General features: G+C 47.3%; 4 protein-coding genes and 1 long non-coding RNA gene across 7 annotated transcripts in view; 2 read left to right on the top strand and 3 right to left on the bottom strand.

The window, feature by feature from the left end:
• Nucleotides 1-15,551: 15,551 nt before the first annotated feature.
• LOC308237938 lies at nucleotides 15,552-24,655 on the bottom strand. The gene is made up of 3 exons (XR_013959501.1): nucleotides 24,470-24,655; nucleotides 22,358-22,519; nucleotides 15,552-17,613 (listed from the first exon to the last, which is right to left on the bottom strand). It is a non-coding gene; the product is annotated as an uncharacterized lncRNA (long non-coding RNA).
• Nucleotides 24,485-45,998, top strand: DPH5 (diphthamide biosynthesis 5). 2 transcript variants are annotated; one of them, XM_080649332.1, is made up of 8 exons: nucleotides 24,485-24,950; nucleotides 25,044-25,202; nucleotides 28,459-28,583; nucleotides 32,731-32,839; nucleotides 38,538-38,658; nucleotides 42,287-42,326; nucleotides 43,723-43,826; nucleotides 45,153-45,998. In XM_080649332.1, exons 2-8 carry the CDS (start codon nucleotides 25,068-25,070, stop codon nucleotides 45,353-45,355), a joined length of 837 nt encoding a protein of 278 aa, XP_080505458.1. In that variant the 5' UTR covers nucleotides 24,485-24,950; nucleotides 25,044-25,067; the 3' UTR covers nucleotides 45,356-45,998. The 2 variants fall into 2 exon arrangements, with proteins under 2 accessions (XP_080505458.1, XP_080505459.1); XM_080649333.1 differs by having other exon boundaries at nucleotides 24,640-24,760.
• A 3,361-nt stretch (nucleotides 45,999-49,359) lies between these two features.
• SLC30A7 (solute carrier family 30 member 7) lies at nucleotides 49,360-85,058 on the bottom strand. 2 transcript variants are annotated; one of them, XM_080649336.1, is made up of 11 exons: nucleotides 84,571-84,818; nucleotides 84,284-84,385; nucleotides 81,141-81,254; nucleotides 78,306-78,393; nucleotides 77,567-77,693; nucleotides 75,530-75,679; nucleotides 73,270-73,320; nucleotides 69,281-69,416; nucleotides 59,837-59,927; nucleotides 58,844-58,993; nucleotides 49,360-53,463 (listed from the first exon to the last, which is right to left on the bottom strand). In XM_080649336.1, exons 1-11 carry the CDS (start codon nucleotides 84,648-84,650, stop codon nucleotides 53,416-53,418), a joined length of 1,137 nt encoding a protein of 378 aa, XP_080505462.1. In that variant the 5' UTR covers nucleotides 84,651-84,818; the 3' UTR covers nucleotides 49,360-53,415. The 2 variants fall into 2 exon arrangements, with proteins under 2 accessions (XP_080505462.1, XP_080505463.1); XM_080649337.1 differs by lacking the exon at nucleotides 81,141-81,254 and having other exon boundaries at nucleotides 84,571-85,058.
• Nucleotides 84,917-96,823, top strand: EXTL2 (exostosin like glycosyltransferase 2). The gene is made up of 5 exons (XM_080649338.1): nucleotides 84,917-85,719; nucleotides 88,074-88,140; nucleotides 90,607-91,034; nucleotides 92,848-92,918; nucleotides 94,843-96,823. Exons 2-5 carry the CDS (start codon nucleotides 88,136-88,138, stop codon nucleotides 95,329-95,331), a joined length of 993 nt encoding a protein of 330 aa, XP_080505464.1. The 5' UTR covers nucleotides 84,917-85,719; nucleotides 88,074-88,135; the 3' UTR covers nucleotides 95,332-96,823.
• Nucleotides 96,824-135,298: 38,475 nt separating this feature from the next.
• Nucleotides 135,299-143,131, bottom strand: part of VCAM1 (vascular cell adhesion molecule 1) — an 18,607-nt gene continuing 10,774 nt past the window's right edge. The window contains exons 7-9 of the mRNA XM_080647571.1: nucleotides 142,777-143,043; nucleotides 139,607-139,873; nucleotides 135,299-136,208 (exon numbers count right to left, since the gene is read on the bottom strand). Coding sequence (XP_080503697.1) covers nucleotides 136,048-136,208; nucleotides 139,607-139,873; nucleotides 142,777-143,043 — 695 coding nt within the window. The 3' untranslated portion in view covers nucleotides 135,299-136,047. The remainder of the gene's footprint in view (nucleotides 136,209-139,606; nucleotides 139,874-142,776; nucleotides 143,044-143,131) is intronic.

A 143,131-nucleotide genomic window follows, 5' to 3' on the forward strand; every position in this document is an offset into this window, starting at 1 on the left:
GCCGGGGGACCTCAGGCTGCACCCCCCACCCCAGCACCAAGCCAGGGGACCTGAAGCCATGCTCCCCACCTGGCGGGGCTTGACGGGGGACCTCAAGGTGCACCCCCAGTGCTGGGTCGGGAGAACTCAGGCCACCCCCGCCCCCCCCCGCCAAGCGGGGCTTGATGGGGGACCTGGGGCTGCACGCCCCCCCACTTGGCGGGGCTTGACGGGGGACCTCAGGCCATGCCCCCCACCCAGCAGGGCTTGACAGGGGATCTCAGGCCATGTCCCCCACCTGGCGGGGCTTGACTGGGGACCTCAGGCTACGCACCCCCCATCCTGGCACCAGGCCAGGGGACCCGAGGCTACTTCCCCTGCCCAGCGGGGCTTGACAAGGGTGGAACTGGCCGGGTCTGGATCTAGCCCAATGCGGGGGGAGGGCGGCCAGGTCTGGGTCTCAACCGATTTTGAGGCACATGTGGGTGGGCGGGGACTTGACTCTGGGTCCCATGGTACGCCCCAGACTGACAGGAGGAAAGTTTTCATATACATTTTACTAATTTTCTTTCATCTCTGACACTTCTATTATAGAGAAAGAACAAATAGCAATATTATTTCCGCTAATGAATCCTCTTTTAATGTGCACGAATTTCGTGCACCGGGCCACTAGTGTTTAAATAAAAAAGCTTTGTTTTCAGTACTCATTTTCCCCTAAAACAGCAAATCCGCTGACGTGGAAATGTGGAAGCAGAATATAAAACTTGCCATTTTCTCTTGGCTGGTGGATAATTTCTAATACATTTTCGTGTTTATCGCCACAGGTGACCTTTAGGAACCGTGCAAGAACACAAGTGATGGCGGCATGCTGTCACACGAGGTGCTTCATCTCCCCCGGGTGCACTGACTTGTGTTAGTGAGACGTGGAGAGAGGTCGCACGGGGAAGGGCGAGGCCTGTACTCTATACTGCCATGAGATACTGAAGCAGGAAAGGTGGCAGTGATAATGATCTGGAGCCAGGGAACACTGTATGAGTGCTTCATTCTGCCCAGTTCTATACTAAGCACTTTACATGCATTTTCAACTAACTGGTGAGCTCTACCAATTTCAGAAATTAAATGTTCCAGAAGGAAGAGAACTCGCTCATGTAAAAACTGTATTGTAATTCCTCTTTCACCATCCTCTCCTCCTCCAGTCAGGGACCTTCAGGAGGGCAGGGTCTCTTGTCTTATTCATCAGTGTGTCCCCAAGGGCCTGGCACTCTACCACAAAGTAAGGCATTCATCAGAGATCTGTCGAATGAAAAAAGGGCATCACTGTTCAATGACACATAAATCTAGGGAAATGGCCTAAAACCCTCCAAATTCTGCAGAGAAGAGAGGTTGCCACAAGTCTAGCCTTGGCTCCTCCCTGAGCAGGTACCTCACTCACCTTGGCATGCACAGTTGCTAGGAGGGTCTAGTATGCCATAGGCACTCCGATTATTTTGAATTGGATATACATTGAGACAGTAACATTCTCAAGGTTTTCCATGACAGGAAGTGTGACCTACTCCTTTACAAGGATCCGGACTCAGCAAATAGTTACTCCCTTTTATCATGTGAACTGTTTACAGCCCTTGTGTGGTTCCTGCCCTTTACGTGTTTGGTCCTGATAACAACGAGTGGCACTCAAATACGTCAAAAGGAGGAACTATTCCAGTTGGGCAATTTCTTCACTCAGCTCTGTATCTGTCCACGTGAGCTGCAGAGGGTTACAGAAGTAAAGCATTCCTTTCTGAGCCTAACGCAGAGACCCACAGCGGCCCAGAGAGACTGCTGCCTTATCAGGGGAGCCACCCTGGGGTGTTGGGGTGGGTTCTGTGGAAAAGGAGGAAGAACAGGAGCAGGAACAAGTTAGATGTGCTGAGGTCTGCAGAAGCTGCATTTCTATTCTGGGCACAGCAGTCAGAGACCACCGCCAATCAACCTTCCAGCGCCTCATCAACAAAGACAAGCATCACTTCTCTCTTGCTTTGCAGCCACTCAGAGTTCTCCCTAGCCCTCAAAACCCGAGCACGTGGGCAGTACAGCAGTAACTGGACAGGATTTGCTGGCTGCATTGTTTATTCAGAGAAGACGTTTTCTTCATTCTCTCCATGAACTAAAATCTATGGAATAGTCTCGGACACATGCTTACCCATCATACACAACTCAGAAACAGGGAAGTGTCTGCCCTCCGAGTTTCTGTGTGTTATAAAGAATAAGGGAAAGAAGAAAAAAAGGTCATATTCCTTCCCTCTAAAATGTCATAGCCAAACTAGTACATACATTTTTTTAAAAATATATTTTATTGACATTTTACAGAGAGGAAGGGAGAGGGATAGAGAGCTAGAAACATCGATGAGAGAGAAACATCGATCAGCTGCCTCCTGCACACCTCCCACTGGGGATGTGCCCACAACCAAGGTACATGCCCTTGACCGGAATCGAACCCGGGACCCTTCAGTCTGCAGGCCAACGCTCTATCCACTGAGACAAACCGGTTTCGGCTAGTACATACATTTTTATTGCAACCACTCAATGCGGACAACAGTATAGATCTGACCAAACCGAATGCGGATCAGATGCCCCAGAGTGTGGAGTTGGCAAGTAAACATCCTAGCTAATAAAGAGGGAATATGCTAATTGACCATCACGCCCTCACAAAGATGGCAGCACCCACAGCCAATAAGGAGGGAATATTCTAATTGACTACCACGCCCTCAAAGATGGCAGCACCCACATCCACAAGATGGCAGCACCCAGTCCCCTCCGCCCCACCAGGGAGGCAGGCGCACGGCACGGCCGGGCCTGCCCCTAGGCAGGTCTGGCCACTCCGCACGCCTGCCTCCATAGTCCCCCAGTCCCCTCAGCCCCCCAGCTGCCCAGGGCTGGCCCGAGGCACAGGCAAGCCTTGGATGGCGGCTGCCCAGCTGCCCAGGGCCACCTGAGGCTCAGGTAACCAGGGCCGGCTGAGGCTTGCGCTGCCAGCAGTGGCAGCAGCAGAGGTGTGATGGGGGCGTCACCGTCCTGATCGCCAGGTCGCCTCCCGCCCCTGAGGGCTCCCGGACTGTGAGAGGGGGCAGGCTGGGCTGAGGGCCCCCCCATCCAGTGCATGAATTTTCATGCACCAGGCCTCTAGTAGAATATAACACCATCCAACTTCTTTCAACAGAATTTCTGCATCTGTTGATTCTGAGATGAGGAAAAGGGTCTCCTGGTCATCTCAGATCACTTGGCATCAGTCTCCAAAAGCAGATTCCTTCTCGGTCTCCCAGCCACAGAGTGGGAAGACCCCAAAGTGGGCTGCCAGGGAGCCGAGCACATGGGAGCACTCACAACGCTTCTTGCCTTCTTATTTTTCTGTTTTCTCTGGCAGAATTTCCCCCCAGTCCAATGCAGAGCTGCAAATGAAAGCAGCTGTCCACAGGGCAGGAATTCCAAAGACCAAAGCAAAAAGAGAAAAGAGTGGGGGTCAAATGAGGAGAAGGAGGAGGACAAGAGGACTCCTGGCAGCTCGGACTTGCACAGAAGTTGGAGGCAGAAACAGACTGGAGGGCAGATGGCCTGGAGGCAGCCGTGGGCAAAGCAACGCTACCCACCCCACCCCAGGCTCTCAAGCGGCTATTACATTTCTGCACAGACTCACAAATTTTAAACACTCCAAGAAATATTTCTACATAATTTCCCTCTGGACTTCTGGTGGTCACTGTTTTGGTTCCTGTTATATATTCATTCATGCTTCTGAATCATGCCAGAGATGAAAATTGATTGAAGTTAATGCTTGAATTTCTTATTTTTATTTCATTACTTGAAGGTTATTGAGAAAGTAGAGGTCTGATTATTTTGGAACCTGGTTTCAAATCATTATAAAAGGATTACGGTTAAAATATTGCAATTAGTTACTTTCTTTTGAGGGAGAACTTAAAAGAAGTAAAATATATTAAATACAACTTCAGAATACAGCATTTCAGAATATATTTTAAAAACAGACTTAAAGAATACATAAATACGCTACTGTATTTTAGGATTTTAAACATCTTTTATGCAAACTAACATACCTAGCATTCAGTGATAACAATGTGTGAATTCCAAAGCAGATCAGAAGACTTAAGGGAGTGCTGAGGTTCTGGAAGACCACTGGTTTGCATCTATTTGCAAGTTTGAGAATCTACACTTTTAGCATGAAAACTTCTGCGGCCCTCACTTCTTTAAAAAATATATTTACAAGCAAGAACAACTGTGAAAAAGGACCCACAAATGTTTGATCTCGGTAGAAATTTCAGGAACGTAGCTGTGGGCAGTAAACACTTTTTACAGACTGACTGCCAAATCTGGAAACCTTTTCTTTCAGCCAGCACTTTCCCACCATTCCGAGGACCACTTCTCATTAACAACCAAATTGTTTTCCGCAGCCCTGCTGTACGGGGTTTCCTTAGAAACCATTTGGTGAAAGGCTGCGGCTTTCTTCCACAGAATCTCAAGCAGTGAAAAGGCAGATTTTCTGGCATAAATCAAACCCCATTTCTAGGGTTCACTAAATCCTTTCTCCTCAATATAATGTTTTGTGACTTATCTTAGCAGTTAATGGTACATGCAGGAGAGCTGGTGTGAACCAGTTTTCAAAGAATTTTATTCCATTTCTTTTGTTATTCAATTGAAACCATTTCCAGGGCTTGTTATACCTTGAGGAAGGTTTAACAGCACCACTAGTAGACAAAATGGTACATTCTATTGTGTAGCAAAATCTGTCATCCTCCCCCCCGCACCCCCGCCATTAAGTTTACTCAGGTGAATTAATCTTTGTATTGTCATGATAATGTCTGCTCTAATTTCAGAGTTGTTCTTGCTTATGAATATACTTTTTAAAAAGGAATGGAAGTAGGGACATGGGCAATAAATGTTGTTGTACTTAAAGTACAGATACTTTAACTGTCTAATACTGTATATACCAATAATGTTTGAGGAAGTTGCTAGATGCACACAAATTCATAAGAAATACACTGAAAAGAAGCATATGTACCAATAATTATGTCTCCAGTGTGGACTTGGAAGACTACTTTAAATGGAAACCTAAAATCATCACGGAGAGAGAATCACGCTTTTCCAAATGCCCTAACTTTTGCACACGTTGCTCTCTTTGCTAGCAGTGTGCATCTGCCTCCCAAACAAATCCTACTCCTTCAGACTCTGCTCAGCCATTTCCTCAATCATTCACGTATTCATTCACTCATTCATTCCATAGATTTTCTATTCACTAGATTCTGTGTGACATGCTGCGTGAACAGGAGTGACAGCATCCCTTCCTCCTGGAGCTGGTGGCTGAATCTAAATCATCCCCCTGTCCCTGACTTCCTCAGAGACAAACACTTCCTTCTTGGTACTACCATCTGACATACTATGCATTTGCTCCTTTTTCTTTTGCTCTGCCTCCCCTTCTAGAATATAAACTCTATAAAGCTAAATATTTTGACTACATCCTTAGTGATAAGAAGTGTACCTCACAAACACAAGAAGACATCTGTAAATACCTGTTAAGTGAATGGATTTGAGCCCACTGAACTGTGTCTTCAGCATTAACTCTCTACATGAGACTGTCCTTCTGAGCATGGACTACAAATCTCTCTATATAAAAGCCCAGCAACCAGAACAATGGAATGACCAGAACAACCAGGACGACCAGTGGCTATGATGTGCCCTGCTGCAGCCAACCAGCCTGATCCGGGCCCCGACTGGCAACCCCCCTGACTGGCCCGGCCCCCGATCAGCCTCCAACACCCCAATCAGAGGCAGGGCTGGCTGGCCAACCACCCACAGCCCCTCCCCCTGCTGGCCCGGCCCGATGGGCCCCCATCGGGGCTGGCTGACCAGACCCCACCCATGCATGAATTCGTGCACCAGGCTTCTAGTATGGTAATAAACCCCCTGAATTTGTGAATTTTGATTATCTAGGTATTTTGATGATCTGAAAGGCACCTGAAACTGATTCAGAAGCCCAGACCTACCCAGTGCACCTGTATTGCTGCAATTTGTCCCCATGACTCCCCTCTCCTTCTTAAAAAATATATTTTTACTGATTTCAGAGAGGAAGAGAGAGGGAGAGAGAGAAACATCAATGATGAGAGAGAATCATTGATTGGCTGCTTCCTGCATGCCCCACACTAGAGATCAAGCCCACAACCCAGGAATGGAACCGTTATCTTCTGGTTCACAGGTCGATGCTCAACCACTGAGCCACAATGGTCAGGCCCCCTGCCTCCTCTTGCCTCAACATCACTACACTAGAAAAGGTAGTTCTGTGAGCACGAGCAGATTCCTAAGTGTTTCTTAACTGTCTACATGAAAATAGGGATGGAAGTAGGGCCATGGTCCCCCCCACACAGAAGTTCTCATCTAGGTGGGACCTCGAAGTGAAAGTGCCACTTCCTCCACAGAGAACTTCTTGTGAGAAAGTGTTAAGCATAGCTAATTATGTCTAGGTGGAAATAAAAGGCTTCATGTTAGGAAACTGATTTCACTGACTACTGAGGATCTCTTCGTTTTATAAAACCATTTATGGACATTAACGGGTGGTTGCAGAGTGTTTAGTCAAAGAAAAGATCAGCTGTCCCAAGGTTGTCAAGAAAAAGAATATAAAAAATTTCTAAGACTTTTGAGATACATTTAAAAAATCAATTGTCCACATGGTCTAAATAAAAACATCTACTTGCCGTTTTTCTTTCCCTATTTCTGATAATTACCCAATGCATCTCAAAATCCCATGTGAAATACTAAAGTATTAAGTTAGAAATAACCGATTATCTGATTTGGGTTTATATCAGACATCATGTTATACTGAACTAGAGGCCCGATGCACAAAATTCATGCAAGAGTAGGCCTTCCTTCCCCCGGCTGCCGGCACCGGCTTCCCTCTGGCACCCAGGACCCGGGCTTCCCTCGCAGCCCTGGCTTCGTCCGGAAGGACGTCCAGTCTAATTGGCATATTACACTTTTATTATTATAGATTCTCAGAGATGTTATAAAAAGCACCAAGGGCTTACTTAAATTTGATAAAAAATAAAATTGAGAATTTTCTATTAATTCTTCTAGTTATTAAGCTGGTCCTTATCTGCTACATCCAGTTAGTACCTTAGTTCTACTGATTTTTCAAAAAAATTTTCATAGCACTTAACCCCTCATAAACAAATATACACACGCGTGTGCACCTACACACACACACACACATACACAGAAAATAAATCTTGGTCAGAACCTACTTTTCAGCTCTATCTATGGCATCATATGACCTTTCACTCAAGCCATCTGGCTCCCTTTCCTTAATTTGCAATCTAGTTCTGCTTTTAATTATCACCCAGCACTCACTCATTCGCTTCAGGGACTCAGCTCTCAGGGTCTATATCTTTTCACCCTCAGACTGCTGAGAAGACTAGTGAACTTCCATCAGGACAAGCAGCAGAAGTGTTGACCTTCAGCAACAAGGGTTGGAGGTACAAGGAGAGGTGTGCACCAGGTTAGTGGTAGGATGGCCAATTCATTCTGCGTCTGCTGGGATTTTCCCAGTTCAGCACTGAGATTCCCATATCCTAGGACTCCCCTCAGTCCAAGGGGTAGGTCACCTGACTGAGAGGAGCCTGATCTCTCGGCCTTTCCAGTGAGATACTTCTGAAGACACAGGAAGCATGGATGTGGCTCCGAGAAGAGTCAGGCCAGTGGAACCTAAGTCAGTGGGTGAGACCGGAGGGGCAATGCTGGTAGACAGACAGCAAGCACTGGGGTCCAATGGCCTGGACTTGGGTCACTGTGGCCTTGTGGGTATCCATGGAGCACAGGACACAAAACCTCTGGCAGGATGGCGAGCCTGGCTCCACTGCTTTGGCAATCCTGCTGGGAAGGGGTTTGCTGGTAGAGTGGTGTCTGTGAAAGGCCATGCAAGACAGGCAGGGGTGAGATGGGGACTCCGGGTTCCACAGCCAGGGAGAGGTGCGGGTGAAATTTAAACCTCCGTCTCTGCTCAGGCATTTACTAACGGTTATTCTATAAATTCTACCTGTAGAAATCCTCTCCTACAGTAGTTCTGTCCATGTCATTTCTTGCTGCCCAGGTTGTTATGAAGGTAAAGATGATTTCTCATTGATCTTATATCCTTTAATTAGCAAAAACGCTCGAAGAACATAACCTTTGGATGATGTTGAATTACATAAAACTAAATGAGACTAGCATATTCCTACTTTGTTCCCTTTACCATTAACTAGATGCTTGTGCCTGCCCCAGGGCATGTCCTTCAAATTCTATGCAACCTTCACAGCCCAGCTCCAGTTCTAGAATCTTTACTTGAGATTATAGAGATCTCTGCCCTTTCTGAAGTTCACCTCAACATTTTACCTTCCATGCATTTAAATCTTAATCTCATTGTTCTCAGGGCATCACTAGCTCCTTTGTGTCCTTATGCTTATAGCAGACAGTCAATCAACGCTGGTGACTTGAAATCCAGAAGCAAAATCCTGCCAATAAGTCTGTTCCCTTCGTCGACAATTCAAAACAGGAATGACCATTCAAAACAGGAAAAGAATGCTAAGCTCCTAACGGCAGCCGGACCGCACTGTGTCCAGGCGTTGCTGTTTAGTTTACAAAAGAGTTCCTTTTGTCCTTAATGAGGAACTTACTCCATCCACCACATGTGAAGCATGGAGACTGCTAGCACATTGCTAAGGATTTTTTTTTTTTTAAGAAGAAAGCCTTTCCTTATGAAAAGGCATTCTCTGCATTTTCTAAAAGAGAAAAGTATTAATATACAGTTGATATCAATGTCTTTAAAAATAGAATACATGTAATAAAAACTACTAGGAGCCCAATTACTTTGGGGGAACTACACTTGAAGAAAGGGATCACAGAAACAAACAAAAAGATCATAAAAACGATGATCACAAGTGTCAAGCGCTAAGCAGGGGTCACATGAGAGAAGAGCTGAAATCTGTTGGTGGAAATGGACACTTGGCAGTTAACTGCCAGCCCCGTTAGATCTGTTTGGTGGGGTTTAGGGCTGGGGCGGGATTGCAGTGCTGAAAGGCGGAGGGAGTTGTGAAAGTGAAGACTTCATTGCAATGTATCAGTAGGAACAATCATGGAAATGTCCCCAAACACGTTTCCTCTTTCTTCAGCTTGTGCCTCCCCACCACACGTTATCTGGGTCTTCCCCAGGCTAGACCCACTCCCTGAGGGGCGCCCCCGGCAACAGGTGCAGCACGGCTGTTAGAATTCAAGCATCACGGAAATTAGCTTCCTGTCACGATGACAAAGTACACATTGCAGTGGCAATTCTGGTGCTCCCTAGAAAAGTTCTTCATTTTTTTGTAGAAAGAAATGTAAACGTATTAATTAGTGAATTCAAACGATCTGTTACATGCACAGTTTTGTTAAGGGGACATACTTAACGTTTGGCTGACTAAAGATGAGCATACGTCACGAAGAGGCCATTTATGAGAAATGGGTGAGTGGCAGGATTTCATCATGATAGTGAAGTAGACCTTAAGTTAGTAGTTCATCAAGGTAAGTCTTAGTTTGTCTCCAATGAAGAAAAGGAGAGATATTACTTGGAGTGAAAATGCCACCTAAAATATTTTAATTTCACAATAGTTAGGAATTTGTTTGATTTATAATCTTAATATTTACTTGATAAAATAATAATCTTATGTGTGTTTCTTAGCTTAAAACAGACACACCAATTATTTGGGTTTCCCCAAGGCTAGAACTACTCGCTAAAGGGCTTCTCCCAGCATTCAAGAGAAAGGCCATTGGGTCTATGAACGAAAACCAAAATTTCACAGAATATTTTTTAACACTGGTATTTGGGTAGAGGACCTGTACCTATAGGCTAATCATGACACATATGGATTTATTATCAATGACAATTTTGCCTAAATCAATAAATATTTATGCAGACCCAACATATGCAAAAACTTTGGTAAATGAGCTGCCCCCTTCTTATTTCTACTTCCCATTGAAAAGTAAAAGAGAAAAGACTAAATAAAATAAAATCACTGAAAAAGAGTTAGAGAAACGTTTTTTAAAGGCAACAGGGAAAACAAACACTATCCAGAAGCCCCAACAGGGCAAGTGTCTCTGTAACAGAGAACAAGAGGTCACCTTGTCAGGTGCAAAGTTGGAGGGGTCGTCCAGGAAGGGCTTCTTTTTATTTTTTTTAAATATATTTTTATTGACTTCAGAGAGGAAGGGAGAGGGAAAGAGAGATAGAAACATCAATGATTAGAGAGAATCACTGATTGGCTGCCTCCTGCATGCTCCAATGTGGGAATCGAACCTGAAACCTGGACCTGTGCCCTGACTGGGAATTGAACCCTGACCTCCTGGTTCATAGGTCGACGGTCAACCACTGTGCCACGCTGCGGGGCTGGGAAGCGTTGATTTTTTTTTTTTTTTATTTTAGCCATGCTGATGAGCATAGAGTGGTATCTCATTCCTAATATTAATTTGCATTTCCCTAATGACTAATGATGATGCTGAGTACCTTTTTCTGTGCTTACTAGCCATTCATAAACTTTCTCTGGTGAAGTGGTGGTATTTGAGTCATTTTTAAAAACTGAGTTCTCTTATCGTTGAGTAGTGTAAAATAACAAAAAATGTCTATATTGGCCACTGCCCCAATACCTAACACAGAGCTTTGAAAACCCTTGCGAAGGGGGCTGCTGGGAGAATCGTTTGTTCTAATCTTTAGTCTTTGGCCTGGGTTCCTGACACAGAGCTCCTAAGACTTTTGTAATTTCCTAGGTGACAGGAACATCTGACACTGAGCTCCTAAATCCTTTGGAATTCCCTGGTGACAGAGACATCATTTGTTCTGAGGAGACTCTCGGTGGGCTCCTGGAAGGGGACTGGTTACCAGAAAGAGCATGAATAGAAGCCTGGAACTGTCAGTCCAGTCCCTCAGTCTCTGGAGAGGGCAGGGGCTTAAGCAACAGTGCCACTGTGAGAAAGCCTGCATAGAAACCCCAGGAGTTCAGGGTTCGGGGAGCTTCCAGGTTGGTGAGCATATTCACATGCCAGGAGGGTGGTGCACCCCTACCCAGGGACAGAGGCTCTTGTGCTAAGGACCCTTCTAGCCCTCACCCTATTTATCACCTTATCCAGCAGTTCATGTGTGCCCTTTATTACATCCTCTATAATAATAAAAGCGTAATATGCTAATTAGACTGGACGCCCTTCCTTCCAGACAAAGCCACAACGGGCAGGGGCTGAGGCAGAGGCAGCCGCGGCAGCGGCAGGGGACAAGACCCTTGCACAATTTTGTGCGTCGGGCCTCTAGTCCTATATAATAAAAGCATAGAATGCAAATTGTCCCCTCGACTGGGAGGTGTCCGGGAGTTTGACCAGGGGGCAGGGCCGGCTGGGGGAAGGGAGGGAGGCCCGGCCAGAAGCCGCGAGGGACCCCAGTGAATTTCATGCTCTGGTCCTCTAGTTATACTATAAACCAGTAAACAGAAGTGTTCCCCTGAGTTCTGGGAGCTGTTCTAGCAAATTATTTAATCCCAGGAGGGTCATGGAAAACTCAAACTGTAGCTACACTGGACAGAAGTTATGGGTAACCTGGTGTCATATTGGGATTCATAATAAGAAATATACATTTGGTCTTCTTCCACTGTTCCTGGCACAGAACTCCCAAACCCTTGTGATTTTTCTATATACAACCACAGGGGCATCTTTTGTTACACTATGTGGCCTTGTGTCACCAGTTCCTGAAATAGCTCCGGAGCCATAAAGAAAAAAAGGAGTGTCTTGCTATGCACAAGCCTCTTTTCAACCACACCTGAGTGGATGTCAATGAGGTAACGTTTGGAAATCCCTAAGGATGGGGGCTTGTCAAGGGAACCAACCATAATTAGAGAATTACAACTTTAATCCCACTGCCTCACTTTGACCTGCAGAGAGGGAGAAGGGTTGGAGGTTGACTCAATCACAGTGGCCACCCAGCTGGCATGGCTCAGGGGTTAAGCATCAACCCATGAACCAGGAGGTTACGGTTCGATTCCTGGTCAGGGCACATGCCCAGGTTGCAGGCTCGATCCCCAGTGTGGGGCGTGCAGGAGGCAGCCGATCCATGATTCTCTCTCCTCATTGATGTTTCTCTCTCTCCCTCCCTCTCTGAAATCAATAAAAAATATATATATTTTTAAAAATCACAGTGGCCATTGATTTCATTGGCTGTGCCTAAGTAGCGGAGCCCCCAGAGAAACCCCACCGGAGGGCTCAAAGCTCTCAGGTTCAACACCTAGCGATGGTGGGAGAGTAGCCCAGAGGCACGAGAGCTGAGCCCCTGCCTGCGTACCTCGCACTGTGCATGTCCTCCATCTGGCAGTTCCCGAGTTCGATCCCTTTATAAAACTGGTAGCCCTGCGCACGAATCCGTCACTGCCGCCCTCCTGTAGCTCCCCTCACCCCCCTCCCCCCCTCATAGCTTGCTGCCCTGCCCCCTCCTGTAGGTCTCTGCCACCGGCTTGTAGTTCACTGCCCCACCCTCCTGGAGATCCGTGATCCGGTCCTAACGCAGTTGGTGGTTATGCCTCAGGGCGGATAATTAGCATATTCCTCTTATTATATAGGATCAGGGATTTAGTAAGTAAAATGCTTCTCTGAGTTCTACGAGCTGCTCTAGCAAATGCATCAAACCCTGACGGGGCAGTGGGCACCTCCGATCTACAGTCAGCCAGCAGCCCCGGGAACCACCTGGACGGGGCCATCTCCTAGGACTGAGTCCTTCACCTGTGGGATCTGACATCATTTCCTGGAAGACTGTCAGAATTGAGTTCAACTGTAGGACCACCTCAGTATTCAGAGAATTGCAGACTTGCTTGGTGTTGGAAAAAACAAGAATCATTCCTCGGGACCTATTACTGGTGATTGGTGAAGTGGGAAGCAGTCTTGTGGGGCTGAGCCTTAACCTGTGCAGCTGAATTGTAGGACACTCAGCTGTTGGGCGGGGGGAAACCCCACACATCTGGTGTCAGAGAAGGTGGCTGTAATGTGAGAGTAAAGGAGAAAAGGGAGCTTTCCCTCTAAGCAGAACTTACTGGTAAGTCTTCAGATACAAATCCTTTGTCAGATGGATGTATTTTGAACATTTTCTCTCGGACGTATTTCCGTGCTCTGATCAACTTTTATTGGATGGACAGCCTCTAACAGACTGCCCACTGGAAACCCATGCTGACAACCCAGTATTTGAGTGCCTTTCAGACTTAATCATGAATTCCACAGTCTTTTCTTCTTCTCCTGGTGAGACCATTTAAGTCTACTCTCCTAGCAGATTTCAGTTATATAATACAATGCTATTAACTATAATCACGTTACCCATTAGACCAGGGGTGAGCAAACTTTTTGACTCGAGGGCCACAATGGGTTCTTAAACTGGACCGGAGGGCCGGAACAAAAGCATGGATGGAGTGTTTGTGTGAACTAATATAAATTCAAAGTAAAGGAGCGGAGGGGAGAGCAAGAGAACCGGATAGAACAGCCGGATCCGGCCCGCGGGCCGTAGTTTGCCCACGGCTGCATTAGACCCTCAGACCTTATTCCTTTTGTAACTAAAACAAAGTTTTACCCACCTTTCCATATTTCCCCCACCCCTTAGTTCCTGGCAATCACTTCCCTACTGTTTCTGCCATTTGACGTCTAAGATACCACATGTAAGTGACACTGCTTAGTACTTTGTCTCTGACTTCCCTCGTTTGGCATAATGCCAAGGTCCACCCAGGCTGTTGCAAATGGCAGGACTTCCTTTCTCATAGCTGCATATATACACCGCTTGGTCCAGTCACCTGGGATGGGCACTCACGTTGTTTCCACACCTTGGTATTGGGAATGACGCTGCAGTGGACACAGGAGTGCAGGCATCTCGAGAGCCTGTTTCATTTCCTTTGAATCATGGTCCTTTCTTGATAGGAGTGAAACAGACAAGTAAACACGGATCCTGGACTATCAACCCGATTTACGTTTTGCAAATGCTTTAGTTCCAGGGGCCAGGCTTGTTTCTCGATGGTCTCTGACTGCTGGATAGATTGTGGGTGCCCCTTTTTCCAGGTTCCTGTAAGGCAGCCTTTACACCTTGGAATTTCCCCAGTGAAAGGTCTATTATTAGGGAACCTTCCAAATTTGCCACTAGCTGGTCAGAAGTGAGGATAGCCCTGGGGATTCCCAGGCTGCAGTGGTGTGTGAAATGAGGGCAGTTTTGTGGAGGACGGTGCCCTTAACCTTTGAAGTTGGGCGTAACTGAGGCAGCTAGTGTCAGGTCTGCAGGGAAACGGCTTTCCTGTATTCACTGCCACTTGTACGCCTGACCTACTTTCTCTTAACTCAAAGCTCTTTGATTAAATAGTTGTGACTATTTTGAGAGGAAACCTGTTTTGCATTACAACATCTGTGTAAAAAGCATTGTACTTGTGGATAACAGTAATTATTTGTGAAGAAATCAGATACCAGACACATTTTTATCCAACAAACTTTTTTTTTTAATTTTATTTTTTTATTGATTTTTTACAGAGAGGAAGGGAGAGGGATAGAGAGTTAGAAACATTGATGGGAGAGAAACATCCATCAGCTGCCTCTTGCACACCTCCTACTGGGGATGTGCCCGCAACCAAGGTATATGCCCTTGACCGGAATCGAACCTGGGACCCTTCAGTCTGCAGGCCGATGCTCTATCCACTGAGCCAAACCAGTTAGGGCCCAACAAACTTATTAAGTATGCTGCACAGGTACATTCTAGTCGTCAGGACACAGAGACACAGTTCCTGCCGTCAGGGAGCTGCCAGTCCAGGGAAGACTCAGACCACCGTGGACAGCAGGAGTGCTTGGTACCATGGAAGGAACAGGAAATGGGAAGAATGTCACTGCCAGGTGAGTGGATGAGGACGAGAAGCAGGGCCTGGAAGAAGTGACATTGGACTGAAGTGTGAGAGCTGAGCAGGGAGCACCCAGGAGGAAGGGGCACGCTGGGGAGAAGTGGTGTGGTGTTCGGGGGGAGGGAGGGGTGGGAGGGAAGGGGTTGGAAGGGGGCGCGCCCTGGTCCCGACTGCAGGTGAGTGGCACACAGCAGAGGTCAGAGTTGCAGTTAGAGAAACACCGGCCAGAACACCAAAGGCCTTATACACACGATGCCAAGAAGTCTGCATTCTATGTTCAAGGTGGTGGGAGGCACGGAAGGATTTCAAGCAAATAAAGTGTTTTGGAAAAAAATATTTAGAGCAGTGTTACAATAGATTGTTAGTCCCCGGGGCCTGGAATGAGTTTTAGGAAGTGATGAGGTACTGCTGGAGGAAAACAGTAGGCCTTGGAATGAGGAATTAGAATCAAGTGACATATGCACCTGAGGGGGTCAGCACCGAGGAGGCTGTGCGCTCCGCACTGCAGGCGACCGGGGAAGAAAGCGTATCTGGGGGGAAGAGGTTCGGTTCTTAGTAGAACACTACGTGCAGCGGGCCTGTGACTGAATAGCTGGGCTGGCAGCTCAGGAAAGAAATTGCAAGTGAACAGACAGACAGGAATGCCATGACTTCAAAAAAATTTTATTAGCAAGTACTTATGAGGTTAAAAACAGACGCAGACCCTTCTAGGCAAAGGATTGTAAAACCACCAAGATCCATTCCATTAAAAATCAAATCTAAAACGTTTAAAAATTTAGGATAACGGACAGGGTCCTCAGGCCGATTCCGGCCCTAACCGCAGTCCTCCTCTGTCACAGCTGTGGGGCTTTATCAGCTTCTGAATTCTCAGGGGGAGCCAGATCAGCCAGTGACTTTTTAAAGCACCAAATTGAGCATGGCTCTTGAATTTCTGGTTCTCTCCAACGTATAAATTTGCTATTCCAGATCTTTTTGGGGGACCACCTTGTTTATTCGCAACATTTCCTGTGCTTAATCTTACAGGAGCTGGGTGGCGGGGCACAGCTCAGGCCACAGGTACTGAAGCTTCAAGAGTGGAGAACATTAACTTAAAAACCAGATATAAAAAGGAGACGGTCCCCTGGGAGGACCTCGATCCTAATGGTACAATCAGTGGGACGGTACCGAAATTCCTAACAGCCTTGAGGCAAGGCGGTTCCAGGACACTGATCTCCTAGGAACACTTCTTCAGGGCCCACAGGTAGGTTATTACCAAGTGCAGCTGACTTGGTTCTGGCCAGGTACAGAGAGGGGCTGCTTCGTACATACACTGGTTGTTCTCCAGAGCAAGTCCAAACCAGACAAAAAAGGAGGTGCAGCCCCCCTAACAGCAGAAAACCCTTCATCTGGCCAGAGCTCCAGGCAACATCCATTCAGAGAACAGGAAGTTAGGAAAGCCGTAACTTTAACACTGGAGCCACGGGAGTGGGTAAGTCCTCCCAGGCTCTCACTGAGTTGTATTGGAAACAGCTAGATGGGGGCAAAACTCAGAGGAAGGTGGTGCTGACCATTAAGTCGGGTACGTTCTAACATGCAGAAGGGAAAAGCCAGCTGGGAGGAGCAGGCAGAACTGTGGAAGAGGATCTAGATGAGACACAGTCTCCGAGAAAGAGGGAGAAGAGATGCGCAGCAATCCAGAGACAGGTGAGGAATACATGCTCATCACACACGATGAGGAAGCCTCTATTCCGTGAAAAAACCACATTGGTAGGGGGAGCACTAGAGACAACAACAAAGTTCAACTCCAAGGCAGACTACTCCCAGGGACAAAAGCAAACCAAGCACGTCAGGTAACAGGAGATGCAAGCAGGAGCACAGCAGGTGAACAAGGTCACTGGGCCACCACGTCGGGCTGAGCAGGTCGTATGGCGTGCACGTGAACGGCACTTCCTGCGGCTGTGCAGTGCACAATCCATTCAGCTGCACTCAGGGACCCTGACAGTTCCCACAGGGGAGGACCTAGCTTGTTGGGGGTCTTGCTTTGTAAAAGGGATGAGACCTTAAGTATAAATATCAAACTGAAAATATAGACTGCAATAGAGGGATGAGCCTAGAGCTGGTCCAATGTATCCACACACCACACGGAACTTTTCCTGGCGGTGAGGAATGGCAGCAGAGTGCAGCCCAGCCAGCGCCTTTAACGCAGAGACCATGTCACCGTGAAACATCAGCCCAGAAAGCAGGACTTAGAAGGGAACTTACGTCTATGCGGCTCAGAAGGATTCCATTAGCGAGGTGCTGTGTGGAGGACCGACATTTCCTTATGTCTTCCCAGAGTCTAGTAATTATACTCACTTACCTATTTGGACGTAATGCTCATCAAGGATCTTCAAACTGGCAGCTAAGAGAAGGAATGCCCTAAGTGGAACACACATTCTTTGTCTCTTCCCGAACACCAGTAAAGCTGACAAAATGGCAGCCAGCTCTGTGTCTCAGTAACAGGTAAACGCAGTTAGGATCAGTCCACACTAAGGAACGGGTCTGGGCAGCCCGAAGGATCCTGTCAGCACGTCTGCAGGCTGAAGTCCATCCGCAGGCTGTCCATCTGCACCGAGTTAGGATCCCTGGACAACACCCTACCAACAGTCCCCCCAAAACCACGACACAAATCAACTGTGGTTATCTGAGGCCCATCAAGCATCCAGAAAGAGGTTCCATGTGTTACCTGGATATTATAAAAAGAGCAGAATTAGCGCAGTGTCGAGCATGCCAATCTCATTCCCCTCTTCCCGCTGTGCAGCTTGTCCCTGTGTGCGGCAGGCGTCACCATGGTCAGGTTACCCAGGCGCACAGCCAGGAATGCTGCATTCCCCGCTCGGTGTCATCTCTAGAGGGTGGAGATGGTAACGTATGCTTCTCTCTGGCCCCGAGAGAACAGAACACACAGCCCTATGCAGGACACACGAAAAATGTTTTTTGTACTGACAGGCCTGGCTGGGCCAGTTAGTTATTATAGGGCTTCACATCAGTTGTGGAAGGACTTAGGCTAACTCTCTGCAAGTGGTGAACACTCCCGAATGTGCAAGAATCTCTCAAAAAGGTGACCCTCACGACAAAAAGGAAGTCTGGCTCTCAGGAGGCTTTGGGAGAGGGGTGTGAAAATGACTTGCAGCAATGAGCAATAATCTCAGCTCTCTATGCCTAGCTAGTCATGTGTCCAGCTGCTTACAAGAGGGAAGAAAAATCCCACATCTTTCAGTTTTGTAGGAATTTCACCCTGAAGTGGAGTTTACGTTAGAGCAATTAAATGTTAGCACAGCCCTGGAAAGACTAAGTGAGACATTTCTAGGATGCATTTCTTTGTGGTTTTATGCATGTTACACTGAATGCAGAGTACCGTTAACTTGATCTGAATTTATTTTCCCGACCTCTGACAAACTTCTAAGAGTAAGAAACATCAGGTTTTACTCAAGCCCTGCGCTCCCCTCCAACTTAACTGTGTTCATGGTCCTGCACAGTGATTTATACAGTCAACACATCTCAACTCGATTTCGCCACTGAGAATATTCCAGACTGAGTGTCACCGCACGCATGATCACTAACTGTGTTCCCAGCCACCTCCCTGGCCTTGCCTCTCCCCTCGGGTCCACTAAGTGCATCCCAACGGACTGCTCTTGTTAGGCCGCATGTTCACCAAGTCGTTCTACAATCATTCATGTGGCATCTGTTGTGAGCAAAGCACGGACACAGGTGTACGAGAACATGCAGACACATACAACACAGCCGTCTGCCTTGAAATCTAGTCTAACTAGAGAAATAACATGCAGGACTAGTAAGAAATCACAGGGAATCAAAAGAGCAAGGGAGGAAATTGCAGCGTGGGTAAGGCGGGAGGGCACCCAGACCAGGGGCTTCTAACCTAGAACGTAAAGGATAAGATTCCTGGGGGATAAGGTAGGGAAGGAGCAGCCCAGGAAGAGACACAGCACCTAGCAACGAGTGGCTGTGAAAATCAAGACAAACTGACCAGACAAACTGACCAGAAGCAAGACGCCAAGCAGACGATACCAAATAACTGAAGGCAGGCGAGGATCTCCGCGCATGCGGCCCAGGGAAGACCACACGTGGAAAGTGCCAGTTCAGCATGCGATGGTGTGGCGTGAATCATTCACTTAAAGCAGAAATAAGTACATACAAATCAAGTAGCACTGATTCAGAGCAGCTATTCAAGCAGGAGCACACCTGGTGAACAACAGCTCCTGGGCCACCACGGCGGGCTGAGCAGGTCGTATGGCGTGCACGTGAATGGCACTTCCTGCGGCTGTGCAGTGCACAACCCGGTCAACTGCACTCAGTGAGCCTGCCCGTTCCCACAGGGAGGGGCCTAGCTGTCTGGGGGTCTTGCTTTGCAAAAGGAAACTCAAACGGGACCAAGGGCAAGAAACCAAGTCTCTCAGCAGACTGAAATCAGCTGCATGGCTCAATCTCTTGAAATAATACAGAAGATACACGTAGGTACAAGGCAAGGCATTCTATTACTGAGAAACACCGGGAGGCCAGACAGGGGCCCAGATCACAGGTAAGTGGTGTGAGTGCCAAGATGAGTATGATTCTATGAATATTTTAGTAAGTGCTGTGTAAGAATTCTTACAGATTCTTGGCGTGTACACCTGAAACTAATGTGGTTTTACTACAAAGAAAATAAAAAAAAGAATTCTTACAGCTTTAAGAAGTGTATTAGTCCCAGAGTCTCACACCACCATGTCCCCAAACAACTCCAACTACTGATGGAGTTTAACTGGCCATAGGATAAAATTACTAGAAACTAAAACATGTCATCACATCATTATTTAACAAAAAAAAATTTATTTTTTTAATTTTTAAAAATTTAATTATTTATTTTTAAAAACGTATTAATAATACTAGTTACTGCTTCCTTTCATTACACACAACATTTCAGCTGCATTATAACTATTAAAAGCTTTAAGCTTTAGTCTGGAAATCAGGTTTTCTGAGCACCAAATATTCTACTAGCAAATTCACTTTTTTGGGTGGGTGGGTAGGGGGGTGTACTAACGTGCAATTTTATTTAATACACAGAAATTGTGTAGAACCAACTGGCCAGAGAAAAACCTTTGTTTGGTAGTAATATCTGCAGGCCTTTTGACATACACTTTACTTATCTCACCACATTTAATCCTCATGAAACCCTAAAGACAGTAATATCTATAAAGGAAACTGACATTTAATGAATGATTTCTAAGCACAAGACACTTTCAAAGCTGTTCAAATATGTAGTATTACCCCATTTAATCCACATGATAGTCCTATAAGGGAAGTACCTTTATTATCTGAATTTTACACGTAATACAATTGAGAACTCCGGGACTTTCCTAAGGTTACATTGCTAATCAGAGGAGTCTGATTTCAAGGGTTTACACCACTTGGTTCCAAAGCCCAGGCTCCAGACCACAGCTTTTCACTGTTCCTGCAACTGGTGTACATGGAATAAACAACACTGTTGACACTACTGTTAGAATTTCGTCAAGTATTGTTTAGTGAATGACCAAAGACCAGCAATGGCCAGAAGCAAAGATATGATTAAAATACAGTAGTTCTCTAGGGGTCGGGACCCAAATAAGTCACTATTTTCAAAAGACTTAATGAGCTCTGATGGCGAGTTGTTTAAAAATGCTGAAAAGAAACACTGCCACTCAAAGTTACAACAGAAAGTATTGCTGCAAAACAAACAGAAAACCAAATAAACAAAGTAAAATGCAAGGAAATGAGGTTAGGGTGAATCATATCCCAAGCCTGCCTAGGTTTTAGAAAATGCAAACTGAATCCACTCCAAGTAATTCTGCAATTTGATATAGACAAAGGTTTAATTTTGGTTGAAAAGATTCTAGATATACATGGGGGTGGGGGTGGAGAAACAGTCTGTAAGTATCAGAAGTGACCATATTGCTAAATCTGAATAACTCAAGATCGACACAGCTTATTACCTATTAGTACACACATTTAATAACGACAACTTACGTGGTCTTAAAATTTTTTATATTCTGTTTTGCTAATCTCCAGGCTTAAAGGATTCTAGTATTGCTTATTTTCAAATCAAAATCTGCTCAAGGAAGGTAGAGGAGGAGGAGGAAGAGACTTACTGGGGTTCAGGGGTGGGCAAACTTTTTGACTCGAGGGCCACAATGGGTTCTTAAACTGGACCAGAGGGCCAGAACAAAGCATGGATGGAGTGTTTGTGTGAACTAATATAAATTCAAAGTAAAGGAGCGGAGGGGAGAGCAAGAGAACCGGATAGAACAGCCGGATCTGGCCCGCGGGCCGTAGTTTGCCCACGGCTGGTTTAGAGCATGAAATAAAGCAAAGGCCCACCAAGAGCCCAGGTTGATTACTGATCTAGTATTCTTTACATTCTAATCCACTTCTTGCACAGACGGAGGTTTCTGAATCCTACAGCGAGCGTCTTTTAGAAATCATCCAGACTAAAGCATTCATCTTAGAAAAGCAAAAATGGTTCAAACCCACATAGTTACTGGCCACAGAGCCAGAAAGAGTGGGCATCCTGACTCCTGGGCTTTACTCTTCAGGCACCCAGTTCCCGTGCACGCACACAAAGGCCCGTTTAGAGAGTACCTTACTGGAAATGCGGTAACTCCCGAGCATAGATTCACTAACTACTTAAAGAACACTGTGGTGGGGAGATAAACACTTTTGCCTTAAAAAATTTTTTTAATTACTTAGAAAAATTAGATATGAGGTGATTAACACCACTGATCATTAGGGAACTGCAAATTACAACCACAATGACATATCACTACACACACCCACGCATATTCAAAGTACTCACAACACTAAGTGTTGGCAAAGATACGGAGAAACTGGAACTCTCACCAGCAGTTAATGGGAATGTAAGTTGCACATTTTGGAAAACTGTTCGCACTATTTACTAGACTAGAAACACATACATCCTGTGACCTAGAAATTAAATTCCTGGGTATATGTTCCAACAGAGATGAGTGCTATGTCCAACAAAAGGTATAACAATGTTCATATCAGATTTATTCATATTGACCCGAAACTAAAACATCTTAGACATCCACGAAAAATAAAAAGAAAAGTAAACTGTGATACATGCATATACTGGCATACTCTTCAGCAAGAAAAAAAGAATGAACTTCTGCTACTTAAAACAACATGATGAATCTCACAGAAATAAAGTTGAGCCAAAGAAGCCAGACATGAAAGAGTACATGGTACTGTAATTCCATTTATAAGAATAGATAAACTCATTTAGGGTACTAGAGGTAAAATAATGGTTACCTTGGGGAGGGGAAGGCATTCACAGGAGGACACAAAGGGAGTCTTCGGTGATGCTGGGAATGGGCTGTATTTTGATCCGGGAGGTGGGTACATGGTTGTACACATACGCAAAAATTCATCAAACTACTTACGATTTTGTGGACTTGGCTATACATAAGCTACGGCCCATTTCCATGGTATCTTCTGCTCCTTGTCCTTTCGTGTCGCGGGACTTTGTTCTTTTTCGTTGCTGTCCATCTAGTACCATCTTGTATGAATGTACCGCAATTTTCCTTTTTCTTGGTGTGGAACATCTAAAAAAAGTGTAAAAATTTAATTTTTTTATCCCAAGTGCACATCTTATCCTCTCACTGGTAGACTGCTTACTAAAATATTAGGAAATAAACTCCATTTGCAACATTAGCCACCTTCTTCTTTAAGCATGAACAAGTTGCCGGGTCCACATTTATTTGTTGCCAACCAGGGAAGGTTACTGTGCTAAACTCAAGGGCAGAGTGATAGGAATGAAAGTTTTTCTCAAAAACAATATATCAGAGGAGAATAATGTTAGCTTAGAATGACCCCTTGTGAACCAATAAAATACTGTATTTAGAGGATTGGTCTATGATGAATGAACTTACATTATTTCATAGAACTTTTGAGAATGGGAAAAAAGAATGAGAACCAATCCAGATGGGATAAAGGAAGCTAACTGTAATACCATAACCTGATGGACACCAGGTAACTGTAAAACTCCAACCTCCGTCTCTCTGTCTGCCAATATTACTAACTGCCTGGCACTGTGCTCAGCCCTTGATACCTATCCTCCCAATAATGCGATGGGGGATGGTTCCATTATCTGTTTCACAGGCGAGGCGACTCAAGTCTGCCTAAATAAGGTCACAAATATTTCCTCCTATGTTCTCTCCTGGAAGTTATAAAACTTTCAGGTTTCTCCATTGACATCTTCGATGCCTTTGAAGATCTTTGTTTATGGTGTGAGGGATGGATCCGCATAATGAGAATAGGTGGAATCACTCATTAAAAGTGTGTGTAAGAGCGCCCTAACCGGTTTGGCTCAGTGGATAGAGTGTCCGCCTGCGGACTGAAGGGTCCCGGGTTCGATTCCGGTCAAGGGCATGAACCTTGGTTGCGGGCACATCCCCAGTAGGGAGTGTGCAGGAGGCAGCTGATCGATGTTTCTCTCTCATCGATGTTCCTAACTCTCTATTCCTCTTCCTTCCTCTCTGTAAAATATCAATAATATATATATATATTTTAAAAAGTGTGTAAGAGCAGCCCAGCCTTGGCTCAGTGGTTGAGCATGGACCTCTGAACCAGGAGGTCGGGGCACAGGCAGGGATTGTGGGCTCGATCCCCAGTGTGGGGCGTGCAGGAGGCAGCCGACCCATGATTCGCTCTCATCATTGATGTTTCTCTCTCTCTCCCTCTCCTGTCCTCTCTGATATCAATGAAATGGAATGAATGAAATGAAGAAATAAAGTGTGTAAGTGCAAAGGCTGGATGGAACCCAGGGAAAAAAACAACATAAAGTCAAGGCATCTCGAGCGAAGCAGCGGGAGAATTCTGAATAATCAACACCAGGTCCTCAGATAAGCAAACTGGTCTTGGATGACGCCACCAGCGACCAAGGGCATTGACAGTAAACACGACCCGTGCCGCTCTCGGAGCCACGTCTGAGCTCCAGAGGAATTCCCCCTGTGGAAGCACCGGCGAGGCCTGAAGTCCCCTCGGGCAGGAGGAGCTGGGCTGCCCGACGCCAAGGGCGACCGAGGCTGGTGCCGTCACGCCCCCTGGGACTCTCCGAATCGGGTCAGGGGACAAACCCGAGGAAATCAGACCCCACGACCCGCCGGGGGGCGGGGTGCCCAGCGGAACCCTCAGCGGGGAGGCGGGCGGCCTGGGGTGCCCAGGGGAACCTTCAGCGGGGAGGCGGGCGGCCTGGGGTGCCCAGCGGAACACTCACAGGGGAGGCGGGCGGCTTGGGGTGCCCAGCAGACCCCCCAGCGGAGAGGCGGGCGGCCTGGGGTGCCCAGGGGAACCCTCAGCGGGGAGGCGGGCGGCCTGGGGTGCCCAGCAGACCCCCCAGCAGAGAGACAGGCGCTACAACGACAACAGAACAAAACGGCGGGAAAAGAACTGTGCCCTCGGGCAATCCCGGAGCAAAGTCGGAAGGTCCCGCCCCTCTCCCCTCCCCCCCTCCCCCTCCATCGTGTCCGGAGGAGCAGGGCTCCCTCACGTACCCTCTGCTCCGACAGGGATGCGGAACCACTGGCCTCGTCCCTCCTCAGAAGCCACGCTGGGGTCTCCAGGCGGACTAACCTCCGCGCCCCGGTTGCGGGCGGGTCACCTCAGGTCCAGCCGCGCCCTGACCTGCCGACCCGACCCTCCCGCCCCGCTCACCGGCGCAGAAGCCGGCGTGCTGTCGTAAAGTGCCGTGAACGCGCTGGCGCTTTGCGGCACCGCCGGTGAAGCGTGCGGCGTGGGTCCTGGCTGGGCGCGACCTGGCTGCTGCTCCCGCGGGAAGACTGCAGGTAGCACGTTGGGGAGGCCCGGGACCGACGCCGATTCTCTCGCCGGGTGATTGCTTGCTGCTCGGTTTGGGGAGCAGGAGGAAAAGCGGGATAGGGCTGCTTAGGAACATTGATTCCTACCCGATCCTTGTTTAGGAGGCGGGAAGTCAGCTTCCCCAGCCTCACTCCTTGGGACCCGCGGAGCCTCCAGGTGTGTGTTGGTTTTCATCCTCGTGTGCATCGCTAGACTTCGGGTATCCTCGGGGTAGCTGACACCTGTCTTTCTTGTCCATGTGTCCTGCAGCCTCCCACCCCCCTGGACTTTGAAATGCTTTACCTGATCGGCTTGGGCCTGGGAGATGCCAAGGACATCACCGTCAAGGGCCTGGAAGTGGTGAGGCGCTGCAGCCGGGTGTACCTGGAAGCCTACACCTCGGTCCTGACCGTAGGGAAGGAAGCCCTGGTAGGTGCCAGCCTGCGGCGAAGATTGCCGTCCAGCAGCCCGTTCCATGACAGCACCAAGCGGAACCGGATTTGCGGGTCTGCTTGTCAAACCCTTTCCAAGACACCCCAGGCTCCTTAAGGGTTTGGGGAGCGTGGGATTGTACACCAGCCAAGGGACCTGGAGATGAAAGGGCGTTTTGTCTTACTTTACAAGTCTAATTTTATGGCTTTCTCCAGGAAACAGGAAGGGAGAGTTATTTTCACCCCCGGGGATGGTTATCAGAATCCCTTATTTCATGAGATCGCCCAGAAATCCTTTGTGAGTGGAGGGCCAATGAGGGGCGGATCCAGCGTTCATGAGTTGGCTACCTACCTATTCAGAAACCACGCTGAGAGCCTCGCCCTCCAAGTATTTCCATAGGGAGTGGTAATTGCCTTTCTGCCTGTGTTTATCCAGAGAGGTCTTACCTTTAAATAGACAGCTCCCAGGAAGGCCTGTAACCCAAACACCTGTATGTGTTACGTGATCCTGGTGCAGTAGCCACAGCGTTTGTTGGTGTATCCTACGTTATAGCTGGCTGTCATTAAGGGCTCGTTGAATTTTGGAGGAGGGAGTAAGTGTAGGTTTATCGTCAAACTCCAAGTGCCATGTAAATTAAGACGCAAAGGATCGGTGAGCAGGTTCTAGGAGGAAGGAGGGAATCTTACAATTGCCTAGTCTAGCAACTCTTCCAAACGAAAAGGGGCCCTAGAAAATTTCAGGTCTTCTATCCTCTCGGCGTCACAGCCCAACAGGCACTATCATTTCTATATCCTCTAGTCTTCAAGGTTAAACTGGAGATGGCGAATCTGATTTTGGTGTTTACATCTTGAATGTCTTTAGGCAATTTCTGTGGATAAATACATGCCTTTGGTATAACGTACCTGTGTGCACGATACAGAGACGTAGACTATGATGTTTGTTTGCAAGTGGCTCATGATGTGTCTGTATTATACCCAGGAGGACATACATAATAATGGAAAATTTAAGGAGCGGGAGGGGGGGGACTGTAAAATTATATTGCTGGAAAAAAAAGTTACATGATCTTATTTAAGTCCACATTCTCGCTTTTGCCAACTAGGTAGTAGAAGCTGTCTCACGTTAAATAATTAACTAGTTATTCATTACAATTGGGATGGATGTTGCTTCGTGCTGTGATGGTCAGGGCATACTATGGAATAGGTGGGATTTGAGCTTTGTTTCAAAACAATGCATTCCTAGTCTTTTTGTTTTGTTTCTTTTAGTCACATTTATCTCGTGGTCCAAATAGAAAATGGTCATATTTATGCAGCTCTGCAGGGTAAATGGAGGAAGCTGTGCCTCCGTCCTCCTGGCCAAAGGGGACTAACTTCGGGGCCCCAGCTCCCTGCAGGGAGCAGAGCTGAACTCCGCCTGGCTGTGCCCCGTTTGGTGCCTGTGAAGCTGTGCAATCGGCTAAGGTTCTGTGCTCCAGGCAGTCATGTAGCTTCTCCATGCTCTTCTTCTGATCTGTAAGGGATAAAAACATAGTGCCTGCCTCCTGCTATGGTACAGATTCAATGGACTCCTGTACTGCCTAAGTTTTCAGAACAGTGCCTGACCACAGAGTGAGCCCAGTGTAAGTGAGTTAGTACACATGTTGTTATTGTAGATAAGATTTAATAAGGGGATGACCGTAGGGAAGGAAGCCCTGGTAGGTGCCAGCACATTTCTTGCTGAAGAAAATATAATCGTGAGCCAGAGCATGGAGGAGAAAAGCTCAGTGTTCACTATATTCGTTCTTGGGCATAACTAAAATATCTTCCGTTTCCTCCCGGTGTACCTATTCCCTCTCTTCCTTCCTAACCCACTTCCCCTGGACACCAGCTCACTCTCTCCTGGTCCTGTCGAAAGCTGTGGATTGATCTTGGAGGGACAGAGAAAAGGACAGTGAAGGACTTGGCACTGAGAAAACTGTGGCCATCAGCTATGACCTTTATTCCCTTCTTCCCCATCTGTCCTTATCCGAAATGTGAATCTTAGAAAATGACTTAAAAGGTGAGGTTCTGGTCCCTGATCAAGAGTCACTCCATCTAGATGTGTGTAGTAAAGGCGAAAATAAAGAACATCTTTCGTCCATAAAACCATCATCGTCGCTGGGAATCTCCGGAACATTATCTCTAAGCATGGCAGAGGAGAGGATCTTCCTTTCCCATTGGAGAAACAGATCCTAGTTAAGCCTTAGGAATACTTATCAATCCCTCGTGGAACGATAGCCTTCATCTTCAGATGCTGACTCATTGGTCCATTTAGCCATCTGCTTGGCAGGCCATTGAGAACCAGACACTCCTTCCCTACAGCAATCCTTACAATGTGGGACTCAGCCTATCATCCTTGTCACATAATCCCTGTGATTCTAGCAATCTTTATCCGTATGTCAGGAATAGTATTACTTAGCTCTGCATCCACGCTCACTGCGTTTGAGTCACACGTCACCGCCCAGGAAGTCCGTTACAAGACTCCTGACCTTGCGGAGTAGCTGTAACCACTGCCCGACCACCAGCACAGCAGGCCCTCCTCGCCGGCACGCTGCCCTCCAGGGAAGGTCGGTACCGGGGCTTCCTTCCCCTGAGTTGACATCCGGGGATAAGCTCCCGGAGCACTTCGTATGGAGGCTTCCTGTACGTTCCGAGTTCTCTTTTTCCCCTGCCTCTCTTCTTTCCTGGCAGTAACTAGGACATGCCGTTTTAAATTAGTCTTTCCCGCAATTAGATAGGAATGTTTGCTGCTCCTGTAAACAACTAAATCTTCGTTTTCTCTCATTTGTCGTTGGTGTGACCTTTTAAGCCAAGGTCTCCTAGATTTTCCCATGGAAAATTTAACAAAACCCAAACTACCGTGTACGTTTATAATTATTGTTTAATACAGTTGTTCTGTATTACTGTGTTTCTGAAGGAAGGCTCGGGCATACATACAGATTCTCCGTTTACCCTACAACGTTCTGCCTGGTTTACTCGATCCAAATTTAGAGGTAGATTTAAGATGCAAAAAGCCTCAGATGTTGGGAGGTCTGCCTCCTCTTGGGATAAGAAGAGAGCCCCAAAGACAGAGTTTAATTGCATCATGATATAGACTGCTAGCTCAGTGATGAGTTGTATTCAATGGTCTGTTTGGATAACTGCCAAAATCATCTACACCAGCCCCAGAGAAAGATTGGTGCACGTGTGTCGAAATGGTTCCCGGCTGTCTCATTTTGATACTGGACTTACATCCACAGGAAGAGTTCTACGGAAGGAAATTGATTCTCGCTGACCGAGAAGAAGTGGAGCAAGAAGCAGATAATATTTTAAAGGATGCTGATGTCAGCGATGTCGCGTTCCTTGTGGTTGGTGATCCATTTGGGTAAGTCAAAGCAGGTATTAGCGTTTTAATTGCATTTCCTTTTTTTAAAAAAAAAATCAATAAGAATCATTCCGTTACATTGAAAACCTTTTACCTGCCAGGTTTGGAGGGGAGACGCTGTTTGCATGGGCTCTGTCTAAAAACGTGTAGTTTGAATTTCATCATCTTGGATGTTAATGAAGAAGAGGTGTTGGGAGGGGCGTGCTCCTAGGCAAAGGCGTGTGTACCGTTGCTTCTGCTGTTCTTTAGGCCGTCACTTAGGCCCATGATGGAGCTAGTCTATCACGCTTAAGTAAGCGTGTTACGTTATCGAGCGTCCTACCTGCCAATTGTTTCACAGGCAAATTGCAAGCATCTCTGCTTCCTTTTGTCTAGGCCTTTTCCTGTCTAATCATCTCATCTTTCACAATATTGCCGTCCCTTTACTTGCCTTGAATTCAGCATCTATCAAGCTCAGGTTTCAGTTTCTCATGCCCACGGGGTGCCCTGTCCCTCCCCATGACTAAGAAGATGGGCTTCCCTTGTCTGTCGGGCATCATCAATCTCTGATGTCAAGCCAGACAGAAGAGTTCTTTGTCTCCAGCTGGTGACCCAGGATTTATGTCGCACGTTTAAGGAACATAAGGATAATCTAATCACTGTGAGCCCACCCCCAAGGATGTTTTTCAAAAGAATGGAGTTATGGTGTGCATGTGTCTGTTAGAAAGAAAGTGATTGATATCCATATGACGTGCCAGGGGTTGGGTATCATTATTAGACTTGGATCCTTTCAGACGTACCGTACAGCAGCGTTAGCTATCGTCACCCCCACTTTCTATTTAGTAGAACAGTAGATTCTCTGAGACCCTGCTCACCTGCCACCTCTTCCATGGACCCTCCCTTATTTCATTCAGGAGTAAGTGCCCCCTCTCTTTTTCTGGATTCTTAGGCAATTAATTTGTCCTGTGCCAGTGAGTGACCAGGTATAATCCTGGATTCCGATTTATGTAATAATTGCTGCACTCTGGTTATTTTTCATTCACCCACTGGATGACTATTGGGATATAGTAGTTGAGGATACAGTAGTTGGAGACAGGATGGGAGGGGATGTGTAAATTTTACTTGGGCCTTGAAGAATTAGCATATGGGCGGATGCTATGGGCAAACCAGGAAGGGAATACAGAATGCAGCAAGGCACTGCAATGCCTCTTTGTGGATGACAGCAGGAAACATGTCCTTTGTTTACATTTTCAGCCCCTTTCCCCTTATTTGGTTAAAATTTTTTTTAAAAAAAAGGAAAATTGTACAATCTTAAATTCTTTTTAAAATATTTTTAAGCTGTAGAAAGTAATATCTACACTAATCAAAGAGAAAGATGCAAATTGACCATACCTTCGCGATGCCCACCAGCCAATCAAGAGTGGGTAAGCAAATTAACCCAATAAAGATGGCGGGTTAATTTGCATACGCAGGCACCGAGCAGCCAGGGGTGGGACACTTGCATCTTGGCAACAATGCAGGCTTTCTGCACCGCCCCAGCCACTCTGGGCCTCTGGGCAGCATGGGAAGGTGGAAAGGCGGCTCCGGGCCAGAGCGAAGGCGGTGCTGGCAGCCAGGGGAAGGAAGGCCCATTCTTGCATGAATCTTCGTGCATCAGGCCTCTAGTATAACATAAATGATCACATGGTTTTTTTATCCTTATGTGGGTGCCTTTTCCCTCATGACGTACACATGCAAAAATACACCTTTCTTCACCTGTTTCCGGGTGCCCTCAGGTAGGTCATTGGGGGGTTTCCACCTCATGTGATGCATTTGGACAGTGCTGGGCACCTCCTAACTGTCCAGTAAGCATCCACATTATTATCATTAGCCCATTTGTTTCTTCTTTGTAATTAAAGCCTGCCACATGGGGATTAACGTATAGGATTCTTCTCTCCTCCCACTTGCCCATCCCCACAGGTTAGATTGTTTTCTTATGGTAGACTAGAGGCCCGATGCGCGAAATTTGTGCAAGGGGCTTGGCCCTTGCAGCCACGGCCGCTTGCCTCAGCCCTCACAGTCCCAGCTTCATCCAGAAGGTTGTCTGGAAGGACGTCCAGAAGGTCGTTCGGCTGTCCAGTCTAATTAGCATATTATGCTTTTATTATTATAGATTCTCTAAATCAGGTTTAAAATACCAAGAAAAAAAAAACAGTCAAAAGTTTCAAATGTGGACATTATCGTGTCAAATTAGTTTTGCAAAGGATGGTGCCAGTTTATAGCTTCCGGCAGTTCACGAGAGTATCATTTTTACCAGGTCATTGCAAATATTAGTGAATTTCCACATCTCCAACCATACTTCTATCAAACATGGCAGTACAATGTCTGCAAACTAATGTGCCCATCAAATAAAATTTACCAGAAGCATACCAAGTCCTACACATTGAAATTGGTCACCGTGATGTTCGTTATTTTATTGATGCCGTTGATCAAAACATTCTTGGATCTCCTCTTAAACTTACCTTCTTAGCAATTCCAAGGAACAAGCATATGAAGACGCATTTATTACCATTTCTGGGCATGTGACTATCCACAGTCGTGTGTGTGTGTGTGTGTGTGTGTGTGTGTGTGTGTGTGTGTGATTGTGACAGAGCCACGTGCCCAGAAATAGTAATGTTTGTCTTTACGTATGCGCACGCGTGCACACACACACACACACACACACACACTTTTCCAGCCACCATAAATGAAGCATTTTCCCGAGCCCTGGCATGGAAGGAGTGCTTAGTATACTGGTTCAAGCCTGTGTCTCAAACCATTTTTTTTACTTCTCATGAAAGCAATATAATCTAGATAATCGTGATGATAAAATACCAGTTATCGTCACATTTTTATAGCGGAAATCTGGGCACTTAATCACATTCATGTCAGTTCCACAGAATCAAAGCCCTTTGCCAGGTCATTAAGTCTTCTAGCACCCCAACCGCATCTGGTCATTTTAAATGAACTCGTGATAGAGATACAGTTTTCAACCAGATTTCCTTCCTGCTCATCTATTTAAATCACTCACCAAAGCCCATCATTTAGTCTTCCTTCATCTTAGTGATAAGTCGTGAAATTCTGTTGGCTGTGCTAGTAAGAACATTTTTTTTTTTTACAACTGCCATCCGTGTTATTTTTTAAAAGCCTACTCTAAATCAAATTAATGGTTGATTTTCATACTCGTTTTTATTGTATGTGGATGATTAAAAACAGGCCTCCCTGGGGGGCGTTCGTTAATCTGCTTGTGACGGCCTCCTGGCGTGCCAGCCCTTGATCTTCCTACTTGGTATGCCTTGTCCGAGCGTCTCAAACATGCTAATGTGGCCGGCCCAGCAGGCCTGGGCTTTCAAGGGGAAAGGCCTCTTTAGTAATGCAGTCTGGAGCCATGTGGCACATTTCAGAGCCTCTGCATTTATATTTATATGCAGGGCGGGCAAAAGTAGGCGTACAGTGGTGAGTGCACAAAACAGTTTATTCTGGCATTGCTATTCATTATTAGAGTTGTTTGTATTACAACTGTACACCTACATTTGCCCACCCCTGTGTATTCTCTCTTCACCACAATCTACCTAATTATAAGCATTAGATTCAGCTCATAAAAGGAAAGGCAACAGGGAAGACAGTTATATATACTGTGACTGCCGGATGGGGGTGAAACCCGGCTGGTTCTATCAGCTACAGCTCTATCAGCTACAGCTCTAACTGCAACCACCAAGATCGACAGGCTGTGCACACGTTCTGGGTATCCTGCCATGTTGGATTTCAAGTACAAAAAACACCCCTCAGAACAGAGCAGAGACCAAGAAGTAGCTCTGGCTCTGCCATATTTGGGCCCTGACCCTGAAAAGTTGGGGAGTCGCTGCTCCGGAGTTCAGCTGCTGGCATCCATCCCGGGTGTCTGTGCAGGTGCCCACGGGCCACAAGAAGCTGCCCTTCTCCCTGGAGCTGCCACGGCGGCTTGGCTTGCGTTCCAGGTGCGGGCAGCCTCGCCAGGGGCGTGTGTAGACTGACTCTGCTCCTGCCACAAGCCCGGGAACTTGGGGAAAGCAGTGCCCGTGACCTTCCGATGGACGTGAACGCGTGATGTATTACAGCGTTACTGTCTTAAAGAGTCAGTTGACCCCAACCTGGCCTGTTCTCATCCCAGGGCTACGACACACAGCGACCTGATTCTGAGGGCCACGAGCCTGGGCATCCCGTACCGAGTCATCCACAACGCCTCCATCCTGAACGCCGTGGGCTGCTGTGGCCTACAGGTAACCACGAAGGAAGGGGTTTTTAAAAAAGGGTTATTTTTCTACAATTATTGTATTTCATGGACTCTAAGACATTATTATTTTATGCTACATTTGTGTGTACTCAGTTTTTTAATATTAAAACTTTTATACTGTTTTTCTATAACTTAAGGTCCCCCCTCCCCCCCCTTGGAATAGACCATTGAAATTAACTAGAGAAAGATTTTTTTTTTTTAAATATATTTTATTGATTTTTTTACAGAGAGGAAGGGAGAAGGATAGAGAGTTAGAAACATCAATGAGAGAGAAACATCGATCAGCTGCCTCCTGCACACCTCCCACCGGGGATGCACCCGCAACCATGGTACATGCCCTTGACCGGAATCGAACCTGGGACCCTACAGTCCGTAGGCCGACGCTCTATCCACTGAGCCACACCGGTCAGGGCAACTAGAGAAAGATTTTAATCACACATTAATACGTGCCTACCTAAGCAGTGAATACAATCTAATTAAAGGGGTTCAGTGCTCCAAAAGCCTCCGCCTTCTCCTGAATGCCGTGCTGGGCCTTGCGGAGCCCACGCTTTGCCAGGCAGTGTGACCTTCTGTGCCATCGGGGCCCTGGGCTGCAGCATTTCTTAAAAGACTCTATGAAAGAGCCCAAAGCCATGGATAGTAAGCTTTTAAGCCAACTTTGTGGTCATTAGTGTGCAAAGTTAGTTATTTCTAGTCCAGCAGTCTTGGTTCTGAGGGGTTAGAGCAGCCTTGGGCAAACTACGGCCCGTGGGCCGGATCCGGCTGTTCTATCCGGTTCTCTTGCTCTCCCCTCCGCTCCTTTACTTTGAATTTATATTAGTTCACACAAACACTCCATCCATGCTTTTGTTCCGGCCCTCCGGTCCAGTTTAAGAACCCATTGTGGCCCTCGAGTCAAAAAGTTTGCCCGCCCCTGGGTTAGAGCAAACAAACGTTTTCTTGTTCCACGTCATCTTGTCCTTTTCTTGGAATGATCGGAACAGCTGTATGTGTTCACTGTCACAGACGAACACCTTACAGCTGAGAAACACCAGGGCGGGGCTCCAGGTTCTCAAAACGCCCAGCAGGGCTGCGGCCTTGCCAGTGGCTGGTGCTTGGAGATGTTGTTGACCTGAATTTAATGCTTAGCTTCGTCGTATTGGCTTTGGGTGTGGTAACATCGCTGTCTGGATCCCAGTTCCCTTTGGGAAAAGAAAGATTGCTTTAAAAAACAAGCAATGTTAGGATGGAATCACATAATATAAACAACACCGTAATTATTAGTAATGCGCATCGTTAAACTAGCATGACGTGGTAGGGCAGTGGTCGGCAAACTCATTAGCCAACAGAGCGGCAAACCACGGCTCGCGAGCCGCATGTGGCTTGCGAACCGCAGTTTGCCGACCACTGTGGTAGGATTTCTTCCTTTGCTTGCTTCTGCTGGCAGAGTGGGCAGGTGTGATCAACTAACTGGCCTTTTCCATCTCTGCTGTCCATGAGTCTTTGGAATGTTATGTAGACAGGTGCGGGCACCGGGAGGAACAGTTGGCACCGCTTGTACTCACTGACGGCTCTGAGTTACCTTAAGTGCTCCGGAAAGAGCCCGCGGTCACAGCGGCTTGCTCAATGGGGACACTGCTCGCTGTGCAGGCAGCCGGAGAATGAATGGGGTAGAGGAGGCCGTGTTAACTCGGAGAAGGGGATCAAGGGCAGTGCAGAAAATAACACAGTGCCCAAATGGGGCGTTGACTATTTCTGTAATCACAATAAAACATTAAGACAACAAAAGCCTGCGTTTTCGGTTGCGGTTGACTTCAGGACAAGGTTGTAAAATGTTCTCGTCATTACGTGGCACATCCACTTTCTCCGGCCGTTGCGCAAGTGACCTCGCTTGTTGCCATCAGCTGCTCTGCTTATGTAAGGGGTTTCTGCTGTGGCAGCCAGCACGTGGCCTTCAGAGGAGCTCTCCCTGGCGGTCTTCTAAAGCATTACCTGGGCTTTCTTGTTGTCCCCGGGGCTGCGGGGAGGTGACAGCCTAACCAGCCCAAAGGCTAAGCCAGGTGGTAAGTGGACCGCGCCCGCACAGGGACGTAGCCTCGGAGGGCCTCGTCCAATTTGCTCTCTAGTCCGTGAGTCACTGCGGAATTATTTTTGACCGCCTGCTAAATGATGGGCATAGGAGAACATTTTTTCCTTCATTTCCATTTCCACCAGAGCTTTTAATCCCCGTTTTAATAGCCATCGTTCTCCTCCATTCAGAGTTGGACCTGATTGTGCCATTCTCCGACTCAGACAATCCTGGTAAACCCACCCTGTGCACCATGCTGAGCGCCGTGTGTGCGTGTGTGCACGTGTGTGTGTGTGTGTGTGTGTACTAAACCCACCCTGTGCACCATGCTGAGCGCCGGGTTTGCGCACGCGTGTGTGTGTGCGTGTGTGCATGTGTGTGCGTGTACTAAACCCACCCTGTGCACCATGCTGAGTGCTGTGTGTGCGTGTGCGTGTATGTGTGTATACTAAACCCACCCTGTGCACCATGCTGAGTGCCGGGTGTGCGCACGCGTGCGTGCGTGTGTGTGTGTGTGTGTGTGTGTGTACTAAACCCACCCTGTGCACCATGCTGAGTGCTGTGTGTGCGTGTGTGTGTGTGTATACTAAACCCACCCTGTGCACCATGCTGAGTGCCGTGTGTGTGTGTATGTGTGTGTGTGTGTGTGTATACTAAACTCACCCTGTGCACCATGCTGAGTGCCGTGTGTGTGTGTGTGTGTGTGTATACTAAACCCACCCTGTGCACCATGCTGAGTGCCGTGTGTGCGTGTGTGTACTATATCATTGACTCCGCCTCCCATGGCACTTTATCACGGTGCCATGCATATAACTGATATGCAACAAGTATCCGCTGCGTTGAATTGCTTATTTATTTATGTATTTATTCCCCCAAGTTGTATCTTGTCTTTGGGATTATGTGCTTTAAATTACAATCCTTTCATTTAATTCCTCTATGGATTCGCTCATGTGTGTGTGAGAATATAAATCTCGTCATCTTCTGTCTGCCTAGTCCTTTGGTTTTATGTGCCTCGTGTGCGGCCCTGTGCACAGTCTTTCCAGCGTCAGCAAAAATCCGCGTGGCGTCAATGCTCAGCAGATGCATGAGGATGAAAAACCAATGCCAAGACCAGGAGTCTGTACGGAAAACCAGTAACTCGCGATTATGTGGTTTAGTGGCGCTTTTTGACAAGTCTGCTAGCTCAGCTTTCTTTCACTTTACAGACTTAACTGATCTGATTTCGAAAGCACAGACATATAAGAGATATGTGTGGGGCTTAATAGTGGTCTTAGCAAGTTAAATTTACTCATTTCTCCATGTGCAGAGAAGATATTTTTTAACTTAAAAGTGACAAAATAATTTTCACTTGGATGTAAAACAATGAAAGCGTTAAAGCCTAATTAGAAAATGGAGTTTGCAAAGCCTCTGTGCTTTGGAAATGAAGGGACTACTGGTGGCAGTGAGACGAGTTAGAAAACCATGAACGTCTTTCAGGCAAGTGGTGTTGAGGGCTCTCAGGGAAGAACACTCAAGTCAGTTTCTAGGTGCATTGCTGAGTAGGAATGGACAGGAATGGACACTGCCGAGCTGGAACGGACGGGCTGGCTTATGGTAAGCTGTCATAAGGTAGACATGCTTGTTGGAGGCAAGTTGGGCAATAGTTATCTTCAGGTAAGTTGCTCAGTGCCATTTTAAATATTGCCCAAGATTTCCTACTGTGGTCGCTCTGTCCCTGCCATCTCAGCCTTCCCCAGTGCGCAGCTGCCACAGCCTAAGTCTTACCCTTCCTAATCCCGCTGACAGCCTCTCTGCGGAAGTCCCCGCAGGTGCTCCGTCAGAGGGAGGTGCTGCCCTGACAGCACTCACAGCCTCCGTCTCCTCTGAGGTCATCACTCCTTGCTGCCTACCATGTGCCTTGCTGTGTATCTTCTCACTAACCAGAGAGTGTTTTACATATAACCAAATGGCCCATTTTGAGTTGCGTTTTTATCTTCCATAGACAAATCCATTATCCAATATCAAGTTAGATCAACGGCTTTCTGTGTAACTTACTCCAGGTTAAAACAAACAGAGAAAAGCGTGCATTGATCTGTAGAAGCCAGCTCTGTTACGGCCTTCACATCTCGCTCTGGGTCAGCAGTGTTTGTGGGGGAGCCGGTCAGCACACAGAGGCCCCCATCAGCCGGGCACCACTGGTCCTGCAGTGTGTGGGGGGAGCCGGTCAGCGCGCAGAGGCCCCCATCAGGCGGCCACCACTGGTCCTGCAGTGTGGGGGGCGGGGGAGCCAGTCAGCACGCAGAGGCCCCCAACAGCCGGGCACCACTGGTCCTGCAGTGTGTGGGGGAGCCGGTCAGCGCGCAGAGGCCCCCATCAGCCGGGCACCACTGGTCCTGCAGTGTGTGGGGGAGCCAGTCAGCGTGCAGAGGCCCCCATCAGCCGGGCACCACCGGTCCTGCAGTGTGTTTGGAGGGGGGGGCCGGTCAGCGCACAGAGGCCCCCATCAGGCGGCCACCACTGGTCCTACAGTGTGTGGGGCGGGGGAGCCGGTCAGCGCGCAGAGGCCCCCATCAGCCGGGCACCACCGGTCCTGCAGCCTGGGTTCTCGCCCCTGCACTGTTGCTGCAGCTGCTTTCAGCTTACCGGCAGGTGTTGGGTTGTGCAACACAGACGGGCCCTTCTGTTCCTTGAGGTACTGGCATCCAAATGGCGAAACTGTTTGCGTAATGTTCCAGGATTCATTGAAGAAGTTTGCGCCACCGCAGCCCTGGGAATGGTTACAGCCCGTAAATCAGGGTCCAGGAAGCAGCGCTGGCGGGAGGTTCCTTTAATCCCCCGAATCCGGCGTTCGGAGAGAATGGGGCGGCTAGCGCCTGTGTGTGACCAGCGTCGCAATGCCCGTTTCCACGCTCCGCGCCTCTCTCTGTGAATGAGCCCTCGCCTCCAGGGCTCCTGAAATACCGAAGCCCCTTTAAAGTGTTTCTGTGTGGTTGCCTATATAATTTTCCTGAACAATCGTTTTCCCTTCCAGGGTTTTAATAGGGTTAAGACTTAAATTTCAGAATCTGATCCCGGACGCCCAGCATTCTCTTTAGAATGCAGACAGCTGAACTTGTCAGAACGCAGCCACGAGCATCGTTGCAAACGGCCAGTGTGCACGCACAGCAAGGGCTGGAGGGAGGCGCTGTGGGGCGTTTACTGAGGGGCCGGGGCGGGAGGCCCTTCCTCGGACCTCGGTGCCAGGTCTTCTTTCCTAACTAGCCCCGAGACCTCAAGTCCTTTGATCCTTCGAGCCTCGGTGGTCTCACCTGTTAGGTGAGGATAAGACCGTTCCCCTGTGATCCCCGCCGACTGCTCAGAGGTCTCTGTTGGTTTGTTTCTTACCAGGTGCTTCGTGTTGTGTGTTTTTGGCAGCTGCCTTGCTGAGTCACCAACTGGTTATGAGCCGGTGCCACCTACAGACACTAGGCGCGTTGGCAACATGCCGGCTGCTGGGCCACGAGAACTTAGTTGCCTCTTCCGTTTGGGGACAGATTTGGTCGCCACCCACCCACCCCCCATCTCAAGTCCGCTCCTCGCCTTTTATTTGGGTTGTCACCTATGAGCTAGCGCTCGGCGCACCGTCCCGTCGTTAATGAGGGCTGTGTGTTTCTTCTAGCTGTATAAGTTTGGAGAGACGGTGTCCATCGTTTTCTGGACAGACACGTGGAGACCGGAGAGCTTCTTTGACAAAGTGAAGAAGAACAGGCAGAACGGCATGCACACGCTGTGCCTCCTGGGTAAGGGCGTGGGGGCCCCTTGGAGCCACGTGTGCGTTTCTCGGGGTTAGAAATGGGAGGCTCATCCCTCGAGTAGTTCGGGAGCTGGTCCCACTCCGTACCTGACGCCTGTACTTGACTTAGGCATCACCTGTGGCTGCGTCCGTGCCCGATGGCAGCAGTCAGGGGCCGGGACTCAGGCCTGTGGCCCTCAAGCCCTAAAGGAGTTACTGTCTTGCCCTTTACACATGATCTGTCGTGACCTTTACCTCCTGATGTGGTGTCCGCGGTATCCCCAGGGGTCTCCTTCCCGTTACCTGGTTTTACTTTATTTATTTTTTCGTCTTACCCCCATTTGAATTATTGTATTAACTTGTTGGGTTTCTTCCCTGCCTTCTCCCCAGTGTCTAGAGCAGGGGTGGGCAAACTTTTTGACTCGAGGGCCACAATGGGTTCTTAAACTGGACCGGAGGGCCAGAACAAAAGCGTGGATGGAGTGTTTGTGTGAACTAATATAAATTCAAAGTAAAGGAACGGAGGGGAGAGCAAGAGAACCCTCCACTCTTTTGGCTCCGCGGGCCGGATAGAACAGCCGAACAGGCCGTAGTTTGCCCACGGCTGGTCTAGAGCTCCGGCACAGGGCAGCGGTGCAGGAAATAGTATGGAAGTTCATTCATTGGTTGAAGGGTTTCTGTAGATTCTTTTCTCAGACTTGGTCTTATGACCCTTTGACACAGAAAATGGTTAACTCTTGCTCGTTCATTCAGTTCCAGCCAGAACACATTCCTTTTATTCCATCACACGGACACCTGATTAATTCTAGGTCCAGACCAGACCTCGGATGCTTCTCTCTGCATAATGCCCACATCTCACAACTGACTGGGGAGCTGTGTGTTCTCATCCCAGCTTATTGTCAGTGCCATTAAATACTTCGTTAGTTAAGTAATTAGTTTCACAATCTTGTCCTTGGATTTTCCACGTGGAAAGAGGCCAGTCTTATACTTTCATGTAGTTTAACACATTGCGGACGGATCACGAGAATTCTCGCTTCATATTACACAGTGTTTTACCAAGTATCATACTTTAAAAAGATATTAGCTTGTAAGAACGTGTAATAAATAACTTCAAAATGCAATGAGTATTTAATTTTAAAGCGTGCCTTTAACATTTATGTAAAGCATTTTTGTACTTGTTCAATAGAAACTTACTGGCCACTGGGTAAAGCTAGCAATAAACTGCTGGTCCGCACTGTGTTAAGTGTGACCGCTGGCTGATTGGAAATCGGGGTTCATGGGAGCCTGGACGCTTGTGTGTGTTTTACAGGAGAACTGAGCGGTTTTACAACAGAACAGGGAGAGAAGAGCCTTAAGAGGCAGGCCACCCCCAAACTCCTCCATGTAGCCATAAAAAGGGGAGGTGGGGCAGAAAAGTAGCTGACCTTTCGGAAGCTCTGGAGAGGCAGTTAGAGGTCAGCCTGCCCGTGTTTGCTGAGTGTCCGTTCCCCAGTGCTCACGTGGGATGGGTCCCTTTGGAACTGTAAGGAAGGGTTAGACATGGATCCTGCCCTCAGGGGTTGGGACCAGCCTGTTGCACACACGGAAGTTTAAAAGAACAATTAAGCTCCATTGTATGGAGAGGCAGGAAGGACAGACTCCGTTTTGGCTCTTGAACTCTCTCTCCAAGAGCTGCCGCCTTCCTTGGCTTTCCCGGGAAAAGACAAACAAGGCTGAACAATACATCTTTCCTGCTCGCTAACAAAAGCAGGAACAAGGTGTGAAACATGGGGTGGGGCAAAAGTAGGGTTACAGTTATTCGGATGGAAAAATAATTAATAAATAACAACACGAGAAGAAACTGTTTGACGTTCTCACAGCTGTAACCCTCCTCCTGCCCTACCCTGTATGAGATTCCATGGGGCCAAATCCTCAAACCAGAGAGCTCGTCACTGAGTCACCTGGGGCCTCAGTGAAGTTCGTATGTACTTACTGAATGACCACTGGTGGGCCAAACCTAGTGTATACATGGCAGGCAACCTCGGAGAATCACACACACATGAGTAAAGTATAGCATCAGCTGTATCGGTATCTCCAAGGACAGCGAGCATTCGAGGGCGGTCAACAAAGGCCTTAGGAAGGAGTTGGTGCCCAAGCCACTTCCCGGATGGGGGGTTTCAGATGGGCTGGTGGCGGAGGGGTGGGTGGTGGGTGGTGGGTGGTGGGCGAGCCGAGAGCACACTTACTCAGGAGGCGTGTGTGGAGTGTCTGCCCTCTGTGCCACGCTGGGTCCTGGCTCTGAGCTGAGCTTCTAGAAGCTCCCGTGCCAGCGTGTAGGAGAGGAGGGACTGCGGCCTGTGTCACGACAAGGGGAAAAGTACTAGACTGGTCTGGCTTGAGAGGAAACCACTTACGTTCAATTTCAAAGCATTTACCTACAAAAATTCTCCCAAGCCTCTTCTTCTCCTTTTTTTTTTTTTTTTTAATCCTCACTTGAGGATATTTTTTTCCCATTGGTTTTTTAGAGAGAAGGGAAGAGAGGTAGAGGAGGAGGGGAGAGACAGAGAAACATCGACATGTGCCCCGACAGGGGCCGGGGACGAACCTGCAACTGAGGTACGTGCCCTTGGCCAGGAATTGAACCTGCGACCCTTCGGTCTACGAGCTGATGCTAAGCGCTGAGCCACACTGGCCAGGGCAATCCTCTTCATTTTTAAAATACAATTCTGTAGAGCCTATCATTAAAAAAATACTAAATTACAATCTTTACTATAGCAAATGCCATTTTAGAAACTCCAGGTGAATGAATGAATGAATGAACGGGTTCAGTTTGAAACCCTTACCGCAAGTACCCTTTCTAAGAAAATGTTTACGGTGTGATCACTCGGGAGAGCTGGAGAGGGCCATCGCCAGCCCCCCGCTGCACTCGAGTTATTGCTGCAAAAGCGAACTCTGGCCAACCTGCTTGTTGTGAGCCCGTGAGAGGAAGCAGCTGTCGCCACCGTTTTCTGAGTTCCTCGGAGGCCGGGGCGGGATTCTGCCTTCTACCTTTCACCGAGTGCAGCCGAGCGCCAGAGCATCCAGCGTGTGTGACGCGCGGCCGGCCGGGCTCCCTGGGGGTAGACCCGGGTGGCAGCCTCCATGGCATCCCGGGCCGGGCCCAGGTTAGTGCTGGGAAAAAGGCCTGATCATATATGACTGTTGGTATCAAAGTGTTTCTTCTCAAGTGATCAGGGCACGTCTGACCGTTCAGAGGAAGGCAAACGTCGCTTTCCTCATGCAGTCAGAATTCCCTGCTGTTTGTGTTACATGCATTGCAACTAACCTTCTGGGGCCTGAAAAAAAGCTGCGGGTTCAGCGTTGGGGCCGCGCATGCCGGTGTTGGTCAGACTCCATCCTGTGTCTTCTCTTCCCAGAGGAACTCCGATCCCCTCAGGATGGCCTCGGGACCAGCCTGGGTTTGCTTCCTCACTAATCCCCTACGCACAACCACAAGCTCCCATTCTCTGTGGTTCTGTTAAAAAGCAGCTCAATACAAGCACATGAGCTCTCTGGAAACTGGAGAAGAGTGTTGCCCCAGAACTTAGGTTCCCACGTAGGACTTGGATAGAGGGACCCATCCCACCCCAAGGTAACTGTGTTTTTACTTCCTGCAGACATCAAAGTGAAGGAGCAGTCGCTGGAAAACCTAATCAGGTAAGGGCTGCTCTGGGAATGCTTCTCACCCCTTAGCAACCCACAGACCCCACGTCAGGGACATGGGTCCTAAGGCTGTCGAAACCAGCTTTCCTTCCCGTTAGAACTGGACCACTTGTCATCTTAGGAAGTGATAGGGAGTGTGAGGGAGCGGAACCGGCAGTGGGCTTGACGGGTTCACTGTGAGCACGTGGTCGGTGGTCGGCAGCTGGCAGGCACGGGCACTCTGTGGAATGAATGAATGAATGAACGAACGAATGGGGCGTCAGACTGTGAGGCCTCAGTCTGCCCGTTATGGTAACTTCCATCCGAGCCTCATTCTTCTCAGGAAGAGAAGAGTGACAGTCCTTTCTCGCTTAGAGAGGCAGCATCCGGTCGGCAGCTCCTTCCCACGTGACGATGGCCCTTTAAATAGGGCTGGTGTCCCCGAGGAACTGAATTTATAGCTTCATTCATTTAACACGAATACTCGGCTCAGTTATTGGAAAACTTTTCAGTAGATTTAGAACAACTTCAACGTGTAAATCTCTCAACAGCCATGAATTTTATGAAATCTAAATGCAGATCAAGTATTCCCAATGAAAATTTAGCATTTGGATCAAGATGTGCCATGAGCGTAGATGTTGTGACAGATTTCAAAGACTCGGTACAAGATAACTCTTCAGTAATTTCATAGGCGTAAATGTTGAAATAAAACATTTTGGATACATTGGGTTAAATAAAACATTATTGATTTTGTCCTTTTTAAACTTCCATTAATGGGGCTACTGGAAAACGTAAAATGATGCTTGTGGCTTGTGCTATATTTCTTCCAGAAAGCTGCCTCACGATTGTTTTGAAAGTCATAAAATAATCTGCATCAACTGTTTTGTAAGCTGCCAAGCTGTTTTTATTCTGATCATTGAGCGAACCCTGTAGGCTTCTGAGTCACACAGATGTAGACATATATTATTCTCCAAGATGTTCAAGTTTACTGTTGAGTTTATTTTGTTAGCGGAGGAAGTGGAGAGAGGAATGTGGGGGTCAGACGTGGCAGTGACAATGAACGCGATAGGACCCAATTAAGCTGGGATACAGAACAAATTGGCACTCATTTTGGATGATTTTTGCCTAAGGTATCATTTGAATGAAGGTAACTTTTAGGCATTTATCTTCAAGTCGCTGGACTTTCGCTTCTGCCAACTTGTCAGTGAGCGCAGAGGGCAAGTGCAGGGAGCAGGGAGCAAAGCTTGAGCCAGGGGAACCGCCGAGTCGGTGCTTCCACGTTGGCGTAAGGTGGGTGCCACCCGAGCTTCAGCAGAGCCGGTGCAGTCCCTGAGCGTACCTGGGGGCGCTGGGTAATATGCACGGTGGCACTTCACGGCCGAGACCAACGGCAGCCTGTGTTCTACCCCAGGGGCAGGAAGATCTACGAACCTCCTCGTTACATGACCGTAAACCAGGCGGCCCAGCAACTGCTGGAAGTGATTCGGAACCAGCGAGCACGTGGCGAAGAGCCAGGTACGTGGGTCCCTGCTGGGCTCTCACATCTCACACTCAGGTCACACACACACACTGCTGGGCTCTCACATCTCACACTCAGATCACACACACACTCACACACACACTGCTGGGCTCTCACATCTCACACTCAGATCACACACACACACACACACACACACACTGCTGGGATCTCACACTCAGATCTCACACACACACACACACACTCTGCTGGGTTCTCACATCACACACACACGCACACACACTGCTGGGCTCTCACATCTCACACTCAGATCACACACACACACACTGCTGGGCTCTCACATCTCACACTCAGATCACACACACACACACACACTGCTGGGTTCTCACATCTCACACTCAGATCACACACACACACTGCTGGGCTCTCACATCTCACACTCAGATCACACACACACACTGCTGGGCTCTCACATCTCATACTCAGGTCACACACACACACTGCTGGGCTCTCACATCTCACACTCAGGTCACACACACACACACTGCTGGGTTCTCACATCTCACACTCAGATCACACACACACACTGCTGGACTCTCACATCACACACACACTCTGCTGGGTTCTCACATCACACACACACACACACTGCTGGGCTCTCACAGTCACATGCACACATGCATGTACACACATGCACTGCAGCCCTGTGCTGGTGAATGCTGGAGCGGCTGACGTGTACACTGGGTAGACCGCCACCACCGAGGTGGGAGTCACTGTGCGCCTCCTGCTCGTTCTTGTCCAGCCTCAGCTGAAACTCTCAGCGGCCGAGAGTTGTACTACAACAAAAATATGGGGTTCTTTCTAGTAAAAGCAGTGCCATCCCAGAAAGTGGGGGTTTCTCACAGATGAACTAGAGTTACAGTACGGAACTCCACAGTGAGGCTTGTCCGGCAAAAGTACATTCATTCTGCTGCTTCTCGCTCTCAGCACTGAGGCCAGGGCTGTTTTCTTCAGGACCGACATGAGAGCCTGTCCTAGTCCTAACATCGGGACATAGCGCATAGCATGCAATAAAATGTTGGGTGTCAGCAGATTTTGCTGGGGGGTTCTTAAAGGAACCCGTCGTTATGTTTCAAGGCACGGACTGCCTTTGGGCGTCTGTCTCGTCCTAGTCTGTAAGGAGATCCTCGAGTGCAGACAGTTTGGAAAAGACTTAGGTCAGATCTCGGGTCCTCGATGAGCCCCTCAGGAGGTGTGCGATGTTTGGGTCTCCTTCACATGTCCCGATGGCACTGCTGTTGGCTTGACCGCCAGCTGGTTAGTGTGCTTGTGGCACTGAGCGGTGGTGTCTCTTTATTGACTAGCGGTCACCGAGGAGACGCTGTGCGTGGGCCTGGCCAGAGTGGGCGCCGAAGACCAGCAGATCGCTGCGGGCACGCTGCAGCAGATGTGCTCCGTGGCGCTGGGGGGGCCGCTGCACTCCCTGGTCATCACGGGGGGCAGCCTACATCCGCTGGAGGTGGAGATGCTGAGTCTGTTTCCCGTGCCCGAGGGGCCCCGCACGTAGACGCCGCCCGTGTGGAGGCTCATTTCTGTCCGGTGCCCCTGCCCTGTGTGCGCCCAGGGGGGCGGGCCTCCTGTTCACCCGGTAAGCGCCACACAAGCCACCAAGAACGAGCGGACTCCTCGCTCGGTTTCCTGTGCCCCGAGTTCTCCCTCGGCCATCGTCAGCTGCTGCTGCCGTCCTGGCGGTTTTCAGGGTGTGCACACGTGGAGCAGACCAAGCGGGAAGCTGGAGGGTGGCACCGTCCGGAGCCGCCGAAAAGCAGCTTTTCGTTGTGAAGCCTGTACCGGGCGGGACCCCTTCCTCCTTCCTAAAGTCAGCTGCCTGCCTGCCTGCCGCCGCAAGGTCCCTCCTGCAGGCGCGAGGTCCTGGCAGCCGTGGACGAGGTGGGGACATCCGTCACTCTGACTCACAGCTCACCTGCCACAGAAGGACTTCCTCCTGAATCACCGTGTCTTCCTAGCTGACGTCCTCGTGACGGAGCTCGGATGTGGCTATGTTTGGGGGTTATGTAATTGTTAATATAACTGTGCGGCCAGCCATGTACAGTTGCTCTTTGGTTTTAAATAGCAACTCACAGCCTAGCTGACAAGTGGGAAACTTGCTGACCACAGAATAAACGTTTTAAAGATTTGAGTTTGAAGACAACGATGGCTTAGTCCCGCTGCGTCCTGCCACTCACCTGTTAGGGTGCCCCGACAGAGGTGCAGATTCTAAGTGCCGGGAAGGCCCCTCTGCTTCGCCGTGAATCTGAATTCTTTGCCTGTTTACACGCTTTTACAACACCGACACGCCTGCGCTCAGGAAATACTGGGGGGCGGGGGCGGGGGGGCTCGCTTTTGCTTTGTCTGCTGTCCTGGGCTTAGCGGCTCTTACCCGAGGTTGGCTCTCTGGCTGCCTGAGCGGCGCCGGCCTTGGCGCATTTGCTGTCGCACTGCTTCCAGCGTGGCTCCTCGTCACAGGTGTTCACCTGACGAGGGTGACCTATTCACTCACACCCACATGGCAGCATGTGCTCAGCCTGACTTCACGGCCTGTTTTCAAAGCCTGTAATACGGCTGGATGAGCGGATTGTTTGAGTGAGTGACAGTCCCGCTAAAGCGCCTCCCTTCTCTCTTTCCCGTCCCGAACGGAAAGTACTGAGTGGCTGTCGCTACAGCTGCATCTGTCTGGTCCTGCGGCCCCTCCCTGCCGTGGCTGTCTCTGGTTAGAGGAGTGAACAGTGTGCTCACGGCCACATCGGGGCGATGAGGTGAGCGAGGGAAGGGAGAGCACTGACTTCTGAAGCTGCTCCGAGGAATTGCACTCCGTGAGCCCTGAGGGGGCCCCTCGCGATCATGCCCTGAGCACCCGGCCCTTAGAACAACACAGGGAGGCTTCTGGGCGCCGGCAACCAAAGCTCGCCAGATCGGCAGTGACCTGCTGCCAGGAATAGCTGCCCGCGCCTGTGTGTGAGCAGAGCGGCTGCTCTCGGGCTGTGACAGGCCTGCGGACTTCATGGGTCAGAGGCGCGTCCCAGAGAACTCCGGGAGGGCGTCCTGCAGGTGCTGGAGCCGCACGCGGGTCAGAGTCCAGTGCGCAGGCGGCAGCCAGGAAGCCGGGGTGGGGGTGTTTGTAAAGGGCCTGGCAAAAGCCTCACTCAGCAGAAATTTCTCGTGCTTCCTGCCCAAGGCCGCACTATTTCTGGGGGTGTGGATGAGGGTGGGCGTGGGAGGGCCTGGCATGGAGGTGGCATGGGGCAGGCGGGCAGCCAGACAGTCCCTCCCCGTGACTGTGCGTGGTCACCCAGGCAGCAAGCAGGCCGGTGAGATGGGAAAGACGAAGCTGAAAGACGGCAGAGGAAGGAAGAGCGGCTACGATGAGCCTTCAGGAAATGGGGGAACCCACGTTGAAGTCCAAAGATGGGGGGTGGGGAGCTCTGTGTTGTTTTTCTCTTTGCTGGTGTGAGATGCTGGCAGTCCCGCCACGGACGTGACAAGAGAGCAGGTGGCCTTTGACTGCCGCCGAGGGAGGAGGGAGCCGTCACGGGAGCTATGGGAGGGGCAGGGGCCGGTGGGAGCACACACAGGACAGGGCCCTCCGTGCGGCAGGGATGGCGACCAGGGAAGAGGCCACTCGGAGGAGGGGGAGGAGGGGGACCTGGTTTTATGAAAAAGTTTCTTTGAAAAAGAACTGCTTCTGAGTTAGAGGGAAAAACTGGAAGGAGGTCGGAGGCTCATGTCAGATGCTTTAGGTCTGCACTCCCTACATGCTGAGGTCACGCAGAGAGAATGAGGGTGGGGAACCATTTGAATTCATGGAAATATCTGGAAATAAACACCGAGACATGGTTATGAGGGAAAATCGTGAGTCAGAGCCACAGTGAGGACCTTCACAATGTCCAGCCCGCTCTCGGCTCTCCACTGACTCGTGCTGCTTCCTGGCCTGAGAATCACTCTTGCCCTTTCCCTCCCCGTCCTCCAGAATCTATTAATATCCGTTCGGTTCAGCCTCTTTCCGGATCACCCAACTGATCGGCACAATTCAGGTAAAGATTTTTAAACAAATTTTATTAGAATTTTGATACAGTTGTTTATTTGTATTAAACACATCTGTGGTTAAACAAAACGTACACACGAAAGTCTTCAGGTAACAAAGCGAATCTACATCACAGGCTTATGGTTCTGAACTCACGTCCACACGTGGAAACCAACTGACCAGTCTTTGAAACTGACATTCCAGCCTCACCTTGCACACAGACGTTTGCTCCGAAATGTGTTCAGGCCACAGCCTTTACCAAAGGAACCAAACCCAAACCAGAAGGCAGTCGGGTGGCCACCTGTCTAGGAGCCACCCAAGACAGGGAGGTCAGGTGTTGCGGGGCACGGAGACGGTACCAGGAGAGGATTTGGCAATGCTCCCGTCACAGTATTTCTGACATAAGAGGCCCATTCTGTTTCCTGATCAAACTCAAACATGTTGGGCCGAAATATCACTGAACCTGACGCTCTTAGGAAGGACGCAGTGGGCTAACGTGGCAAACTCTTACCAGGGATACATCTAGTTCTAACAAGAATCTTCACCGAGCCTCATCAGTGCAGGATGTGTGCTGTATAAACAAAATTCAAATGCTCGAGTTCAAAATAAAGCTTTGTTTCCACCAGCAGAAGGGGAAGTCACCGGGGCAGCAGCAGCGGGGAGGGAGGAAAAGAAAGTGAGGACATACAGGGAAGGTCTTCGAACGTTTATAACCCAGAGGAAGGGGGGAAACTCCCAGGAACATGAAATCACTGCAGGTAGTGTTTATGGAGGCACCTCCAAGACCTCCCTCGGGAAGTCTTGGGGAGTACATCCGGGGTGAATGAAACGGATGATGTGTTCTACGTGTCCTTAAAGCGATAGGAACGTGACAACTGTCCATATCACAAGGGAGACGATGTGCTTTCTCACTTGGTGACAAAATCCAGGTGGCCCCGGTTCCAGGCCCGGCTCTGCCCAGTTCCTGCCCAACAACATGCCGAATGGCCCACATCTCGACGTGTCCACGGTTTCTCTGTTATGACGAAGGACCAGCTCACCAAGCTACTCAAAAAAGAAAGGGCCCAAGGGAATGTAGAGTCACTTATTTGTGCAAAAATGCCAACGAGAAGCTGAGCTGGGCTGTGCACTAAACAGCACAGGGCTGCTTCTGCCTGTCCCAACCCTGCCCGTGGCACCCACTGTTATCTACAGTATCTACCAGCGAACCACACAGCCACTGCGCATGGGAGGGTCAATTCATGCCCAGTTCGGGGTCTTAGGATCTGGTTAAGCATAGATTACTACTGATCACGATAGAGGATTATTCCTTTGAAAAGCTTACTTGGGACACGTTGCTACTTCTCAAAAAGCAACTTCCGAGTAAGTTCATGTCTGTTGGCCATGAGCTCGTGTCTCGACGCCCACGGCGCTGACTGTCTTTGGACCAGTCCCTTTATCAGCTTGCTCAGTGAGTGTCAACACCACTTTTTACTTTTTTTTTTTTTTTTAAGTGCTTAAAGGAGTTCTGGTGGTTCTCTTTAGCCTGCAGGTGAAGGTCCGGGGCAGAAGCAGGAATTATGCACAGGGGATGATGGGAAGGGTGTGTCACAGGAAAAGGCCACAGCAGAGCTGGCACAGGAACACTTCGCAACGGTGTGAGCCCACCTTCCCGGTCATGGCAGCTGGAAAGCGGTTAAACACGACTCTGGCTGAGGGCTGCATCACGGAGGCTTCTGGGGTGGAAACAGTCTCCCCTTAATAAAACTTTTAGTCCATATTCTTGAAAGGCTAATTTCCTTTTTTGCCAGAGGTCTTGTGACTTCGGAAATTACTGATTTTAGAGAGGAAGAGGGGAAGAGAGAGAGAGAGACACATCGATTCTTGTTGTTCCACTTATTTTTGCACTCACTGGTTGACTCCAGTATGTGCCCTGACTGGGGATCGAACCTGCAACCTTGGCGTGTCAGGAAAACGCTCTAACCAACTGAGCGATCCGGCCGGGGTGAAGTAATTTGTTTTGAAGATGACGACAGAAAACAACACCTTTCTCAAGGTGAAGCTTTTATGAGGAATTGGAAGTAGCAGTTTAGCATTTGGGATTCAGGTGAGAGTTCAGGATTCTACCCTCCTGAATTAAGTCGATTTTGTTCTAGACAACATGTAAGGCCCAATGTTATGTGGCTCTGGGAACAGCGTGCGGCGATCCCACGCTCGGCAGCGACCGCGTGCTAGAGCAAGCGGAAATGGCAGGACCTGAGGCTGAGGACGAGTTCCCAGAACACACACCGAACAGAAGCGAAGCAATCCTTCCACTGGGGCCAGCCCCGGCCCGTTAACAGAGCCCACGCCCGTTACAAGCATCCAATGCACAGATGTCATAAAAAAAAATGTTTTAAGTCAGGAACTGGCTTCACAAAGAGTAAAAAAAGTAAAAACATTTTAATTTTATCTTCCATAAAGAATACTATAGAAATACTATTCTAAACCTCCTAACTAGGTATGAAAAGTAAGACACTAAAACTCCATTTATAAAGTGCGTTCATTACCAGAAATGGAGGTCGAGGGCCTTTATTTACAAGGCTGTTGGTCCCATTGACAGAAAGGCAGCTACTCGGCAAGGAGGCGGCACAGGGGAGTAGAAAGCCCTGGACCTGGAGTCGGAGGCCCAGGTTCTGTTGGCTCTGCCGCTATGCGTCTCTGTGACCTGGCGTGCAGGACGGCTATTTGGGGCTTGACATTCTCATCTGGAAAATGAGAGGTAGAACAGACGGCTTCGAAGGACGGGCGCCTCAGATGTCAGATTCTGTGTTATGCAATGCAGTATTTTTGCTCGTGTTAATAATCTATAAAACGGGTTATAGTAGGAAAAACATCAGCAGACTCCAGCCAATGCATCTGGGGTCAGTGATTGGCTGCTTTACAAAGTGCACAGAAGTCACAGTATTTTGGTTACTGGCATCAGTGCCGAGGCCTGGAAACGAGGGAATCGCGGTGCCTCAGGCCCCCGCTGACGACGGTGTGGGGGACCGCGAGGATGCCCGTGGGGAACACGCAGCTACATGTACACGCGGCCCCTCCTATGCAGGGACTCGGCCAGGTAAGGGAGCTGCAGAGTTGGGCAAGCCCTTCCTCTTGATCAGTACCATCTAGACTTAACACAAAACTCGTGTGGATATTTCCGCTTGGGGAAGCTTACTTGGCAAGGTAAGCGTCCCCTGAGCTGTGGAAATTTGTTCTCCGAGGATATTTTGGTTTTTAAAATATTGGCACAGTTGTACTAGATACTCAGAGATTCCCCCCAAAGGTTAGCCCAACCAGAGGGATAGTCTGAGTGTATTTTATAACAATTACCAAGTAGTCTTCCTCAGTGAAATGGTCTACTTTAGCGATACATCTGGGCCCACAACCCTGCTAAGACAAAGCAGTTCCTAAGAGGGAGGAAAAGGTTGCTTTTTCGCGCTGATTTTTGACGGCTGCACGCACACGTTTAGTCATTTCATCCCAGCTAGCTGTTCATGCCAACCTGACAACCGCTGGTCGCAAGTGCAAAATCAGACTTTCCCGTCACCGGCACTCTCCATCCGCTGCCTCATCGAAGGGAAACCCACACCCGTGCCTGCGTGTTGAGGGTGTTGTTGGTGCTGCTTGCACAAAACTGCACTAGGAACAGAGGGCTCAGCGGAAGGCAGAACTAGACCCTCGGAACGCACTCGTACCGTTTCCGGCCACTGCGGGTATCATCGCCAGGAGGGAGATAGCAGTGCCAATGCACACAATTCCTATCCAAGGCGCACGTCCCAAGTCCTCACCTTTCCGGGGCTGTCATTCCCGGCATACGCCCACCCCAAGGCCAGCCAGGCTTCTACGTGACCTCCTCACGCTGACGCTGGAGCAGCAGTGCCATCTGCAGGACGTGCCCTTGTATACCTCCCCTCCTAACGGCGCAACAATGGTTTCGGCTCCGTACAGTCGACTGCAGGGGTTCTCAGCGCGGGCACCGCCTGGCAGTCGGGAGACTTGAAAATACTGCTTAGTCTGCAGAAAGGGGACAGTCGCCAGCCCGTGGCCGCCGGCAGCTGAGAAAGGCAAGAAGGGCACAGTCTAGTTCTACCAGCGTCGTTCATAGATCATGGGTCAGAGACAGGAAAGGGATCTGCTAGCACTGAGACAAATCGACGGCAGTTTCTGCCGCATCCGTGGAAAAGTGCGGCTTCTCAACCTGCAGTCTAAACAGCCATTTCCATCCTGCAGGTTGTCATCGAAGTCACCAGGGGAGAAGCACCTGACGGAAGTACAGCGGGAAACGCCTACCCCGCTCAGCATCGCGTCAGACGGAATGTTTCAGGGGACTGGTCAAGCACCTGTCACCCCAATTGCGATTTTGCTTTTCACACACAGGCACCTAGACGTGGACTTATCTGTGAGTCCTGAGACGCTGTGTCAGGGGGCGTCCTGTTCCCGCGTCCGCACAGGAACATGCAGCTCCGCGCGTCCGAGTGATGCCCGCACACGCAAGCCCGGCGTGTGACGTCATTGGGAGAACGGAGAAGCAAAGTGACACGTCACCGTCGCCGCCGTCTTCACGGCACTCATAAAATCCTCCCTAAATTCGTTAACAAACCCACAGAAAACAGCAAGGACAGCTATGGGAACGTTGGTCACAGACACAGCAGCTGTTGCAGAACTCTGGAATCTAGCACATTTTGGAGGAAGTCCAAACAACTCTAAAACAGATGCATCTGCCAAGTTTTGCAAACACAGTTCACCAAATAATTTAATGTAATTATTGAATCTGATTTAAAAAGCAAAAATAAATAAAAAAAAAATCACCTTTTATTTTTTTGATGAGCTAAAGCAATGAACGGGAACTTTCCATATATCTAAACCTCTGCTGGAAGTCCACAGAAGACACACTGCACGCACCGCTAACTAGAGACTCACTTTGTGCAGATTACAGAATGAGGAACAGACATGACCTCGGATGCTGGCAAATACATTTTCTGAGGTGAAGGCACTTTGAAAACCCAATATGGTTTGGTTCATAAGTTTGCAAGGTACAAACAATTTTACAAACGTGTGATTACTCCGAAGAACGTCAACGAGTGTGACATTACATGTAAGACGGATTCCCGGCTCTCGCTCTTTTTTAAGAACACTGGTTTTGTGGGAATGAGAGCAGCAGTTTCCAGCGCCTCAGTGGAGTCGGTCCAGACAACTGGAGGCCCACAATCTGAGTTTCTTACTGGCCAGGAGGAGGGGTGGCGTGAGGACATTTGAAACGAAAAAAAGAAAAAGGAGAAACAAACAAAAAGCAACACCCTGGGACAAAGCCAGAATCTCAGAAATCACAATGGTGCGGAGGGAGAGCACAGGGGCCAGACCCAAGTCCAGGGGAGGGTCCGCGCCCTGGCCCCCCAGTGGTGACCGCCCGCAGAGCGCTGACCGGGTCTTCTGGTCTACCTGGGCGGGCGCTGTAGTGACGACCTGTCTTAGAGAGCCGGGTGCAATGTTCGGGATGGTACAGTACCAGAAATGCGGTCCCCAAAGCAGCAGTTTTTCACTCCTTACATGGCTGCGAAGTCGATCTGTACATAAAGCTGTCTCACTCCGGCCTGAAAAGTTAAAAGAAAATCAGAAAATCAAACGAGCCAGTAACAAACTATACAGTTCGGAGAAGTCATTTAAATTAATTGTTTTTCCCTTCTGCCTCTATTTTTTCATCACAGAGAGTGACAAGTATGTTCATAAATCACAAAAGAAGTCTCCATTTACCTCTACAAGAGAAAGCCATGCCACCAGTGACAAGTATATCCTGAGTGTCAGGGAAATGAGGTCGCCGTCTATCAGGAATAAGGGGCTTCTACAACGGAAGGAAGAGCTGGGCCGCCCAGGAGCTCCCAGCACAGAAAGCATCTTCGCTTTTCCCTCATTAAGAAAAGAAACCCTTGCTGGGATCAAGGTGAATCTCTTTGAAACACATTCCGTAGCACCCTCTCCTTAGGGGGGAGGGGGCGGCAGAAAAAGACAGAACTTCACATCGGTATGATTCTGAGCTAAAGTTAAAACCAACTCACTTTTTCTATTTTGAAAGTGTTGATAAAATACCAACCCTACTTATCTCACAAAACTGTTACACAGTCATCTAGTGTTTGACAAATATTTAATAAATCCTTGCTACATGCCAGGTGCTATTATAAGGATCATGTGTGATATGAGAAAGGATTTCATATGCTCTAATAGGCTATTAAATCGAATTATTATGATTGATTCATTATATTTGATTTAGTCAATCCATATGGCCCCTAAAATAACTATACTTAGGAACACTCCTGTAAAATTCTAGTGTGTCTTACCCTGAAGACAAAACTGAGGCCCAAATAAACGGCTTAATTTCTTTTCCCTTTTAACAGAACTGTTAATGAAAGCGAAATGGGGGGAACAGGTTAGGCTCCTGGGTGTGTGCAGATACAGAGCTATGGTGATAAGCAATGAGGTAGCCCAAGGCTATAAGAGAGAGAGAAATGCAAAGAGAAAAACAAAGGGCTGCTAAATGATCTTTGCATAATCGTGAGTTAATTACTCGCTGTCCCCTGAGGGGCTCAGCTCCCACAGAAGCTCAGTCTAACAGAAGCCACTCTGCTTCCTCCACCTGCCCTCCACCCGTCCCCATGAGGACAGCCTCCACTTGGCCAGCTTCCCATTTTCCTCTTCCAATTTCCTTTAAAGTAGAGAGAAAGGGGGAATTTCCAAAGAATGCAAACTAGGGTTCCTGTCCAGTTGACTCACTCCACAGACACCTGACAAACGGCCAGCCGATCAAAGGCCTGCGGGTCCCATCAGCAATGCCACGGCTGGGATGCCGCCGGAGTCAGGCTGGCTGGGGACTGTCCTCACACAGTGGGAACCACAGAACACTCCTGTCGTACATCCTGAGAAGAATGCAGCTCACAGAACACTTGTTTAAACGGGAAAGACAGCTCGTTCTTTGTAACGCCTATGCGCCCAAGAAAATAAATGTTGTAACCCGGTGCCACGGACTTAAACATCCTCACTAAGTGCCCATTGTTGTGGCGAGGAAAACAAACCGGAAGGAAATGCAGAAACATAAACAGGAATGTGGCTCCTGAACATTACTGGTTGGTTTGTATTCTCTATCAGTTCTCCAGAACTACCAAACGCTCCACTAAATCAGCTCAGATGAGTAAACAGGGATTCTGACGAGGTCACAGGTCATGAGCAGTGGCTGGGGACTGGGCTCCCTTCCCTATAAACTGGGGACAGCAGTCTTGGGAGGACAGACGGGGCTGTGGGTCAAGAAAGAAAACGGAAGGGCAGGTAAGGAAAGAGGCAGACTTGCAAGCAAAGTCAACTTATAACCGAGTCAACCCCCACCAGCAGGTGGGGAACAGCCGGCCGCCTGGGAAGGGGGAAGGGGGAGGCAGCTTCTCCCGCCACCCGCCCTGCCTCCCCTCGCAGAGGGCGGGCAGCCCCGGTGAGGCAGGAAGGGCGTGGGAGCGGGGTGGCGTGGCCCAGTGTCTGAAGCCCCAGCTGCCTGTGAGGAGGCTCCGGTTCCTTCCTGGGTATCAGCTGTGACTTCTATTCTGGGCTAGAGAGTGGGGCACCAAGAGCTGAAGCAGGAAGCGGGGGCTCAGGGCTTACTGGCACCCAGAAGCAGGCCGAGGAGAGGATGGGAGGAATGAGGAGAGGTTCTGCGGGAGCAGATGGCGAGCTTGGGCAACTGAGGAGGGCACATTCTAGGTTTTTCTTCCAACGTTATTTCTCACAAAACGGAAGTGTATTAAGAAATTGACATGATTTTCATTCAGCCAGTTTAATACAAGAAACAAAATGTTGAATGGCCCTCCTAACCCAGTGTCCCACTTTCTCCTGTTCAAATACTAAACGTAAAAAATAAGTTTTCTATCTCACCAATTCTCAAATGATAACTCGTTTTTTTAAGAGTTCGTACAACGGGAGAAAGAAAGAAAAGACTTTTTCTATGGAAACCTTGTAGTTTAAAAACCGGATTATCCCTTAATTAACATCCCAGAGGAATCCGGGGACGAAGAGGCTGCCAGTTCCAGATCGGGGCCGAGCAGCCAGCGGCTCTCGCCATGGGAGACTAATGGCTGGAATGACAGTGACAAGGCCAGGCCTAACAGGCAGTCCCAGAACTGCCAGAAAACATCGCTTCACAAGCAGAATGGAAGGTCATGCTTCTCACACGTCTGACGTTATCAGTCTTCTCGGTTTCGAGTTGTCCTCGGAAATTTTAATAGCTTTTTTTGTTTGTTTTTTAATATATTTTATTGATATCTTACAGAGAGGAAGGGAGAGGGATAGAGAGCTAGAAACATCGATGAGAGAGAAACATCGATCAGCTGCCTCCTGCACACCTCCCACTGAGGATGTGCCCGCAACCAAGGTACATGCCCTTGACCGGAATCGAACCCAGGACCCTTCAGTCCTCAGGCCGACACTCTATCCACTGAGCCAAACCGGTTTCGGCAGAAATTTTAATATTTTAACCAAAAACGATTACTTAAATTCCGATGTAAAAATCAGCTATAAGAAGACACCTACACATGTCACAAAAGCAAAGAGTAACGTATCGCTTTAAAACCCTTCCTCCGGCCTCTGGAACTAAGGCCGCCAGCACCCCCAGGCGCTGCGCAATCCGCACCTAAAGCGCTCTCAGGGCTGTTTCTTCTCCGCAATGGAGTAACTTGAGTCTGATGACCTCTGATGAGAAAGCCTATGAACAAGGTGTAATTTAAAATGTAAACGTAAGGTTAAAAGTTTTACATTTTATTCACGAAAGGAAACGTGACTGCAAACCCTGGATGAACTAAGAGCATGTGGAGGTGCATTTCTAGGGCAGAGCAGAAAGGACACGTAAATGAATAAAGCGCTTCAATCCTGCACGTGTCGGACTGAACAGCGATCACAAAAGCACTCGCAAATCTACGGAGAGGCATTAGCGGGGCGACCCCCGCCCCTCTGGGAAAACGTGTCGATCCGCCTGCAGCGCGGGCCTGTCTCTCCAAGGAGCGAAATGAAGTTGGCCTGCCCTTAGCTGACAAAAAGGCTTCAAGTATTTCCCAGAGCTTAACATTTTCAAAACCCCAATTCGGTTTCCAAAACCAAGCGGCAGCTGAGTAAACCTTCCGCCGCGGCCGTCTGAAAGGCCAGAGCCGCTGCTCCGGTTACAGCCCGCAGCTGCCCGTCGGTTCTGGCCGGGCAACGCGCCTTCTCAGAGGGCAAGTGTGATCAGGCCGGGTCCTGGAGAGGCCGGGTCCGAGGCCGGCGGGGGCTCCACTCTGAGGGTGGAGGGGCCCTCCCGGGGAAACGAAGGCTACAGGAGAGAACAGTGATCTGGAAACAGCAGCGAGCTCAGACACCCTGCAGGTCTAGCCCGCTTCACGTGGAAGTCACATGACGTAGCCTGTGTCATACGGTGGCCGCGTGACATAGCACAGGCCAGATGGGAGTCACGTGACAGAGACTTGTTAGCGTCCGTGCACCAAGAGGCCTGGTTCTCCTATCCCGCAGCAAGCACGCGCACTGCAGGGAGTCCCTGTCGCCTGCGGGCGATGATTTCATTTAGTCCCAGAGGCGCAGGGCCCACCTTCCCCTCCTGGAGAAGAGCGAGCCCTGGTCTCCCAGAAGGTCCTGAATCTAACTCAGCTGCGGCTTCTGTTTGCTGTCCGTGCCTACAGATACCACGTCTCTCTCTCTCTCTCTCTCTCTCTCTCTCTCTCTCTCTCTCTCTCTCTCTGTTTGCTGTCTGTGCCTACAGATACCACGTGTCTCTCTCCCTCTCCCTCTCTCTCTGTTTGCTGTCCGTGCCTACAGATACCACGTCTCTCTCTCTCTCTCTCTCTCTCTCTCTCTCACTCTCTCTCTCTCTTTCTCTCTCTGTTTGCTATCCGTACCTACAGATACCACGTGTCTCTCTCCCTCTCCCTCTCTCTCTGTTTGCTGTCCGTGCCTACAGATACTACGTGTGTGTATGTGTCTCTCTCTCTCTTTCTCTCTCTCTCTGTTTGCTGTCTGTGCCTACAGATACCACGTGTCTCTCTCCCTCCCTCTCTCTCTCTCTCTCTCCTAGAATAATCCCCGCCGTTGTTTTTCCTTTCATGACATTGACACCTGGTGAGAATCCAGGCTGACCCCCTTGCAGCAGGTCCCAGCAGCGGGTCTGGCTGGCTGAGATGAGCTCCAGCTAAGCCCGCGGGGCTGGCAGGAGGGCCGCCGGCCTCGGCGGGAGGCGCTCCCAGGTCTCCAGCAGACCTCTAGGGCACGTGATGCGTTTCCTCAGGAGCTCTACGTGTTAAGATGGCACTGGCAACCGTGTTGGCATCTAGTTTCTCTCGCTAAATATTTCCAGCGAACCAGACCAAGAAAAAATGTGTGTTCTCGCTCTCCCCGTGGATGTTCCTGACATAAAGTCCTAATCTCCAGGACACCCAGAAGCACAGTGGTCGCTCTCGCACGGATTACCGGTCACTGTGGCTCACGGCGGCATCAGCATTCACTGAAATAGCCACGATGCCCTCTGCACTGGGTACTCGGTGCTCCCAGTGAGAGGAGAACTCCACAGCAGAGTAAGCTATTGGGCGACACCGATCTGCCGTCACAGAAACGCTGGCAGAGACCGCTTTTCGCTAACACCACAGACAAGGCGTTATTCTTATCCCAAATGCTATTCAGAATCCCTGGCTTCACACGGCATCTCGCACGTCTGAAAGGAGCATATAGCAAAGGGGAATCACTTTTTCTTAAAGGAACACAAATCAGTATAATGATGAGTATTAACTAAAATAAGGATCTCCCAAATTGGACTCTGTGACTGAAAAAGAAAAATCTATGCTTACATCATAGTGTAGCACAAAAATATACATATATTTAATGTTAAGTAGTAAATATGTTCAAAACGGTAGATACAATAAATTCTAAGACCCTCAAAAGGAGTTAGTGAAAAAGTCATACCTGAGTAAAAATGTTATGTGTTTGGCTTAAGATCCACCTGGTGTCAGCGTCAGGCGCCACCACTAACTTCAAGGTCCCGACGTACACGTCCGAGCACAAGGTCCAGAAGTGCTGTTCCTGTAAACTGTACACTCCTTGTAAGTGCTGCACCTGCAGCAGAAAGGCGGGGGTTAACACCCTCGGGCGCAGGGGCTCCTCCCGCTGATTCCTAGGCGGCACGTCACTTCGCACGGATTCTCCCCGCTCGCAAACAAGGAGGGGTGTCTGAATCCATGGAACCCTGGACCCACTGTGTGCCCGGCGCCGTGACAGGCAGGGGGTGGGGAAGCAGGAATGAGCACGTGCTAAAATCTGTCGGGCACGGCTGAGAGGGCCTGGAAGAAATTCACACGTTCAAATGGGAACCGGCGAGCTAAGAAACAAGTAAACTCAAAGCAATAAGAAGGACATAAAAGGCCGAAATCAATGATGCAGAGTTAAAAAGAGAGGACTCACAAGATGGAAAAACTAGTCCTTTGAAAAGGTCAGTGAGCTGGAGCCAGTGTTTCTTTTTTTCTTTTTAATTGATTGGTTTGAGAGAGAGAGAGAGAGAGAGAGAGAGAGAGAGAGAGAGAGAGAGAGAGAAACACCGATGTGTTGTCCCACTTACCGACGCGCTCCTTGGTTGATTCCTGTGTGTGCCCTGACCCCGGATCCAACCCACAACCTTGGTGCACGGGACGACCCTCCTCCAGCCTAAAGTTTTCTGATGCTCCCACTTCATCAGAACTAAATCTAACCCTCTTAGCACAGCCCCAACCTGGGTGACCTGTCCCCTGCCCTCTCCCCAAACTTCCCGGCCCCCCTTCTCTTCCTCACGCCTCAGCCACGTGGCCTTTCTCTTCCTCAAACACATTCGTTCCCCCCACACAACTTCTGCATCGCCATTTTTTCAGCCCTTCAAGGCCTAACGTGTGGCAGCAGCACGGACCCAGGCCGGCGGCCGAGACTCACCCGCTGGTAGCACTGCGGCAGGGCGCCCTCGAGCTGCGGCGGCGTCCGCTGCATCAGCACGCCCACCGACTCCCGCAGGAGAGGGATGACACTAGGGAGAAGGACGCAGGTGATTAAAGCCACGTCCTGGCAGCCTGTCCTGGGAGAGCACAGAATTCCCCTCCCTGGAGAGGAACGTGGCAGCTTTACAGAGAAACCCGAGGCAGAGGACTCTAGTCCTTGTTCCAGATGGTCACGTGACCCATGAGCTATTATCGAAAGGAAAAGTAAAGCGCCAGGTTAACGTGTCCATGTCTAAACCACGAAACTTGCACTACCGAACGAGCAGTGCATCTGAGATCTAAGCCAGCAGTCAGCGAGTGTTACTAAGCAGACTTCAGTCTTCCAGGCAGCCCTCCCCGAGGCGCCTTTCTCAGCGTCCACACACGCTCCACAGGATGTTACGAAAAACACAAAAAATGAATAGGGCCATATTAGTCCAGTTGTTAATATTTTTCCAACCGATTATATGTCTTCTTTCATTATTTAAACCTGGGGTGGGGAACCTTTTTTCTGCCAAGGGCCATTTGGGTCTTTATAACGTCATTCGAGGGCCATACATACAAAATTATCATCTGAAAACTTAGGCTGCTATTGGTCAAACATTTAATTAACTCACCCCTAATGCCTTGGCAGGGCCAGACCCAATGATTTCACAGGACTGATTCGGCCCGTGGCCTGGACCTTGCCCACCGCAGGCTTACACAACAGAGGCCTGAACCCACCCACAGTTCTGGCTGCCTCCCGGGACCGGCGCGGTCCTGCCCGGGATGGGGAATTGCTGCTCTCCATGCTGACGGTTAAACGGGCGCCGATGATGAACAGTTTGTGGGAGGGCGGCTCTGAGGCCGGGGTTTCTGAGCCAGACCCACCTTAGAGTCCTGCCTGTTTTCATCTGACAGTGAATCGGAACCTTTGAGGGAAGGACAAGGCGTCCAAATAGTTCCCGGCTCCTCCCCTCCCCTTCCTTCGGTCACGTGTCTATAGTGATCTCCTCACCGATTACTCCCACCGCCTCCTAAGTGGTCCCCTGCCTCCAGACTGCTCTGGGGTCCACTGTGATGGACCCCATGACCCTGCCTCCCGGTGTACCCTCAGGTGCGCCTCCCCTTGAGTGCGGGCTGGACCAGCCGAGGACTTGCTGCTCATGAACAGTGAGGAGATGTCACTTCTAAGGCAGGTTAAAAGGCTCTGGCTTCCCACGCGTTCGCCCTCCTCGCCTGGGCGCAGGTGCTGGCTCCCAGGTGCCACGCTGTGAGCCGTCTCGGGGCGGCCCAGGGCAAGGGGCGGAGGACGCCCCTGGAGAGGACCGAGACCCTCAGTCCAGAAGCCCAGCCCCACGCAGTACCGCCAGCCACCACGGAGTGACCTGGAGTGGGTGGCCCTGGCTGACTCCTTGGTCCCGGCTTTGGGAGAGACCCTGCGCCCGAGAGCCCGCGAGCACGCCGGGGCTCCTGAACCAAGGTCAACCAGAGAACATGTGACTTCGGCGCCTGGGCTTTTGTGGGGTGTGTTATGCACCCATGGGTAACCGATCCACGCACTTTGGAAAGCGCCAGACCACTCTATCCAAAGCCAGTGTCTGAGCCTCTCCCTTCCCGTTAGAAACCTGTTCAAGTCCCGGCTGCCGGAGGAAGGCCAGCTCCTCAACGTGGCATGTTTCTGGATCTGGCCCTCCGGCTTCCCCTCCTGTCACCCCGCTCCACATGGTAAGCCCTGAACGTAAACAGGCTTGTACCTCGCCTTCCGCCGTTTCTTCCTTTCATGCTTTGGCTCAGGCGTAACCTCTGCCTAGAGTGTCCCCAAACGGCCCTGTAACCTGACTTCTGTTCTTTAAAACCTCAAGTGTCACCCCTTTTAGGGCATCTTTCCTGGTCCCAGACTGTCCTCCAAACTGCAGGGAATGTCCTCTCTGCTCCCACGGAGAGGCTGGAGGCAGCGGGCAGCTGGAAGCGGGGGTAAGGGTTCCGGCATCCCCTCCATCCTCTACCCCGAGCGAGGTGCCTGCTCCGCCCGCTGTGCTGTCACTACACAGGCGAGGACCCCCTGGTTCAGAAAAAGGCGAAGGAAAGCATGCAGGGACTGCAAGGCAACCACGTGACGCCGTCCGTCCCTCTGTCCATCCTCATTCCCAGGAGAAGGCTCCTGGCGGGCTGCTCTCACACCCTAACGACAATCCATGCTTTCCTAAGCTCCACGCTGTCCTTCTCAGAGAACGACGCACCAAACAGCTCCCCGAGAATCACGGTGAGAAGAAATAAGCGGGGGGTTCCCTATCCTGCTTAAATCCAGGCACTTTGATAGCTGGTTCTCCCATCTGTACCCCAAGGATCTGCTGATGCCTGAGGTGTCGGTGGGCAGTGCACTCCGGTGGAGACCACGACCGTCACGACGTAAGGAATAACACGGAGCGTGTCCTTTTAGCAAGGGTCCCTCGAGGTGCTGTGATTTTGCTGCCCTAGGACATCTGGGACGGTGCCCTGTTTAGACAGAATTTTAATGGAATGCTTATACTCAACAGCAGCGAGCAGGTCGCCAAAGCGCATGGATGCACCACTCGCCTTCTCCAACGAGAACGTTAAGGTCACGTAAGAATTCCAGCTGCAGGAGCTGTAACTGGGCCGCGAGGCCGCGGTGGGGAGAAAGGGTGCTTGCTAAATCACATGGTGAAATGCCATTTGGAACCAAGGTCAATTTCTGTAATAATTTCAAAGGCCATAAATATGTAAAAGAAACCTGTAGAAACTCTAGCTTTGTTTTTTAAAACTGTGGTTAGCTCAGGAGTTTGGGTCCATATTTTTCCGATTAACTACTGTAAAGGGGACTGGTAAAGTAGACTTGAGCATGAGTGTATCTAGCCATAATGAAAGGATAGATATGGGGGGAAAGACAAGCGCAGCAAATTCCTGACTGAGCTCAGACGCAGAGCTGCCTCCAAACCCCAAAAGCAAGCATTTGGAAACAGTTAGAGGTTCGCTTCTGGTCGACGAGCTCGATTCCAGCTTTAACAATGAAACGCCGCCTTCCCAGCCTGCACAGAAAGGAATGAATCATTTGCTCTGAGTTTACCAGTGAAACAGGGTATGACTTTATTCTTCAAAAGCTGAAGGCAAATCAAATTTATAATCATACGATCTTAAATGTACATTTAAATGTGAAAGCGGAAATCCTCGCAGACTAAATAAGCGCGTTAGTCGTTATTCTCCATGGCCAGTAATTTTGCGAATGAAAAGATACTCAGATCTTACTTCAAAAGCGGCTTCTGTGGGAGAGCCTCCCCCTTCCAGCAGGAGGGTCTCGGGCAGGAACCCGCTGAAGAACGCCAGCCTAGTGACGATCGTGTGTAACAATAAGAACTGAAACTGCTCAGACCTAGAATAAACACCCAATAGTAACGACTGAAACGTAATTACTACCTCAGCTCTTTTATTTGGCTTCTGAGCCATGCCCTCCTGCACATTATCAGTGGTGCTTCTAATAGACACACACAGAGAAAGATAGCTGTGCTTCTTAGAAGAACGCATACATGTGAAGGCCTGGTGTATGTCACATACTCCAAAATGTTTAGTGGACAAAAAAGCCAAAAAAAAAAAAAAAAAAAAAAAAAAAATCTGACCCAAAACGGTAATGTACTCTCCACTTAGACGTGTGGTCCTGTGGCGGGCTGTGAGTATGCTGTCACTTTTGCATAAACACAAGTATTCCGTGGTAAAAGCCAATTACTATTAACCCCGAATTTCCTAAGCCTAACATAGAACAGATAACCCCAAACCACAAGACCAGTGGCTTCCCTTACAATTATACTAAGTTTCCAAACCACTGGCTTACCAGTGCATCTTGAGAGTACCTACTGCACTCAGTAATGGGAAGGAGACGCCCTAAAATCCCCCTAAACTTGGAGCCACAGCCACGAAAAGGTCGCCTATTCCTTAAACTTCTGGAATTCAGTTGTAACATGTCATGCATCTGATCTTTAAACCGAAAGCATTCGTAAATAATGCCAACTTATAAACAATGAGCAGCGTCTTTGTTTAAACAACACTTAATAATTTCTCAAGTGCTTTCATACATTTTTTCTAATTTGGTCCTCACGACGGCCTTAAGTGACCGTTAGGAAACGCTGGAATCACCGTTAGGTCTTCTTTTGTGACCTGACATGTAGTCTATCGGGGAGGACACTCGCGTGGGTGTGAGAAGGATGTGTGTTCTGCTGCTGTTGGGTGGGGTGGTCTGTATCTGGCTTTTAGGCCAATGGGCCTCAGTGCTGCTCAAGTCTTCTCTTTCCTTGCTGACCCTCTACACCAGTGGTTCTCAACCTTCCTAATGCCGCGGCCCTTTAATACATACAGTTCCTCATGTTGTGGGGACCCCCAACCATAAAATTATTTTCGTTGCTACTTCATAACTGTAATTTTGCTACTGTTATGAATCGTCATGTAAATATCTGTGTTTTCCGATGGTCTTAGGCTCTACAGCAGCCCACAGGTTGAGAACCGCTAGCAGGGTCACCTAAGACCATCGGAAAACACAGATATTTACATGACGATTCATAACTGTAGCAAAATTACAGTTATGAAGTAGCAACGAAAATAATTTTATGGTTGGGGGTCCCCACCACATGAGGAGCTGTATTAAAGGGTCGCGGCATTAGAAAGGTTGAGAGCCACTGCTCTACATGATTTCCTCCTCTGCCTCAGTCATTTTTTAAGTTCTATATCTGAGTTCACTGACTCTTCCTCTGCCTGGTCAAATCTGCTGTTGCGTCGCTCCGGGGAAATCTTCATCCAGTTATTATTATCCTTCAGTTCCAGAATGTCTGCTGGGCTCTCTCTCCTCAATAGATCCTCTCCCTTGGCTGATATTCTCATTTTGTTCACGTGCCGTTTTTCTGCTTTTGTTTCGTGTCTGCTTTTTTTCAATCAACTGGGCACCCTTATGATGGTAATTTTGAATCCTGTATCCGGCTATTGACATGTCTCCCTTTTGTAGGCTTGGTTTCTGGAGACTGCGTCGTTTCCTTTAAATGTGTCATAATTGGCTGTTTCTTTGTATCTCTTGTTTTTTTGTTTGGGTTTCAGTATCTGAAGAATCAGCCTCGACTCTAGACTTTGTGGTCTGGCTTCATAAGGGAAGTCTTTCTCTCCATAGCCTGGCAGGAGATCCTAAGACCTCTTGAGTCTTGTCTAGGCCTTGGGCAGCTGCAGGAAATCCGTCCTAGGGTTCCACCTGGTGTCTGTTTGCGGTACTGCGAAGTCTAATGTATGGTTGGTGTCTTTGCACCTGCCAGTTTGGGCATCGCTAGTGTTATTGGCTAATGATCACTAACACACTATGGCACTGGCTCTGTGCTTTCTAATGTTTGCAGGACTGCTTGCCAGGAACCTTAAGTAAGTGACCTTAAGAAGATGTTGGAATCACTGTCAGGTCTTCTTCTGTGACCTGACATGTAGTCTATCGGGAAGAATAAATACTCCACGTGCCAGCCTTGCTTCCCTAGGGAGCTTCATCTGAACCATCGAACACAAGGAATGACATGAGTGACATTTCTCAGTTCCCCCAAGGACAGAGCATGATCAGTACTGTCTAGATGTGTAGGTGAGAAGCTAACCATTACACACACATGGATGCTGTAACGTATCAGGGCAGCGGTCGCCCACCGGTGGTCTGTGGACCACGGCTGGTCCGTGAGGTCCGGAAGGTTGGAGACCACTGAATTAGGGCATTCCCAGGATGATGTTTGAGAAAGGGTGTTAGACTAATCAGCATTTACCAATGTTCTCCCATGGTTTTATATATGATTAAAAAATACAGTTACTAGGCAAAAATGTTCCCATTGTAGATACATATACAAGTACAAGCACCAAGTTAAAATCCTGAGAAACTCTTTATCTTAGTTCCAAAAAGCACAGTTCTCAAATGATAACCACTTGAAAGGCAAACCACAAAGGAAGCTTTTAGACACCACCCAAAACCATTTTTAAAAAAAGTGCATCTCCATAATTTCTCATAAATGATATGGTAGCTTTTTACACTTTTTTTAAAAATTCTTACATTTACTTAATATTGGCTATGAATAATTACCTATTTGACCACAGAATCAACAAGATTTATCAAAATCAGTATCTGGTCCAAATCCTATCTTCATGAACATGAATGATCACCTATGATTTAGAATTTCAAATTCATAATTTGGTTTCACTAGTACACATTCTTTCCATTCTGTGACTCTCTATGACCATTAGCTGTCATTTCTAAAGCCTGTTGCCCTAGTTTGCCTCTAAAAGTTGAGCCATTTGTGTCTTCAATATGACAAGAAGTAAAAGATTGGAAAGTTTTGCACCTTTTCTTTGTATTAACAAATGATTATGGTTAAGATGCACAAAGCAGCGTGAGATGGTACCTGGTGAGCTGCAGAAAACTAATTTAAAACATTTCAGCAAGGCTTTGGAAATACCACCCAGTACCCGCTCATTTCTGCATCCTGTTTGTGTGTTTTTTCCCATCATGCATAGGTACCCCTTTTATTTAAGTAACTCAGAAATCAAGCCACAGATCTGGGCAAAGGGCATCACTTTAAAGAGAAATGCAGTTACTACTGACTTCAAAGGTCTGCATCTAAGTCACGAACCTACTCTCCATTCCAATTCAGCGGCTAATGGGAAAGGGAGCAAGCCATTCTGAAGCCTCTTGTGGGAGGCGGACATTTTCAGAAGATAAAAACTACACTCTCACTGTCATCCTCCATCGGCTGCTTTTCCTGGGAAACAAAAGTCATCACAGCACCACCCAGTTTTACCCAGAAATATCTATCACCATTTGCCCGCGCTAGGAAATGTTGAGAGAAAAACTGTCTTTTTCTAAGCAATCACTTTCGCTGCGCAAGTGAAAATGGAACATTGGGCAGGCAGCCTGGAAGGGAGACATCCATTTCCATGGCAGGCTCTCCACTGAGGAACATTTAAATGCAGAGAATGTATAAAGTCCCGTTATTTCTTTTGCTCTTGATGAATTGCAAAGATGTATAAAAATTAAGGGTAAGGGAAAATGACTCCTTTAGAGTCTATTTTGTTGTGTCTGTAAGAGTTTTCATTTATTTCCTAAAATCGGCTTTGGCTAATCAGGCAAAGTCTTTAGACCAATTTGAAAAGCATCTCAGAGTGATCTTGCACATATTTCATTATCATGTGAACATTTAAGTAAATTAAGTTTGCTTTCTTAACAGGAAAGTAGATAATTGGAATGTCTTTATTTTGCACTTTGAAGCTAAAGGTTTTTTATTGCCCTCCATTTAAAAAAATGATGTTTTTTAAGGTCAAGTCAGAAATGTTGCTTTGCCTTGAAGACATTAGGGAAGAGCATAATTTTATAATTACACCTGGAGAGACCCACATAGCAAGCATTCAGGGCTGAATATATACATATACATACTATACACACACACACACACACACACAATACAATACTATACACACGCTATATACAGAGTGGCCAAATTATTATGATCTCTGAACGCATAATAATCTGGCCACTCAGTGTGTGTGTGTGTGTGTGTGTGTGTGTGTGTGTGTGTGTGTATAAAATGCCCAGTGCACAAAATTCGTGCACATTAAAAGGGGATTAATTAGAGGAAATAATTTAATATGCTATTTGCCCTTTCTCTATACTAGAAGTGTCAGAGATGAAAGAAAATTAGTAAAACGTATATGAAAACCTTCCTCCTGTCAGAGTCTGGGGCTCACCACGGGACCCAGCGTCAAGTCCCCGCTCCCCCCACCCACCGCATTGGGCTAGATCCAGACCCAGCCAGTCCCACCCTTGCCAAGTCCCACCGGGAAGGGGGTGCAGCCTCAGGTTCCCCATCAAGCCCCGCTGGGCAGGGGGCACGGCCTGAGTTCCCCTGACCCAGCACTGGGGGTGCACCTTGAGGTCCCCTGTCAAGCCCCACCAGGCGGGGGTGGCGCAGCCTCAGGTACCCTGGCCCGGTGCTGGGGCGGGGGGTGCAGCCTGAGGTCCCCCAGCCTGGTGTCAGGGTGGGGCGCCCGGCCTGAAGTCCCCTGTCAAGCCCCACTGGTGGGGGCCTGGCGCTGGGGCGGGGGGTGCAGCCTGAGGTCCCCTAGCCCAGCACCAGCACCAGAACGGGAAGCGCACCTTGAGGTCCCCTGTCAAGCCCTGCCGGGTGGGAGATTCCCCTATCAGGCCTCACGGGGGCGGGGGAGGGCGTAGCCTCAGGTCCCTGCTGATGGCTTGTTAAGGCTCCTATGGGAACTTGGCCTCAGCTGTGGGTGCAGCCCTCTTGTGACGGAGTGATGGTAAATTAGCATATTCCCTCTATTAAATAGTATATTAGAGGCCCGGTGCATGAATTTGTGCATGGGTGGGGTCCGGCCAGTCTGGCCATGGGGAGGGGACATGGGCGGTTGGCCGGCCTGCCTGCTGGTCGAACTCCTGGTCGAGGGGACCATTTGCATATTACCCTTTTATTATATAGGATACACACTGAGTGGCCAGATGATTATGCGTTCAGAGATCATCATCATCTGGCCACTCAGTGTATATTTCCCCCCTCATCTATGGAAAGAGAAACATGTGCTCTACAATAATGAAGCATCCTTGCCTGGCTGGAGGGGCTCCGTTAGTTGAGCGCCATCCCATGCACCAAAAGGTTGCCGGTTCGATTCCCGGTCAGGGCACATGCCCAGGTTGTGGGCTTGATCCCCAGTAGGGGGCGTGCAGGAGGCAGCCAACCAATGACTCTCTCTCATCACTGATGTTTCTATCTATCCTCTCCCCTCCTCCCTCTCTAAAAATAAACATATTAAAAATAATAATGATGAATCATCTTTATGTGTTGCTCTGTACATTGCTATCATTTATTGTCATTGATTTAAGACCTTGCTAGCTAACTAATCATCCCGAAACTTTATGGACTTAAAATAACAGCTATACTACCTCTCACCTGGAAGCTGGGTATATGCTAACGCTGACCAAGCTCATCAGCACAGAGAGCAGAGATTCAATAATGTTAAAAAAAAAAAAAAAGGCCTAAAAATGACTCAAGAAATACTGTTAACAGTGGAAATGTCACCTCCAGGTGCTGTCCTCCTGATGGATTTTTCTTTATACTTCTCATCCCTTTCCAAGTTTCCTATATTGACTATAAGTTTATAATCAGAAAAAGCTAAATAAAGTTTTCTTACTCAGAATATAATTTTACACATAATACCAACAAAAAACCCACAAAACAGAGGCCTGGAATAAAAGAAAAAAGCCAAAGGAATACCCACCAAGTTATCCACACAGTTCTCCTGGCTGGTGGAATGAGATGCTTTTTTCCTTATCCGTTTCTACACTTTGCCAAGCTTCTTTGTCAACATAATTCTTCCAAAGCAACACAGCGCCACCTACCTCACGACGATGAGCATGGCTATGAGGATGGAACAGATGGGGTCTGCTATCATCAGACCAAAGTTCTGCATCAGGATGGCGGACGCGATCACCCCGATGCTCCCCAGCGTATCTGCTAGAATGTGCAGAAACACACCTACAAACAGACCATCAGGATCAAAACACAGCTGAGCAACTGCAAATGCACACATTTCTTGAAATCATCTTATTTCCCATATTAAGTACTACACACTGATTTGAAAAATGGCAAGGATGTAGATTAACTGGTTAGCAATGAAGTAATAGTACCTTGGGAATTGAAATACTCCTTCCTGTTTCAAATCAGCAAGGCTCAATATCCCTGATGCAGAATAACATAAATGAGGAAGTAGAGCAATGCATGGATTCTAAAAATCACTTGTGCACATTCATCTCTGGTTAAAAGAGCCCAGAAGTTAACAACTTGTTAGAAGAAAATATCATTGGCAGAAAGAATCTGTCAAGAAAACATCGCTAAACGTATGGATCATGGACACAGAGAGCCCCCTGCTGGTCACTAAAATTACCATTTCAGACGAATTACCTATGGACCTTAACTATTAAACCTGACAAACTTATTAATTATCCTGCAGACTTTGTTACCTCAATCCATACTAAGCTCGAACTTGATATGAAAGTAGAAATTTAAATATTTTACATGGGATGCAAATATATTTGAACTTTTAATAATTCAATATTAAATTGGTAGGATTCTAACTGTCTTAGAACCTAGATATAATATGAACATTTAAGAATTGACACTTGATGGAAAAACCATTTTAAAATGTCAAGAAGCAAGTTTAATATACGTTGTTTTTCAAAAATACTTAATTAGACAGATTATTCAACATTTAGATCTTTAATAGATAAAATGTACTGTATGGCAAAATACCGTTTCTTAAAATGTCTCTTAAAATACATTTTTGGTGTGCCACAGAATTTTGGTAATTGGTTTATGTGTGCCATGAGATGAAAAAGGTTGAAAATCGCTGCCCTATACAACTTCAACCAGACATTACTAAAAATAGAACATTCTTCAACACCATCAACTACTTTAGCTGACAAGAAATACCTAATGTGTAAAAAGCATGGTCTTCTTTAGAAATACTTATTTTTCTTGTTTTTTATTCACTGACAATTTTTTAGATGTAAAATATACATTTGCTTAAACTTGAAAAAACTTCCTAATAATTTAAAAATGGACTATTAACCAGTCCAATCACATCCTAATGCACTCTGGGAAAATACATTTCAATTCATCTACCACCATGGAATTTTATATCAAGTATTATAGCAAATGTAATTTCATCCCTCAGTACCTATTACCTTTTCATTGTATGGGCAGTGGTCGGCAAACTGCGGCTCGCGAGCCACATGCGGCTCGCAAGCCACGGTTTGCCGCTCTGTTGACTAATGAGTTTGCCGACCACTAGGGTAACAATTTTCAACCTTTTTCATCTCGTGGCACAAATAAACTAATTAATAAAATTCTATGGCACACCAAAATATATATATTTTTGCCAATCTGACATGAAATAGATATAATTTTGAATGATTCACACACACAAAAATGATAGTAACCTCCTACCCTTTTGTGCTCCAAAGTGACTTTTTAAAAAATCAGGCACCTATACTTGTATATTAGGATTTCTGGTACCAAGAATTAACCTATCAGACACAACCTTAATATGCAATTATGCAATATAACCAATAAGATGCAACTCTAGTATATGACCTATATATTTATGGTTCAAAAGGGGCTATTTTGGCTATTGTCATTTTTTTATTCGACCACTTAAAGAAATAGTGAGGAATTGCATGTTTTAAAAGTTCTTGCAGCACACTTCTTGAAAATCGCTGGTATAGGGTATTGACCTTTATAACAATTCTTAAAAAAAAAAAATGATCTTATTTCCCATATTAAGTACCACACACTGATTTGAAAAATGGCAAGGATGTAGATTAACTGGTTAGTAATGAAGTAATAGTACCTTGGGAATTGAAATACTCCTTCCTGTTTCAAATCAGCAAGGCTCAATATCCCCAAAAAAACAATAGATTTTTTTTTTTTTTTAACATTTGTAACAATTCTTTAGGGGGAAAAAAACGGCTTTTTTCTATCACAAAAATATGTTATGGGAAAATATATCCTAGGGCAGTGGTTAGCAAACTCATTAGTCAACAGAGCGGCAAACCGCGGCTCGCGAGCCGCAGTTTGCCGACCACTGCCCTAGGGTATTTCAATAGCGAAGAATAATAAGTGTTGGGATCACCTTAAGCTTTAAAATTAAACTGGAGAAAGATACACAGCAAAGTGGATTGAGGGCCCCTAAGCTTCAAAACTCTTAAGGGACATGTGTGATTTTCAAGTCTTTATGTTTTGTCATTGGTGTTTTGGGATCAGAACTGAACACAGCTCTAAACCTCAGAAGGAAAAAGGAAAGAATCGCTTATTTTTTATTTTCCTTTGGAAAGTCCTGGCTGCACCTCACTTGCTGACCTGACCGCTGGTTTTATTAGCAATACGAAACGCGGCAAGAAGCTGACAGGTTCACTCCTCAGTTCTCCGTGTGTGAGCTTCTGTGTGGAAAAGGTTTAGTAGCAGCAGTCATCCCTGTCCTTCAGCCATCTGCTGGGCTGCCGCAGCCCCATAAATTGGTGGGCACTTAGAAAATATAAACGAATGTTCGCAACAGCTGTACAAAAGACAATTAGGAAGGCAAATCTAACCTCCCCTCACACTGTGATGATTTCTCAACTGAAAATGAACTCTCATTATCAAGGCTCATTGATAGCATTGGATATAGACACACTCCTTATGCATCATTACAAGCTGTTTCGGCAAATAGACTATTCTGTATATTTTGCAAATGGGAAACGAGGGACTGGAAGACACATTTAAGGGCCTGAAATAACCTCCTCGGTGTAGAGGAGCAAATTTACACCGAAATGTCAAAACGAGAGCTGCCTCGGAAGCAGTGGAGGTAAGTAGGGGTAGTGGAGACCGGATCACAAGCTACTGAGAAGGTCAAGCTGAAGTCAAGTTCATCAAGGCAGAAAGATGGGCAGCTGGGACTTAGGAAACTGGAACCATGAAGTCTAAATGGAAATTCCGACCAAAGATGGGTTCCCATCCAAAACAGGAACTACCATAGTTCACAGCCAAGACTGATTTTCTCTGGCTTGTCAAATTTGAGAATACACTGTTTGCCACAATAGGTAAGCTCCTGTTTAGGTATCATTTTTGATGCCTGTGGCTATAACTGAGGTCTCACTTGGCATTACATTTTTAAAAATATAACAGACTTTATTTTTGAGAGCAGTTTTAGGCTCACAGCAAAAGTAAGGACAGAGATTTTTACACCCTCTGCCCCCACACATGCACAGCCTCCTCATTGTCAACATTCCCCACCAGGGTGTACATTTGTTACAACTGATGAAACAATGTCCACACATCATTGTCATCCAAAAGCCACAGTTTACATGGGGTTCACTGTGGCCTTTGAACATCTTTGGGTTTGGATGCATTGCATTTGTAGCACTAAATTTTCCACAACATAAACACATCTGGAATATTATTCTTGGAAAAATTATTTAATAATCCTGCATAGGTAAATATACTACTATGATGTTACTATAGTCATTGGGATGGGTAGCATTTGTACTTTTGCAGTATTGTTTCTGAATATTTTATTCTTCTTATTACATCTGAGAAAACAGCCAACTGACAATTAAATTAAAAGGATGTCTTTTAGCACTTACATTATAAAGTTGAAAAATAGGAACACAATTGATGCTAAAATCTGTCATAGGCTAATAAGTGTTATTTACCCATAAACTGACATATCAGAAAATTCATGAGGAAGGGGCTAACATTTTAAACACAAATACTACGTTACGTATTTTTCTTAAAGGAAAATTAGGAAGCCAGCCAGCTTCGTAGAACAGAATGGACAAGGGCCTTGCCGTACCTTGTAAAATCTGCCTGCTGGGGCCTGCTGTCTGCTTGAAGGAGGGACCATCTGCAGAGAGGTAAGTTAGATTATTTCAGAACATGTCTTCAGTTCCTGACGCAATGTTTGCGATTCAGAGCACCTTTCATTCAAAGGCATCGCGAAGGATGCACGACTACACAGCCACGTCAGACCTACAAAATTACGTTTAAACTTAATATAGTAACAGAAAAAAAACACTGTCATTTTGCTGTGTGGGGGCAAAATACGTAGCCACCTGCCAATCCTGCGGACAGTCAGCAGTGTGCCTGTTCTCCAAGTCCAGCGCCTCATCCACGCGCCAGATGCGTCTACAGGCTGTCGGCGCAGATGGAGACAGTCATTTCTGACAGCAATCCGGAGAGGTGTCTCTGCTGCTCCGACATCAGAGCTACAGGAGCCAACGTAACCCCCTCCTGTTCACACTCTCAAAGTCCTCTGGGTACAGAGCGTGGCTGGCTGCTTACCAACCCCTTTCTCCTTCCGCGCTGGCCAACAAATAAACCACACTTCCGGCGGCCTTGAGTTAGGAGGTGCGTGTCACTCGGTAGTGAACAAAGAAATAGATGGAAAGCATGTCAGGGCTCGTAAGCATGTCCCACCTGACCTTCTAGCTCATTCTCAGGGTTAAGAATCCCACGGAGGAAAGAGCCTGGACCCTGGAATTGCCATGGGCAACAGAGTGCCTACCCTGTCCACCCAACACAGGATCCGAGCCTTGACTGTTTATATCGCTGAGATGAGAGCAGTTAAAACAAGCCGCTGGCTCGACTCACGTGCAGGATCCCAGTAAATAGGAAGCTCCCAGCACTTCCCAGCGAGACCGTGCTGTCTCTCAGGGCAAAATGGAATGCAGGCTATACTGCTACTATGCCCCCAGATGGGCTCCTCAATGCGGAAGGCACCATAACAGTCAAGACCAGACTTTGGAGTCAGACTCCTTGTCTTGAAAGCCTGGCATTCCTAGTCACCAGCTGCTATGATCGCCTCATGACCTGATGTCACGAGAAGTTTTTAAAGAAATCATCTTTTAAAACACGTGAAGGATACACAGTTTCTCAAAATTATTTTGGGATGCATGTGAGCATAAAACTTAGAAAAGCAAGGTTTTAAAGCATACCAGTGTAACAGTTACAAACTCAGTCTCCAAGGCCCTTTCATATTTTCAAATCTAAAGCTTCAGAATTCTGCCAATATGGCAAGTACACAAAATATTTAAGCATATAATTTATTTAAAGATTAATCAAATTGTGCCAATTAAGCAGCTATTAGTCTATACTCAAAATTTTCATGAACTATTTCAAATAGAATTTTTAAATAAAATATTAAATTGCTAAATACCTTATAACTTAGTACCCAATGCAATGTAAGTCAGCATACAAAGATTCCTAAGGGTACATTGAGGTAAATATCTATCAAAATTACATGATAATGTGAAGAATTGAAAACTCCAATTGTATTTTTATAACCCTATATATAGTATAAAAGGCCTCATCATACTTTAAAAAAATCATACTTTTGTCTGGCTGGGGTGGCTCAGTGGTTAAGCATCAACATATAAACCAGGAGGTCACGGTTCGATTCCCAGTCAGGGCACATGCCTGAGTTATGGGCTCAATCCCCATAGGGGGCATGCAGGAGGCAGTCTATCGATGTCTCTCTCTCATCAATGTTTCTCTCTCTCTATCCCTCTCCCTTCTTCTCTCTCTAAAATCAATAAGAAGTTATTTTTAAAAAATCATGCTTTTCATTTGCTGAAATGCAATTGTTCCTCATTCACGGACACTCATTTAAAATAGTGCCTTTTAGCATGAGACACTCACTGAAAAAAAGCCGTATGTGCCGAAACCGGTTTGGCTCAGTGGATAGAGCGTCGGCCTGCGGACTGAAGGGTCCCGGGTTCGATTCCGGTCAAGGGCATGTACCTCGGTTGCAGGCACATCCTCAGTGGGAGGTGTGCAGGAGGCAGCTGATCGATGTTTCTCTCTCATCGATGTTTCTAGCTCTCTGTCCCTCTCCCTTCCTCTCTGTGAAATATCAATAAAATATATTTAAAAAAAAAAAAAAAAAAAAGCCGTATGCACTGCCGATACCACGCCAGTCTCACCGCCCGCTGGAAAAGCCCTGGGAACCAGGCTGGCTCGCTGGGAAGGACGCTGGCTGCGGTACCTCAACAGGCCCTTTCACCGGAAGAGGCCTCTGCGCAGCTCTGCGTGCGGGAGGCCTCAGGCTGACTCACCGTGGCAGTGTCCGTGGCCGTGGTCGTGGCTGTGCGCGTGGCCGTGGCTGTGCGCAGCGCCGTGTTTCGGTTCTGGACTGTGGCAATGGTCTCCGTGGCCGAGGGCCTGGTCCAGGGCACCGTTAAAGAGGGAATGGCTGTGTCCATGGCCTACGAAGAGCATAGAACAAAAGGCATGTGAAAATACGTCAGCTAGCGGCTACAGTAACACTGATGTCAGCAAAAGAACTCGCTCTCAGACCAGGCTCAAGTTCATAAACTTTTACTTGAAAAGTGTTATGATTCATTAAAATAATACTGAGTTCCTACCACACAGTACAGGAAGGAGATAAAAGCAGATTGACAAACAGATCCTAAAATGTATATGGCAATTCAACAAGGGATCCAGAAGAGCCAAAATAACCCTTAAAAAAAAAGAATAGGGCAGAAAAATCACATATTGCGATTTTAAACCCTACTTCAGGAAGTCCAGAAACAAACTCTCACATTTACGGGCAACTGATTGTTAGCAAGGATGACAAGACCATTCAGTGGGGGGAAAAATCATCTTTTTAGCAGATGGCGCTGGGACAATTTGTTATCTACATATAAGAAAACACTGGACCCATACCTCACACCACACACAAAAATTGACTCAAAATGGATCAGACTTAAACATAGTCTTAAATGGATACATTTAACTCCAAAATTTAAGGCTGGGTCCTCATAAGAAAATCTACTCGTGCAGTTACTAATTTCAAATTAACTGAAGGAGGGAACAACGTTATCATGCAGTAGACGCAGGAATATCCTCGGCTGGTAAAGCAGTTTGACCAGAACGAAGCCAGCCATCAGCCCGGGGGAAGCTCTGCCAGTGCCCTTCACTCAGAAATGCTCCTTGCCCTGCCTGCTGCTCAGTCCCGCTGAGGGCACGGGGTCAAGCATTCCTGCCGAGGTTCTGACGCAAAAGTTCTGGGATGAAACCTGCATCAACGTTTTTTAAAAGGCTGCCCTGACCGGTGTGGCTCAGTGGATAGAGCATCCGCCTGTGGACTGAAAGGTCTCAGGTTCGATTCCGGTCAAGGGCATGTACCTTGGTTGCGGGCACATCCCCAGTAGGGCGTGTGCAGGAGGCAGCTGATTGATGTTTCTCTCTCATCGATGTTTCTAACTCTCTATCCCTCTCCCTTCCTCTCTGTAAAAAATCAATAAAATATATTTAAAAAAATAAAAAATAAAAAGCTACCCAGGTGATTATGCAGGCTGACGCAAGGATACAAGCTAGAAGTGTTTCTCATCAGCACTGTGCTAGAGGTCCTGACTGTGCAATGGGACAAGCAGGAAGGAGAGTTATTCTTAAAATGGACCAAATGAAAAATATTTATGTTAAAATGCCCAAGACAATGTAATAAAGGACATGGAATTTCATATGGACATGAAATTGAATCTGAGTTGTGTCGATTTTTCACAATTAAACGCAGACAGTGAATTTCCGGTCAAAATTCCAACAAGATTTTTCATAAAACTTGACAAGCTGGTAAAAAACAAACAAACAAATAAGCAAGACAGACCCAAAAACCTGGAAAACCAGAGACAGGACTTCCCCTACGAGACATGAAACCAGGGAGCCCACACTCTGGAGGCCCGTGTGGCTGTTCATGAGAGAAGGTGGGCTGAGGCATGCGAATGGAAGGACCTGAAGGACAGATTATAGTAAGTCTCACACCCACATGCACTGTAATTTTTTAGTAACTACGTTTGTTTTGTGGTTTTGATGTTTGTCTGTGTTATGTAAATGGTGTCATCATCAACCGATGAGCGACACAGGTCTGGAAGGATCCACACCAAAATCGGAGCATGTGTAACCAGAAGGTGCTACCGTCCGGTGAGGGGCATGGAGAAGTGGAAGGGGTGGTTCAGGAAGACATTAATAAGAGCCTGTTCACATTACTTTTGTTATTACAAGTCCAAGTGTAACCTCGAGAATGATCAGTTGTCAGAAGTGAGTGACGGTGACAGACACCAGGAAGTGAAGAAACAAGGGCCTGGCCGTCATACCAGAGCCGTGCGAATGCCCGTGGCCTCCGTGCTGGAACACAAATATTCCCACCAGGTTCACCACGAACCCGAGGACGGAGACCAGCAGCAGGCGCTCGTGGTGCACGTCGGGCGGCGCCAGCGCTCTCTGGAAAACACAAAGCAAGGTCCATCGGGGTGACTTCCCGAGGGGCCACTGGCGGGGACAAAGAGCCGCTTTAAAAAACGTCCGTTCTTTTCAGAATGAAAAATCACTCCGGAAATATCTGCCAACGCCGTATATCGGAATAAAACCAGTATTCACACACTGTAGGAAAGGCAACAATCGCTGTTTTTAAAAACAAATATTTGAAAGCATGACCATTGGGTCTGAAGCCCATCCTTCCGTGGCATTTTAGAGCGTTGCCGTTCATTTCAAGGTCACTCCCCTTTAAATCTTCTTGTTTCCAGGTACCAAATACAAACCGCCCCCCCCCCCCCTCCAGAACCCAGGTTCTCTTAAGAACTCTCCCAGCAGGCCTTTACTTTCCAGTGTCAACACTTCATTCACACCTGCAAGGCACGATTATTTGCTTTCCATTTCCGGTAGGTGCACATCTACTTAATTTTTCTCAACTAGTTTGTAAGCTCCTCCTGTGACCCGAGGCCATCCTCAACACTTCATAATCGTGTGAAAAACAGCTCTGGCACATGTACGTTTAGCGAATAAACATCTTCCTTGCATATATAATGTACTGACTCTAATCATCGTCTACTATACCTCAACTCCTTCTGAGAAAATAAAAAAGGCAGTGAAGATCAAAAACAGCCCATTGACAAAGCCAGCCAGCACTTCCGCTCGGACATACCTGAAGAGCAAAGTAAACAACCGAATTATTAAGTTATTCCTTACAGATCCAGCAGTAAATTCTCGCATGTTCGATGACCCTAAACCACTCTATATGGTTATAAGTGGCCAGCAAAGTCCCAGTATTTATAGTGCGGTGTGTTTTATTGTACATGTATTATAAAAACAAGAACATGAACTTAAATATTGGGAATTATGTGGAATAGCAGAAAATACATAGATTTCCTCACAGCAATCGGAAGCCCTTGGAGTAAGGAGGTGTAGAAAGACCGTCTCCAGAAATGTGAGCCTCCAGTTGTCGCTGGGGCAGGAAGAGCAGGACTAAACAGGCAAAGAAGAATCCGAAGAGAAAAAGGGGGAGAAAAGAGCTTGAAAAGGGGGGTTTTGTGACTTATTAATCCCTTCTCTCCTAAGAACGCCGTAGGCCCTCTGCTTTGTGCCGTTCAGCTTTCAAATCTTTGGAAAGTGGAGCTTTGATCTGAAGGAAAATAAAATTATTTCTCAAGTATCCCTGAAACCTCTTGGGATTTCTCTCCCTATCACTCTTTTTCTAAGATTAAGAAACGCAGCCTGAACGTTTACCTATTTTAGAATCAATTCTAGCTTCACGTCGTTCTAACTGAACTAGTGTTTAAAATTCTGCCCCCTTCCCCGCAGACTTCCGATGCTTCCTGCCTCCTGCCCGTGGGAGGCGGCGGGGAAAGGGTTTCTTTCTCCAAGAGGCATCTCTGGCTTAAAGTCGTTAGGAACAACTTGAACTTGGCAGCTTTCCTTGTTCAAACATTTTTCAAAGGGTGCTCACAGCAGTCACTCACCCTGGTCCTTAAACCATATAATGGGAGCATCAAGAACACCGCTTTCTGTAGCTTTCTTTGAGGGCCCAAATGGACTTAAGATTTTATGGCGCCAGGGCAGATGTTCTGAGCATTCAGCCCCTTGGAGCTCCAGATACAGTGATCTCCTACACCGTACTATAACAACAGTCTGATGGGTGTTTCTTGTCTCGCTTTTCATCATTTTACAAGGAGCCCTAATACTTCGGTTATACCCCGAATCAGCAAGTTCTGTCGTAGACTTCATCCTTCAGCACTTGTCAAATGTGCGGTTACTATTTTTACAGAGTCGCTCCCCCATCAGACTCCAGGTTCCCCAAGGCAGGTGCTACATCTTACTAAGCTTTCTGTCACTGGAGGAGCAAAGCAGTGGTCCTCAAACATCTGAAGAGAACAGAGGATGTGCAAGAAGCAGAGCGTGCTTGCTCCAGAGCAAAGGCAAAGCTGGGCAGAAGGAGGAGGTGGTGAGGGAGCAGGAGTCGGAGCATGCTGGAGGAGGGTGGATGGAGTAGGGGAGGGAGAGGATGGAGGAGGGTGGATGGAGAACGGGAGGGAGATTATGGAGGTCCTGCACCAGCAAGGGAAGGGAATCAGTGAAAGGAGGACAGACTGCGAAAGCCAGAGCAAAAGGGACTGGAGAGGAGACTGAGGGAGAAGGAGAGGGAGCAACGAAAAGAGCTGAGAGATACGGCGAAGGGGAGGAGAGCGGAGAGAAGAGTAAGAAAAGGATGTGAGGGGGAGGAGGAAGGAGCGGACACAGGCCCAGTGACCAGAAAGAAAGTAGGAACAGCAGAGCAAAAGATGAGAGAGAGAATGAGTCTGAGGATGCACAAGAGTGAGAGGCCAGACAGAATGGGACGGACGATGCAGAAAGGGGAGACTGGAGGATGCGGGGGGGAGGGGGGGGGGAGGACAAGGAAGGACTGCGGGAGGAAGCAGGCAGAGGGAGCAGAGAGAAAGCGGGCAGGAGAGAGGAAGAGGACACTGGTTCTCACCGCCTTACACATGGCTGTGATTACACTGCAGAATGTCCTATGAGCTAAACAAACAAACAAAAACAATCCGTGCAGGCAGAGTCCATGAATAATGGGAACTCCACTGTTTCCACCAGAGATGCGAAAAGCCAGCTCTGCCCCTCAGGGCCCCAGGCTTGGGGGCCTGACCCTCCAGTGTGAAAACACCCTCCAAATATTTGAATCACTCTCCAAACTCAGCGAGAGGTGAAGGATTTTACATAAAAGTGGAGCTGAAGAAGTTATGTAATATAAAACCATCCTGGGAAAGAATGATTTTAAATAAAGCAACAGCAAAATAGCCTCCTAAAAACAAAGACACATGATCATTTGCATAGACTAAAACTTTTTCTCTTTCATCTGCTTCAAAAAACTAAGTTAAGTGTTGAGAAATTCCCTTACCTAGTAACAATCTCACCTACAAATGTTGGATAAAATCAAGATGCCCGCCGAAACCGGTTTGGCTCAGTGGATAGAGCATCGGCCTGCGGACTGAAGGGTCCCAGGTTCAATTCCGGTCAAGGGCACGTACCTTGGTTGCGGGCACATCCCCAGTGGGAGGTGTGCAGGAGGCAGCTGATCGATGTTTCTCTCTCATCGATGTTTCTAGCTCTCTATCCTTCTCCCTTCCTCTCTGTAAAATATCAATAAAATATATTAAAAAAAAACAAAAAACGAAAGAAGTAAATATTGCAGATGACAGGGACAGTGTTCAGAACCAGGCGCCACGACCCCATGCGGTCAGGACGGTGGTCGCCTGTGGGAAGGAACCAGGAGACGAAAGAGATGCAAGGGTTCAAGTTCCATAGTGTGTTCGATTAGTGAAAATTCTTTGAGCTTGAGATTTGTGTATTTTTCTGTGTTTCTTACACATCAACAAAAAGGATTTTAAAAAGTCTTACCCATAAGAGAAAGCATCATTATCTCTCCATTTCGAAATAACAGACGCTGCCAACCCAGCCAAAATGGCAGTGCTATCGAAAAACATGTGAAAAGAGTCGGAAATCAGCCCTAAGCTGGAAAAGAACAAACATGGTGGCGTATTAGAATGGTAACCAAATAGGAGGCATCCTTCTCTAAAAATCTAAGAGTCAGCCCTGCTCATCAGGAAGGAATCTTCCAGAAAGACAGCAATGAAATATGATAAAGAAGAAAAGGAGAGGGGAGAACGACAGTACAGGTGGATTAATTCCATACATTCATTATTCCTTCATTCTTTCACTCAGCAAATATGTCTCAGGCGTCCTATGTACCACGTGATAAGGTGCCCGAATTAGATAGAAGAACCCTCCTTTAATCCCGCTTACATTCTAGTGGCAAGTTGAAAGGCATTGGGCACTTAATGTGGGGAACATACATGAAGAGGTTATCTGTTCTTGCACTGAGGAGACAGTCTCATCCTCAAAAACATACATCAACTATAATTAAGTTTTCACTTTAAAATGAAGGCTCTGAACAATAACCAGAATGTTGCAACAAGTTCAACTGCTTCTAAGAACCTTTATTTGTGAAGAGTGAGTGTATCTTATTCATCTTTCTTCCATAACGGAAAAAATGTGACATTTCATGTTCACAACATCTTGAGACTGACTTATCACAGAATGAAAATGAGCACAGACATTACAATGACCAAGTTCCGTGAGAAATTTACTCTAGGGACTTAAAATTCTAGTGGAACCTTCGAAGCAGAGATAATCCAGTCACATAAAGAAACTGTTGATACGTCAACAAAGGGAACTAAAAATTGTGGTATCTAAAGAAGACATAGAAAGCCAGATTACGAAAAAGGCCCACGCATTTTCTGAATCTGCCAACACTTCAATGGGAACACATTTGTACTCCCAGTCCCCCGATAAAAATTAATAATGGGGAACAGGTGTTTGTGGATGTGATGGTGAACAGGAAGATGAATACTGGCTAACTGAGCTAGGTATAACAGGCTCTGGGTCAGTGCTCGACTCCAAATCTAGAATATATCTGGATAATCTGGAGAAGAGAGCCTTAGGTCAGGAGAGCAAGCCACGGAAGAACAAGTCACATACCACTCACGTTTTCCTTATGTACTGGTGACTTCAACAGTAGCTTGGAAATCAAAGGTTTTAATAATTTCCTCCACAGACCAAAAGAAATACTGTCTAAAATAACATTCCATGAAAGCGGTAGTCTAGGTAGTCGAATATGAATCCACTGAACAAGGCATTTCACATAGCAATTTATGCAATGGCAGGCCACAGTAAAATATAATGTGTTGTAATATAAAGTAACTATGGCAAAACTCTACATATATAAACCAAGATAGTCTTGATACAGTCAGCACATACGTCACAATATGGCATAATTTAGGAAGAGTAAAGAATATAAATATTGAATATTTATAATAAATTATGATTATTCCGATACAAGACAATACAGTTGACCCTTGAATAACAGGAAGGTTAGGGAATAAAAAATGCCTATAACTTTTGACTCCCAAAAGCTTAACTCTAATAGCCTACTATTCACTGGAAGCCTTACCAATAACATAGTCAATTCACACATATGTGATATGTATTATATACTGGATTATTTCCATAAAGTAAGCTGGAGCAAAGAGACAATATTGTTAAGGAAATCATAAGAGAAAATACACTTATAGTACTGCACATATTTGTTGGAAACCATCTGTATGTAAGTGGATCTGCATAGTTCAAACCCGTGTTGTTCCAGGGTCAACTATACAGTGCTTTTAACATGTATAATACATTGAAGGGGGTTAATATTACAGGACACGTATATCTGATTCCCAGAGGACTCAACATGGTTATGACATATATTGAGATGTGACCATGTTTCGAGATGCAGTTAAGATCCAAGTGGTCACTCAACGATAACCTTCGTAATTTGCTGAGTATTACTGACAAAACTGCATTCACGTGTGCACTGAAAAGCAGTCCACTTTTCATATAAAAGTATACAGGTCACCCAAACTGGTGATAGCATCTAATGTCATTGCTCAGTTTCAACAGTGATAAAGCTCAAGGACAGCAACTGTCTGTGAAAACGGCCCTTAGTGAACAGAGATTACGTCTATTTAATGAACAGAGCACAAAGCATAGATGGCATAGGTTCTTAATCGGGGGTCCGAGAGCTACGTCGAGGAACCAAGACCACGCTGAGGTCTTATATAAAAGACTTGAGTGTTGGCTATCATCAGATTCTCAAATGGCTATGAGACTTAAAGACGAATCAGTACACCGGGAAGTGTGATGATTATATTGTTGAACAATTTTATAAGACCCTTAAGTTATTCAACGGCAAACAACTAGATAGTAGTATTTCACTTCCGCGGTTAAACTGGATATACCTCTTCCCAAAGCAGTTAAAAAACAAACAACAAAAACAAAAGTAACACCAAACACCATGAGATGTAAGCTTTTAGGAAACTCTACGGGATTCCCTACTGCAGGCAAGACCAGAGGGAACTCCTGAGACCGTTTCAGCATAAAATTAAAGAGAGAAGTGAGTGGAAGAGCTGACACAGGTCTGTCCAGATGTGCCCTGTATAAACCTCTTCCCCATTCCAAGATCTCAGCACGAAGTAAGTAGAACATCTCAGGTATTCCCTCTCCGAATCTTAAGGATGAAACCCAAATGCCACTCCCCCACAGACAGGCAAGGACACTCCCCCGGGAGGCAGGAAACGCGTTTCTCCCAATTCCAAGAAAGTGGACAAAGAAGCTAAGGGATGTGGAAAGACTCTCTCCATCTGCCCAAATGAGGAGGGGACTTGTCACTCTTGTTGGACAGAGTTGGGGCGGGGGGGACCGGGGAGGGCGGGGTGGAGAAGCGGGGACCCATATCGTAAGAACTGCTGCACGCGGTGCGCCCCGATGTTAAGAAACGTAGCCACGCCAGACAGGTGTAGACAAGAGGAAGCAACTGGGCAGCAGAGGCGGCGGCACCGGCAGGAGCTGACCCTCCCGGCGACTAGCTACGTGGCATTCAGCAAACAGAGCCCGGTCTCCGCCACCCCGGCTTCCGCCCCAGCCCTTCCCCCTTCGGTTACCAGTTGCTCCAGATGCCGTAGAGGAGTTCAACAAAAGCGAAAGAGAGGTTGAGGCACAGGAAGAAAAACAGGTTCCGAGACGTCTTGTCCGACAGGATCGACCTGGGCACGACAAAGTGGGGAAGAGCCCGCGAGTCCAAGCGGGGCCGGGACCCGGACGCCGGGCCCCCTCTCCAGACGCTCCCAGTCCCCAAGTGAGGGTGTCCCTAGCGCCCCCTTCCCTGCACCTCGGGCCACCCTTCGACCTGGGCCTTGTCCCCACTCCCCGCACACAGGGCACCCCGCACCTAAACCAGCCCGAGATCTTGCCCAACAGATTGAACTTGGGTGGTTTGTATTCATCGTCCTTGATGGACAGGGGCAACATCTTCAATGCCCGGCGAAGGGCCGGGTCTCCCGCGCTCTGGAAGTGGCTCCGTGGGTGATGGTGGTGACAGTGGTGACGCCTACGGACGGGAATCCCCCGCGATCGTCCCGGGCCGCGCGCCGATACGAGACACAGACACCGACACACGCCCGGGAACTCGCCGACTTCCGGCCCGGGCCGCGCAACGCGTCCTGGGACGGGAAAGGGGGCGGGACACTGGGCGGGGCTTGCGCGGTAGGCGTGTCGCGGGCGGTGGGCGGGGCTTAGGGCGGCGCCTTGAGGTTGCTGCGCAGCCGCCGTGGGGGTCGGAGCGGGAGGGCAGGCAGCGCCGCGGGGTCTGAAGCGCCGCGATCCGCCCTCTGGAAGAAACTCCTGAGGTGAGGCGGCCGCTCCCGGCTCCCACGCGACCGCCTCGCCTCGACGTTCCCGACGTTCCCGGAGGCGCAGCGGCCTGGGCCCGCCCCGTCGCCACGTCCCCCGTTCGAGTTAAACCCCGGCGCGGGCGGCAGCAAAGCCCGGGAATGCAGGGGGCATCGCGTCCTGTCGCCGCCATTCCGCAGGCAGCGCCAGTGACGGTCTCGCTGGGTGCCCTCAGCGGGCCGCCCAGTGCTAGTGGCCCGTCCAGCCAGCCCGAGCACGGCGCCGGACCCCTCCGTGCGGCCACGCGCGACGGTGGGCAGCTGTGGTCCTGAGGGACGTGGGCGCGTGTGCGGGGAGCGGCCGCGAGCCCGCGCCTGAAGGGGTCTTGGCGGGCGCAGGGCCGCCTCGTCCCGGGGACACTCCTCCGGGCGCCTGTCCCGGACTTTGTAGGGGAAGGTCAGGTGCATCATGTGAGTGACGCCCACTGCCACCTGCGGGGAGAAACGGGACCCAGCAGGCCTGGCTCGGGGTGCGGTGGGACAGGAAGTGGGGCGTCCCCTGCTCCGGTTCACCCCCCAGCCCAGCGCCGCCGGCTTCGGGAAAACGCACACGCGCGCGCGCACCAGGGGGCCGGCGAGGCGCCCCTTCCGCGTGTGACCGCGAACTGCAAGCCCGAAGCTCGGGGCTCCGGCCGCCGCTGCTCTCCCAGGTGAGCGAGTCGCAGAAACGCTCCGGTGCTGACTGAGAAGGTTGGCGCGGGAGAAGATGCGTGGTTTTCTTCGGGTCCTGGACCTTCGGTGGCGGGGATGGCGGGGGTAGCGAGTGGCCGGTTTTATTTTTGAAAATATAATTTACTTACTCTCTAATTTAAAAAAAAAATGTTCATGTTCGTTCAAACTGCTGTGCAAAGAGATCCCGGAAATGTAAGTTGTGGAGAGGGTATTTGGACTGTGCCTTTCTTGGCGTCTATGTCCTTCGTCCTTTACCTTAAGCGTAGGAATATTTCCCTTCAGTAGCATTTACTTCTATTAGCCATAGACTTGGAATTTCACTCGAGCCTTAAGTGGGTGCACGCCAGGTGAGGATGGGTAAATATTTCCATGGCAACTGGATTTTCCTGCAAAACTGCTTTATTTCAGCGCGATGTAACTTCAGGGGAGAGAGGGTGTCTAGGAGTAACCAGATTTCAGCAACTGATTCCCGTAACTCAAGGTCAGCCGCAACCCAAGCCTGTATTTTTGTCGTCGGCCTTTGAAATAACTGCAGTGGGGTGATTCCCAGAGGCAAAGGGGATGGGAGGGGGCAGGGAGGGCAACGGAGGACTCAATGGTGACGGAGGGAGACTTGACTTGGGGTGGTGAACGCACCGTACAATGTACAGATGGTGCATTATAAAACTGTACCTCTGAAACCTATGTAACTTCATTAACCAATGCCACCCCAGTAAATTCAACAACAACAAAAAAGGAAAGAAATGGTGCATTTTAGCATTGCTATAAATTGCCCCACTGGTTTATGCAGAAATCTTTTCACATAGTTTTAAAATGAGTTGGAGGAATCAAAGTTTCATTTCAGTTATGTTGGGACTCCCAGATTCCACCAGTCTCCACCCCAACGACATAACGTAGGTTTTCCTGGGACTGGAAGGGCCTTTTCCTTTCCAAAGGGGCAGTGCCTCTCACAGCATCCAGCCTTGGGTGGCATAACTATCGCTTCAACACTCAGGCCTTGGGGATATAAATTGGACCATTTAAATCAGGAAAAGTTGTGTGAATGGAAAATGTTTGACCGTGTCTCACTTCTTTTGTCATCGTGAAGAAATATTTGTGTATGTACATTAACCAATAGATGTTGTAAAGCTAGTTTCTTTCATTCCTTCAACAATCACTTAGTGAGTGTCTACTGTATGCCAGGCTCTGAGACAGGTGGGGGAAGGAGGTGGGTCTCGGAGCCAGGTAAGTCCAAGTTCCCTGCGAGGAATTGCATGGAAGAAGCTGAGGAGAGGGGGTTAGCGACAGGCAGATCTGTTCAGGGTTGTAGAACTGTGACGTGCAAGTGCACGGAGCTGCCCTTGGTACCGCGGGGAGGGACAGCTATCACCCAGTGAGTCTTGGATGCATGCTAAGTCATCCTTTTGCCCTTTCCATCACTGGTATCATGAAAGGACATGATTTTGGAAAATAAAAAAATGATCCTTCAGCTCTTTTCTGGTGGTCATTACAGATGCACCATCTTAGAAGTCTCCAGATTCTTGATTCCTTCATGTTACAAGATTACATGGGTGTATAAGATTATGAAATAGATGGCATGGTAATGAACATTTTAAAACAAATAAATGGCTATCTACTTTGAACATTGTAATAACTGCTTATATCCTCTCCTACTAATTAACTGCATTAGGTTAACTATGCAGACTCTCGGGGGGCATTAAACCAGCTTTTCTAGACATGGGATGGAGGGTTGTGAGAAATGAGAGCAGAGAGAATTAAGGGGCAGAACCTCATCTCCAGCCGGGGTTCTAGCTCCTTTCGGGCAGTAGTCACGGAGGAATCGGAAGGTTGCCACCTGCCATTCCACAGTCACCAGCCCTGGCATTTCTCCGCACCCCTATTTGAGGTACCATGGTTTTTCAGATGTTTCACATTGAATGTCTTGTGATCCTTTCGTGAAAAAGGAGCTGTGGTGGTGGATAAAACTAGGATACTTAAGAATCTAGAAATTAAATACAAGTGGTAATTGCTAATGCGTTTAGAGAGTTTGCTCTGTGGCATATATGTTCTGGTTTCAAATGTATAAACACGAGATAGTGGGGATGATCTGCTTATTCTGCTTCTGGATACTGAAGAGAAAGAGGAAAACAAAAATGTGGAAGTGTTATCACCAGCCTATAGGATGGCATTATCTATCTTCTTACCTAAATGTGATTTTTAGAGCACAGAATAGCAAATTTTAATTTCTAGAAATCATTCAAAGCCTGTGGACAATGCCATTGAAAGAATTTTTTTAAGTGTTCCTGCTGATTGACAAAAACATCACAGACAGTTCTTTGATTTCCCTTAATAGCATCAAGAGAGTCTGTTCCTATCAATTACTGAAGCCATAAGAAAAAAATTTCAACGATCACGATGAGGTAAGTATCAATATTTTTTTGTCTCTGTTTAAGTTGTGATAAAATACACATATTTGCCATCTTACCCATTTTTAAGTGTACAGTTCAGTAGGGTTAAGTATGTTTACATTATTGAACCAACCCATCTCTAGGACTTTCTCATCTTGCAAAACAAATTCTGCACCCATTAACTCCCCATTTCCCACTTCCCCAGGCCCCTGCATGCACCATTCTACTTTCTGTTTCTATGAAATTGACTACTCGAGGTGCCTCATGTAAGTGGAATCATAGAGTATCTGTCTTTTTGTGCGTGGCTTATTTCATGTAGCACAATGTCCTCAAGGTTCATCCATTTTGTAGCATGTATCAGAATGCCCTTCCTTTTTTATGGCTGAATAATACTCCATTGTATGGCTATACCACATCTCGTTTATCCATCTCTTGATGGACATTTGGGTTGCTTCTACCCTTTGGCTATTGTGAATAATGCTGCTATGAACAGGGGTGAGGTGCCTGTATTTTTATTAGAGAAAAAATATTCCCTATAGAGGTAACTTGGTTTCCTTGGAAGAAATAGGGTGTGTTTTTTTTTGTGTGTGGTTTTTTAAAATACATTTTTATTGATGTCAGAGAGGAAGGGAGACGGAGAGAGAGAGAGAAACATCAATGATGATAGAGAATCATTGACCAGCTGCCTCCTGCACACCCCCCACTGGGGACCGAGCCCGCAACCCGGACATGTGCCCTTGGCCGGAATCAAACCCAGGACCCTTCAGTCCACAGGCTGATGCTCTATCCACTGAGCCAAACCAGCTAGGGCTGGCAATAAGTTTTTGCTTGAGCCACGGTCTGTGAGAAAATTCCGTAAGGTGTCTTTTTTATCTTATCTTTTGAAATAGTAATTCAGATTATAGAGGAAAGTCAATACCTATAAAATTAAAATAGTTTTGTAGACTAGATCAAAGCTGAAAATACAGAAAGACCCTAAAAATATAAAGAGACTCAAGTGTGAGAGTCGGGAGCTTGTTCTGACCCACCACTCTTCCAGTGGCTCAGCCAAAAAATATTTAATATTCTCTATGTCAGCTATCCCATCTGAGAAATGGGGTGGATGTGTTTTAATTCCCTTCTTTCTGCTTTGAGATACTATGTAACATAAAGGGGAAAGGGTCTGACCACTTGCATTGCTATCAGTGAGCTCTGTGAGGGCAGAAATTGGCTGGGCCAGCTCCTTCCCAGCCCTAGTGCCTGACAGTGCTGGGCGCGTGGTAAGCCCCAATAAATGTTTGTTGACTGACAGATGTCTACCACGGACATATTTTGACCTTCCTTTAATAAGGTTAGAAAGCCCATGTGAAATGAGATTGCTTCCATGTTAGCTTTGATATCTAAAACTGTTTATAAAGTATGCGTATGAAAATCTGTTTCTCAGAGAGGCGATTTACCGATGTGAGCCAGTTGCTGAAAGCCAGTATTGTGTATGTACTAGTAAATACCGGGAGAGGGGCCCATAGAATATTCCAGTCTTGCCTCCCCTCCTTTTTCTTGTGCCTAAAGCAGAGAGAGGTTCACATGGAAAGCTCCGGTACCCCAGCCTGGTGAGAGGGATATGTTTACAGAGGTACTGGGCTTCTTTTCCACTCATTTCTGGAACTAATTGCGCATGGCACTGTACTGAGCTAAAAACGCCGTTCTATTTCTAGGCTTTCTTCATAGGATGCATTGACTCCTCCAATCCTTACAAGTCATAACGTTCCTCTTAGGAATAAGGCCACTCCTTCCTCTGCCCTAATCCATGTCACTTCCAAACGCCATCATCATCGTTATCACACAGTAGCGGCAATCAGGAGGCAATGCCAGGAGAAAGATGCCAGGCTAGCAGGAAAGTTTATTAGCACAATTCAGACTGTGTACGCTGAGGGCAAAGAGGACCTCACTGTCTGCCTAGTAACACACAGCTGGATTCAAGGAGGCAGGGCTTTGAAAAAACTTTATACATAATGTGCATGTTACTTCCCTTTAAACCAGTGAGGATGAAGCAATCCAGCTCATAGGTAATGGCTGCCTAAAGAAGTATTGAGGAACGTGATGCTTTGTATAGGCTCTTGGAGGGGGAAATGCCAGATTGCTGGGCAGCCTTCGCCGTGGAAAACGCCATAAGGTCTTTCTTAAGGGACAGGTATATACCCGAGAGAGATGAAAACACGTTCACATAAAAACTTGTATATGACTGTTCATAGCAGCATTACCCATAATAGCAAAATGTGGACTCTTCCTGTTTGACGGGTAGATCTTTTGTCTAAGCAAGAAGATTCAGGAGGGAGGGTCATTCATTGGCCTTCTTATTTTTGCCTTAGCCCAAATCACCTTATCAGGGAGGCAGAGAGAGTGAACTTGAATCAAGTAAGGCAAGATGAACTGCTTTCCTCATTAACAAGCACGGAGACGCATGAGAAGGCTAATGTTTTGTTTCCATTGCTCCTCCAGGTATTGCCACATCTGCAAACTCCCTGGCAGAGTGCTGGGCACCCGCGTGCTCCGCCTCTCCCTGGTGGCCGTCCTCGTGCTGCTCCTGGTGGCTGGGGCGCTGACCACTCTCCTTCCCAACAACAAAGACGACAAGATGCTCTCGTGGCGGCGGGAGGTGAAGGCCCAGGGCCAGCCCGCCCTGCCTTCCTTCACTCTTATCATGCAGACGTACAACAGGTCGGATCTGCTGCTGCGGCTGCTCAATCACTACCAGGCGGTGCCGCAGCTGCACAAAGCCATCGTGGTGTGGAACAATGTTGGGGAGAAGCCACCGGAGGACTTATGGAACTCGCTGGGGCCGCACCCTGTGCCCGTGATCTTCAAGCCCCAGACCACCAACAAGATGAGAAATCGGCTCCAGGCCTTCCCTGAACTGGAGACCCAGGGTGAGTCGTAGCAACAGAGGGAGCTGGGGTTGTACGCGGATGGCTGGACTCCTCCTGTCTTAATGGCCTAGAGAAGATGGGGGAAGTTTAGTCATAAGAAAGCACTTTGAAAACTTCAGGGACAGTTTCCAGGATGTCAAGAAGCAGCTTCGCGGGAAAGAAAGCATGTACATGTGACAGCAGGGACAAGAGGTTGTGATTGCGAAGGAAGATATGCTGTGCTTGCACATACTGCATCACAGAGGTAGCGGATGCCACTTATGCTTAACTAGAGGCCTGGTGCACAAAATTCATGCATGGGGGCGGGGGGGAGTGTGTCCCTCAGCCCACCTGTACCCTCTCCAATCTGGGACCCCTCGAGAGATGTCTGACTGCCCGTTTAGGCCCGATCCTACCGGGCAGTCGGACATCACTCTCACAATCCAGGACTGCTGGCTCCCAACTGCTCGCCTGCCTGCCTTCCTGATTGCCGCTAACCGCTTCTGCCTGCCAGCCTGATCACCCCCTAACCACTCCCCTGCCAGCCTGATTGATGCCTAACTGCTCCCCTGCCAGCCTGATTACCCCTAACTGCCCTCCCCTGCAGGCCTGGTCACCCCTAACTGCCCTCCCCTGTAGGCCTGGTCCCCCCCCAACTGCTCTCCCCTGCAGGCCTGGGTCCCCCCCAACTGTCCTTCCCTGCAGGCCCAGTCGCCCCCAACTGCCCTCCTCTGCCAGCCTGGTCACCCCTAACTGCCCTCCCCTGCAGGCTTGATCGCCCCCAACTGCCCTCCCTTGCAGGCCTGGTCCCTCCCAACTGCCCTCCCCTGCTGGCCTGATCACCCACAACTGCCCTCCACTGCTGGCCATCTTGTGGTGGCCATCTTATGTCCACATGGGGGCAGCCATCTTTGACCACATGGGGGCAACCATCTTGTGTGTTGGAGTGATGGTCAATTTGCATATTACTCTTTTATTAGATAAGATAAAGGCCTGGTGCACGGGTGGGGGCCAGCTGGTTTGCCCCGAAGGGTGTCCTGGATCAGGGTGAGGGTTACCTTGGGGCATGGGGCGGCCTGGGCGAAGGGCTTGTGGTGGTTTGCAGGCCAGCCACCCAAGTGGAGGCCCTGGGATCTGGGATTTATTTATCTTCTATAATTGAAACTTTGTAGCCTTCAGCAGAGGCCAGGGCAGGCCAGGAACTTGGCTTCCTCTATCGCCAGGGAAATCCAAGCCTCCTGCTCGCTCATGGCCGCAGCCATTTTTGTTGGGATTTATTTATCTTCTATAATTGAAACTTTGTAGCCTTGAGCGGAGGCCTGGGCCGGCCAGGGTGTGCAAAAGCTTGGCTTCCTCCATTGCCGGGGAAACCCAAGCCTCCTGCTCGCTGATGGCCGCATCCATCTTGGTTGGGTTAATTTGCACACTCACTCTTGATTGGCTGGTGGGCGTGGCTTGTGGGTGTAGCAGAGGTATGGTCAATTTGCATATTACTTTTTTCTTAGGATGTATTTCTTGCCACCGCCTTCTATATAGCAGTCACATGAAGTTATCATTTGCTTTAAAGAACCTCGGTGTTATTTATAGTTTCATTATTTATTTATACTTTCTACAATAATAGGTGATAACTACATGATAATTTCCCCCTCAGGCAATGATAAAAATCAATTACTGTTCAAATCAAAACTTCTGCTAGACAACTCTCTCCAAGAATAGTTACTTACTAATTTTGTTAGTACCTCGTGTGAACAATCTGGATAGACACTGGTGTATCTTACTCATTGTGTTTTCATTTCCAAATGGTTTGGTTTTCAATTTTTCCCTTTCATTTCAGCGGTGTTAATGGTTGATGACGACATCCTAATTAGCGCCCAAGACCTTGTGTTTGCTTTCTCCGTTTGGCAGGTAAGGTTGCCCAGTCCTTTGTGAACTCTTCAGCACGGAGTCCTGTCTGGTGTTTACCTAGAGCAGCGTGGTTTAATGTGTCATCCAACACAGCTTGGGCAGCTTTTGTCCAAAAGAAAGGTTCATTTGTGATGTGGTCATCGAGCCTTCCTGTGCTCCGTTAAGCCAGCCTGTAGGTTGTGCTGTCCTTTATCTGTATTTGACTTATATGTGGGTTCTGGGGGGAAGAGCTAGCACTTCCTTCCAGAGAGCAGTGCGGAAATGACCTGGACTGTGGTCCAGCAAAGACTGGCATCCAGAGATGTTTTCCACAGGGCCACAGGCGTGTCTCAGATGAGAAGTATTTTTGTATTAACCTTGTTAAAAGAAAGCATTTATTATAGCCACAAAATTTACTCCTGATTCTGTGGTCATTGTTTAGAAGTCAGTAATGACACTTCTGCATGCACCATTGCCATGACAGGTGTGTGTGGTTTTTTCCTAAATCCTGCTGGGATGACAGGCACAGATTGCTCACTGGCCCTCCATTCTAAAAATACAGCACTTCCTGCTGACCGTGTGTTAGCAGTGGCTGACTTGTAGCAGTTGCACTACAGTTACCTGAAACCACACTGCAGACAAACACTGAAACCCTGTCCAACATTTAAACAGTGTGCTCCCCAGTAAATGGTCTGATTTGCACGATAGTAACCTCCTTAGTTAGAATTCTGCCGCACCCCAAAAAGTGTATTTTTTGCTGATCTGACAAAAAATAGGTATTTTTATTCACTCACACCAGACGGCTATTGTTGTATTGGCTGTTGTCATTTTTTTTATATGACAATCTAAGGGGAAAGAGGTCAGTGCTCCTGACTGAGTAGTCAGGTATTACATGTTTTAAACATTCTTTAGCAACCTATTGAAAATTGCTGGATTACGGTATAGTTAAGATTATGTGCTCTCCTAAGGGTGGTTTTGCTCATTTCAAAGGTGTGCTAAGGGACAGGGCTTGCTTAAGGCAAAGAGAAACCTTTGACTAAAGAAGTCATAGGCCTGGGGCATGACTACCCGCCATGACTTGCCCAATTAGGGATTTATGATCAGATCACCATGAGGTTATTTTCCATAGAACCCCTTTTCCGTGCACACTTTGAAATGGGATTTAAACCCCGCCAGAGAGAGAGAGAAAGAGAGAGAGAGGGAGTGTGTGTGTGTGTGTGTGTGTGTGTGTGTGTGTGTGAGAGAGAGAGAGAGAGAGAGATCCTGGTTTAGTGTCTGTTCTTACCTCTTTCACATGCTTTACTGGTTTTCCTGTGCATGTTGATTTGTTTTAGTCACTCTCACCTTAATAATATTGTGTAACTGCTGTCCTTTCTTCAGTCATCCTGACACATCTCGAGATATATATGTATATATATATATGTATATGTATATATGTATATGTATATTTATATTTTTAAAAAGGAAACACCAGGCTGAAAAGGGATAAAGATATAACATTGTCTAAAAATCAACAGTGACTTTCAGGAAATTTGGCGTCAACATGGAAATACAGTAAACTCATACATGTAGACCCACAATCCTAAGAGATTAGAACAGTTTTCGAAAGAGTCACGCTGTGTCATGTCTCCTAGAATAGGCACATTCATACATCCCGCTTCCCCGAGGTGAGCTGGCAAGATCCAGCCCCTGGTGACTAAAAGTGATTGATACAGATTGTGTTTGAATCAGGAGAACGTCTGCAAGGCTAGGGATTTGGGCTGTGAAGGAATTTGACTGTGAACGTGTCAGGACCTGGACATACGAAGCTGCCTGGAGTTCAGTGAAACAGGAATAAAATGAAGCTGGCAGATTCGTTTCCTTCTCTCTGTAATAAGTCATTGCCTTTCCACTATGTCTGCTCTAAAGAAATGTCCACTCACTTCTTCTTTTTCCATCTGTTCAGCAATTTCCTGACCAAATTGTAGGATTTGTCCCCAGGAAGCACGTTTCCACCGCGTCGGGCGTCTACAGCTACGGAGGCTTTGAGCTGCAGACACCGGGCGTGGGGGATGGTGACCAGTACTCCATGGTGCTGATTGGGGCCTCCTTCTTCAGCAGCAAGTACCTCGAGCTCTTCCAGAGGCAGCCCGCAGCCGTCCACGCCCTGGTCGATGACACGCAAAACTGTGACGACATTGCCATGAACTTCCTCATTGCCAAGCACACCGGGAAGACTTCGGGGGTGTTTGTAAAACCTGTAAACATGGGCAACTTGGAAAAAGAAACCAGCGGGGGCCATTCGGGAATGTGGCATCGAGCGGAGCACTTCCTGCAGAGGTCTTACTGCGTCAATAAGCTCGTTAGCGTCTACGGCGGCATGCCCCTCAGGTACTCCAACCTCATGATCGCTCAGTTCGGCTTTCCCTATGCCAACCACAAAAGTAAGCTGTGAGCGCCAAGCAGAAACAAACCGCACACGGCTTAGCGGTTGAGTACCTTCTTCACACTGGTTGCTTGTTTGTTTGTTTTTAAGCAACATCATGAACTTGTATCCACTCTGGAAGTCTCTACAAAGGAAAAAATTGCAGCACTTCTTGGATGTAAAACCCATATGAACTTCAACACCCAAGAGCCGGGGAGGTCTTCTTGTGAGGAGTGTTCACGCATGGACATAACTCCTGGGCCAGTGACTTGATCGTGCATTCTGAAATGGCCCTACGGTTTCTTTGATGCCTGGCATTTGCCTTAAGGACTAATCGTGAGCTGTTTCCAGGACCAGAAGTGTTTCAGCTTTTTCATTAAAGGACAGTCGCTTGCATTCGAAGCCTGAGACGCTTCTTAGCAAAGCCCGTGGAGCTGGGAAAAGGCATGAGGAGCGATAGGTCTCACCCGTATCACACAGTGGAACTTTCCTGACTCGGTGTTCAGCGTCTCTGTGGTCCCCCAGCCAGCCTTCCCAGGGCTGACTCAGCCTGGCTCGGCTTTGGAGCAACCATCGTGCTCTTCTTTCTGTCCATAAGTCTGCGGGACTCTGAGGCTTCATGTAGTAGCTGAAGGACGCCTCTGTTCTGCTTGATCTCCATGAATGTTCCCTGCATGGATCACGGGAAAGTGCAGCTGCTGTTTTTATAAGCAGCTAACATGCGGCGAGGAGTCGATGTTTTACCAGGTTCAGGTAGTGCATTTTTGTCACTGAGCCTGACCTCAAGACGGTACATTGGATTTTTTATATTTTATAAAATATCCCTTCTGAAAGGATGTTGAGTAGGCACAGGCAGAAGTCAAAACTCTAGTATCAAAAGATCTTGACTGTGGGGGCATAGGTTATCACATGGATGCTAGAGTCGTGTGTGTTAAACACAGTCAGTCTCTTGCACTCAGAACTTATTTTTTCTCTCCCAAAAAGATCTAAGGCACTATTCATCATGAAATTTTGATTACATAGATACAGGAAAAAATAAGGGATCTTTCTCATGGTGGAGGGATTCTGTAGGGAGTCTGCACAGGTTACGTTACATTGCCCACGCTGCTGTACGAGCTAGTATGTGTTCCACGGTGTCTGTTTGGTCCTTGCTCACCACTGGCAGCGAGGAGCACTTACGTAGGCCTCTGTCTTCCCCCTCTTCCTCCTCCCCATCCTCCTCCTCCCCATTCACCTCTCCCTCCCCCTTCTCCTCCCATAATGCCATTCTATCCCCACAATTGCAAAGCTGTGAAAACATCATAATCCTGGTTTATGTTCCAACAATGAGGTCTTTGTGTAGTTAATCCAGTATGTGTTGTTTCTTTTGCATTGGCATGTGTGTGTGCGCTAATGCAGTCAGATAAAGCCAGTAGAAAGCAGAACCTCTCTAAGAATGTAATGTTAGTTATCTGCTCTGTCCTCTTGGGATTGCACTGTCATACAAATAAAATGAGCTTTTACCATTCAGGTGTTCTGTGTTAATTAAGCAGACTTGTGTTTTTTTACAGACGTCTCAAGTGTTCTAATACATAGCTCAGGGGAAGGCAGAGGCATTCTCTACATTCTCCACCAGATAAATATTCCCAGATTTTTTTTTTCCATTTTGTGTTCTTAAACGTAAGCATCACTAAGTTAATTATATCATTTTTTCAGACATTACACAGCAAATAGGAAAACCAAGTGAAGCACAGCCTGTGTGACAAAGTCCCTGGCCTTGAGGCTGGAATTCGCTAGAACCGCCTTTCCCTGCACACTTCTTGTTAAGCTCAGGCCTAAAACCGCATACGGGAAAGCTGTAACTCAGGGGTTCATGTTCCAGGAGAGCCCCTGGGCTAAAATCCTTCCTAGACTTCATGTTCACTGAACCTCTTGGAGCCTCAGTTTCCTCGTGTGCCAAAATGAGAATCGCATCCACCTCGGGGGTTGTTTTGAGGAATAAAGGAGACAGCATGTGTAAATATAGCACAATGCCTTTCCCACTTAAAGTGGCCAATAAATGAATCTGTTGGCATGTGTCGTTGATAATAAGTGCAGTTCATTGTACAACCTACCACCGAGGTATTAGAAAGGCCTCTGGCCCACCAGGTGACATATTCTGGAAATTGTTTCTACATAATGGGCAGAGAAACACGGCCATTTTCATTTATTTTCTTTATTTCAAATGCCCTTTCTCTTATTGAAACATAACAGTCCTGGCTGGGTATTTCAGTTGGTTACAGCATTGCCCCAATACGCCAAGGTTGTGGGTACAATCCCTGGTCGGCACATACAAGAGTCAATCAATGAATGCAAAGATTAATGGAACAAAAATCTCAATCTCTCTCCCTCTCTCCTCTTTTCTCCTCTCCTTTCTTTTCTTCCTCCTTTGTCCCTTTCAGGAGGACTCAATAATAAACCCAAATATTTTCAAAAATACCCTCAGGGCAGAATGCAAAGAACATTTGGTACATTGCACCTGCACTGAGTCCTGGCTGCACTCCCGTTTCCTTACCTGCTGAACAAAGATGAAGATACCTGCACTACAGTGTCACTGGTCGCTTCAGGTTTCAAAAGGCATGATGTGTAGAAATTGCGTAGTAATAATTGGCCACGTCATTCTGTGACCCAAGATCTGATCAAAGAAGACATTTTCCTGATTAAGGTTTATTTCTCTTTCTTTCCTCATGCCTCTTTCTATTTTCCCACCTGAAGAAATCAATATGGAGCTTCAGTTTCTGGGGAGGACCTATGAATAAATGGATATTTCTGAAGCACTACAGAACCATATTACCTAATACAGTGTGTATTTTCATAACATTTCTAGTTAAGGTCAGATGATTGAGTGCAGGTAAGCTAAGTATAGATTATCATCCTATTTTTGAGTATTTTTGGTTTAAACAAACTTAACAAGAAGCAAGTAGAAACAATTTATATAGGAAAGAACCCTGCAGTGGGAAAATTAGGTAACATGTTTCTCCTATCAGCTAGGTCAGCGGTTCTCAACCTGTGGGTCGTGACCCCTTTGGGGGTCGAACGACCCTTTCACAGGGGTCGCCTAAGACCACCGGAAAACATATATTTCCGATGGTCTTAGGAACCGAGACACCGCTCCTCTATCCGTCTTCAGGCAGGTCTGCCCACATGCAGATATGCCCACATATGAGTACCCGGCGTGATGATATCATCGCACCAACCCCATCACATACACCCCGTACAAATACAGGTGTATGTGACAGGGTTGGCGCCATAATGTACTTATGTGGACCAGTCACACATGTGTAGAGAGCAGCTACCATGTAGAGAGCAGCTACTGTGTAGAAAGCAGCTGTTGTGTTGAAAGCAGCAGTATTGGAGGTAAAACAACACTTTATGAATTATAATTACTGGGTAAATGTAAAATGTACTGTAAAATCATCAACTACTGCAAAAAAAAATCTGTACCATGGGAACTTAATCTGGATACTGATCGGTCTTTTTATATTCAGCTGTGGTTGATGTGAACACTGCCCCCTTGTAATAGTAACAGGTATGTTAAAAAAAAAACAAAACACAGAGAATGGTAAATCATAGGAAACTTTAATGAACTGTATTGACTGAACTATGCCATGTATCATCTTCTGTATTATTAAAGCTATTGTTATAATTTTCATTAACAAACCATCCCATGACAATGGACCGTGTAGAGAAGAATGTTAAGAAAAGAAAATATAGTGAGGATTTTTAAAAATATATATTTTATTGATTTTTTACAGAGAGGAAGGGAGAGGGAGAGGGATAGAGAGTTAGAAACATCGATGAGAGAGAAACATCGATCAGCTGCCTCCTGCACACACCCCACTGGGGATGTGCCCGCAACCAAGGTACATGTCCTTGACTGGAATCGAACCCGGGACCTTTCAGTCCACAGGTTGATGCTCTATCCACTGGGCCAAACCAGATAGGGCTATAGTGAGGATTTTTTACAGTATGGTTTTGCCTCAATAATTACAGCAGGAATTGAGAAACCACAATGTGTTATTTGTTGTGAAGTTCTATCAGCCGAATCTATGAAGCCAAACAAACTAAAACGCCATTTTGATAGCAAGCATCCGAGCTTTGCCGGCAAGGATACCAACTATTTTAGAAACAAAGCTGATGGACTCAAGAAAGCCAGACTTGACACTGGTGGCAAGTACCACAAATAAAACGTAGCAGCCGTTGAAGCTTCATATTTGGTGGCACTCAGAATCGCCAGAGCTATGAAACCTTACACCATTGCTGAGGATTTACTGTTGCCAGCGGCCAAAGACATTGTTCGAGTTATGATCGGAGACGAATTTTTTACAAAATTGAGTGCAATTTCCTTATCTAACGACACTCTCCGCAGAAGAATAGATGACATGTCTGCTGATATTCTTGATCAGGTAATCCAGGAAATTAAATCTGCTCTACTTCCAATATTTAGTATCCAGCTTGATGAATCTACAGATGTTGCAAACTGTTCACAGTTACTGGTTTACGTGAGGTATATTAATGATGGCGACTTTAAAGATGAGTTTCTTTTTTGCAAACCTCTTGAAATGACAACTACTGCATGTGATGTATTTAACACAGTTGGTTCATTTCTGAAAGAGCATAGGATCTCTTGGGAAAAGGTTTGTGGTGTTTGCACAGATGGTGCTCCAGCTATGCTAGGATGTCGATCTGGACTTCAATGTTTGGTACTGAATGAGTCACCAAAAGTCATCAGAACTCACTGTATGATTCATCGGCTAATATTAGCAACGAAGACACTGACACAAGAGTTACAAGTCATAAGTTCTGTCAATTTTGTAAAGGCGAGCACTTTAAACAGTTGACTGTTTTTGCAACTGTGCAATGAGTTGGATGCGCAGAACAATGCTCTGCTATTTCACACTGAAGTGAGATGGTTGTTGAGAGGAAAAGTTTTAAAATGTGTTTTTGAGCTTCGTGATGAACTCAAAACGTTTTTTAATCAGAAAGCAAGACCGCAGTTCAAAGCACTTTTCAGCAATAAAAGTGAACTGCAGAAAATAGCTTACTTGGTTGACATCTTTGCCATTTTGAATGAGTTAAATTTATCACTGCAAAGACCAAATGCAACATGCCTCAATTTGTCTGAAAAGATCCGATCATTGCAAATGAAACTTCAGCTTTGGCAAAAAAAATTGGATGAAGGTAAAATTTACATGTTGCCTACCTTATCTGCTTTCTTTGAGAAACATGACATTGAACCAGACAAAAGGATTACATTGATAATTTCTCTGAAAGAACACTTGCACATGCTTGCAGACGAAATTTCATCGTACTTTCCAAATCTACCTGACATCCCATTTGCACTTGCCAGAAGCCCATTCACAGTCAAAGTTGAAGATGTTCCTGAGACAGCACAAGAGTTCATTGAACTTATTAACAGCGATGCAGCGAGAACTGATTTCTCTACAATGCCAGTTACAAAATTCTGGATCAAGTGTTTGCAGTCATATCCTGTTCTGTCTGAGACTGTGTTGGGCCTTCTTCTTCCATTTCCAACAACATATCTTTGTGAAACAGGGTTTTCCAGCTTGTTGGTTATCACATCTAAATACAGAAGTAGACTTGTTGTGGAAGATGATCTTCGTTGTGCTCTTGCAAAGACTGCCCCGAGAATTTCTGATCTGGTGAGAAAGAAGCAATCTCAACCTTCACACTGACGTTGGCTTTTTACGCATACTGTCGCAAAATGTAGCAATGTAGTTTACTGCTGTTATATTAAGACTGTTACCCGTGCTATACCATGCTTCAAGACAAAATTTCATTTATTTGTAATTAGAAATAAACATTTCACAATATATAATTACATATTGTTTTGTGATTAATCACTATGCTTTAATTATTTTCAATTTGTAAGAATGAAAATACATCCTGCATATCAGATATTTACATGACGATTCATAACAGTAGCAAAATTACAGTTATGAAGTAGCAACGAAAATAATTTTATGGTTAGGGGTCACCACAACATGAGGAACTGTATTAAAGGGTCGCGGCATTAGGAAAGTTGAGAACCACTGAGCTAGGTAATATGGAAATTTATCTGGGTCTCAGTTTCCCCATCTACAAAAGAAAGGGGTGAACCCGGCAGGCGTGGCTCAGTGCTTGAGCATCAACTTACGAACCAAGAGAACATGGTTCGATTCCTGGTCAGTACACATGCCGGGGTTGTGGGGTGTGGGGCTTGCAGGAGGCAGCTGATCAATGATTCTCATCATTTATGTTTCTATCTCTCCCTCTCCCTTCCTCTTTGAAATCAATATATCTAATCATGGGTGAACGACATGATTATTACATTTCCAGTTGTAAAATTCTGTGACGCTAAATCAGAGTGTTGAATTGGTAGGTTTTAAAGGAGCTGTGTGCTACCTCTTGACAAGAAAAAAAGAATCCCTAAGGTTGAGCTCTGTTGAGCTTGCCAGCTTCCCTCCCCGGGAGTTTTTCTCAAACATGGCTACTGTTGTGCAGTTTCAGGACCCAGAGTCATCACGGTAATGATGGGAAGATAAAGCAGAAGACGATGATGGTGTCGACGTTCCGTGGTAAACACTGACCGGAAGAGGTTGTGATTTAAAAGACGTTTTACTTCTTAGCCACGCCTGTTGCCACTGGCCTTTATGAAGATTCCAGAGAGAGGTGCGCAGGCTCGCAGACCACTTGAATCGCATTGAACCAGGAATGAACAGGTACCGTCAATCCCATTTTTTTTTTAACCCAGAACACAGATACAAGTTTTAATGACCGAAATATTTGATTCTGTTGCCATTCGTAACAGTTTTACTGGCTTACCAGTAGGTGTCAGTGCAACCTAGCTAACGCTTCTAGGGGCTTGAGTACCTGCCAGTAACAGTGAGAATCTTCTTAAAATAGCAAAGTTCAGAACCTACTGTCCATGTGTTTGATTAAGAATATCTTACATGGAGCTGTAGAGAAGTGTCAGTCCTTCAGAAGTTTAGTGAAAATGGGCCCTTGCCCAGGTGTATCATAGCATCACATAAGTTATAACATATGCTCATAGTTATGATAAGCTGTGTGACACAGCATTGTCAGTGGCATGAAAGACTCAATCTTAAATTAAGTACAACATGCTAATCTGTAGGGAAGTGTAAGAATAACAGTATTTTTACAACTCACACATCACAGACGTTAGCGCCAAATGAAACTCATTGGTCTCTGGGTGACAAATTTCAACCCCTGAAGAAACCCATTGATTCCTAATGAACCCCAAATTGCCTATAAGTGACGCCTGGTGTGTTTTCGAACGGAGCCTTTGCATTTAGCCAGAGCTGTTGCTCTGACAGCTGTGCCTGTGACGTGGGAAATGCTGACCTCGCCCCAGATCAGGGGTGGGCAAACTTTTTGACTCGAGGGCCACCATGGGTTCTTAAACTGCACCGGAGGGCCGGAACAAAAGCATGGATGGAGTGTTTGTGTGAACTAATATAAATTCAAAGTAAAGGAGCAGAGGAGAGAGCAAGAGAACCGGATAGAACAGCCGGATCCGGCCCGCGGGCCGTAGTTTGCCCAAGGCTGCCCCAGATCATCTTTGCAGCCGCGCTGCAGCAATTACATTGGAGGATTTAATAACCGGCCTGCGGAGAGGCTGGGTGACCTGCCTAACAAATACAGGCTTCTCGCAAAGCGAAGTGGAAACCACAGATGACCCGAGGCTGCACCCTTCTCGTGACGCGAAGCCCCGTTCCTCTAGACATGCTGCCTCCTGACCCTGGCTGACCGCCCTCCGCTGGCTTTTTGGTCATACTTGGAGTTAAAGCTCTGTTTTGTACACAAGATTCTTCCAACAACGACATGGGGCACAACTAGAGTTAGACTGACATAAGGATAAAATAATGTGTACATAATTACTTTCTAAAAAGCAAAAGCCAGTTTTCTATAGAGCTTTAAATATGTACCTGCCATGTAGCCTGCCATCCCAGGCCTGGGATTTTACCCCAGAGATAGGAAAACATACATTCACCCAAAGGCCTGCTTACAGTGTTTATCGAAACCTCATTCTTCATCATCAAAGGCTGAAAACAGCCGGTTTCCGTCAACAGTTAAAGAATGAACATGCCATGGGTTAGCCACGTAATAGAATGTTATTTGGCAATAAAGAGGACAAACTGCCGGTACACGGAACATCATAGCCGACTCTCAGCCAGGGGTCTTCAAACTACGGCCCGCGGGCCACATGCGGCCCGCCGAGGACATTTATCCGGCCCGCCAGGTGCCGCTGCCTGTCCTGCTTAGCAGCCGACTCGTCCCGGGCCCGCAGTGCGCATAGGAATTTGTTCATAGTTTTTTTTTAAAACTATAGTCCGGCCCTCCAACGGTCTGAGGGACAGTGAACTGGACCCCTGTTTAAAAAGTTTGAGGACCCCTGCATCAATCAGTAAGGCAAGCGAAGAGGCAGCCCTGAGGACTCCATACCATGGGGTTCCATGAGCATGTCGCTCTGGAAAAGGCAAAACTAGAGACAGAAAACGGGTCAGTGGTTGCCAGAGCCTGGGAGGGAGGAGGGTGTTGACAACCAAAGGACCTGAGGGAAATTGGGGGCTGGTAGACATATTTCAGGTCTTGTTTGTGGTGATGGTGATACACTTACCAAAACTCAGAGAACCACACTCTCAAAATTGGTGAGTTTTTATTTTACATAAAATTTACCTCAATACGACGACTTTTTTAAAAAATATTTTTATTGACCACAGAGAGGAAGGGAGAGGGAGAGGAAGATAGAAGCATCAATGATGAGAGAAAATCATTGATCGGCTGCCTCCTGTACAGCCCCCACTGGGGATCGAGCCCACAACCCAGGCATGTGTCCTGATCGGCAATCCAACCGTGACCTCCTGGTTCATACATCAACACTCAACCCCTGAGCCACTCTGGCCAGGCAATAAGCCAGAGTTTTAAAAAAAAGTGAAAGCCATTCGGACACATACAGAATATGAATAATGCATTGGCAGTAAAATGTACGAATAACTGAAGCAGATAATGAGATAGAAGAGACGTTAGCAACCCGAACCCTTGCCTGGGAGTCCCAGGACTATGGGATCAGCCGACCAGCCCCGCCGTGTGTGGCCTCAAGTGACCCTGTCCTCTCCATCTCAGTTCACTTACTGTTAAATAGATGGCATTAAATATGTAAATTCTTGAACCTTCGTGAACTTAAAAAACTAAACATAAAAAAGGACCAGATGTATCATTCCATAGAGTCTCCACCTTGCTGGTCGTTAAAGGAAAAGCCAGGTCGAAGGGGTCATTCCTTTGGTAGAGAAGCAGAGGTAATAACAGTTAGCTTTACTCCTCACGGCTCCTCCGGAGAGGGGCGTTATATGGTTTGGCCAGCAGGTGTCACATACTCATTATGAAAAACGGACAGTTCTCCATATCAGATGCTTTTCAAATCATTGTCTGCCTAATATCCGCCCCCCCGCCCCACCCCGTAGTGATTATGAACACTGTTTCTCTATACAAACGCTTAGAGGAAGAAAGATGTTCTAAAATTTAGAATCTAAATAGTTCTAAAATTTAGAATAGTCCATCTCTTCCTCAGTTTTGTTCCCAGCTGTAATCAAGTATGGGAATTAAATCTACATACCACGATGGGGAAGAAATCCCTTTTACTCCATTGTAGTTATGTTCAAGGATGTTTTAGAAAATGGAGTAATGGCTCCGTGAATGTCACTTGCCCAGTCTTGGCAAACTCAGCCCTGAAGGGCACGCTCTTTATTCTCAATGCCCCTCGCTGCGGGAAGCCTTCCTCTGGCAGCTCATAAATCACAGGTTTTTATATATCCTGAGAACCAGCTTCCACGCTGTCTTGTCACGGTTACGTATAAGTCGGTCTCTCTCCTCTTTAGTCTGCTCCCCACGCTGCACCTTCCTAGGAGGTACTAGCACTGCCCCCCCCCCCCCCCCCCCAGGTATGAGGCTTAGTGCCTCGTGCTCAGTCATGTTTGCTGAGGGTGAGCAAGTAAGTAAATGATTAATTGAAACAGTAGGCGGTGTTCCAGCGACCAGGTGAAAAGTAAAACGACCAACAGTGCCGGGATCAACAGAAAGGCACATAGAGGCACACAGCTGCCTTCCCTGGAGCAGCATTTGGGACTAATTGGCTGATCAAAACAGGGCACGCCCTGGCCGGTTTGGCTCAGTGGATAGAGCGTCGGTCTGTGGACTAAGGGTCCCAGGTTCGAGTCCGGTCAAGGGCATGTACCTTGGTTGCGGGCACATCCCCAGTGGGAGGTGTGCAGGAGGCAGTTGATCGATGTTTCTCTCTCATCGATGTTTCTGACTCTCTGTCCCTCTCCCTTCCTCTCTGTGAAAAATCAATAAAATATATAAAACAACAATAAAAACAGGGCAGCGGCGTATAAAGCCCCAAATTGGGAAGAAGGTGCAGGCGTATGTGATGGATCAGGAAGCCTGACCTTTCTGTGCCAAAGACCCTTTTGATGTCTAGAGGAGCCTCTGGACCCCTTCTCAGAATAACGTTTTTAAAAAACAAAATAAAATAATGTTACCATTACAAAAAAACTAATTACATTTAAACACAGTTTTCAAGTGACGTTTAAATAATTTGTTAATAAGATCAAAGCAGCAGGTTTGATAACTACCATCATTTTATAAAAGTGATGAGTGTAGATGATATTTTGAGAAATCTGTGACAACTATAATATGATAATGAAAATATATTTTTGACAGTCACGGGTACTGCTAATCTTTTGAAGTTTTTGCCCACGTGCATAATTGATGGAAATGCTAAATTTCAGACTAGGAAATTAAAATTGTAATTTTTCTCCTTTCTAAATACGCAGACTCCTTAAATTCTATTCATGAACCATGCAAGGGGATCTGTGACCCTAAGGCAGGGGTCCTCAAACTTTTTAAACAGGGGCCAGTTCACTGTCCCTCAGACCGTTGGAGGGCCGGACTATAGTTTAAAAAAAAAAACTATGAACAAATTCCTATGCGCACTGCGGGCCCGGGACGCGTCGGCTGCTAAGCAGGACAGGCAGCGGCACCCGGCGGGCCGGATCCATGTCCTCGGTGGGCCGCATGTGGCCCGCGGGCCATAGTTTGAGGACGCCTACTAAGGTTAAGAATCCCTGGGCCAGGTGAAGTTAGGATGGTGGAAAATCAGGAAGGATGAGGGAGCAAAAGGATCTTCATTCCACAGGTCGTCTCTCTCCGTCTTTCCCTTCAGAAAGCTCTCAGTGCTCGCGTTTAGTCTTTTTCCTCCCCCTCCCCCCCATTCCAGCAGGGCTGTACCTGTCACTCCGTGTGACCCTCTTTCCCACACCTGTCTGATGTCTATGCACAACATCGTCCGTCCAGTACGGCTTGGTCCTCCCCGGCTTGATTTCTCATTGGCTTTTTCACCGATGACTACTCTCTTAAAATGTCTTTCGTCTTTGAGCTCTTTCTCTTCCTCATACATCTTTGGTTCCTTCTCAGCCTCCTACCCTGTTTCCTCTTCTGCCTGTGGCTGTGCCCTGGGGCTCCACTTTCTGCCTCCCTTCCCACTCTGCACATGTTCTCGGGACATCTCAGCCCAAGCCTCCATGCTGAGCCCAAGCCCCCATATTCATCTCCGTATGACCCAACTCCTCTTAAAGGTGCCAGGGACCCCTCAAACTCAGTGTATCCAAAATTAAACTCATTCCCTTCCCCTCCCTGCTGCTTCTCCATGTTCCCTTTCTGGGTGAACGGCACAGCAACCCAAGTCTTCCCAAATCAAAAGTCTGAGAGGTCTTCTTGACCTCATCTTCTCTCTTACCCCCAAATTAATTGCCAGATCTTTCAGGTGACCCATTTATGAGATCTCTCAAGATGGTCCCGTTTTTCCAGGTCTACTTGGCTGCCTGAAACATGTTAATAGTTCCCAAGCATTCATTGCTCACGATTGCCAGGTGCTGGGCCAAGTGTTCTATGTCAGCTGATGTATTTCATCCCCGATGGCCCCCAATGGCCAGGGGAGGGCAGGCGGAGGGGAACCGGGCAGGGTGTGACCTGCCCTCGGCCTCCAACCCCCAGAAAATGCTGAGAAAGGGAAATTACAGGCAACTTTTACTTACGAGTGTAGATGCAAGGATCTTAGCAAGTATCAGCAAACAAACTGTACACAATCACATGATACATCACAATCAAGAATGCAAGGCTGAGGTAACTTTAGAAATTTCTAGAATGTCATTCATCAGCAGAAGTGATTAAAGGAGGCATATCCTATAAATTCTTTCTGGAAATGATGCTATCCCAAGAAATATTTGGGAAGGCAAAAAATAAAATAGTAAGTTGTTTGAATTTACACCCAACGTTCCTAAGTTTGCCTGTCTCCGGCTAAAATTCTTTTTATCACCTGGCAGAATGGAGTTAAAAATGAAAGAAGGTTAGTTTTTCATTTGTGAGTTTTGTCCTTAAAATATCGTGTTTCTAAGCCTGCCACTGGATACAGCTTTATTGTCTCTTATTGTGGGGTTTTCCATCCAAATTCATGTAAACTTTGCAAGACTTTTGAGCAGCGCTCTCTGATTCCTAAGTTTAATTATCAGCATCTATTCCATTCTTTCATCTTGCTGTCATATTAAAAATCCTCCTGTTGGGCTTCATACTATAGAATTTTTGTGTTCAGATATGAATATTGGGTAAGTACACTCATAGGAGTAGCTCAAGCCTCTTCTGTCCCCAACAATCTGCTTTGGGAACATATTTGATGTTTCCGAATATGTGTTATTTCCCAAAAGAGTCTTCTCTGACCCTCAAGAGTGAGCTCTGCAACCCCGAGTCCCGGGTGTTTCCTTCTGTGGTAGCACCTCACACTCGGTTCACTATATTCCTTGTTAGACTACAGGGTCACTGCGGTCGGGGTCACTGCCCATTTCTCTGTTGCATCCCAGTCCTGGGCCGAGTGCCGAGCTCAGCGAAGAAGAGCCAAACCTTGAATGAATAAATGGACCAATTTACTGGTGTTATTCCAACCTTTGCGCACCTGCCCGCAATACACAAGAGGGAGAGGATCCTGTAAAAAGTGTTGTCGAGGCCTTTCAGTCCAATCACGGACTCAAAGGCAGAGGCCTAAATATAGAATCTCTACAGTCAGGCTGCTGCTAAAGTATTTCCAGAAGAGGGGATATAATTAGCTTTCTCCATTTATGGGTAGTTCACATTTTTAGAAAGTGCTTTTAAAAGAAATTATTTAATCAAAAAATCTGCCTCCTTGATTCTATCTGCCCTTTAGACTTTTATAGTTTTGTAGATTTCCACTTCTGTAAGTATAAATCTCCAAATTTGCTCAAAAGACACAAAATCCAAAAGACTTAAAATGTGGTAAGGACGGGTTATCATGCATGGAAATCAGCTGAACCATCTGCCTCTTTACCCCAAGAAGATAGGCAGATCTTGCTTTTGAACCTAGGACGTTCACAGAAATGTCTGCACTGAAGAGGGACCGGGGGCTGGGGGTTTGGCGGCTGCATTCAAGGAGGGGAAGCGGCCTGGAGTTTTAGCTTTATCTTCGATGCGAGAGAAGCCTGCTCGGGTACCTCCGTGTCCTGTAAGCCCAGACCAGGACTCATTTCCAGGCGTGGCATCTCGGACTGGACAATGCTCTGCACGTTTCTCTGTGTGCCTTGGATCTGTCCCCCTGTTGCTACTGCTTGTCATTGTCATCTCGAGGTCTGTGTTTGAAAGGCCAACATCACCTCCTCTTCTGAGCCAGCTGTTGCTTCTTCCAGCCCCTCTGTCCCTGGTGCAGTCATTGCCCCAGGCCCGGGAAACACGAGGTCAACTTGTCCTGGTCCCGTCGGCTGCGGCCACCCACGCACACACATCTCTCCTCCGTGGGGTTTCTCACTCGACATCCTCTCCCGTCTCACTGGCAGGCGGCCCTCATCGCCTGCGTGGCTCACGGTCGCTCTCCTTCCTCCCTCAGCTTCTGTCCCGTTTTAGTCTAAACGGCCTACCACGGCCACACTCACGTTTCCTGCAACCGCCCTGCCCTCCATCTGTCACCTGATTTAAAACCCACCAGGTAGCAGTGTCCTTACTGCTCTGCCTCCGCCGCAGGGTTCTCTGCCTCAGCCCCCCTTCCCCCCTCACTCTCACACCGTCCAGCTTTATTTTAGCTACTGCCTGTCCTCACCCGCACCCCCCCCCCAAAACTCCAGGCCCACTCCCTGCACCCTCCCTGCACCCCCAACCTCCTGACTTGTTCCATCTGCATCTGTATGATCTGCTGTCTCCTCTGGGCCGATTCCAAAGCCCACCTGAGGCCCTGTTTCCTCCACAGATGTCTGCCCGGGCAGCCCCGGCTTTCTTCACCTTCCCTTTCTCTCCTCTCCGTGTTTCATTGTGAATTACACACAACAGTGAGGACAGCTGTGTGGCCAGCTTCTCCTCTCCCTGTTTCATTGTGAATTACACACAATGGTGAGTACAGCTGTGTGGCCAGCTTCTCCTCTCTGTGTTTCATTGTGAATTACACACAACAGTGAGTACAGCTGTGTGGCCAGCTTCTCCTCTCCGTGTTTCATTGTGAATTACACACAACAGTGAGGACAGCTGTGTGGCCAGCTTCTCCTCTCCGTGTTTCATTGTGAATTACACACAATGGTGAGTACAGCTGTGTGGCCAGCTTCTCCTCTCTGTGTTTCATTGTGAATTACACACAATAGTGAGTACAGCTGTGTGGCCAGCTTCTCCTCTCCGTGTTTCATTGTGAATTACACACAATGGTGAGTACAGCTGTGTGGCCAGCTTCTCCTCTCCGTGTTTCATTGTGAATTACACACAACAGTGAGGACAGCTGTGTGGCCAGCTTCTCCTCTCCGTGTTTCATTGTGAATTACACACAATGGTGAGTACAGCTGTGTGGCCAGCTTCTCCTCTCCGTGTTTCATTGTGAATTACACACAATGGTGAGTACAGCTGTGTGGCCAGCTCCACAGATGGGTGTAAAGAGGACGCCCAGATAACCAGCACGCAGATGGCAAATGGAGAATTCCCGAAACAGTGGGAGCTTGCCCCCGCCCCCACGGGCCCTGCCCAGGCAGTGACCCAGGGCTCATAGCTCAGCACTATAGTAACTAAAGGCCACCCGTGCCTGGTGGCCCGCGTGCGCTGATTTTATTCTCCTGCTGATCTTGGGCCCTGCAGGCAGGCGCGGCGTAGTGTTCTCAGGACTCGCAGGTGTCTCAGCAGCACCAGCAGGTCCGGCTGTTCAGAGCACTCGCTCCCCGATGATGAAGGAAGAGCAGCCCCGAGGACCAGCAGCGGGAGCGGCTGAGGCCCCGTCTCACTGCAGAATCTTTCTCTGGGAGCCTCTGGAGAACGGAGCCTCTGGAGAACGGAGCCTCTGGAGAACAGCACCGCTCCACTTGGCTGCTTCTCCCCCCCTTCTCTGCTCCCTGGCCTCGGCTGCCTTTCCTTCACGCGGCTCTGCGCTCGCTTGGGAATTTCTCAGGGAATTTCCAGCTTGGGGAAGCACAGTGGAGAAGAACGTCTTGTCGGTGGCCAGAAGTCCATGGCAACGCGGCCAAACACCAGGCGTCCCCTCCCGTTCCAGTCAGAGGCAGCCTCCCTCCTGCTGCCCGGTTTCCTCCGCTCTCAGCCCGTGTCTGTGGGATCCAGTCCCCTGGCGAGTGCTGGTGACAGTCACAGCTTCAAGGCTCCACCCACAGACCCCCAGCAACGACTCCAGCCAGGAACAGAGGAGAAGCGATATCATGAGCAAGTGAGGGACCGCACATTCCCACAGAAACCCCAGAGGGGACTGTGCGCAGGGCATGTGACGCACGGCCACGAGGCAGTGTCACGTAAAAGCGCATCAGGATGCAGCGAGGGTCCTGGAGCAGCCGCAAACCGTGATTCTGACATTGGCCAGACCGTGAACCCTGAGCTGCTGGGCAAGGAAGCATTCCTTCCTGCCGAGGAGACTCGACACCTAGCAGCAGCAGGAAGGAAGTCCCCGTCTTTGTCGTATCTCAGACCTCCTACGACTGGGGCAAGATCATCGTGTGGAAGAACTATTTCAGGCGTGGTTCATTGCAGGGAGACCGTGGGGATGAGCAGGAAGGAAGTCCACGCTTCTCGGAACGGGTTGTTTTACAACTTAATTCATGCGCAGGCCGGCAAAGCGCATCTATGAGGCAGGACAGGGTGCTGCCAGACCAGCAGCTGTCAATCAGCCCTCAGTCAGCTGCGCGACTGAGCTGTACCGTTAGACCCCAGACCTGAAGAGAAGGGACACATGGACACAGAGGACAGGAGGCTATTTGCAGACCCCCCCTCCCCCCAAGTCAAGGAAAAGCTGCTTCAAACACATTATAAATGAGCTTCTGTATATATATATATATATATATATATATATATATATATATATATCTTCCTCCAGAGAGGGTGAGTCAGATGGAGAGACTAAAATAGCAGGTCGGTTCGCATCCGAGGGCACGTCCTCCAGCCACACACACGGCTGGCTGCCCAGTGGACCCCCGTGTCCGAGGGATGGTGCGAGTGGCCACCCCTCTGTGCCCAAGCTTCTGCTCCGGAGAGAAGAAAGCAGAGCAGTTGAGGACCCACCAACGACGTCCTGGGTCCAGGCTCCTTCCTAACCCCTCAGCATGCCGTCTCCCGCCTGGGGCAGAGCGCGCTGGAAGCATGTCCTGTTTGGACGGTCTCCGGCAGCCTTGTCCCTCCTCAGTGGCCGTGGCCCTGTGTGTTTGGACTGTTTTTCTCTACGGCACGGTTCCGGTTCTACCTCGGAGATGGACTGTCCGCACCCTCTTGGAGTCAGGGCTTGTTTCTACCCTAAGGGGTGGTCTTTAGGACAGCTTATCAGTTGAAGCATTTTCATGTACTCAGTGAACTCACCACTCTTTCCTGACCAGCCCCTTTCTCTGTGGTGGAGCTACACGAACAAATACACGAAGCAGCATGAAGGCCTCGCCCATGGGGAGCTTCCAGCCCAGGGAGGAAGGAAGACAGTAACACCCCTCCACGGCCTCGGCCAGTGCGGCTCGTGGTTGAGCGTTGACCCATGAACCAGGAGGTCAGGGTTCAATTCCGAGTCAGGGCACATGCCGGGTGGCAGGCTCGGTCCCCCGTAGGGGACGTGTAGGAAGAAGGCAGCTGATCAATGATCCTCTCTCATCACTGATGTTTCTATCTCTCTCTCTCCCTCTCCCTTCCTCTCTGAAACCAATAAAGATATTTTTTTAAAGCAAAAAAGAATGTATTTGTCTTACAGCTCTCACCTCTCTTTTCCTTTCTGAACTTACCTGTGGCAGGAGGAGGGGATTTTTGCAGCTGTAACAACATGACCAAAAGAGGTAGACGGGGCTTAGGACAGCTTCACAGTGTGTGTGCAGTGTTTGCAAATCTCCCTTAGGGTCCGCCTGGAGAGAAATCTGTTCAACACAAACCAGTGCCCATTGCAGACAGCTGTTTTACACGATGAGAAGGAAATGACAACATTCAGTCTTCCATTAACCAGCTCTGTGTCTGTGGGTCAGCCCCTGGGCTTCGTCTTCTTTTATACAATAAGGCGTTTGGCTCAAGTAAACTCCCTTCTAGCTCCAAAGTCTACCATTAAGCTTTCATTTTACCATAAAATTTCCAATCCACAAAGAAGCCCAGAAAAATGTCAGGAAATGTAACATTTTATCAATTATTGTCACTGAGTTCTGAATTCTATTGGTCATAGTTTAATTTAGTGGCAGTTTGAGAATGGAGTTGTTTATTCTCTTAACTGAGGAAAAAGTAACACCCAAATGCTTATTATACTGGAACTGTTGTCTTTAGATTTTTATCACTTAAATGTAGCAGAAAAAACTCCCTTTCGTATTATCCAAAGGAAATAAAACAATTCACTTTTAATAGCAACAAATTAGCTCAGCCGGAGTCTGACGCATACCCCTCCGGAAGAGGACAGCGCCTTGAAAGAGAGACCAAATCCCTTTAAAAATATTTGCAGCGCCACCAGCTCCCCTTTTTCTTGGGAAGTTCCCCAGATCCGTAAAGTCCAGAACATCCAAAGACCCGGGTCTGATGAAAACTGAAAGTTTGTTCTTTAACAGTCGTGTGTATCAACCGGGCAGAATGAAGTTTAACTTCCGGGTGGGTGAGTTGGGTTGGATCTGAGGCCACCTTCTTTGCCCCGATTCCCATCAAAGAGGAAAATAAATCCAACCCAGGGGCCAGGAAGGGCTGCCCTTCTCTGCTTAGGAATGAAAGCTAATCACACCCTCTGACAACAGTGAAGCAGACGAGTGAAAGCTAGAGAAGGTGACGGAGAGGGAAAGAAGCTTCTAACTCTTAGAAACAAGAAGCAGTTTGCCATGCAAGCTGCCTGTGGCTGCCTTCCTCCTGCGCCCCAACATCCTTTACTTTTTGGATTGGTACTTCCATTTTTTTTTCTTCTCTTTTATTGTTATTTTATTTTTTCCATCTCCATTTATCCCCTCTATGCCCTCTTCCACCTTCCCCCACCCCAACACCACCCCCTGCAATCACCACACTATTGTCCATGAGTCCCTCTTTCTCTCTCTCTCACTCCCTCCATCGCCATCACCCTCCCCACCCCCATCAGAGCTGTCAGCCTGCCCTCTCTCTCCGAGTCTGTCTCTGTTTCGCTTGGCAGTTCAGTTTGTTCTTCGATTCCCACGTAAGAGTGAGGTCATGCGGTCCTTGGCTTGTGATCCTGCTCTCGAGCAGGAGAGAGCCGCTCCGCTTGAGGCTCCGTGCATCACTTAAGCAGCGCAGGTGTGTTTGAACAGATTCGGGCAAATCTGTTTTCATGCAGGTGCTGAGAATCCTTCTGAGACCAGCTCGCCCTAAGGGGAGGAAGACCAGCTATTGCACCCTCCCACAGTAGCAGAGCCTGCGTCCTCAGGCATGCTTCTCATGTACCGCAATCCAGCAACAGTCCCAGCACCGTGAGGGAGCCAAGCCCGGCCGGTGCCTAGAGCCCCCTGGTGGGGGGAGCAGATACTGCAGAAGTCGCAGGGCACCTGCGGATGTCCATGACAACTGGGTCTATTCATTGGCACTTGGACAAACGCACTGTCCCTGTAGAAAGGTTGTAGGCAGAAGGGCGGGGGTACTAGTCAGGAGAGGCTGTGTCGTCACAGCAAACGTCACCTACAATGCAGTGATCCTTGCCTCACTGCAGTGGGCTCGGAGATGTGTGTGGGGCTGGGGGCAGACAGCGTCTCAGCCGCCATGAAGGGTGGATGCTGGAAGGAGCAAGCAGGAAGGGGCAAAGCTGGCGAAATATACTCTTAATTCGCCCTCATTTATCCCCCTATAGTACCAATGAGACCAGGGGAAATGGTCTCTATACATAATGCTTTTACTTAATCCTCATGGCCGAGGACACAGCTTCAGAGAAGTTAATTCACCAGGAGTCACACAGCTGTAACAGTTCCTGGCTCCAGTACTGTTCTCTTTCTATTATTCCAAGTTTGGCACAAGGTTATATGCTTTTAAACAACCCCCAAACTATTACTGAGTTCCTTCTCCATTCTTTATTATCTCCCTCCCCCCCCGCCCCCCCGCTATCCCCCACCTCAACAATCCAGTAGGTAAGATTGGTATTATCCTCACGGCTCAGAGAGATTAAGTAACTTGATCTCCGTCACACAGCCTGCAAGAAGATGAAATGTAGCTTAAACTCAGACCTTCTGCCTTCCCCTGCAGAGCTGTTCCCACTCAGTCTTTCAAACCGTGGCACCCAGAAAGGTCAGGCATTTGCCCCAGGTCTGCCGCAGCAGGCTGGATTGAATCAGATCCCACAGCCCCTAGCCCCGTGCTCTTTGCATCACAATGCCGCCCCTGAATTAGTGACAGGCACTCGAACTGCTCCTATTGTCAGTGTCATCCATCAGAGGCTGGGAGCCGCTAATCTGGGGAGAAAGAGCTTCCTTCTCCCTGAGCCCCGGCGCTTTATTCTTTATTGGACCAAGTCTCTGCGCACTGCTGCAGCGCCGATTCCTCGGCCTTCGCCGCCTGGACCGAAATAACTTCCCCATTAATTGTATCAGACACCAAGGACGTCAGACAGATGCTTAACTCTAACCCGTGGGATGTTTTTGAGGTGAAATCTAGAAAGAAACCCTCCGTATCCGTTGAGAAGGAAGGCAAGTGAAAGGCTATCAGGGGGAAGAAATGGCTAAAAGGAAATAGATACTAAATAATGAATTAAGATTGAGGGCAGTTATTTTTTCCAAACGTAAGGGGAAATGTGTGTCATGAAAAATTGGAGGAAACAGATCCCCAGGGTAAATGTTTACTGGGACATAAATAGAGTCAAGGCAGGGAAGAAAAAGCCCATAGCATCATTTGAGTATCGGCCCGCGTGCAGGTGACTTCCATGCAAATCCAGCCTATTTGCAGGTAGCGTTTGAGACCCGTCTCAACTGGACTGAACTTGATCTGCAAATAGACTGATTTCCCCGTGAACCGTGTTTGTCAGGGGGCCCGCAATCATCTCTGTCTTCACATCGTGACATCGGGGATGTTAGATGGAGCTTTCAGCACTTTCCCTAAAACTGGCTCCAATCAGAGACCATCAAAATGACTGCATTTTCTCTAGGTGTTGTGGGCTGGAGGAGGCCAATGGGGGGGCGGGGAAGGGATGCGGGGAAGGGACCTATGTAATACTTTCAACAATAAAGATTTTTTAAAAGGTGATTGAACTTTAACCCAAAATTGACACAGAAGGTCCATGTAGCAGGGGCTCAATGTTGGCTGCTCCTCAGAAGCACCTGAGGCGTTAGCAATGAATTCTGCCCCGTGGGCCCCACCCGCGTGATTCTGCTTTAATCGGAGCAAGGCCCCAACAATTACACTGAGACGTTCTTCCCGGGCGAGGTGAGGTCTGACCTGTGCTCCCACTGCCAGTGCTTTAGGAGTGGACCAGGTCTAGTTACTGGTGTCGTGTTTTTAGTTTATTATTAGGTGTTCTGAGCACATGCACATCCTGAGTGGCACTGAGTCACATCTTTAACATGAGAAACCATTGGAAGCTAGTGCTAAGCCTTTTGCCTAACATGGTAAAAGCCTCTTCCGCATCTCATCGTTAAATTCAAAGCTGCGTCTTTAGCAGTTCTCTCTGCTCACTTCGCGCCCGCCTGTGTGTAGCCCGAAAGCGCTGGGCGTGTCTACTGTCTTTGTTCTCACAGCACCTTGCAAACACCTCCAACGGGTGCTTCCCCCGCGCCTGCCTCTGTCTTCCCCATCTCGGTCCGTGTTCTCTTCTTCGCCTCGGTGCCTAAGCCAGGGAGGGGGCTCGCGGCTGACTTCACTTCTCCGGCAGTTTCCTTTTCCCCTCACCCTCTTACTTCCCCTACATCCATTTGCTCCTCTGCCGTGTTACTGTCCCCTTTAGCTGGGGACCTCTTTTCCCTGCACCAGGCTCTTATCTGGTGGCCTTGCCTCTGGCCCCCTCTCCGTCCATTCTCTACATTCCTTTCTCAAGTGTAGATCTGATTGTGCATGCCGCTGCTTAAACCCTGTGTTCTCTACATGCATCGCATTCCCGGGCTGACCAGTCTGCAGAGATTCTAACGAAAGTAAGATGCCGTTTCCAGGGCTCCAAGTTCTGAGGAAAAGACTGGGACTGAGAACGCTGAGCATTGTTAACTATTGGGGAATTACTTATCCGTAAGTTACCTGAAAGGTATGTCTTGAGCATCTGTTAGGCAACCAGCTATGTTAGGTATCATATCCGTGTTATCTTAGAGTATGATATGAAAATTAAGGAATGTCTCCTTCCTTTGATATCGCAGTAAAAATCTAACAAATTGTAGGGTTCTAAAACTTTTTATTCTCCTCCTCCTCCTTTTCCTTGTCCACCAGCCACTATAGAAGATTCAAAATAAAGATGTCTTAGTTTTTCTACAGGAAGTCAACAACAGAATTTTGATGTCCTTGGAATATTTTACAGAGACACTTGATCCCCTAATGACATTTAAGAACCCTGATATTACTGACCACAGTAAGACACCTAATTACCTGACACACTGTACAAAGTCCAGTAAGTCCATGCAGCTGTTACCAGTAACGATGGAAGAAGGGAGACATGACTGCGAAGGACATACTAGTAGAGGGACATGAAGTAGTCTCTTGGGAAACCAGGGAGCCTGCCTTATCAATGTGGTCTTGCTCCTACATGAGTGCTCAACCCCCAAGTTCCTTGAGGAGATCATGTTTTCTTCAAACATACAAATTCTACACGTATTTTCATGCTCTATTCCAGGGGTGGGCAAACTTTTTGACTCGAGGGCCACAATGGGTTCTTAAACTGGACCGGAGGGCCGGAACAAAAGCATGGATGGAGTGTTTGTGTGAACTAATATAAATTCAAAGTAAAGGAGCGGAGGGGAGAGCAAGAGAACCGGAGAGAACAGCCGGATCCGGCCCGTGGGCCGTAGTTTGCCCAAGGCTGCTCTAACCTATGCATGGGGAGATCAGCACATAAGAGAATCTCAGTCATCATAAAACAAGAAACTCCCTTTTATGCTGGGATTTTCCAGTGTTTCTGTGCCCCTACTTTCCTAGAAGAACCATCTTTTTTTGTAGCCCATTTATAACAAAATCCCTCTTCTCATTTATCATGTTAGAATCCTCAGAGGGCACTGCGGAGATCCTGCCTACCCCCTGAGCAGGAACCAGTCGGTAACAGATCACTGGAATTCCATCAGCGCGTACACAGTAACTCAGGAAGAATAAGCCTAGCGAGGGCCGTGGGCTCTCAGCCCTTCCTGGCAGACCGCGGACTGCCTGCAGGCTTCTGGACCACAGCCACAGCCTGAGCTCCCACAAGTACCCCACAACTGAAACAATCGAACCCGTGAGCTCTTTTCTGCAAGTTTGCCCTGTAGGTGCTTTTCATAAGCATCAGCAATCTGTTAAAAATCCATGGTTCTGTCGTTATGGCAACCATCATACCATAGACTTATGGAAAGAAAAAGAAAAAACCATCTAACCAGTAACATCAAATTATCATGACAGTTTCTATCTTAAATGCAAAATGATGAACTCATTTCTAACTGGAGAAGCATAAAAATCAGGATAACACCATACTTTCAGACCTGTTTTAGCAACTACATGTAATGGTGATATTGGCGGCCTTGGTGGTAGGTGACAGGATTGGGAAAGGCAGATTGGAAGAAATAAGAAGACTCAATATTAGGCACCTATGTAAAATGAGTTTAATTGTGCAAAAGTTAAAATTCAGTGTGAACTGAGAACATACAGGCATTGAAATACTACTAAAGTGACCGGCTCCTGTGCAGGTATGAAATATGAGGTCCGTGTTTTAACCATCTAATAAAAAAGCTCACCATATAGGTGCTTCTTTTGGTCAGAAAGAGAAGTTTGCACCATATCCCTTCAGGCTATTTGGATAGGTTGTTCCTCTGAAGCTAGGAGACTCTTTGCGTGGAGCCCTCGGCTTGAGCCTGGAGGGAGAATCACATAGCCTGCCGAAAACAGCCTCGGCCATGGCACCAGGCACAGCAGATCTGACCGTGAGGCAGCAAGGGACCAGGGGGCCACAGCCACTCCTCCTGTGTTGAATTTTGTCAGACCCACTGAGTTCTAAGATCAAGTGGGCCCAGCTACAATGCACTGTAAGATGGAAACGGAATGTCCGGAAGCAGACATGAACATGGGCTAGAGGACCCAAGGCAGCTACATGAGGAAGGGTCCCAGACCCACTTATCATCCAATACAGTTGCCTGGGGCCTCATCTCTACCTTATCCCTACAGCAAGGGGGTAGGGGGTTGAGGCAGGATTGGGCGGGGGATGCTCCCTTGATGATGAGCTGGTGGAGAAGAAGGAAGATCGGGCATGGTTTATGGATAGGTTGGCTCAATGTGGGTCTGATTGAGGGGTGGCCATAACATTTAGCTGTGAGGGGAGATTCTCTCCATGGGCAGAGCTTTGTGGAGTGCATATTTTTCTTTGGGTAGAAGAAGTGGCCCCAAGTGGGAATAGAAGACTAAGGGGTAATGGTGAGTAGCTCAGCTACCTATTTAAGAGCCTGGAGAAAGAAATACTTGAAGATCAGAGATAAGAAAGTCTGAAGAAGAGGCATGTGGATGACCTAAGGGAGTGGTTATGAAACGTGAAGATCACCCAAGAGAGACCACGGATCCTAGAAGACGCACTGAACAACCAAGGAGACAGAATAACTCGGCACTTTGCCATCAGCCAGCTCTGTCATCAGCCACTCCTGAGCCAGCACCAGGGGCTGGATGGTGACAGTGAAGAAGACGTCCGTGCAGGGCTCAGGTGGGCTCCATTCACCACCGCTGACCTAGTGGTGCCGCTAGCAGATGTCCAACCTGCCAGCAACCGAGCCCCATATGCAGCCCCGCCCCTTGAAGAGAGCAGAAAGCCACTTGGAAGCAACAACATGCATTGGGAGGTGACCAAGTCTCCTGCAGAAAACATCACAGGACCAAGCTGTGACGCTGCGTATACACTCGCAGGTTTTGCTTTCCATCTGAGAGTCAGACGTCAGAGGCATTTATTTCAATCTTCCCTATGAGAGGCTAATTTCTAGCCTGATTCACCGACTAAACGCCGAGTCTTGCTCACTAACATGGAAACTGTCTCAAGTTGAAATCAGTCATCAATCCGTCGTCAGCATGACCAGCTCATTTTGATGAGGCCTGAGTATTCATGAGACCAAAGTTGAAGTCGTTGCCCTTTATAAAAGTTTCATTTTAAGAAGGCACATTTCGTTTTTAGAATGTCTGTGTCAGAGGCGAGCTGGTGCAGGCCGGCCCTCTGCTGCTCATCACTCCAACCCTCAGTCCAGTTGGTACAGCAGGTAGACTTGCTCTTGTACTTTCAGAAGTCCGTTTGGAGGAACCATAGAAGCATGCCAAGTGTACGCTGCAGATTCTCCTGCGTGGCCGAACTTCGCTCGTTATCCCCAGGCAATGAATCCAATTCAAGCTCAACGATGGTGCGAGTTGGCCCACTACTGGCCAGTGTTCCTGTTCTGGCCCCATTCTGGCTTGACCATAGGCTCCTTGGTCAAGGCCATTCATTGTTAGGAAGGGAACCATGTGGCCAGTTCTGACCCATGAGTTATAAGTAAGGTGATACTTCAGGGTTCGAACACTTAGTTTTCATGGTGAACCTCTCCAGGCCTTTCTCTTTCCCCCTGCATGGTGCCTAGTAACCTATAATAATAAAAGCCTAATATGCTAATTAGACCGGATGTCCTTCCAGACGACCTTCTGGACAAAGCCGAGGCAAGCTGCCGCGGCTGTGAGGGCCGAGCCCCTTGCACGAATTTCATGCATCGGGCCTCTAGTGTTGAGATAAAGATCATAGGTGTTCTGTCAACCCGGGTCCCTGAGTGGCCAGGATAAACTGAATGCCCCCACCCTGACCCCACTGTGCTCAAATGGTTATGAAACATCAGCCAGGAATACATCTTTGTTTTTTGTAAGCCATTGAGCTTTTGGGGTTGATTGCTACTCCAGGTCATTCTTAACTCGCTTCCCTGATGTCTGTACTCAGGGAGAAGGAAGTTATACGTTACTGTTTGGGTGAAATAAGAGGAGGGGGATACCTGGGGGGCAGTGCGTATCTGACCACGGTAACTGTGGGCCGTCTTGCTTCCCATTTCACAGTCACCACTTGACTCAAACGCGTGTGGGGATTCCTTTGACAATGGCGTAGGTCAGCACTAAGTGTGCCGTCAACAGCTTGCTTCTCAGATAGCTTCCCGGTATGCCAAGCACCAGATAACATAGACAGGCCCCAAAATAAACTGGTTAAAACATGCCCCTGCAATTTCCAAATTTAGCACTTAAATAATTTTCCCAAAGAACCCTTAAAACGCTGCGGGACAGGCGTTGCCATCTCTGTGAACGGGTGATGTTGACAATTCATTCTTATGTGCAAGGCATTGTGGTAGGTGCTCTATGGACTTTGACTTATATATTTACCACAGCAAGCCCACACGTTAAAGGGCCGGTGTCTTCATTCCTGCTCCCTTTGATCAGAGCCGCTCTTGCATCCACGCCTGGTCCTCTTAGTTCATCTTTCAGTCTGTCCTCTTGCGACGCCACGTGCACCTGAGGCTGAGATTGTGGGCCTATGGGGAACATTCTTGTTGGTACCGGGCGGGCACCCCTTCGTCTTGCCCTGCAGGTGATGGTGTCTCCTGACTTAATTGGACCCATGAGATGTAAGCAGGCGGCTGGAGAAGCTCAGACACTGCGACACTGTGTGCGATATGGACCCTGTAGATGAGGGGTCCGGAGGCAGAAGGGTGTCCCCTCCACGGGGTGACAGCTACTGCTCTTGTTCATGCTCAGCACCCCCCGCTGGGTTTCCTGTAGTGAGATCCCAAATGCATCTCTTCCTGTGGGTACATGGTCCTGCCTTGCCCCCGTCCAGCGCTTTCTCTAGTCTCCTCACGAGCGGCTTAGAGGCAGCCCTCACAGTCTCCACCATAGTCTGAATCTGCATCCTGCGAGATCAATCTGATCATGTTTCTTTCATCCTTAAAAATGCCTGTTGGGCCGAAACCGGTTTGGCTCAGTGGATAGAGCGTCAGCCTGCGGACTGAAGGGTCCCGTGTTCGGTTCCGGTCAAGGGCATGTACCTTGGTTGCGGGCACATCCCCAGTGGGAGGTGTGCAGGAGGCAGCTGATCGATGTTTCTCTCTCATCGATGTTTCTAGCTCTCTATCCCTCTCCCTTCCTCTCTGTAAAATATCAATAAAATATATATTTAAAAAAAAAAATGCCTGTTGGCTTCCTGCTACCCCCGGAGGGACAGAGTCAAGCACGGTAGCCTGACACACCAAGACACTGGAATCCAGTCTCAGCTTCCTTCTTGACCCTCCTTTCCCGATGCTTCCCTGCAGGTCCCTTTCCTGCCCCCATCCCCCCTCGCCTGGCCACCTGGCAGGTGTGCCCAGCACACCCTCTGCCCAGAGGCCTTCATGACGTTTCGGGCCTGTGGTTTGGGGCCGCCTGGAACACCTTCCCTTTGACTTTCCTGTGGAGCAACTCGGACTTATTTTCCAAAACCAGTTCAAGTGTCAGCTCTCTGGTACAGCCCTTCCCAGCTGCCCGGCAAAGGTCATCGGTCTCTATGGGACTCGTTCCCATCGATAGCAGGAACATCGTTGTGTAAAGCGTGTCTTTGCTACGCAGTGGGGAGCAGGGCCTGTAACAGCTCATGCCTCGTCGTATTTCTTGTAACATGTATAGGCCGTGGCACATAGCAAGTGCTCAGAAACGTTTGCGGAATGAAAGGAGAAAGTAGTTTCCCCTTGGAATATGGATTGCCAGTCCCAAACAATGTTTTGATCAGAAGAGACAGACACAGGGGCCCATCCCAGGGACGTGTGCCTCCGATAACAGTTCACTAGTGGTTCCACTCAAACTAAAGCAGCGTTTACACAAATGCCTGGGAAAGCACCCTGGTATTCCGGGCAGCTGTCCCCTCCCGCTGTCTCCAGGGCAGCTTTCCAAGGCGCTGTGAGCACTGCTGCCGCTGCGTCTGTGCTGTCCCCGCAGCCCTGGGCGCAGGCCCTCGCATGCTGGCTCGGTTCCCCGCAGGGTTCTGCCGGATCAGGCTTCCTAGCTCCGGGTTAACAGAGCACTTTCCCTGGCGCATGAATATTCATTTACATCAACGCAACCTCTGCTCAGAAAAAGACACGGGCGGCAAGAATGAGAGACCCACCCGTGTCTCCAGTACTTTACTTTGGACACATTCCTAGAATATTCCGCTTCCACTTGTTACCCCCTTTCCCGTCCAGAAAGGCCCAGCAAACCCCGATCCAGGAAGCTGCCTCCGCCGCGCTGCTGCAGCTGCAGCCTGAGATCAACTCCCCGCCGCCCTTTCCAGGGGCTCAGAACGGGCGATTGTCAATATTTCCCCCAAGACCTCCCGTTCTGATCACGAGTCATCCGCAAGCTTCCCCGCAGGCAGCTCTGTTGACACGCTCCCATCCCGGTGACAGCACATCTGGCTCGGCTCACGCTGCGGGGCAGCGCGCCGTCAACAGTCTGCCGTCACGTGGCTGATGAAGCCTCCGAGCGGGTAGCTGGCTCCGCTTTCCCACACGGGCCAGGGCCTGGGGAAAGGGTATTGCTGCAGTCCTGACAGCGCCGTGGTTTATCTCATGTTTACGGCCCTGTCCCTGCACTCACAGCGGTGGACAGCAGGCGTGATTGTGGAGGTCGTTCAATCCATTTCCCTTGTGAACATTTCCCCCCGGACTGTGCTGACTCACCTTCCAGCCTTACAACACCTACAGGCGGGAGCCCCTGCCGTTCCTGGCCAAGCAGTCAGGAGCTGAGATGTTGAGCTTTTCAGTGTCGTTGGTTTTTTACGGAGAGTCACAAAGATGAACAGCATGGCTAGTGTCTTCTGTTGTCTAATGGAAGTCCCCGTGAGATCTTCCTGTATGTTTGGGTCATCAAAGCTGCTCTGTGGAAACAGTTTTTATACGAAGAGGAAGACAGGGGTCTCCATGCCTCCACTATAGGCCCAGAGAGACCAGGCTGTGAGATTTGGGAACCTTTCGTTTTCCGGATTTCCATTTTCATTTCCATTTTAAAATGAGGGTTTGAAGCCAAAATGGTGTTTAATGTCTTCCCCCTCCACCCCCTCCTCCTTCCTCTTCTCCTCCTCCTCCTTCATTTTGCATCGAACCCCGTGGGAGCCCATGAGACCACATGCGTCCACGTGTGGCTAGAAGAACAGAATTCCTCCCGACGTGTCCCTGGGAGTGTGGTCCACACAGGGCTCATAAATGCATCTTCTCGCTTCAGCTCACAGAGGGGGGTGCGCCCCGTGCTACTTGGCCTGAAGGGTGAGAACTGGTGACTTGGCAGGTCCTGCTGGGTCTCGGAGAGGCAGGTGGATTTTAAATGGGCACTCGCTGCTTCCGCTTCCCCCGGGCACCGCATCCAGGCTGAACAACACCGCAGCAGCAGGTGGCACTAACGCTTTTGGGGATGGGGGGTGGGAGGAGAGAAGAAGAGAATGCCAGACTTTAAAAAGAAAAGAAGAATGGAAAGGAAACCACGGGAAAGGAAGAGAAAAGGCAAGAGAACAGGACAGGGGGGTTAGAACAGCAGCAGGAGGACGTGTGCCCCGGGTCTGGGGCGTCTGAGGACCCTGCAGGGACACGCGTGGTGGAGAAGTGGAGGCCGCCTGCAGAGCAGAGCAGAGCAGAGCGTGCAGGCGGAGCAGTTCTCTGTGGCCCGGCGCTGGCTCCCGAGTTCAGCTCCTCCTCCACTCCGATCTCTGCTCTAGATAATGAACCGTGTGAGTTGTGGGGAGACTAAGGGCACTGCCTGGAGCTCTGGGTGCCCTGAGTTCCCGCTTTCTAAGTGCGACTTAGGCAGCGAGGGGACTTCTCCTGGGGAGGGTCCAGCGTGTGCGACGGAGGACTGGGTCAGGCCGCCCTTAGAACAAGACCTTCCGTGGGCAGCTCTGGCCCCTCGCAGTCCCTGGAGCACAGCCCAAAGCTTTCATCAGAAATGGCCATTTCTTAAATCGTTCGCATTTCGTCCTGCCCTGTAAGAGGGCTTTTGAATACCTTGCTTGGCAGACCCCAGATGGTCCTTCACTGCGATGTTTAATTCTTCAGAGAGCGGAGAGATAGCCACAAGTGAACACTGATAATCCAGTCGTGGTCAGAGGAAGCTACATGCAATGCAAGAAATCACAAGGGAAAATAAACAGCCCCCATTACAGACTTCTGCAAACAAAAAGCAAGTTTCAAAAGACAACAAGAGCTGGGGTTAACATAGTTCTACATTTATTGTGTACTTCTGAATTGCCAAAGCAGTAAATGCTCATTGTAGAAAAAGAAATAAACAAAAAAATAACAAGTGATAGAATAAATATGGAAAAGTGACCATGACTTCCCCTCCCCCACCACGATCTACTTCTGACTCTGTTAACAGTTTATTAACAGTCCTGTACACGCTCCAGGGCTTTGCCTATGCACATATAAACATGTGCACCCCAAGCATCTCCACCAGCCCACACTCCTCCCATCGCTAAAGGGAGACCCTCACCAGCATACGCAGGGGAAGCGATCCTCCTTCGTGACCGTTTTCCCAGAGAAATGCGTGGTCAGCAGCGTCTCAGCGCCTGGGTTCCCCCTCGGACCACGTGCACGCAGCTCCCATCACCCTCCGAAGCCCTGAGTGGGCTGCAGCAGGAGGCCGTTTGCTGTCCGCACAGGAGCCACCCAAGGGCTAGGGTGGTAGTCTGCGTTCCCTTCGCACCCCGTGTCCCCCTCAGGGTCACCCGGGCTTGTCGACTTTATTGACGTGAAGCTGAAGTGAATGCAGACTGCTGTGTGCTGAACGTGACTTTCCCCAGGGTTTGGGGGTGGGGTGGGGTCGAATACCAAGGAGCTGAAAGTTTCACAGGGACTCCATCCATGGGCAAGGCTCAGTCCCCCTTAGCTCTCCAGTTTAGCTCCCTTAAAAATACTACCTTCTGACTGCGCCGGGGAATTTTAGTTCTTAAGGGAACGCGAAGTGTTATTCCCAGGAGGCCTCAGCAGGACAGTCAGTGACAGCTGTTGACACGAAGTCCCACACAAGCCAGGTAGAATGAGAATAGGTAGCACTCCGAGGTGCGCCCCTTCAAGATTGTCCTCACCAGTGTGACTCAGACTCCTGTTTACTTTCATGAATGTATGCTAAGCATTCAGCCAAACACACACACACACACACACACACACACACACACACACACACCACATACATATTCAAAGTAAGATACTAATTTTCAGAGACTGCATTGTATGAGCTATTCGGGACTACTCTCAGAATATAGTCTTAACTGCCTCAGGATTGGTGAGGCATAAGTTTCACTTTGGAATTCGTATTTCACATAATTTTGCAGAACCAAGGTAGTTGCTTTTCTTTCATTCTCAAACTCTTTCAAATTGGGCTCCTCACACCTCCATGGGAAAAGAAAGAGATGGCTGTGGCTTTAGCTAACCAATTTAAAAGTAACAGAGCTTACTTAGAACTCAGATTCTTAATTAAGAATTTTCCATTCAACAGCACTAAAAACTAATTCTTCCAGTAACAACTACAACCACTGCTCTATAGCACTCTGTTTTACTAAAGGCAGTAATACTGTACACATTCTAAAAATTGTCAGAAAATATATTTGCAGAAAAATGTAAAAAGAGCTCTTATAAAACTCACAGGAAAAAAGTTTGTAACAGCTAAATGGGCAAAAGACCAATACCATTTATAAAGAAAAGTAAATAATTAAGTAAAAGTATGTTTAACTTTATAAACACATAAATCAAACTAAAGCAACAATGAGACATCACTGTTGTCCATGACATTTACCACAGAGAGTGTTTAATGACAGCCCTGGGGCAATGTGACGGGGTGAGCCCTCTCATCTTGGTAGAATTATAATTTAGTGGCACTGATCTGACCAAACAGTTTGGCAATATGTATGAAGACACTTTCCCCGGTACTTCTAATTTATTAATCTCTTCTAAAGGAATACTATTAATTATTGCCAAATTTATACATAAAGTATTATTTCAATATTAAGTAGAATGTCTAAAATTTAGAAAAAATCTAAGTGTCAAACATTAGGAGACAATACAGATATATTATGATGCATACATGCCATGGAATATTATGTAACCCTTAAAAATATTTTTACAGAACTTCATTTTACTAACATAGGAAAATACATATGATATGTTTAGTGAAAATTCAAGATATCAAATTATTTTAACATCAACATAAAGATATATTGGTTGATAATTAATTAAACTGGCTAATTCTGTTGATTTGGGGGTTGAAGATTTCATTCATTCTTCATCCGTTGTTATTGTTTTTTCATCCATTGTTATTTTTTCCAGAATTATCCACAGTGGTATGTATTACTTTTATCAGAAATAAAATCCTTTGTAGTTAAAAACTCTGAGCAGAGATAATATACCTGGTATAGGCAAAGTACCAGTGACAGGGGGAAGGTGGAAGTAGGATCTGATCTCAGGGCATCTGACTCCAAAGGATGTTTAACACAAAGGCATTATGATTTGAAACCTTAAGACTCTTAGACTACATCACATATGTTTAACATGTAGACCTGTTGAAAAATCTTGGAGTGACAATTTGTAAGTCTAATTACCCACATTAAAAAAAGAATATCCATCCATAATACTTTCAGGTTTACTTATAAAACAACATTTTTACCCCCAAAGTTAGAGTGAATTAGGCACTTATATTCAGAATACTATCAACCTATTATAAAATATCTAGTGCTTACCTATATAATGTTAACCAACACTAATGTGTATATTACCAAGTATATAGATAAAAAGTAATTCACGCCCTGAGGAAGTTTCAAAATTATAAATTAAAATCAAAACTATGTAAATGAAGTAAAGTATCTCCCTTAGGAAAGGGCTATGAAATGATTCACATTTCAGTAAATTGATTACGGATTCTCATGGGAAACTTCCACACCGAGCAGACTGGATAAACGCTATTTAATAAAATCGAGGAGTCTTGTAATAAACCCACTGGTTAGGCAGTTAATCTAGAAATGCTCAGTGCGCAGGCGTCAGGATGAATTCAGCATTTCTGGAAACAAGAAGTTCACTGTGAACAGAAGAAGTAAAACATCCCCATAAACTTTTATTTAAAGGGCAAAGAGCCAAGTAAGCAGTTCATGGAAGTTCTGCTTGAATTTAGCATTCTCTACAGAAAACAAAACAGAATTCACATGGTTATTTCTTAGGCTAAATGAGTTGGTTCTTCAAGATGTTTCCCCAAGACTATTTAGCAATTTAGAGTGTAAAATATATTGTATACTTGAAATTTTCTAAGAGAGTAGATCTTAAGAGTTCTTAACACACACACACATACATACACAGAGAACACACACAAGGTAACTATGTGAGGTAATGGATATGTTAATTACCTGGATAGTGGTAATTATTTTATAATGTATATGCACATTAGAACTCATGTTGTACACCTTAAATATGTATTTTTTATTTGTCAATTATACTTTAATAAAGCTGAAAAAAATAAATAAAATGAGGGGAAATGCCAAGAAAAAGGGAAGCACAGGTGGGGGAACCTTAAAATCCACTTATAAAGTTAACTCAAAACGTTGGCTAAATTCTGACAGTACCTACATCAGAATACTGTAATAATAGCAAAATCTCTCTTTGAGAATTGAAGAGAGATTTTTATTGTTGCTCTTCTAAACAGCATTTGGAGATCAAGCCCCACTAAATTAAAATATACTAGTAGCCTATCTTGGCTCCCTATTGATACCTCAGAGGGTCCATGCCTTAGGAAGAAGACTGCATTTCAAAGGGATTCATTCTAAGACTAAAGGCGAACCTGAAATACTTTCTCCCTCCAAAAAAAAGTGTAAAATCAGTCATCTCTTACTTTAAGTGATTAACTGCCTGGTAGAACAAACAGAACATTCTTCAGAGGAAGGTAACAGAACCCAGAATCTTTACACTGTATCGTTCCCAATGTCAATAAACAAGCAAAATTAATAGATGTACCAAAAAATCAAGAAAGAGAAAACTCAACAAATGGAAATGACCTAGATGTTGGAATCAATCAAAAAGCTAATTCAAATAACTATAATAAATATGTTTAGAGTCTATAGAAAAAGGTGAAAATAGTGATGAAGAAATGGATAATTTCAGAAGAGATTTAGAAACTGCATGTAAGTCAACACTGGAAATCTTAGAAATAACACAATATCTAAAACCAGAAATTCTGGAAGGTATTAACAATGGAGTAAATGCAACAGAAGACAGGATTGGTGAATTTGAAGACAGGAGACTAGCAATCATGTAAGCTGAAGCATACAAAGAAAACAAAATTAAAATGAAAAGAGCATAGGTATTAAATGACTTATTGGAAGAAACAAGTAATAAAAAAATTTGCAAACCCCAAGCGGAATAAAAAGAACAACAACAAAGGAGACTACACCTAAGCATGTCATAGTCAAGCTGCTGAAAACTAAAGATTAAAAACAAAGCAAACTTAATAGTAGGCAGAAGAATAAAACATTAAATATAAGTGAACAACAATAAGAAAATTGAAACACTCAGAAAATAGAAAGCTAGAAGACAATGAATGACATATTTAAAGTGCTAGAGGGAGAAAACTGCCAACTAACAATTCTATATCAAGGAAATTATCCCGAATGTCAAAAATGAAAACAGATTCAACACAATCCCTATCAAAATCTCAACAGCAGATTTTGCTGAAATGGAGGAGCTGATTTTTAAATTCAAATAGAATTGCAAGGGGCCCTGAAAAGCCGAGATAGTAAAAAATAATAATAAAGTCAGATGCTTTGTACTTTCCAACTTCAAAACTTACGAGTAATCCCCACATAAGAATAGAGTAACAGACCAATGAAATAGAATTGAGAGTTCAGAAAAACAATACATTTGTGGCCAGTTGATTTCTGCCAAGGGTGCCAAGTCCATTCCATAGAGAAACAGCAGACCTTTCACCAAATGGTGCTGGGACAACTGAATGACCATATGTAAAAGAATGAGGTTGAACCCCTGCCACAGACCAGTAGACCAGTGATCTAAGTATAAGAGCTAAAACTATAAAACTCTTAGAAGAAAACATGGAACTAAATCTTCATTAACTTAGATTTGGCCATGGATTCTTAGCTATTACACCAAATGACACAAATGACCAAAGAAAAACTAGATTAAGTTGCACTTTATCAAAATAAAAACTTGTGTTTATCAAAGGACATGACCGAAGTAAAAACTACAGAAGGGGAGAAAATGTTTTCAAACCATATATCTAATAGGGCTTTAAAATTTTTATTTATTGATTGATTTTAGATAGAAAAGGAGAAAGAGAGAGAAACATCGATTTGTTGTTCCACTTATTTATGCATTCATTGGTTGATTCTTATATGGGTCCCGACTGAGGATCAAACCCACAACCTTGGAGTATCAGGACGATGCTCTAACTGACTAAGCTACCCAGCTAGGGTGGTCTAATAAAGGTTTAATATCCAGAATATATTTTTTAAATCCCTACAACTCAACAAAAAAAGACAAACAATCCTATATAATAAAAGGTTAATATGCAAATTGACCAAACAGTGGAATGACCGGTCGCTGTGACACACACTGACCACCAGGGGGAGGGGGGGAGAAGCTCAACACAGGAGCTGCCCGCTGGTGGTCAGTGCACTCCCACAGGGGGAGTGCTGCTCAGCCAGAAGTCAGGATGCTCAGCCAGAAGCACAGCATCCACGGGGAGCGGGCCTAAGCCGGCAGTCGGACATCCCCCGAGGGCTTCCAGACTGCGAGAGGGTGCAGGCCAGGCTGAGAGACACACCCCCCCCACCTAAGTGTACAAATTTAGTGCACCGGGCCTCTAGTCCAGTTATAAAATGGGTGGCTTTGTCGGTTGGAGTGTCATCCAGTACACCAAAAAGGTTGCGGTCACAGGCTTTGACCTGACCTGTCTCTCGCTGTCACTCTGCCATCCCACTCCAACGCTGGCTCCATTATTTCCCTTCCTTCTACCCTCACCCCACTGATTGTGGCATCCTGATTTTTTTGGCTTCTCCAGTTGCTTCTGCCATCTTTTTTTTTTTTCTTTTTTTAGTCTATCTTCTCATCATTATGACATTTGTCCAGCTTTCCTGTTTGTTACCTAAGCCTCTGGCGTGTCCCCTGGATGCCCTCCTTAGAATGACCACCACAGGAAGCCCAGCTGGCAGAGGCCCCGGCAGCTTGGGCTCCACTCTGCTCCTTGGTTTTGATACCAAAAGGGTGGGCCCTGGGCATTCTGATCCTGATTTATTATAAAACCATAACACACGTTTCCTAGAATCCCAGGCTTGAAAGGAACCCTGAGGTCTACCACCATCGGAGTTAAAAGCCCTGAGTTCTTTCCATTGTTCTGCTGTAGTGTTGTCTTTCACATATTTGATGGCAGATCTCACATCCCGAAGTCTTCTTTCTAATCTCAACATCTCAGTTCCTTAGCCCCTCTCTCCAGCCTGATTGGCTTCCTCTAAATCAGCTTTATTTAATTACTGCCCCTGTCACAATGGACAGTGGGCAGCAGTTTAAAACAATGTCCCAATTATATCCTGGCCGTTTGGGACTGGAACAGGGTTTTATATTATTTATATTCACTTTCGCCTGGCCTTCTCCATGACTCAGACTGGAATCTTTTTAAATGCTTTTGCTGGAACCAATACATTAGCTACTTCCTGCTTCGGCTTCGGCCCCATCTCAGATCCAGATTGGGGAGGCGGGTCAGCCAGTGCCACGCTGCCTAGCCAGGGCCAGAGCTCCCACTAGGTTCCCTGCAGCAACGCACAGACGCAGCCTCCTGCGAGGGGCACTGGATGTGTGGTGAGGGTTTGCGGGCCAGGCACCGGATGTGTGGTGAGCGTTTGCGGGCCAGGCACCGGATGTGTGGTGAGCGTTTGCGGGCCAGGCACGGTTCTCTCCTGCTGGTTTACCTCCCACGCCCCTCCCAGCCACCTAGTGCGGGAGACATCATCGGAGGGAAAACCTCAGCCCTTGCAGTTGACTTTCCAGGATTAGTAACACATTTCTTCCCCTGCACAACTGATTGAGACACATCGTGCCCTCCGTCACTGATGAGATGCCCCCCACCGCACCCCCATTCTCTCGGTAACTGACCCATTTGCCCAGGACACAGTCTGTCATCATTTAATGGGTTATTCTAACCGGCTCACGTCTGCCCCCCAAAGATTAAAGAAACATCGTCAAACCCTTGCCAAGTTCTGATTTCACTGCGTCTCGTCGCACTCCTCCTTTTTAGAGCCTTCGTGAAATCAAAAACCAATTTAGCCTGGCATAAATTTTCTTTCCTCTTTCAAATTCTCGTTATCACTGCTCCCTTTTTTACTTTAAACGCTGTCAAGTCTTGCTCTAGCCGGTTTGGCTTAGTGAATAGAGCATCAGCCTGTGGACTGAAGGGTCCTGGGTTCGATTCCAGTCAAGGACACATGCACGGATTGCAGGCTCAATCACCAATAGGGGGTGTGCAGGAGGCAGCCCATCAATGATTCTCATTGACGTTTCTCTCTCTCCCGTCCTTTCTGAAATCAATAAAAAAAATATATTTTTTTTTTAAAAAGCTGTCGAATCTTTACAAGATCCACGTCAAGCTCCCCATTCTGTGCTGTTGGAAGTCTTCCTCCATTCACCAGGATTAGTCAGGAATTAGTGGTTTTCAGTTTATGGTTTATTGTTGTCACTGGAATGTGATCTCTTCTCTGGGGGATCCCACCCCATCCCTGGAACACACCTCCCCATTAGTGTTGCCCTCATCTCCTTTATCGATGGGAAAGCAGCCTGCGCCGTCACTAGTCCAAAGTCCCGAGAACACAGTATTTCTTCACAAGGAAACAGGAAAAAGAAAGCCCTCTAGAATGTCTGGTATTAGTCACATTTCTCCTCTCTCTTCCTGGTAAAGTGTAAAGGCTCCTAAAGTCTCTTTACTCTTTCTGGAGAGTTTGGTGAAGCAGGACTCCAGTTATTTGGGCAAATCCTGGGAAGTCCATGTTCCCTTTGCGTGGCGGAAACAAGGGCCAGACTGGGACGGGGTTAGCAGGGGTGAGCCTGGAAGAGGCTTATCATAGAATCATTTCATTACGTCAGAGACACGGACAAACGTCCAGAGCCACTCGGCTGAAAGGGCTGAGCAAAGGAATGAATGAAGCCAGTTGCTCAGATTCAGTAATTTACAAAGAGCCATATGGCAGTTTGTCTCCTTCCCAGGATTTCCTTAAATCCTTCCCAATCTGCTTAAGTAATATCAGATTCCCACAGAAGGAAACCAGGCGAGATTGGCAGGGAGTGACCACACGATTCTTGAGGCATAAAGTCGACGTTTACGTGAGACGCGGGTATGAGGCCGGGTAGCTGGTGACATCGTGACCACACCTGGAGACTGAACTCCCGTTTCACTTTGGTGAGGCATTTTCAGCCACAGTCACGGCCAGGTCCTCCCTGGCTCCCAGCCTCCGAGAGTGTGGAGTGATGGGGTGCAGGCTCTCCGTGTCACCTTCCCTCCGCCAAGGCCGTATTTGGAAATCCCAGAGGTGGCTCGGTGGTGAAAGGTGGTTCAAGTATTTTCCTCTCCTTTTCATTCTCTGAGCCAACATTCCAATGCTCAGCAAGCCAGAGCTGCTGCCTCCCCCGGGCTGGGCCTGGAAGCCCTGAATGTTTACAGGCCTTGGAGAATTCCAAGTGTCAAGCTCAGGTAGGGTGCTATTTTTACCTGGCTGCTGTTGGGAGACATACTTGCCATGGTTCACACACTAGAAAAGAACGCTTCTGACTGTGATTGCATTGCATTCAAATTTGGAAAATGGAAAATAGTACACCTTTTTCGCCCAGCCTCTCGAACCCTCCCCCCACCCACAGTGTGCTCCTTTCCGGTCACGGTCACTCAGGAAGTACTCAGTACCTGACGTGAACACCATGCACTATCGTTGCATGCTTTGAACTATATGTAAATGAGGTCATGTAGTATGTACTCTTTTGTACATGGTTTGTTTTTCCAGTCACTGTTAGCCAGGACCATGTAAAATAATTGCTCATAACGGAAAATAACTGGAAACAGCACGAACATCCATCAACAGTAGATAAATAATGGATAAATAAATTGTGGCAAAATCTTATAATATTGTGCTATAATATTGAGTCATAAATACTAACAACTAATAAAAAGTGAATGACCTGTAGCTATACTGGTATATAGCAACATGGATAAATTATGCAAATGCATAAATTTGAGTGAAAGAATAAAGTCATGGGCAAATTTACCATTTGATTATCCCATCTAATAAAGAGGGAATATGCTAATTGACCATCACACCCTCACAAAGATGGCGGTGCCCACAGCCAATAAGGAGGGAATATGCTAATTGACTGGCACGCCCTCAAAGATGGCAGCACCCACAGCCACAAGATGGCGGTGCCCAGTACCCTAAGCCCCGCTGGGGTGGCAGGCTCGTGGCACAGCTGGGCCCGCCCCCAGGTGGGTCCGGCCACTCCGTGCGCCTGCCTCCGGAGTCCCCCAGTCCCCTCAGACCCCCAGCCACCCAGGGCCGGCTCAAGGTGCAAGCAAGCCTCAGATGTCGGCTTCCCAGCTGCCCAGGGCCGCCCGAGGCTCAGGTAACCAGGGCTGACCGAGGCTTGCACTGCCGGCAGTGGCAGCAGCAGAGGTGTGATGGGTGCGTCGCCTTCCCCTGATCGCCGGGTCGCCTCCCACCGCTGAGGGCTCCTGGACTGTGAGAGGGGGCAGGCCAGGCTGAGGGACCCCCATCCAGTGCATGAATTTTCATGCACCAGGCCTCTAGTATCTATATGAAATTCAAAACCTGGCAAAATTATATACTGTTTTACTTAGGGCTAGCTATTCAGGTATAAAATCTCCAAAGAAAGCAAGGGAATGGCTAATATAGAATTGAAGGTATTGATCACTGCTCAGCGAGAGGGTCGCAGGGAGGAGTGCCTCTACGAGGCTCTGAAGGACAGTCACGTTCCAGCTGAGGTCTGAGGGAATGTGCATGGTGTTCACTCATCATTGCCCTGCATGTTTCTGGGTTCATGCCTTCATGTGTGCTGTACTTTACATTCTTTACATTGCAGAGTCCAAGGACACAGAACCTGATGTTCCCATTCAGTGGGTTAAGATGGCACCCAGAAACCTGAACTTCTTCAGGTTCCCATGGTGATGCTGATAAAAGCAGTGTGAGGCCCATATTTTGAGTGTTACTTTTTTTTCCTGCGGGTTTGAATTCTTCATCCTTGGAACATGGGATTTCAAGAAGAGCTACCATGTGGTTCAAGGAGGCAGTTGGTAATAAACACACAACTCTTACAAGTCCAGAAATGACCACTTTACTTACAAAAAGACTAAACATTTACAAAAGGAGATCAAAAGAAGTTGCATTACTAGGTCACTTTGGGAACGTTGCACAAGAGGGGGATGAACAAACAACATCAAACATCTCCGTACCATGTCAGTACCGTCCAGAGAAACCCAGTCAACCATTACACCAGAGGTCCAAGTTTTAGTACCTGAAAGTCAACCCTGCACCCTCTTGGTTCATCATTTGCCTGTAAAATATAAAACCCTGGCGTTTTTACAAACATGATGCTGTTGTCCATGAACTTGATAGGAATCCAATTTTGTTATAGGGAGGGAAAACAGTATAAAAAGATGATACAGGTCAGCTGCCAGTCCATGTTAATGTTAAATTTTTCTAAGACGCATTACGTTAGACCAACCAGTCCAGGCAACACTGTTGAATTATTTTAGAGCTCTCCCTCGCAGGTACTGCTATTCCAAGCAATCTTGCTAGGGCATAATTTTATCTGACATATGTACAGGTCCTGGTACTGTATATACACATCAAGGGACTGCTCCGGGCCGCACACCTCCGTGCTCCTGCCTGTGTTTCAGACAGGAAGTTGGCCCTGGGCTTCGGGTCACAGCTAGAAGCTTGGGCAGCCGTCTCCCTCTGAGAGTCCGCCGTGTCCGGAAGTCAGGAATCAGCCCGTTGCTTTCCCCATGGAATAGAATGAAGGCTCCAGGCTGACAGTGTCTGTGGCCGAGCATTTCAAATGCCAGCTACACTTTCGATTTCTGTGCTTCGACGAGACTGTAGGACCCCTTCATGTTGGCCTTTCTCGCAAAGTACACGATCATCCCAATGGCGGGGACGATTAAGGAGGACGCACAGTACAGCACCAGGAGCCCGGGAGAAAAGTAGTCCTTGCTGCCTTCTCTTCCTGGAAAGTGACGGAATGGGAGCAGTTAACGTCTGGCACGCAGAGGTGGCTTCACTGTCACATGCCCACATGTTCACAGGACATACAGCGCGTTCTCAAAGAGAAGAGAAGCAAAGCGGGGAGAAGGGTCCTTAGGGCCCCACAGGCATGTTCCCCGGAGTCGCCCAAACAGTGGCCACAGCCGTGGCGGGTCAGTGACAGCTATCAGCTCCCACAAACGTGGAGGCAAGCAGAGGCAGGCTCACTTGTAGAATGGAAGGTATTGCGCCTCTCCTTAGGGCTCACGTACGAGAACAAGCCATGGGGAGGCGTGTTTGCTTTGGGAAATGTAAATATGTACCAAAGAATGAGGACTCTGGTCACCACGAACTGAGGTGACTAACCGCTTAGTTGTGCAAGGAAATCCGTGTAACATCTGGAGTGTAACCCTATAGTCACACACCATGTGTAAGACAGGAAGCAAAAGAGTCCTTGCCAATGGCCTGTATGGAGACATACGGAAAACCATGTCTCAAGTAGGGCATCTTAATATACATGTGACTCCCCTTCACCAGTTATATCATCTCTTGATAAACTGAAGTTTGGAGATAGTACTGTACTTGAGCATAAATATCACTTCCTCAAAGAGTCCATCTCTGACCTACTGCTCCCTCTACCTAAATCAGGAGCCCCAATATGCTTTCATAATCCGTTATACTTCCCCTTTCTGGCTCTTAGTATCACACCTTGTAATTGAACATTTTTTTTGTATGACTACCTATTCAATTTGGTTTCCTCCTGCAGATTGTAAGTTACTTATTTTCTTTATGGTCCACCACTGAAGAGCAAGTACCAGGCTCACTGCTTGGAGTAGCTGGCAGCCAATATATATTATATTTTATTGACCTTAGAGAGAGGAAGGAAGGGAGAGACAGACAGACAGAAAGAAAGAGAGACGGAGAGAGAAACATCGATCGGCTGTCTCCCGTACGCACCCCAGTCGAATGTGCAACCCTTTTTGGTGTACAGGACGGCGCTCCACCCAACTGAGCCCCCTGGCCAGGGCTACGTATTTTTCAGTAGTCATACCTTTCTCCTCTCTGTATCCTGTCATCTTGTCATGCAGTTGCAAGTTGGGTACAGGAGGTAATAGCATACAAAAACTAAAATTAGTCCTCTCTCTCATCTGCTAGAGTGATCTGACAGCTGCAAGCCTACTTGGTATCTTAGCCTTACAAGAACCTGTGCAGCAGACAGCCAGGCCCTGGCTGGAGACACCTCCACCTGGACCTCCCTCAGCACCGCACCGTGTGACCTCGCAGGGGTTACGTGTCTTCAGGTAGCATGTGCGCTGTCTAGGCCCAGAAGAATGAGTGATGTGACTAGAGGGTTCTGACCACTGGATGTCACCCAAGTAGAAAAGAATCACGAGGGTCAGGCTGGGGAGTCAATTTTCCAAATTGTTCAGGTTTTTACCCTTCACCCTAAGCATGATGATTATCGCCTCGTTGTCCTCCTTTCCCTTGCTGGAGCAGATCTAACCAGGCTAAGTGGAAGGGTCAGGTGTTAGCGGGAAGTCATTATCACCCTGTGGTCAGGCATCAATGCCAAAGGCATGTTGGGCAGTGGTGTTTCTGCTCCTTTTGTTTCCTCTGAAATTTAATAAGCATTAGCTTTTGCCTTCAGTTTTCCCCCTCGGGCATCTGCAGTAAAACAGATTTGCTGCTGAGTCGCTTCCCAGAGCAACACAGTTTCCAGCACAGTTTCCTATTAGCTGTATAAACACTGGAAATCCTAAGGGCTCCCAGCTATTTCTGGGATACATTCAAGCCAAAACAAAACAGAGTTCATTTTAAACCTCAGACAAATACAGGGGGAAAGTAGTTCAAGACACCCAGGGAAAATATCAGATTCTGTCTCCATTGATGTGTCGTTATTTTAAACCATATTTGGCCTGGGGGCCTGGATTCCTGAGTGCCCAACGTGCTGTCATTGTTAAGTAATAAGTGAACATGGCAAATACCTAAATTACTAATTTCGCAGAACAATTAGAAAAGACAGAAATAGCGTTAGAAAGTGGAGAAGCTGTGATTTGTCTTTAATTACAAGTGTTAGGAGTCTGATTCCCTGGGGCTAGGCTTAACTGAAGGTGGCCTGCAGGCATGGAGGGTTGAAGGAAAGAGGAATGCATGCATGTCAACCTACTCATAACTGAGATCTCAATCCATCCAGACTCATCCCCAACCTCATTGGAAGTTCTGATCACATACACCCCGTGTCATCCTGAGTGACCCGGTACAGGGTGAATGTTCCATTCTTTGAACACATAGTCACTTCATTGACCAGACCAACTCTTTCAGGACAATCACTCAGGTGGATGACTAAAGGTTTTACATGTAATTGTGACATTTTCCCCTTCTTTAACATTTCTAGATGGGTGTATTGATATTGTCGTGTTTTGAGGAGGTACTGTGGAGACAGAAAACAGAACGTAAGGCCTGCAGTCTTGAGAGTTTGGGCCAGATGAGTAAAAGTTTACCTGTTATCTGACCTAGGCTCACATTCCCTTTACATTGACAAGTGGTTGCTAACTCTGCTGGCCAAGCGCCCGGGGCTCGTAGGAGAGTTGCATTTGTTTGCAATCCCAGTCACTCCAGTAGGGCTTCCAGCCCACAGCTGGGAGTTCATTGGCACACAGAGGAGTGGGAGAGGGATGAGAAAAGGCTGGCCTATTCTGCTCGCACCAGGAGGACCCACAAATCTTCCTTTTGAGTGGTCATTGAGGGGTTAAAAGAGTAAGGAGCCCCTGAAGTTTCTCTGCTGAGACCATTGCCTGCTCCCCGCCACCCTCCATCGGAATAAAATAGAATTTACAAGGGGCTGGGATGTTTAAGGAGGTAATGGTATAGATAAAGATTCATAAAAGTGGTTCTGCATCAAGATGGCCACTCCTGATTGTTAGGATTATTATCCTGAAAAGAGTTGATCCAGCAAATGGGCAGTTTTCAGAGAATCGAGTTCTCTTCTGTTAGGAAGGACTCAGATCTGGCTGGAACCCTCCTCTTCCCGCATGTCAGTCCTACATTTTCCGTTTTCTCGGAACCCCCAGGGGAAGGTTTAGAAAATATGTTGAAACACTTAGGAGACACAAGACCTCAGAGACCAGTGCCGAGTTGTGAACTTTGAGAAAAGCAGATGGGAACTCTGCACTCACCAAGGATTCATGTCAACTTCCTGGCCCAACTCCATAGGTTGGAGCAGCTGTGCATTATTATCTTAGGAAGCATTAAGAAATGAACACTGTCAACATGGAGCTCCGTTTTGGCCAACTCATTCATCTCATCCTAGAAATTCTGTACCGTCCACCAAAATTCAGACCTATCATTAACATTTCTGAAAAACAAGACCAAAACTCTAACCTTTCACATCAAGGGTGATACTTCTGGACTGCAGGCCACGCTCATTTTTAGATTCACATTCGTACACTCCCGCATCCTCTAACTGGGCCTTGTGGATGGTATATGCGCCTTCTATGGACTTGAGCACGGTGTCCCCTGACTCAGCTTTTTTCTTCAGGATTATCCAGGTTTTGGGAACATTTCCACATGTACAGGAGATAATGACAGTGTCTCCTTCCTGGACGCTCTCAGAAGGAGAAGCTGTAAGCTGCATGTCTTTTGGAGCGACTGTAAAGAGAATTTGAGAGGCAACTCTGAGTGGGTAAAATATAAACCAATTCAGCATTAATAATAGCATCAATAGCTGTCAAGGAGCTATATGTGCTTACTGATTGCATGTTTAGAGGGGTGAGTAAAGATGTCAAGCATTGACTGGTTGGCTGTAAATGTCATGTTTTTAATAAGAGAAGACATTTCTTATGCTTCTCGCCTATCCCTCAGTCCTTTACCCAGCCCAGCCAAAAGACAGGTGCTGTGTAAACAGCTATAGAATTCCAGTGTGAAAAAGAGCCCTTTTTTAGTTGCACTGCCGTGTAACCAAAAGGGTTTGTCCTTCCTTGAAAGGCAAAGGCCTTTATGGGCTGGATCCTCTCAGATCAAGAAATTCAGCTGTGTAGAGGTGGCTTTCTTCCCATCCTTAACAACCACAACTACCATCTCCTAAGTGCCGGGCACTGGGCTAGGCACCTGACAGGCCGCATCTCTGTGATGACTTAACCCATGGGAGGAGGGCCTCCAGCACCATTTCGTAAGTGAGAGTCCCCTTAAGTTTATCTGTTTTTCTGACTTGATTTGAGATTCTGTCCTCAACCCAAGTGACACTACCCTGACATCCATCCTAAGGGCTTTCTTTAAGGTGTGCATTGGCCTTCCGAAGTTCTTCCCTTAAAATACGAAATACTACTGAGATGAGGTAACAAGAAAGTCACTAATACCTTAGTGGAAATACTACCAAGAAAATAACACCAAGGAGTCTGAGAGCCCCAGTGAAGAAAAGGGCCTTGGACCCCAACAGGGAAAGTATGGAGAAAAACTCCAAATTGATCACTTTATGGTTTTGCCTAAAATTACCTATAGCTTCAACCTGTCAACTAGGAACTGTTTTGTCCTCAGTCTTGGATCTCCACCCGGAAGAGAGGCTCTGGATCTGATAGCTTAATCCACTCTGGTGTTTCCATGCCATCAAACTGAACGAAAGGATGTGGTCACTGCTATTCTTAATCTCGGCATTTACCAAAGGTTTAAGTGCCCTTTAGGCTTCTAAGAAAATGCTAGCAGGCACCTTGTGAGATTACCACTGAGAGTCCAATTCAGCCGGATATGATGGCTTTAATCATAAGTAATTTTCAAATACATACATATGTCTTCTTATTCTCATTTCAGCACCATAATCATTGCCTTGTAAGTGTAACTGGGATTCCTGGCATGGTTCCTGGAGCTGGCAGTCCACTTGAGGTTTAAAAGAGTTTTAGGATAAGAGACTTGGCATGGTTCATGAGAAAGTACTATTCCAGGTATTTTCTTTGCATAGGAAACATTGTGAGCTCTTCAAAACCCTTAATACATTTGTTTAGTAAAGATTTTGTTTTCAAAGAGGACTTTGGGTTCATCTTGTTTGGGAGTCTCTGTGCTTCCTAGACTTCCATGTCTATTTCCTGAACTGGGTTAGGGGAGTTTCCATCATTGTTTTTTTCAAATAAATTTTCAATTTCTTACTCTCTTCTCCTTCTGGCACCCCTCTGATGCAAACATTGATATGCTTGAAGTTATCCCAGAAGCCCCATATACTCTTTTTTTTTTTTTTTTTCTTAGCAGTTAGTTATCTACAAGGGAGTTCCCATAAGGTTGTAAGTTGATTTCTCAATAGAAACTTTGCAGGCCAGAAGGGATTAGCACAAAATATTCAGAGTGATGAAAAAGCAAGGACCTACAATCAAGATTACTCTACCACGTAAAGCTATCATTTAGAATCGAAAGACAGATAAAGAGCTTCCCAGACAGGAAAAAAAAACAAACAAAAAACTAAAGGAGTTCATCTCCACCAAACCAGTATTAAAAGAAATGTTAAAGGGTCCTCTTTAAGAGGAAGAAGAAAATAAAAGATCAAAAATATGAATAATAAAATGGCAATAAATACCTGTCAATAATTACTTGAAATGCAATGGATTCAATGCTCTAATCAAAAGACATATGGTGCCTGAATGGATAACAAAACAATACCCTTACATATGCTGTCTACAAGAGACTCCCTTCAAATCAGAAGACACATACAGACTGAAAATAAAGGGATGGAAAAAGGTATTTCATGAAAATGAAAACAAACAAACAAAAAAAAACAAAAAAAAATGGAGTAGCAACACTTATACCAGACAAAATAGAGTTTAAGATAAAGGCTATAACGAGACATAGAAGGGCCCAGCAATTTCACTTCTGGGTATTTATCCAAAGAAACCCCAAACACTACATGGAGAAAACATACACATCCATAGGTTTATTGCAGCATTATTTGCAGTCAAGATACGGAAGCAACCTAAGTACCTATCAATAGACGAATGGATAAAGAAGTGGTAGATGTATACAATGGACTATGACTGAGCCAAAAAAAGATTGGAATCTTATCATCTTCAACAACATGGATGGACAAACAGGGGATTGTGCTGCGTGAAAGAAATCAGACAAAGAAAGACAAATGCCAGATGATTTCACTTATATGTGGAATCTAAAAAAAATAATAATAATAAACTAACACAGAAGAGAAACAGACTCATAGGTCAGAGAATATTTTGACAGTTGCTAGATGGGAGGTGTTTGGGGACTGGATGAAAATGGTGAAGGGATTTAGAAGTACAAATTGGTAATTACAGTATAGTCATGGGATATAAAGTACAGCATAGGGAATATCATCAATATTATAATAACTACATATGGTGTCAGATGGATACTGGATTTATTGGTGTGATCACTTTGTAAGTTACATAAATATCTAATCACGGGGTTATACACTTGAAATGAATATAATATTGTGCATCAACTGTAATTTAAAAATAAAAATTGTAAAGAGGACTTTGTTCAAAAGCACTAACACAACCAAAATAATACTAGCAATAACTCACGAATCACACTCTGCTCACCTTGGATAATTAATTCAACTTCATTTCTGCTTATCCCAGCCAGGCTGCTCCCTTCACACACATAAATACCAGAATCTTCCCTTCTTGTAGAAGTTAAGGTGAGCGTTGTGTTCTCAGAAAGAAACTGGAGCTGCCCATTCGTAAGCTGCCTGCTCCACCGGAACCTGGGTGCTGGGAGGCCATCGCTAGAGCATGTCATCGTCACAGAACTGCCTTCCTCCAGGATGGAGGAGGGGCTGACCAGGATGCTGGTGTTCCTGGGGGCAACTGGAAAGGGCGGGACACTTGTTAGCTTGACCCCTTAAGCCCTGAGTTCCAAAGAGCTTTAATAATGTCGCAAAGCCAGGCTATGCAA

This window comes from Plecotus auritus, assembly GCF_963455305.1.
Source record: "Plecotus auritus genome assembly, chromosome: 12".
NCBI classification, from domain to species: Eukaryota; Metazoa; Chordata; class Mammalia; order Chiroptera; family Vespertilionidae; genus Plecotus; species Plecotus auritus.

Excerpts from the sequence above, each read along its gene's own strand:
- EXTL2 (XM_080649338.1), top strand. Across the intron at positions 91,035-92,847 it reads CCCTGAACTGGAGACCCAGG|CGGTGTTAATGGTTGATGAC; the intron begins GTGAGTCGTAGC and ends CTTTCATTTCAG. Across the intron at positions 92,919-94,842 it reads TTGCTTTCTCCGTTTGGCAG|CAATTTCCTGACCAAATTGT; the intron begins GTAAGGTTGCCC and ends CCATCTGTTCAG.
- DPH5 (XM_080649332.1), top strand. The coding sequence starts at position 25,068 with ATGCTTTACCTGATCGGCTTGGGCCTGGGAGATGCCAAGGACATCACC. Across the intron at positions 32,840-38,537 it reads TGGGCTGCTGTGGCCTACAG|CTGTATAAGTTTGGAGAGAC; the intron begins GTAACCACGAAG and ends TGTTTCTTCTAG. Across the intron at positions 43,827-45,152 it reads AGCACGTGGCGAAGAGCCAG|CGGTCACCGAGGAGACGCTG; the intron begins GTACGTGGGTCC and ends TTTATTGACTAG.
- SLC30A7 (XM_080649336.1), bottom strand. The coding sequence starts at position 84,650 with ATGTTGCCCCTGTCCATCAAGGACGATGAATACAAACCACCCAAGTTC. Across the intron at positions 73,321-75,529 it reads CGGCCACGGACACTGCCACG|ATGGTCCCTCCTTCAAGCAG; the intron begins GTGAGTCAGCCT and ends ACCTCTCTGCAG. Across the intron at positions 69,417-73,269 it reads CAGCAGGCAGATTTTACAAG|GTGTGTTTCTGCACATTCTA; the intron begins GTACGGCAAGGC and ends GTCTGTTTGTAG.